The 144,179-nt window shown below is 43.3% G+C and overlaps 1 protein-coding gene across 1 annotated transcript; it reads right to left on the bottom strand.

The window, feature by feature from the left end:
• Positions 1-29,270: 29,270 nt before the first annotated feature.
• LOC147684521 (extracellular calcium-sensing receptor-like) lies at positions 29,271-138,636 on the bottom strand. Its single transcript, XM_086939682.1, has 9 exons — positions 138,565-138,636; positions 119,528-119,761; positions 80,544-80,554; positions 75,273-75,518; positions 73,474-73,768; positions 57,934-58,743; positions 46,713-46,940; positions 34,361-34,484; positions 29,271-30,199 (listed from the first exon to the last, which is right to left on the bottom strand). Exons 1-9 carry the CDS (start codon positions 138,634-138,636, stop codon positions 29,271-29,273), a joined length of 2,949 nt encoding a protein of 982 aa, XP_086795808.1.
• Between the last annotated feature and the right edge of the window lie 5,543 nt (positions 138,637-144,179).

Genomic DNA, 144,179 nt, shown 5'->3' with positions numbered 1-144,179 from the left:
TTGTTTCTGGACAAGGAGTTTCCTCAAGCACTGGAACACTTCTTAGCAAGTAGCATCTCTTCTAATCTTATTAATTTTATTTTACATAAAGGTACTGATATTGTTTTTGCATTTTTCAACTTTCAAAATGTGCATCTATATGTTCCATTTAAGAGAGAATATAAAAAATTGCTATTTAAAATCAGCAATAGAAATTTTGTTAACCAATAAAATGGCACTTACTATATCATTAAAGAAGGATACAGGCTTCAGCTGGCTGATCCCAAAGTCTACTTGGTGAACACTTTATATGAATTTCTTCACTGCACTGAAGGAAATGGCTACTCGTTAATCTTCAGCAATTATCCCTTTGTGGTCTGGTCCATGCCACTGGGACACCCTCCCTGTTAATAACTAGTTAGTGGCAGCAGAAAATTAAAAGTTGCCATTAATAGCTATCATCAGTGTTTATGACATACACATGCAATTTTCATATGACAAATGCGTAGTGATGAAAATCACATCCAGGCCTGGATGGTCAACACTATTTCTAAGCATGGGCGAATTTAGGGAATTCGCAATTCGTGAATTTGCGGATTTGCGAATTCGCAATCCGCAAAATTCGCGAATTTGTGGATTTTTCTTTTTTTCGCGTGTTCGCGGGGCGATTTGCGTGTTCGCGGGGCGCTTTGCGTGTTTGCGGGGCGCTTTGCGTGCTCGCGTTTTTTTTGCGAGACCGCTCGTTGTTGTGCCCTTCTGCCCTCTGCCCCACTCTTTTTTTGTGCCATTCTGCCCTCTGCCCCACTCGTTTTTGTGCCCTTCTGCCCTCTGCCACACTCGTCGTTGTGCCCTTCTGCCCTCTGCCCCTCTCCTGTTTTATTTTAGAATGGCGCCGGCAAGCTGCCAGCGCCATTCTAAAATAGTTACTAAGTTAGCTTCATCAGGAAGCACTAATAGATAAAATAAAGCAGGTGCTCGAATTCAGTTAAACCCGAGCACCTGCTTCAATTAGTGCTTCCTTTTGAAGCTAACTTAGTAACTATTTTAGAATGGCGCTGGCAGCTTGCCGGCGCCATTCTAAAATAGTTACAAGCTTGAAGCTTGAACTTTTGCCCCCCGGATCCGTTCCACTCATGGATTTTCGGCAAATTCGCGGGAGTTTGTGGATTGCGAATTTGCTGAAAATCCGCAAAATCCGCGAGCGGAACGGATTTTGCGCCCATGCTTAACTATTTCTACCACAAAAGCCTTGTTGGAGAAGGTGTTTTATCTAGGTTTACAAAATAACACCAACATTTTGAAGTTTGCAAAGTTTGTTAAAAATGTTAGAAAAATTCTCAAAGTAGGAATAGGCAACGTTTCACAACTTTGCCTGATCATTGTTGCATTATCATCAAATTGTCAAGTTTGAAATATGCCTGCTTTCATCCGCCCACTTTTAATACATCACTCTTCTTTCTGAGAAAGTTGAACACATTGACAACTGAACATTTCCTTTTCATACAGCATAAGAAAAAGGCAATACGTTCCCGGTGGAATACTATGGAATTCAGAATAAGAGTACTCAAGAGGTCAAAATTACAGTGAAAAGATCTCTCTTTTTTGTGAGCACCCCCATTTTCTGGTAACTGACACTGCTGTTTTTTGATCTCTGTACACTGGGTCACTGCTGTAGAGTCTCCATGGCATGTGTCCTAAAACAAAATTACATAATCCCCTATTGCCATATATTACTATCCATTAGTATATGGTACAGGAAAGTACATGGCATGGAAAGTTTAATTCACCTAAGGACGGAAGCCAACACTGTGCCATTCAAAAGACTGACAGGAAAATACCTGACTTCTAGCCTACATGTGAAGACTGACTGTTATTTTTTTTAAACTTTCAGGCAAGTCTGTCAAAAGGAATTTAAATATTGAGTCACCCTTATAAAAGCTTTGTTGCTCAAAATGCTTTGAGTCTAGTATTTGACAGTGGAACTTGTACAAATGTTAAGTTGGATTATTCCTGCTATTACAATCCAACAAAACGTATTTTCACTGTAAAGGACTGCAGTTCACCCTATGAGAAAAGTTAAAGTTCTGAAAAAATAAAAAGAATTCTTAACTTTGGTTTGGGATACTATACAGAAGTGATTCAACCAAGTCTTTAAAATATGTATAACATTTTGAAGTTTGATTTTTTAATACATATTCAGTAAAAGTAACATTTAAAAAGTTAGACTTTGCCAGCCTGAATCTCCAGTAGTCTGAGTAGCATTAGCCACCCTGTCAGCAGCTGCCTCTGTGAGTGCTTTCACCTTAATTAAATGTGGAAATGACTCCCATAGGAAGAACAATGACAGAGGCTTTTTTTTCAGAAAGACCAGGATATAAGGGATCCAACTCCTTTCAGCTCATGAAGGGCTGTGGGGAGGGCTTAGGAACTTCATTAACCCGAAAGGGGCCATGGAGAAGCCAGCCCATTTATAGGTAAGTGTAAATAAAGAGCTGAGAAAGAGCAGTCCTTTGGTCATTGGACCAACTGAACTGTAGCCAGCTTGGCACAAGGCCAGAGTGAATTGTAGTTGGTTCTGGTCCCAAAACCATTTATACTCCCATCCTACCTGACTGATAACCCTTTTTCTTACATTTACCATTATGAATATATTTGTGAGGAAGAATGAGAACCAGATGTCCACAACTGTGATCTGAGAAGTATCCCTTTTGAACATCGAAAATAGAGAAAACAGAGGATTATACAAGCCACCATGTATAAATATTAAACATTCAATTCAAGTGACTTCCCAGTGTTCATAGCTTCCGTGGATGAAGAACAAATCAATGATTTTGAGAAGGGGCATGCATCTAACCATGGAAGAGCCAGGGAGATGCAGGTAAACCAAGTAGCTTGATAGCAATTGACCCATTAATACCCAGTCAGCTATAAAATATAACGATAAGGTGGGCAGACATCAAAGTGCTAGTTAAACAGGTCAAACTAACAAATAACAAAGAGCATCAACACCTGACTTTAAACATATTGCCAATTATGTTTTGGACTGGAGTCACAATAGTAAACACAACTCCCCAAAATTAACACTTTCTCTAATAAGTGTGAGTCTTGAACATTAATAATAAATTGGCACTTCAACTTTAAACACTTTCCCAATTATACCTGTCTTGGAGATAGAATAGTAAATATGTCCCTCTAACATTATACACTTTCTCAAAATGTGTGAGGTTGAAGTTAGAATAGGAAATATGACCCCCAACGTTAAACACTTACCCAATTATGTTTGGGGTTGGAGTTAGTATAGTAAATATGAACTATTCCTCCTATATAAATATAATTGTATTTAGAATAGTAAATAAAACACACTCTCCTACCTAAGACCTTTTCTGCAAAATGTGTCTGTACATGTATATGTATGTTTGTGTGTTTGACAGCAAAGTGCTGCACATGCTCAAAGACAAGCATAAAGTCAACAGGAAATAGGAGATAAAGCTGGATTTTGGAAGGTTATTGCATTGTTATGTTATGTTATGTTATTTTTGCTTCTAAAGCGCAACATTCATCCAAGCAGGATATCACGGCGCTAAGATTGAGCAGCAAACTATGAGCAATTACCAGAGGCTAATATTTATTCTATTTTAGGGAATAGCGCAGTTTTTAATTTTTTCCTGAAAGTGGGGTAACAATCCATACATCGTAGATCTATAGGCAGATCATTCCAACAATTGGCGGCTAGGTGTGAAAAGGCGCGTCCACCCATCCTAGATCGTTTTACTCGTGTAGTGACTGCTTTAGCTGTGGCTTGTGAACGTAAGTTCCGAGCTGGTGCATAAAACTTGATTCTATTCCGCAGAATGTTAGGACCAGTATAATGCAAAGTTTTGTGAGCAATGCATAGCATTTTAAAAGATGCTCTTTGCCTCATGGGCAGCCAATGTAACGCTCTCAAGCAGTTTGTAGCAGAATCATACTTTTCCTTGTTGCAGACAGCTTTGGCTGCCGCGTTCTGGACAAGCTGTAGTTTTGAAAATAGATAGTCCACCATACCGACAAACAGCGAGTTGCCGTAGTCCAGCCTACTAATCAGTAATGACTGGACTAAAATCTGTCTGCATTCAATCGGAATCCAAGGAAAAACGCGTTTCAGCATTTTTAATATGGCAAATCCTTTGCCACATATTGTGGTGATATGGTGATTCATAGATAAAGTAGTGTCCATATAGATTCCCAGGTTTCTAGCGGTCAGGGTTGGGTTAGGTGGAGTGCCTAAAGTATTTGGCCACCAAGAATTGTCCCAGAGCTGTTTGGATCCGCCGAATAAGAGAATTTCAGACTTGTCGGCATTTAGTTTCAAGTAGTGACCATGCATCCAATTAGATAGCTCTGACAAACAATTATGCAGCCTATTTTTGGCGTCCTCTTCACCATTAAGGGTTACCATCAGTTGTGTATCGTCAGCGTATGAGCAAATATTGATACCCCATTTTTTGCCAATAGACGCCAGAGAGGATACATAAACATTAAACAATGTCGGGCTTAATGTTGCTCCCTGTGGCACCCCATATTTGATCTTCCGAGGAGTGGAGGTAAAATTTCCTAAACAGATAGACTGGGATCTATTCGATAGAAAAGATTCCAGCCAATTCAGGGCTTTGTCTTGTATTCCTTTAGCAGCCAGCATATTTATTAACAGATTATGGGATACCGTATCAAACGCCGCTGATAAGTCTAGTAATATCAGGGCAACCGTTTTTCCTTTATCAATCTGCATTCGAATATCGTCCATCACAGCAAGAAGCGTTGTCTCAGTACTGTTATTAGATCTGAAACCAGTCTGAGAAACGTCCAGCAAATTGTTAGTTTCCCAAAAATTTGACAACTGTTTAGTTACCAATCTTTCCAAAACCTTTGATAGATATGGTAGCTTTGAGATGGGGCGATAGTTATCCGGGTTGTTTATATCCGCACCGGCTTTTTTTAATAGTGGTATTACTGCTGCATTTTTCCAGACTTCTGGGAATTCAGCTTGATCTAGGGACAAATTAAGAGCTTTCGTTACTGCTGGACAAATTACGGGTGTAAGTTGAGAGAAAATATGGTGTGGACAAACATCCCATGGGGATCCTGATTTGATTTCTAACATAGCCTTGCTAACTTCTTCTTCAGAAAAAGGGCCGAAAGTAGAGCAGCTAGCATGCAGGGTGGTATCAACGTAATACTCTACATGATCCTGGCTATTGTTTACAAAGGAAGCATAGATTTTATCTTTTTTTTTCACTAAAAAAGTTACTAATTTTAGAGCAGTTCTCCTGTGAGGGAGTCAAATTTGAGGTGAGGCTAGGGGGGGTACAAAGTTCTTTTACTATTTTAAAAAGCTCCTTGGAGGAGTTTCTATTGTCTAGTATCTTTTGCGAAAAATAATCTTTCTTTGCTTTCCGTATAGCTGTATTGTATGCTTTCAGCTGGTGTTTATAAGTAGCTCTGTCTTCGGGCCTTTTACTGTGATCAATTTGTTCAAAAATTGAAGCAGCATTGGGGTGGTCTTGAAGGATGCCGCAATGTTGTTCCAGATCCTGATAATATAGACGGGAAAAAAGGCATGTATTTCTCAGAGAGAATCAAAGCTCTTTTAGAATTTAGTAAATTCGAACAAATAGGAGGCTATAAAATAAACCAAAATAAAACAGATTTTAATGCTTAACACAGATTGCAACTTTTTACCCACGATTTTAAGAACACAGGTGTTGAAAGAAGAGCCAATTAGATATCTGGGTATTTATATCTTGAGTCACATAGATCAATTATTTAACTTGAACTACCTAGCTGTGCAAAATAAAATTAAAACCCTATTGGACAAGTGATCCCTTCTACCATTGACCTTGATCGGTCGTGTAGCTCTTTTAAAAATGTCAATTCTTCCACTTTTAATAATGTACCCTTAAAAATCAATGCTAAATATTTCAAGGAAAGTGACTTTATGTTCAGGGAATTTGTTTGGAATAAAAAGGCGCCAAGGGTTAAACTGCCCCTATTACAACTAGTGATAAATCAAGGGGGTAAAGCTGTATCAAATACCTGTACCTACTATGAGGCAGCGTTACTAGATCTTACTGCATGTCTACTGGAACCTAACGACCAGATTGACACATATTGTTTTGAAAGAATGATTGATGAGTCTGGCACACAAATTCCAGTTTTTCTAAAAACATCTAAACTACCGAAAAAGTCCCGTTATAAGACTGTTCATGACTATTCCGATCGACTTCAGTCTTTTTTTAAACAAGCAAACTTGTCCGGGTTTGCTTTTTTAAAATTGGAGGAATGTAGGGGGTTTGGCCTGCAAATTTATTCCAGTCATCTTAGGAGATGGAAGTATATTGGCTTCGAGAATCTGGGCCATTTTTTCATTGTAAATTCAGTGATTCCTTGGGAAGGAGTACTAGGTAGAGCAGGGAACCAAATTAAGCCAGGGATCTTGGAATATATGCAGATCATAAACTTTATTAAAAAATATAATCTCCTGGCAAGTGGGGTTCCAATTGCCCTGGTTAATGCTCTATATAAACTAAAATTAAAGGGAGTAGGAAATTGGTATTGGCTTCATATATTTTTTACATGCCCGAAGCTCGAATTTTTTTTTAGCAATGAGCCAGTCTATTAAATAAAGATCATCCCAGAGACAGAAGTGGCTCTCTTCGGGCTCTCTAAAGTTAGGACAGATTTGACCAAAGCCGATGAGACGTACATCTCAATCTGCTGCACAGTAGCACGCTCATTAATTCTCTAAAATTGGAGGTCGGAAGAGCATCCATCTTATCCTAAATGGATGAATAAAATGCCAAGAATAAGGAGATTTGAAGAAGTATATGCTAAAAGGGTTGGCGCAACAAAAAAGTTTAGCACTTTAGAAAAATTAGCACTTTAACACGCTGCACTTTAAGCCCCTAACAGGGGAAAAAAATGTGTACTGTAATAATGCCAAGACTTTGCACATGAAAAAAGTTGTAGACAACCCGACTTTCTGTTTTGTTTTATTTGAGGATGTGCCCATCTCTGGTTTAAGGGTTCAGCTGTTAAATGTATACATTGTGTATTTGCGTCAAATTCGGATGTATGATGGTTGCTGTTTCTTTTTTTTGGTATTTCTCCTGATGACCTACGCTTTGCTATTTTTCTTTCTCTGCTCTGCTCAGCAAAAAAATAAATAAAAAAAATGAGAATCAAAGGGCATCCAAAATATGAAGCCCAACGCTGCTGTCGGTTACAATGCCGGATAGGACTTGTGCGTTAATATAGAGCTGATTGTTCCGAATATGAGGAGCACTGTGCGCCCTGGGGCTTCATATTTTGGATGCCCTTTGATTCTCTCTAAAAAATACATGCCGCTTTTCGCTGACAGTCGCCTGTTCCATATCGGAGTACTTCTGTGTGCCTTGGGGCCTTACACTGTGGAAGTTCTATTGATTTACCCCAGTTGCCTGTTCCATATCTGAGGACCTCTGTGTGCCTTGTGGACTCACACTGTGGACATTCTATTGATTTACCCTAAGATATTTTTGGACTGTCTGTACTGGAAGACCATTATAGGTGACGTCGCACACTAATGGACCTTGGAGCTATTTCGGTTATACCTGTTCTTTTGAATTTTGAGTAAGCCCTGACGAACTTCCCGTGGCACTAGGAAACGAAACACGTTGGCTGTGTACCGGTTTTAAAAACCAACTACGTTAATAAAAAGAAGATATTTCGGATAACGTATGTATCTTGACTGACTTCAATCAGAGTGCACCTTCCTTTCTTGTGAACTTTCTCTAATGACTGACATCCCCCAGCAGAGGATGCCGGGAGTAGGTGCACTTGTACAGGATATATGAAACTGGTGGAACTTAAGTGCTTGACCTTGGTCAGCTGCTGTGTGCTTTTTTGTCTTTTGTAACCTTTTCTCCTTTTGGACTGGTGGCTGCTATCTCCTCTGTCTCTGTGGGCATTTTGGGCTGGGTGCAATGCACATTGCCTGTACTTTTGAATGATTTCTTCTATATGATTAAACTTCATTAATTTCTTGGTAACACAATGAATATGATAAACAAATTGCATATTTATATGCCATGAATGGGCTTCCCACAATTTGGCTACTTCTTGCAGATGGAAAAGATTTTGTGTCGTTGTGGTGGATCATTTCATGAGCTAGGTTTATAGTGGCATTATGTTCCCATTTTTCCATGCACATATAGTATCATCTATATTCTAGTTCTCCTGTATGTTGTTTTCTTTACAATGCAGCCAACACTGTGTGCCAATGACTTGGTGCGACTAGAGAGAGGTTTGTATGTAGTGTAAGTTATTGAATCCTGATGGTTGTGTTTGTGGGTATGTAATTAAGTAATCTTTCGACCATTTGGCAAAGTTATTTTTCTATGGTCTCGCACACTGGTACTGACCAGTGCCCACTCAAACCTATTTTCTAAAATGCCGATGTGGCCTGAATGTCCATTTTTCCTACATACTCTTGATCCAATGGTCATGTAACATGTATAAGTGTCAGAGTGTTACAGAACATAGTTAAAATTTTATAATTGCTGTCAGAATAATGTTCTCAGACCTAGAATAGTTCTTACTCTTCCTAGTTTTAAGAAGATGATAAATACATTAGGCTTATTTAGATTTAGGGGGCATTGGGGATGGTGGGAAGCCTTGTTGTAAGAGTGTATTTGTAGTTGTGCAGTTTAAAGCTCATGTGTAAACAGTGAAGCTTGACTTGGTTAAGGTTTCATTTATTTTTATTTACCTAACAGGATGTTGTTGTTTTATTACAAAATGTATGCAAGCACACACTTTTATAACTATTGAATTGCTGCCTGAAAAGTCACATAGTGACATAATGATTCTGTGTTACCAATATATGGAGGAAAATACTTAGGAAATGTTTTACAGATATACATACTTGGATATTTTCCCCCATATGTGACATGTGATGGTTCACCTTATATGTTATAATGTTTTATTCATTTGTACATTTCTGGCAATTAGATATTGGTTTATCTATTACATTGCTATATCACAAACAGCTGCAATGCCATAGTTTTCAGTTGTAGTGGACCCATAATTGACATACTTTAAGAAGAATGGCTTAAACTATGGCAATAACATGGAAACATCAAAGAATGTTACTTTTTCATATCAGTAAATAAACAGACTATTTAAATATGTGGTATCTGAAAAATATGCATTTACAGAATGACAGAATTTAAAAGACAAACAATTCAAATAGAGTTTTGTAATAGGCAATTATGGATATGTCTGGTAAATGCCTGTTATGTCCAGGAATATCGTTTTAGGCAATCCTCTAGGAATCATGATTACAGTGATTTTTAACCTAGAGATGATGGGTGGTAAATAGCAATTACATATCATGGAAGCATTGTTTTACCTATTCTTCTTGCGATAATAGGCATAGCAATTTTCTACATGGAGGATAATGGGTGTTAAATGGCTGTAACATATATCTAACACTATAGTTTCATGATTCCTAAAATGAAATTGTAATAAGCTATTTTGCACATGGGAATTACTGGCTTTAAAGGGCTTTGAAATAAATGTGTTAATATATTCTAATGTTTTCTTTTGAGGAAACCGGATACCTAATGGCTGTTAATATCAGGGGCACAGTGCTATTCTGATTCTTCTTGTCATAATGGGCATTTATTTTTCTGACATAGGGTACAATGGGTGTTAAAAGGCTGTTACGTATACCTGGTGGTAAGAAAGTCATCTTTTCTGCCCTGTTCACCCCTATTTTTGACTGATATTGGTGGCTTCTGATTCAAAACGTCCCCTAGGCTCTGCTAACCAGGCCCAGTGCCAGTACTCTGTCCTTAAAAGGTATATGGTAATTGGTATAATTCTAATTGGCCAAGGCAGCCTACCTATAAGTCTCTGGTATATGGTTTGGTATGTAGGTTTAAAAACCACGGTGGACTTCATGCACTCAAGTGTGCACTGCTGTGGTGTCTGGTGTCATTTTAAAGCCAGGCTGCCTTAAAGGCTGGTTTTAAAATACACCTGTTTCCAAATTAAAAGTACTTCCTAAGTCCACAACAACCATTGCATTACATATAAGTCACTCCTAAGGTTTTCCCTGTGTGCCCCAAGGGTAAGGTGCCTTCTTATAAAAAGCAAAGATATTATAAAATATGTTTTATATGCCCTGGTGTGTGAAAACAGACAAAGTCATTTTTACTCATTGTAGTTCTGCTGGTCCCGATGGTAACATAGGAAGGTTTTATTAAACATTAATAAAGCCTAACTTTTGATGGGGGTTTGCTAGCAATATGATTAAACGTATAAAAATAATAGTTACATTAAATCCAACAACTTGCCAAGCTCGTATGTATTGCAGGAAAACAGTTTTAGAATTCACTATCTTGAAACTACCTAAAACAGCCCTGTAACAGCCTCTACTGATTGGCCAGCCTTTGACAGCCTGAGCTAAGCTGTTCCCTGAGTAATTGTGAAGAAGCCTTGGATGAAACAATACAGCCATTTGGTGGGAGGAGTGTTGCTTCCTGGAGAAGCCAGGGAGAGGAAGGGCGCTGGGGAGAAAAGCAGTAATTCAAAGCAAGGAGAACAGATGTCACAGGACACAGGCCAGTCCCCACTTTCTTGATCCCCAGCCAGATGGGAGCCCCCCTAATTGGATTAGGAGAGAGGCTGGAAGGGGAGTATAGTGAACTGTTAGCCACACCTGTGGGTAGGGTTAGCCAGACCTACACACCAAGGAGAGAATTTCGCCAATTTGAATTTTGGAGTACAGTGCATTATGGGTCACAAATATGCCATACTTTGCACAAAGTAGTCCTAACAGAGGGTGGCAATTTAAACCCTATTGGTCGGGGTGTCCCGCCTCTGGCCATCTCAGAATGGAAAATAAATATAAGAGATCTGCAGCAGCCCCTTAGATCCCTGCCAGAAACATCTGGAGTAGAAGGACTGACCTTCTGGAACCTTGGTCAGCACCACAGAAGCACTGCACCTGCTGTACTCTCAAGGCTCCATAAAAGGAGCGACTTTGCCTTATTAAAGGAAAAGGAGTGGAATCCCTCAGCAGCAATAGGTAGAAAGGTGCCGGAGGATGTCACGTGCAGCAGACCAAGAAAGGCAACTCCAGATGACCAACTACAACTGTATTTTCCTGGACTACCCAGGTGCATTGTGGGATATTGAGTCTCAGACCCCAAGAGGCAATTCAGATCTTCTAACCTTAACCTTTGACTGGTACTGCTGGATGCTTTTCAACACAGATGAAACTACTCAGAGGAAGTTCTCAAAGTCTGGAAACTTTTTGCTAAGTTTTTGGTAAAAAGCTCCAGAAGAAGACTGGCTCAACATTGAGAGTCAAGCTGCCATCGTCGACTTGAGGATTGGCCTGACCACGCTAGTTTTTCACACTCAAAGCTCTAGAGCTTCTCATCATCATCAAAGACATCGCTGGATCTAACCGGAACCAAAAGGCTTGTTGTCGAGTGAAAAAGCTCCAAAAAAGTGACAAAGTGTAAAGGTAAAATCCAGACCGAGACCTAGTGCTCAAGCTACCCAACCCATGCTCCATTGCAGTTGGTCCAAAACTTTGACTATGTCCCAGTCCAGCACGTCCCAATCGCTACAAGTTGGGCTTTAAGCTTTTTGGTGAAGGAATGCAATTTTTTTTTTACAGATTTTTATTTGTGCTGACAGCCACAAATCTCCTTGCAGAACGATTTCACACATATTCAAAGTAAGGAACATATGTATGGCAGTAGAAACAACATCAGTAAATATCAAAATCATTCAATAAAACAACAAAATGTGCCATGTCCCTGCTATACTCCACACCTTTCACCCTCTTGCGCCTCGATATCTTCAGCGCTATTAAATCTTACAGTGTTATACATGCTGGCATCACTATTGACCCTCATTTTCTACAACCCTTGTCTTCGGGGTCGGTGGCTCCATCTTTTTCTGATAGTTCGTCCTGTCCCGGTCTTTATCATGATGCGTGGACCCATTCACTATAAGACCTCTTCCTTCTCCAATTCCTCCTTCCACTCTGTTTCTATAATTACACCATCTGTTACCATACAAACTGTTACGGTGACTGATGTATGCTCTTCCATTACCTCCACTTCACGTTCTTCAACAGAGGCTTCATCTACCAATTTAGAAAGACAGTCAGCTGCACTGTTCTTATTTGTGGCAAATATTCTGCTTTAAATTTGAATTCTTGTACGGGGGCGTGGCCACGGCGGCGAACGAAATGGCCGCTCTGCCGTGAAGCTCCTCCGGGCGGTCTCCAAGCGACGGCGAAAAAGATGTGACCCGCGTCTGATTCCTCCACCAGCACCGCGGAGCCGTCCCCTGATGCCCTCCAGACCACCTGGGAGAGGTTTCTATGCTGCGGGAGCAACCAGACACTGAGCACACGGCGGAGGGAACTTGAGGCCTCCGGACCTCGGCGCCATCTTCCCTTCTGCGCTGGAGCGCCGGGTGAGTGCTGCTCGGCCTTGGCGGTTGTGCGTCCTTTTCCTGCTGTTTCCCCTGCTGGGCTCGCGTGGGCAGCACCCTTCCTGCGCGGCTCCTGTTTTCTGGGCTACTTGGTTCCCGGTGCGGGGCAGAGGCCTTTGGCCCGGGAAAAGCACCGGGACCGGGACCTAGATTTCGGGCCCGTGCGGGCTTGCGGGTGGTGGCTGTGGGGCCTGGCGGGTGGCGGTGGGGGTGGGGTGCGCGGCTGCTGGGGGGCCCGGCGGCGGTCTCCGGTGACGTACAGCGGCCCCGCCGTGCGATAGCCGACACGGAGTCTGTGCCTATCCGCTCTCATACAGCACTGACTCCATGAGAGGGTTGCTCCCTGGCCGATAACGACAGGAGTGGCGAGGGCCCATAAACGTGAAGGGCCCGCTTTGGGATCACTGTGCTGGCTGTGCCTGACCGCTATTTACCTGACATTGCTCATTAGGATTGGGTCCTGCTTACTGTGCTGGTTCCCCGCCAGGTCTGCACGTGCTCTGGTGGCTTCGGAGGTGGGTCTCACGTCTGGTTAATTGATTCCTGTCCCAAGCTATTGTCGCTGCTTCTGCGACTTCTTCACGCGACCTTGACGATGGGAAAAAGGGATCCTTCTCAGAGGAAGCTCAGCTTCGACAAAACATATCTCCTCACCACTGACCCCCCGCCTGGTGCGGCCTCTGGCGCTTCTGGGATACCGGAAGGTGGCGATGCAGCATCCATGATGGCCACCATGATGGGGGAAATGCGTGCTGGCTTCAAGGCGCTTGACACGCGCTTCGACAGCCTGGAGAAGAAGCTGTCTGACATTGGTTCCACGGTACAGGCCCACGACCGATGCCTCGACTTAGCTGAGTCCAGAATATCAGATGTGGAGGACGGGTCCTCTAAGGCGCTGAAGCGGCTGGAACGCGTCGAGAGAATTTGGCCATCAAGAATGAGGATTTGGAAGCGCGTAGCCGGAGAAAAAACATTTGTATTCTTGGTGTTGCATAGACAACTGCCACCGGCCGGTTTGACACTTTTGTAGAGCATCTCCTCATTGAACTGTTCGGAAAAGACACCTTCAAGGCCGGCTTTGTGGTGGAGAGGGCGCATAGATCACTGGGGCCTAAACCGCGCACGGGGCAACTGCCTCGGCCCATTATAGCCAGGATTATGAACTTTCGTGACCGTGACGCCGCACTCCGAGCTGCACGTGAGATGGGAGCGGTGCAGTGGCAAGGGATCAAATTGTCCTTCTTTCCGGACTATACTCTTATGGTGCAAGAGGCACGACGGAAATTCACTAGTGTCAAAGCGGCTCTTCGCAATCTTGGCTTGAAATACAGTATGGTCTACCCGGCGCGGCTGAAAGTAGACGTGGACGGCCGATTCCGCATCTTTGAATCTCCGGGCGAGGCCCATGACTTCTGTCATGCCTACAAAAAGGGTCCGGGCTCGGCTGCCGGCTCCAGGCCTAACTCTCCACCTCAATCTGACTCACAGGCTAGTGCTGACTTGTTCGCTGCAACTGGACTAGGCTGATCATCCGATGATGCTCGGGGCACGGCTCCTTATCTATGTTGGGTGACGGTCCGACTCTGCTGGACTACATTACATACCAACATCTCATATGTCGCGCCGCTGGGTTGCCCACCCGGGGGTAGCGTTGCTTCCCCCTATGGCGTATGCCTGTTTATTTCTTTCTTCTTGGGGTTTGTTATTTTTAAGTTTGCAGATATGTTCTATCATTATGTATAATCGGCTGTTCAGAGATTGTCTGGGTTCTGCCTCTCCTGGGGTGCTGGGAGGCTGGGTGGTGGGTGGGGGATGGGTTGTGCACATTTTTTGTGGCTCTTTTTCTTTTTTTTGTTTGATTGCAAGACTTATGGTATCGGCTTGTTGGAAGACCACTCATTGCTTACGTTCCTTGATCTGACATTATGGCCGGATTAGGTCTGCAGTCTGGGCCTTCCAGGCTAACATTGATGACATGGAATGTTCGTGGCTTGAACACCACTCGTAAGCGTAAACAGGTTTTGCAATATGCCGACCGGCATAAAGTAGATGTCCTCTTCCTACAGGAGACACACCTGGTGCAGGCTGACACGGCTTCCTTAGCGAAGGGTTGGGGTACCCATAGAGTGTTTGCAACCTACAGTAGGTACGCACGCGGGGAGTAAGGTGGATGTCGATGGCAGATATGCGATACTCTCTGGTGTGTTGTATGGTTACAAGATTGCCTTCTTGGGGGTCTATGGTCCTAATACTAACTCCCCGGCCTGTTTCCACGACCTGTACCTATCACTGCTCCACTCAAACATAGAGCTGCTGGCGTTGGGGGGCGATTTCAATCTATTGATGGACCCGTGCAGGGATAGCACGTCTCCCTCCCCAGATTGCAAATCACTCGCCCGTGCAGCTGTTGCGGCTATATGTTCACACTTTTCATTGCTTGACATAGAGGCTAGACGGCACGCTACTACCCCAGCTTTGACTCACCACTCCAGCTACCACAACACGAGCACCAGACTTGACTACTGGCTACTCATACCGGGCTTAGCGGGTTGGGTGACTGAACTTCGCACACTTCCGCGCACTCTTTCTGACCACTCCCCTGTGGTATTGACACTATCGATCCCTAGGCTGGGCAGCTATGAACGAAAATGGCGTTTCCCAGAGAGAGCCTTAGCAGACCCGGTCTTTACGGAGGAGGTCCGTACTGCAATTGAGGACTATTTTGACTTCAACACTGGCTCTGTGACCACTTGGGCCACGTTGTGGGAGGGGTTTAAGGCCACCATAAGGGGGGTTTGCATCACCAAACATGTTGGGGCACTGCGTGAGATCCGTGCTACTCTGAACCACCTTGAGGCCGAGCTATTAACAGCTGAAAGTGAGGTCCTCGCAGACCCTTCGCCGAGACGCGAGGCTCGACGTCTCGAGCTGCTACTGGAGTTCAGGGACACCGTGGACAAAGAGATGCGGTTTAAGGGCAAATACCACACAGCGCGCCGATAGGGTGAGGGAGATCGGCCAGGCAGACTACTGGTTCAACTGCTACGCCCGCCACGGCAAGCCACATACATCACTGACATTACTGACGCAAACGACAGGCATCATTTTTCCACCCCCAATATTTGCAATACTTTTTTAACCTACTACCGCCATCTTTACACATCTGCCCTTCCAGATGATTGCCGCGACCCGGGGTCGTATATTAACAAAATTGCCATGGTATACTTGGAGAAGTATATGCAAGAATTTCTGGCTCATCCCATCACACCGGAATTGATCGCTGAGGCCATTGACTCCTTGAGGGGTTCTGCGGCGCCAGATCTGGATGGCTTCACGGCCGACTTTTACCAGGAATACAAAGAGGAGCTCGTGCCCAGGCTTGTTGAAGTGTATGCGGAGGCTCTGGAGTCTAGTGTTCTTCCCCCCATGCTCCGGGAAGCGGTCATCGTTTTGCTGCCCAAGCCTGGATGCGACCCCACGGTCTGTAGCTCCTACCGTCCGCTGTCGCTCCTTAATCTCGATTACAAGATTTTGGCCAAAGTCCTGGCGATGCGGCTAGCACTGCTGGTGGATTCCATTGTTTCACCGGCACAGTCTGGCTTCATCCCTCAGAGATCAACCTCCCTGAATCTTCGTACACTTTTCTCGGTCCTACATAGGATCGAGCCCTCCACTCCGGCGGCAGCGTTTCTTTTAGATGCCGAAAAGGCATTCGACACTTTAGAGTGGCCTTTTTTCTTGGAGGTGATGCGGAGGATGGGCATGCCCGCAATGTTTGTTGCGACAGTGGAACTGCTGTATACTGCACCCACGGCTCGCATTCGCCTAAATGGCACCATCACTGATAGGTTCACCCTCTCCAGAGGCACCCGACAAGGATGCCCCTTATCCCCGCTCCTTTTCATCCTGGCGATGGACCCTCTGGTTTGGCACTTCCAGGAGAAACATCTCCACAGGGGGCTCCAATTCCGCATCGGCCCTCTATTGGTCTCGCTTTATGCGGACGATATGGTCCTATATGTCCGCACTCCGGAGGCCAACCTGCAGCCCTTATTGTCGGAGATTGCCCGATTTGGTGAATACTCGGGCCTCAAGGTTAATTGGAACAAATCACAGCTGTTTCCGCTCACCCCGCCACCACACGGTGGCCGTACTCCCTCCCATTGGAATGGTGCGAGGACTCTATCAAATACCTTGGGATCCAAGTACATCTCGACACTGTGTCCATCATTCGTCTGAACTATGGACAAGCCTGGATTTTTTGGAAGATAACACGGACAGATGGCTTCGACTCCCTCTGTCTATGGCTGGCCGGATCGCCATTGTTAAGATGGTAATTCTCCCTCGTTTTTTGTACCTTTTCAATAACATCCCAATCCCTCTAACCAAGGTTTTTTTCACACAACTACGCACTGCCCTGCTGTGATTGGTGTGGGGGGTAAACACCCCCGCGTAGCCTGGCGCACACTGACACTGCCATACGAAAGGGGTGGCTTTGGGGTCCCAGACTTTTATCTCTACTACTTGGTAGCCCAATGTTCGTACGCCCACGCTTGGTACCATCCAGATGCCAGAATTCCACATTTGAAACCAGAGGCTGATGCCGCGCTCCCGGTGTCACTTAATGCAGTCCTCCCCAAGGGTCTCCCTCGGGACCCACACGATATACACCCACTCACCACGACGGCCTGGGCTTGGGACAAGATCAGGCGCTTACTCCACATAGACACAATGTACTCCCCTGCCCTTCCTTTGCCCAACCCACACTGGCTCCCCATAACGGGCGAATCTGTGATCCGTCGCACGCTATCCAAATTCCAGCTCCTCACGATCGGTGACTTGTTTCCCAACGGTCATGCTTTCGCTATGACCGTGGACCCCCGTTTCACAGACCGAATATTTATGGATGCTTTCATTCTCACGAATCTGCATGCGATGTTACGGGCTGCATTTCCCACATTCACCCTTCCGCCTGATGACAATCCTGCGCTTACATTCATTATACAAAACAACTCAGGGGCTCACGTGGTGTCCAAACTCTACAAGTTGTGCTTGACCTCTCTTCCATCATCGGACGGGGTGGTGCGCGCTGCATGGGAACATGATCTGGGCATGCAGATTTCAGACCACCAGTGGCAGGCATGTTGTGCTATGACCAGGGAGGTCTCCATGAATAGTAGACACAAACTCATACACTTTAAATTCCTGCGAAGGATGTATCGCACACCGGCGCTCGCTCACAGAATAGATGCCAATAGGCCCCATGTCTGCCCCAAGTGTAATGCCCCACAGGCGGACTTCGCACACCTCTCCTGGACTTGCCCGAGACTCCACACTTACTGGGTAGAGGTGCAGAAGATTTTGGGTGACATATTGGGTTTGCCGTTAACTGTCACACCGGAAATCGCGCTGCTAGGCTTTGTGACAAATTTCCCCCGCAACTTCATAAATTGGCGTCCATTTGCTTCCTTCTGGCCAAGAGGGAGGTTGCACTGCTCTGGTGTTCACGACACGCCCCGACGATCACCTCTTGGCTTAGGAGTGTGGCATACTGCAATGTGAATAGTGTGGAATATTCGGAACAACTCCCAACCTCTTCCCGCCCAAGGGACATCTGGGGTCCATACCGCGAATACATTGCGAGAATGACCCAAGAAACACCATCTCAGTCACTTCATCCTAACACACCAACAGGGGTGGGCTAGTGCACTGGGGGATTCTTCGCTGTACCCTGGACACGTATAGATGCCAGTGCGGCTCCCATTTGCCCTCCGATACACAAGGCTAATTTCTGGTTGTCTGGTGACGTGTTGCCCTTCGTGGTCCCTGGGATGTCATGCCTGATATTCATGGAGACTGTATTGTGCTTGTTCGGTCCTCCGGCCCTAATTGTTACCCCCAGATATATGGGCTGCACTGTGCCGCCTGGGGCCGGATTGTGTGGTACTGGATGTGGGCTGCTGTATCTGGGCTGGGGATGCTGTCCGATGTGGTGGTTGACGCATCGCGAGCTGACTTGCTGTATTGGTCTTGCAATCTTGTAAATATGATTTTTGTTTTCTTTTATCTTGCTTTCCTTTGTTGCGATATCCATTATGTTCTTTGTAAATTTCTGTTGCCTTATTAGAAAATACACGCCTTGTATCATTATCTATGGTCAAACACGCAATCCTACTGAGTACACCAGTATTTTCCTTGCAATATTCTGTATGGTACCTGATGACATTTTATACTTGATATGTAATTGGTCTTTTCAAATGTGGATTGCCTCAGTTGCTTTAATAAAGTGTATTAAAAAAAATTGAATTCTTGTAAATGAATGACCCTCCTCCTGAACTAATATTCCTACTTTGGGGGTATCTCTCAAACTGTCTTTGATATCCTGGAACTTCTTCAAATGACATATACCTCACAAATACAGCATAAGTGATTTTAACTTGAAAGTTCTACTCGCTAGATTTTTGATACATTTACTATAAAATGCAATCACTCCAAAAAATGACCAGAATTCTTTATTTTCAGAGACAGCCAACTTCAAATTGGAATGAACAAGATCCTCCTTTGAGACCATACTCTCTCAATTCCTCTTGTGTTGATTTAACTCTTTCATCCTTCAATCCTATGCTGCCACACACCAATATGTCATCCTGATAGTAGATAGCACCAGGGAAAGAGCCCAACATAGAGGCCATGGTCCTTTGAAATACGGATTCCACCGACACCAACATAAAGGACATCCACTTGAACTTGTATGCTCTCATTGGTGTCAGTCAGTCATGAAATCTTTATTTGGCTGTATACCAGCCATAAAAGAGTGCATCATACAAAGAAAACACATTTCTACATAAAAACAAGATAAAAATCTAAAAAGTACAAACCTCAAATGGAAATTGCACAAATAGTGGAGCATCTATAAACATATTACATCCAACCATACTAAGAAATCTTGAGTCTTTTGCACCAATTAGAATATAATACATGGGAATCATTTTCCATCGATATTCCAATGCCGAACTGCAGAAGAGATATATTTGTAAACCATGAGGCAAATATATTGATCTTTTAAAAGCTGAAGATGGTACAAAGCAGCCTGACATTTTCTTATATTTAAGAATTGTAAAAGTGGTTTTGAAAAAGCAAAAGCACGTCTTTGGTTAATGTAAAGTTTACAAAAAAACATAAAATGCAGCGTACTCTGGAGCAATTCTGAATCACAGGGGCATAAATGCAGTTTAGCTTCAGTATATACATTTCGAGGATATGAAACCAGAAAATGGGAAATGCCAAACCTGAACCTGAGGAGATAATACAATTTAGCATGACTAAAACAAAAGGAAAGATAAAGCTCAATGCCAGGGGAACAAACTAAAAGTGAGTGCTCAACAACTCTTTTTTGTCCAATTTCCTGGTGTCTCTTGTCAGATAGGGGTAAGGTAAAATTTCTCTTTTCAGCTTTGCCCTTGATATTTTGGCTTTATTTCTGGGGTTGTCGAAACAATCAGACAATCCCAATTTCTCCAGGTGAGCTTTAACATAAGAGATCCAGGGGATTTTATTGGCCCACTGCCAGCACCATACAGAGTTGTAGCACATGTGCATGCTTTGTAGATTTCAATGATTGCTTTGATGGGACGGGAGCCTAGTTTTTAGTGAATCTAAAAATGGCCTCCAGACTTTGATTAAAAGCCCTGATCCTTGCCTCTACTAAATTAAGGCACGTTTTTTTTAATCAAAAAGAAGGATTCCAAAATAGGTAAAAGTGGGCACGCACAACAATTTCTCATTGTTTATAAAACTTGTCTCTATAATTTTTGGAGATTTACCCATCACCATAATATGGGCTTTCGCTACATTAGTCTTCAGACCAAGGTCATTGATAAAATTATTAAAACTAGATAACAGCCTTTGCAAACCCACCCCTGTTCAGGACATTAAAACACAATTGTCTGCATATAACAGCGCCAGTAACGGCCTACTACCTATTTGAGGGGCATCCACGTTCCCTTTTTTGATGTGATTTTTCAAATCATTGGTGTAATGAGGGTGGTGGGAATGCGCCAATCCAGGTGCAGTCATACATGGTAGTCTGCAGAAGTTAAGTCAAGGGTCGAGAAGAATTTGGCACAAGCAAGCGCTGTTCACATCTCTGAAATGGTAGGCAAGGGAAATCTGATTACAATCACTTTTTTGTTTAGAGCTCTCAGGTCGACATGCAATCATATTTTACTGTTTTACTGTCAGCTTTGCAGCTTTGCATGCCACACCAATGGGTACAAGCCATTCAGTGGCTTCAACCTGTTCTATGATGTCTAGACTACACAAATTTCGTATTCATCTCTTACCGCATCTAATATGTTTACTGGCAATTTCCAGGACTGCTCCATCCTTTATCTTTATCTTGTGTAGATATCTTTTATGGCACCCAAGTTTATCACAGAAAATGGCTGGGAACTCAACTAGCATTGTGTTAATTTAACTGTTGCTAATGCCACATATTTAAATAGTGTGTTTATTTTCTGATTCAAAAAAGTAACATTCCTTGCTAACTACTTGTGCCATAATTCAACTAATTATTGCAATTAACTGATTATAAGTACATTATGTGTCCACTACAACTGCCAACTATTGCATTGCAGCTGTCGGTGATCCAGCAAGTTCGTAGTTAAAACACCATATAATTGTCGTGAATGTTCAATGGAGCACATCATCATAGCAAATATGATAAAACATCACATTTCATATACAGGTTAACATAACCCTAAAAGGCACACTTTGTGTCTGTCTTTCAAAAAGGTAATGGTTAAAGAAAATTGTGTGGGCCATTGTGATATGTGAAGGAAACAGTATTTTCCTTCATATACTGGTAAAACAGACCCATTACTTACAACAGGGGAGGGAGCAACATGCTGCTCTTATCCCAGCACAGTTCTCCACACTGCATTCTGATAAATGCAGTACGCTTACTTCAAAGTTGCTGTAGTTTTTCACCAAAGTTGGTGCTAGCAATGCTGTTATCTCTAACCATGTGTTTCAGGATTTAGCCCTTCATCGGTAGAGAGCAGGAGTAGAAAAAGCATTTAAAAATCATCTGGGGTTGCTGAAATGCTGCCCAAGTCTTGTCAGGTCTCAGTACCACTCCACAGACACACAGGTGCATCCCAGGTGAGCTTGTCAGCTCGTTGCCTCAAGGGAGCCTTTTAAACACAAGTAGCGAGGTACCAAAAAGAACCAAATCACCCCAATGCTTAATTTTGGAATGAACAGAGCAGCACAATTAAGTAGAATGTCCAGGAATTCAGACATATTCTTACATTACTATTTGGCTCGGTGGATGTAGGAAAGTAGAATATCATGTGGTATGGATGGATAGCCTTACCAAGTAATGTTATCAGAGTATGCCAAAGATGGTTCTTGGGTTTACACTAATTAGTCCTTGGCTCAGTCCTGGTATAGTGGCAAAGCGTAGTCAGGAGAGGCGGAAGAACATGTGTTAAGCATTTCAGAGTACCAAAATGGATGATAGGTAATTGACACAACTCGAAAGGAATCAGACAACAATTCAACAAAATAGTGTGTATTTGTATCTTAATTTAGACACCAAAACAAATGGAATTGTATGCATATAACCAGAGTCATAGATTTCTGAAGCAATATTAAATCAGTGCAATAAAATACATGGAAAAGATGGCATTGCAGTCAGCGGCAAAAACCAATTGTAACAATCTGTCACTGGCAGGTCGAGTTGCATTGTACCATTGCAGAGTAAAGTTGATGCTGGTTCCAGTACCAAACCACAACAGTCAGTTCAATTTTAGCTGCCACGTGGAGCCTGGGTGGAGAGTTGTCCTGGTTATCTGTGGTGCTGAGCGGTACCTGTGATGAAGCTGCATTTTTAACTGCGACGGTGCAGCTAAAAAGAATATAAAAATGCACAAGAGCGGGGTCATTGCTGACTTCTGTCACAGGTGTTGTGGAATACCCTCTTAAAGCATCGTCAATTTAAGGGCTCGGTTCCTGGACTTGTGACCAACAAGCCTTAGTACTTGTAAAAGTAGAGAAATGTTACTTCAATGTATGGATCACTAGGGGAGTGTGGTAGCAGCTTAAAACTTTGAGAAATGCCAGACTACCCTTCCCACAATGCACTACACCATCTAGATTTGGGCGATCCCGCAGAAGGCCCTATGGCCAGCGATTCTTTGGTTCCTGGGTGTTATTTTGCTTGTTATTTGCAGGGGACTAGTCCTACTAGTCGAAGGGAGCCTGACGGTGCATCTGGCTTCTACAAGTTCCTTCTGTGAGGGTTTGTTTAATTAATTTAATTAGGGATGAGGATTACAGCTACAGTAACAGCAGCATAGTTACAAGTTCATTCCTGACTTGATACTGGCACATTATTATGTTGTTATGTTTGATATTATTCATAGCCTGAGGTTTTGTTTACACTTTTTTTATCATTTAAAAATGGCACGCATTTTTCTTCGGTTTTCTTATCGGACTCAGTTAGTCCTTCGACCAGGTTCATGACTCTAAATTTGAATATTTTAACTAGCAGCGGCAACGGCTGCACGTTAGGAGCTTGAAACTGACAGGAACGAAATTTGGTTCACCAGACCGGTAAGGGCGGTACTAATATTGACAATGTCAAGAGCGGCAGATTGAACTCGGCATATTACATCCCTATCAGAGTAAAACTTAGTGGCAGTATCGTTAACTCACAAGATATCGGAACGTGATAAGCGTAATTATTTTACGAGGCTGTATTATTTCTGGTGCGGGGATAGATTTATTGAATCTCAGTGACATTTGTGCTTTTTTTGAAAGATTATAAAGTTTCTCTACCCACGATTCTCATTTATAAAGAGGATACATTGTCTAAAGGTGAGCGCTCACTTTGTGGAGTGGTTTATATTGGCAGGACTATGTCTATAACACGCATTTTTAATCTTGCATTACAATTCTTATATTTCTTATGACAGGACTGAACATACGGCATATGGCCTCAACAGGAATTTTTACAGGTTCAATAAGCAAGCGTACAATGTGACATTATTGATGTATCACCTTGGGTGTATAAATAGGAAATTAACAACAAAAGAATGCACTCAGCATGGGTTGATTACGATAAAGTAAAACCATCACAACAGCATGTAACACCACCTTGATTGATATAAATATGTAGCAAGGATTAATACAGGATCCTACAGGTCCAGTATGACGTCAACATTGTAAAGGGGCACTTGGGTGATTGTGCTAACTTTCAGAGTATATTGTTAGATGGAGATTAAAACTGTTTATTTTCTTCTTTGAATTTTTAGATTTTTCCCTGAAGAAGGGACATTTATGTCCTGAAACGCATCAGGCACAGCATTGAATGTTTATCCAAAGAATGTATATGTTGTGCTCATTTATATGTTGAAGATTACATAGATGACTTGTTGTACTTTCATGAGAAGATATGAAATTGAATATAATAGTATACAATAATTGCAGCAAAATATTTGTTTGAATAAAAACAAATGTCTAATGCATAGGTTGACAAATTTTGAGGAAATATCAGTGTGAACAGTGTGCAGCGCACCCAAGTCAGTGGACTCATTAAATATTGACTATTTGCTAATACATGTGTAGACAGCACATGCAGCGTTGCACCACCACAGTAGAAAGAGTGTGAAGTAACTATAATAAATGATTAGTAGGAGAAATTAGGAGTGCACCCCCAACCAATTAACGTACTTATCAGTCTTCCCTTGACACCAAATTCATGTCAGGGGAGAGAAGACACTTTGTTTGATAATCTAACTAGATGGTATCATCATGGAAGTAGCAACCCGGGTCCATCCTGTTGGCCACCTATTTCTTACAGTGTACTTTAATGTTAAAGACACTATAGAGAATTTTAAACTTGCATTTACATGTCTAAACTCTCAATATACTGCACCCTGGGCGCAGGAGGCCTTCTTTAGGTGTGACTGACATATATCAAGAGTAGCGCATTTGAATGTGTCTCAAATGATGAGAGTGCAGTCGAGTTCGAGCAGTTTGCGCTGCTCCTGCAGTCCGCGATGGCAGGCCTGCTGTCAGTAGTTTGCTTGGGTCACCAACGGTGGCGCAAACCCATGCTGCTGCCTTGGCGACCCCTTTACCACCTTAGCCCTGGGTAGCCCTGGTACAATATGATACAAACTTATAAAGAGGTGAAGCCTCTGTCAAATTGAGTTGCCAATTCATACATAAAAGTTTAGGGGAAAGAGCACTGGCACTGGGGGCTGGGAAGCAGGCTCCAGAGCACTGTCAGAGTGAAAATCAGCATCTAATAGTTCAAATTGGGGCACAAACTGTGAGACAGCTGCAAAAAGACTTGTTTTCTTACAGTGGACCTTAAGGCAATCACCTCTGCGATCATTTTGGAGAATATACAAGAATCACTAAGTGAAAAGGATATGCCTATACTCACCTGAAACAATTGTCACATTTAACCTAAGAGTGTCCCATGAGAAGAGTGCCGTAGAGACTGCTGTGGCCATTGGGTAGGCACCTATAGATAAGAATTAATAATCCTCTTTCTCCGCCAAAAGCATTGGCAGAGGAGAATACTTTAGAGAGATTGTGTGCTACCATCAGCATCCTCTCAAAAGTATTTCCGGTTCTACACACTCAAACAAATCCCTCAAAGTGTCAGCTCTTATCGATCTTCCCATGGGTTCCTATCATGAAAATGTATATGGCATGATATTAGTTGACTTGTTGGTGGCCATTATAACATTTATAATGAGCTGAAGAAGATGAGACTGGCTAGTATTGTCTTTGTATAGCCTTCATTTTGACCAAGGGAAAGGGACCATCACCTTGTAGCCCAGAACATTGCTTTTAAAACAAACTCTAAATTGACCCTTGGCATTGGGTTAAGATAATAACCATGTCTTGTTGGAAGTGGATCCCAATCTTTCTATTTTTAATGCATTACATTAAGCAGGGACGGTGTTGCATGCTTTACTGTAGTATTATAGAAAATTACTCTTTATGTGGTTTCCAAAATATGTTCAGGCCTCGTTAAAGACTGATTATATTGTTACATTTTGGGTACTCTTTTTTTAAGTAGTTAATCACATCGCTTTCATTAGTTGTTAATTAAATCCAATTATTATGTTTTGCTTTCAAAGTCTACAAAGGTTCGTTCATTTCCTCGATTTCCACAGTACACGCTGGTGCTTTATTAAAAAAAATAATCTATTCTCCAAGGTGAGCATATTGTAGCTTGAATTGAACACTTAAGAAACAATTGATAGGATGGATGGTCCTTCTTTGCCCTTGGTCTTCCATTGTGGAGCTTACATTTAGGAAGAAAGACAGAACTTTTCTCCTGTAGGCTAAGTACTACAGATGGAACAAATTTCCAACTTCTTGGAATTCACAAAGAATTCCAGGGGTATTCCTAGGATGCAGTGAACTTATGAAATTCCCAGGAGTTCTTGCATGGCTCAGCAATGATTATTTAAATAATGTACCATGATTTGATTTCCTAAAGTGTAAAGACAATTAATAAATCAGTGCATTGCATTGAATACTTTAACCTTTTTTGTTTCTCCACAGAAATAATGTATTTCCAATTAAGTTTCCCCTCCCTCTAAATTCCAACCAACTTTTAGGGTACTGCCTTTCCTCATAACTATTTTCTTCTTCAATGTGAGGGAGCAATTTAGCAACTATCTATGATCTGAGCTTACATGAAAATGGATCATTTACAGGTGCAAATTCACATTTTGTTACTTGCTCCATAAATTTGCACATTTAAATTATGGTGCTTGCACACCTATCAGATAGATAAACAAATGCATTTGTGAATGTGAATGCTAGGTATTTTGATGAGACATTCGAATGTGTTTTCGTTCTCAATATTTGGGTTTAGGTATTTAAGCCATCTCCTGCAACTCTCAGTTCGTTTTGCTATTGCACCAAGTAGTCTTTGGGTATAAAAGCAGTATATGAAAACATCAGTGACACACACTCACATATGTACATACATAATAACATTCCTATATACATACTGTTTAAAGATAATATTAATAGTGCTCTGTGCAGAACATCATGACCCAGATTAGTTTGAAATGTATTAAGCCAAAGAAGATCGTAAATATAAAATCAAAACAGTGTTAATGCTAATGTTGAATGCCAAAAATATCTTAAGAAGGTCAGAAGCTCAGTCAAATAGAAAATACCACTTTGAGCAAGAATTGATTTTGGTAAGAAAACAACATTACTAGACATACTCAGAAGATTGCTTATCAGATTGTTTTGGGACAGAATTCACCCCACATATTTACCCTTCCATAGGTGGCATTAATTGTTACAAAGATATACAAGAAATGTGTTACAAATTTGACTCGATTTTAAAAAGGGACAGAGTCTGCCCAGTATTGTAGAAGGAGAGTAAGAAACAAACAGGTGGAGAAAATACAGATTGAGTGGCCTCTTGATCTTATTGCCCCCTATTTTAAAATAAACCCAAAGCAATCTGTCAGGTCTTGACTCTTCTTCATGTACGATTCAGAAAAGGGGGTGGTGATGAACAGAGTGTCTGAATTAAGCAGACCACTCTTACCCAGTCCAAAGATCAGGGCTTGATCCATCACCGTTATTTAGCTCACTGCACCATCCCAGCTCAGAACCTGGCTATATGCAAATTAGTCTGTCCCTGGCCCAGTGCATCATGGGAACAGGGCAGACCAAACTACCAAGCCAATTCTTCACCAGAAAGGAGACAAGCTACCGGGGACCGGTTTCTGGCATTTCAGCCGTCGTCGGCCCGGCTTGCTTGAATCCTGATGGTGCAGCGAGCAAGGGACTCATGTCTGAGTATACCCTGCCACACCTATAGTGGCCAAAAACGATTCAGAAAAGGGGGTGGTGATGAACAGAGTGTCTGAATTAAGCAGACCACTCTTACCCAGTCCAAAGATCAGGGCTTGATCCATCACCGGTATTTAGCTCACTGCACCATCCCAGCTCAGAACCTGGCTATATGCAAATTAGTCTGTCCCTGGCCCAGTGCATCATGGGAACAGGGCAGACCAAACTACCAAGCCAATTCTTCACCAGAAAGGAGACAAGCTACCGGGGACCGGTTTCTGGCATTTCAGCCGTCGTTTCCTTCCCAGTGTAAGAATTGGCTTGGTAGTTTGGTTTGCCCTGTTCCCATCATGCACTGGGACAGGAACAGATTAATTTGCATATAGCCAGGTTCTGAGTTGGGATGGTGCAGTGAGCTAAAAAACAGTGGTGGATCTAGCCCTGATCTCTTGACTGGGTGAGAGTATTCTGCTTAATTCAGAGACTCTGTCCATCACCACCCCTTGTTGTTAAATATTTTGTCCACCCTAAGCGTGGAAGGGTATACTCAGATGTGAGTCCCTTGCTCATTGCACCATCAGGATTCAAGCAAGCCGGGCCAACGACGGCTGAAATGCCAGAAACCGGTCCCCGGAAGCTTTTTTCCTTCCCAGTGTAAGAATTGGCTTGGTAGTTTGGTTTGCCCTGTTCCCATCATGCACTGGGACAGGAACAGACTAATTTGCATATAGCCAGGTTCTGAGCTGGGACGGTGCAGTGAGCTAAAAAACGGTGGTGGATCTAGCCCTGATCTCTTGACTGGGTGAGAGTATTCTGCTTAATTCAGAGACTCTGTCCATCACCACCCCTTGTTGTTAAGTATTTTGTCCACCCTAAGCGTGGAAGGGTATACTCAGATGTGAGTCCCTTGCTCATTGCACCATCAGGATTCAAGCAAGCCGGGCCGATGACGGCTGAAATGCCAGAAACCGGTCCCCGGAAGCTTGTTTCCTTCCCAGTGTAAGAATTGGCTTGGTAGTTTGGTTTGCCCTGTTCCCATCATGCACTGGGACAGGAACAGACTAATTTGCATATAGCCAGGTTCTGAGCTGGGATGGTGCAGTGAGCTAAAAAAACGGTGGTGGCTCTAGCCCTGATCTCTTGACTGGGTGAGAGTATTCTGCTTAATTCAGATACTCTGTCCATCACCACCCCTTGTTGTTAAATATTTTGTCCACCCTAAGCGTGGAAGGGTATACTCAGATGTGAGTCCCTTGCTCATTGCACCATCAGGATTCAAGCAAGCCGGGCCGACGACGGCTGAAATGCCAGAAACCGGTCCCCGGAAGCTTGTTTCCTTCCCAGTGTAAGAATTGGCTTGGTAGTTTGGTTTGCCCTGTTCCCATCATGCACTGGGACAGGAACAGACTAATTTGCATATAGCCAGGTTCTGAGCTGGGATGGTGCAGTGAGCTAAAAAAACGGTGGTGGATCTAGCCCTGATCTCTTGACTGGGTGAGAGTATTCTGCTTAATTCAGATACTCTGTCCATCACCACCCCTTGTTGTTAAATATTTTGTCCACCCTAAGCGTGGAAGGGTATACTCAGATGTGAGTCCCTTGCTCATTGCACCATCAGGATTCAAGCAAGCCGGGCCGACGACGGCTGAAATGCCAGAAACCGGTCCCCGGAAGCTTGTTTCCTTCCCAGTGTAAGAATTGGCTTGGTAGTTTGGTTTGCCCTGTTCCCATCATGCACTGGGACAGTAACAGACTAATTTGCATATAGCCAGGTTCTGAGCTGGGATGGTGCAGTGAGCTAAAAAACGGTGGTGGATCTAGCCCTGATCTCTTGACTGTGTGAGAGTATTCTGCTTAATTCAGAGACTCTGTCCATCACCACCTCTTGTTGTTAAATATCTTCTTCATGTAAGCAAGATTGTTCTGGTCATCATTGTTGATTTTCGAGCTAAAAATTCTCTTGTGTTCATCTCTGGTCTCAGGAATATGATGTACACCTTGGGGGCAAAGATACAATAGAGCAGGCCAGCTCCAGAAGACAAAATTGCAAAAATCTCTACCGCTACCATGTATTTTCCTTTTGTGCTGAGATAGGCTGGGATGAAAGAGAGCCAGACACTGACAAATACAATCATGCTGAAGGTGATGAACTTGGCTTCATTGAAGCTGTCTGGCAAATTTCGAGACATAAAAGCAACCCCAAAACTTATGCATGCTAAGCAGGCCAAGTAGGCCAACATGCAATAGAACATGAAGATGGAACCCTCATTGCATTCAGCTCCAATCTTCCAGTAGGTGACATTGTTATTTAAGTCTGGGAATGGAGGTGAAGTAAGCAGCCAGATCATGCCAATTGCCAATTCTGTACATGAGCACGTCAGCACAATGGAGTAGGATGTCTTGGAGCCAATCCATCTTCTTAAGTTGCTGTGTGGCTGGGTGGCCCTAAAGGCAATCACCACTGTGATTGTTTTGGCCAATACACAAGAAACCGCAAGTGAGAAGGATATGCCGAATAACACCTGCCGAAACATGCAGCTTGCTCTCCTTGGTTGGCCAATGAAAACTAAAGCGCAGAGAAAGCACAACATGAGGGCAACAAGAAGAATGTAACTGAGCTGGAGGTTGTTGGCCCGCACCACTGGGGTGCGCCGATATCTAATGAAAATACAAAAGATAGCAGTGGCATTAAAGAAGAGAAATAAGGAGAGCAAAGAAAAGATGAATCCTAATGGTTCTCCATACGACAGGAATTCGATTTCCTTTGGTATGCAACTGTCTTTTTCCTTATTTGACCAGTGGTCATCCGGACATTTCACACAGTTAATGGAATCTGGGGAAAAAGAACAGTTGATCTGAATCAGGAAAACTGGAACACATTTCCAAAAGTAGTGTAGATAACAGCAAAGATTTGAAAATATTCTCTGTAGCACACATTCCTAAAGGTAATATACCTACCTAGTGGTTTTTAAACACCTTTCAAATACATCCTGTTCAAGGTGCTGTGTATGATGAATTAATCAAGATAAGAAGATGTGCAGGTTACAACAGTAAATGTATACTTCCATAGATCTATACATGCCATGGCATTATGTTCTTATTGTAAATACCACAATAAAGAAACACAATATTATGAAATACATTTATTGTAAACCTTACACATGAATATAGCATGTTTCAACGCGTGTTTTTTTACAACGTGGTACTTTACAATGCGGTCATTACAACAACTGCGTTGTTACCACACGTGTCATTACAAAGCAAGTTGTTTCAACGACTTGCTTAAGGGGCCTGCTCGCCTTAGGAATTATTATTATTATTATTATTATTATTATTATTATTACTTTAAGGTTTTATAGAGCGCGAACCAGACCCGTGAGGGTATCAGAGAGCTTTACATGATTGAGGGGGTGGTATACAAAGGGCATAGGATGGGAGCATATCAAAGGGAAACAAGGGGTATGTACTAATACTACTCCAGTTTGCGCAACAGAAGGGAAGGTGTTGGATTTAAAATCCAACATATTTCCTGGTGTTGAACGCCCCCTAGTGTAAGTCTTTGAAACGACTTGCATTTTAATGACACACTTGGTAAAATATTGCGTTGTAAATGTTGCGTAGTAAAAGTTGTTTCCCCTTACACATTTTCCAGTTCTAAAATACTTTAATAATTCTTCTTTATGGCAGCCACTGCTTTAGGAGTTTGGTTGACATTTCAAACTCTAGCATTAAACCTTACAAAGAGTACAGCTGCCATGTCTCTATACATTGTTGTTCCTTCCTACCCCATAGATTGATATATTAAAAGACCATAATGTATCACATAAAATCAATTTCACTGTTTATATACCCCATGCTCCATGTTACTCAGACACCACTACTGCCACCACTACTACAACCAAAGCTTACAGTGCAACTTTTAGTTGCATCACTAATATTTGCCTGTGTGAATTCAACCAGGATATTATATCAAGAATTACCAAAGCCTCATATGTAGTGAATGCTTTGAGTAGGCAACATTTTGAGAACCATTGTCAAGAATATCCAGAAGTTACTTTTCCATCCTAATTTGTCATGGAGATGGGCTTTGCCTTTACCCTGTGTTAAGTTAGCATCAGCTTATTAGAAGTTTAAACGCCATTTTTCCTTTCTGCTGCTTTTGCACACGGCACATAATATTATAAATGTTTAGAGTCTAGCAGAATATTTTGCTTCACACGAGAATATGTTTTTCTATTGTGTCAGCTTTGCTTGGTAAGCTATGTCTGAACAGTGAGTGCAGAGGCCCTCAAGGTTATTTCAACACAGTGGCTGTTGTTTGGTCTGATCAGCGCACGTCCTAGACATAACACATATGCAGCTGTGGCCACCTCTGATTTTGGTGCGTTTAATAATGCACCGCGCAAAGCATGCACACACAGTTGGAGAACATTCGCATGCAGAGAGCTGGTGTAGAACATGATGTGATACCTTTCTACTAGGACCAGAGGTATGGAGCCGTCATTGTAAACCCAGAGAGACCTTCTGTAGATAGAATATAATATGCTAGCAAGGGAGGGTAAGATTGAGGTGTAATTTTGCCTTCTTCCCTTTAGCATCTTCAACATGCTTTCTCCCTTTGTATTTTATGGAAAAGTAACTATGCTGATAACCTTGATGCTTATAATATGTTTGCTTGTATTAGCTAAGATACTGCGCTTGAGAACACGGCACTAGAAATAAATATTTCCAACTTGCACGTGTCTTCATTTACTTCTCGTTTTGGACTGGTATGATAGTATAACGAAAGAGTGTTTGTGTGTTCCACGTTACCTGAGGTATTCTAAGTTCATGTTCTGGGTTATCTAATCATTGGGGGTATGGAAGAACCAATGAGACACTGATTGCTAGTCTGGTAGAGGATTTTGGATACTAAGGTGAGTTTTGGTACACCCTAATTCTGTCTTAAGTCTGTCTTAAGTTTGTCCTAAGACAAACTTAAGACAAAATCCTAACTTCTGGGAATACCAAAAGTAGTAAGTTTAGGATTTTGTCTTAAGTTAGTTCTGTGAATCGGCCCCTAAGATTTGTAAATAAACAATTGGGAGTTAAAGATTCAAAAGAGCTATCTAAGTGAAATGTTATACTGAAACATTTGGAATCACAATGATTTTTGCCTTCCAATAGTAAACTTTTCCTTTTGAATAAAATAATGGATTATGGTGAAGAGAAGGTAAATATATTGTGATGAGAGGAATGACTACCTTTCAGCTTATCTTGGACAAAGAGAAAGCATAAACCTGTGGGCAAGACTGAAATATATGAGGCCTCATGTTCTAGCAATTTTTAAATGATGTTAGGATTAGGATTGACTGCCTGAGATGCAAGGCAGCTGGTGACACACAGCTTGGATAAAATAAGAAGTAGTTATGAAAAATGGAAACGTTAAAAAGCAGGTTTAATGAGATGTCCTCATTTAATGGACAGAAATTGTTCTACTGATTTCCAGGAGGAAGAGTGGCTTCTTTCGACGAAGGAGAAAGAATGTTATATTATGTTAATGTATGTTATGTTTTTATTATGTTATGTGGACTTGCAAAGCATGGATAATAACCCGACAGGGTATCAAGGAACTAAGTAGTAAAGAATGACCTGTTAGTATCCAGTAAGACAAATGAGTTACTTTGAACCGAGAAAGAAAGGTAAGTCTGGTCTTCGGGTAAATGGTTTTCCAAGCTTGTCAGAGGTTGTGTAAGTAAGACTTAATGCTAAAACACTTTGCACATGGGTTTTGTTTTAGAGCTGAAAGAGTAAAAGGAGTAAATGACTGTTTGATAACATGCTATTTAAAAATGTGGACATTCTCTAGCTGTATTTCTATGCTATGCATAGGGTCCATGGCAATCAGGCAGAACCTTGCATGCTGAAGAGGAAACGAGCCTGTAAATTCACAGGAGCCTTTATAGCAGGTGCAGGCCTATTGGTGCAGAAATTAATGTAACAGTTGTCTTTGAGGGTCAAAGCAGAGAGATGGCTTCAGCTAAGGGCAATTTCAGAAGAAAACATTTGGGGACGTATTACGGACACGGACACTTTTCTTGTTTTCACCGAATATAAACAAGGAAAGTGAGACATATTAGAATGAATGTGCTGCCTGGGGGCAGCTGCGAAGTCGCGCTGCACATTCTAGTGAAATATGAAGCAGAGCTTGAAGCTGCTCCGTGTTTCACTGTGCTGGTGGCAGCCTGCCGCACTTTTAAGAGGGATTAGAGATCACCTTGCAGGTGGGTGCAGTCAGTAACTGCACCCGCCTGCAGGGGGATGTCTGAAGGGTCCATGGGACTCAGTTTCCTCCCCGCCTACAAAGGGGGTTGCCTTTAGGAGGAGCACTGAAAATGCATCACCTTTTTGAGCTGCACTTTCAGTTGACCCCTTAAAGTCATATTTCCTGCTGCGTCCATGTCGGTGATATAACAAAGTGATTCTCTCATTTGCTTGGAGCCGCACTCCCATACAAATGAGGGAACAACCTCTCATGATTGCACTCGTGCAACATGTGCACCAGCACTCTCTATATTACAGATGGGGATGCACAGGTGTCTTTGGCCCCTTTGTGATACCGTTATGCCCTGGTGCCGCTCAAAGCGGGCACACGCGCCCCTAGAGCCCACAGGGCACAATGTATAATACGGGCCCAGAACACTTCTCTATACCACGCTATTGTATGAATCCCCTACATTTATGAGGATTAGAGATCAGAGGTGACCTCACTGAAAAATAAAATTCAACTGCGAGACACAGGGATTGCCCAAAGAGGGGTGTTGGCTAACGCCTGCTGATTTATAAAGACTGCTCTACAATTATGTACCTCCTTTGGCTACTCTGAAAATCCTAGCCTATTCCATTATAGATCCCGGGGGATTCTGTTGTTGAGCACCCTAGTTTGTGTACGAATGGCTCTCATATGCCACTCCAATTCTTTATTATCTTAATGTGGAAAAGTAGCTGATCCCACCTGTTTGGTTGGTGATGCTTCCATCAGGACAGGGCACACAGGAGAAACAGCAATGAGGACGTCCTTCTATCGATGATTTTCTGTATCCTGGAGCACAGCTTTTACTACAGACTGATAAAGGGACCTGGAAAACAGATGAGGAAAGAAGTATTGAGGCTTTGCATTGGTATCATAATTTGTGAAAAAATATGGCACAACAAGCACTACATGATTCAGTGTAACTGCCAGGAATTAATTTAATTGTGTTTACAAAATCCTCCATACCATCTGCTTTCTGGTAGAAACCCCCACTGACAATATAGAAACCAGTATTGGCAAAGCAAATGGGTCTCAGCTATAAACCTGTCTATTGGATGTTCCTATGCTTTTTGCCAATCAAATGTGGAATCAGGCATCAAGATGAATATACACCCAGTCAGCAATCTTGCTATGAGTTTTCTATGAAAGTAAACCAATTCTAAGATGGCTTCTGAGCTGCATATGTGCCTCATAACGCATGTGCGCATGCGTTGTCAGGCATGGCATATATCATTAATGTACCATTCTAGCATGGAAGACAGCCATATTCACACAGTAGATTAATATATACCAACAGTAAAAAACTAGTGTACACAACACTAAAAAAAGGAAATAAAATGTTTAAAATTTACTCAGGGTGGGAACAGGACGGAGGCATCAGTGGGGGGTGAAAAGAACGGAAGGAGGAAGAGGAAATAGGGGTGGGCGAGTAAGCACTCCAGGAAGTACTACAAGTAAAATTAAAAAGACTCTACTCAAGTTTGTAGTGTAGGGGTACAACTCATCCATTCAGACCACCATGAGACCGAAGTGCCCCTGAGGAAGGCAAATACTAGAATAGGAAGGAAAGCCATTGGCTCAATTGCAGACAACTGAGATAGACAAAAAAAACTATCCAATCACTAGCAGGGAGCAGTCCCAATCCTTCTCTATATATTTTGCATTGGAACAATTTGTAACAAGTCTGCATGCAGACAGCTAATACTGTCTGTAGCAGACACTCAAAATGTAAAGAAGGAAAGAGTCATATATGTATCTGGAATTTAGTTTCATGCAGGCTAGCAAGTAGGATGGGTGAAATGTTCAATGGAGAGTAAATTATATCCTGAATGGCAAACCAGTGAATGCTAGCAGGGCTGAGCCAGCCTTTCATCTTTCATCGGACAACCAGAAGAGTACTCATGCTAGAGGTAGGTATTTGAAGCATGTTGTATGTGTAAGTCACAGCTGTAAACACAAGCCAACCTTGAGCTGCACATAGTGTCAAGCTGCATGCAATGTTCTCTTACATTCCGGTCCTGGATTTGGAATACTCAGATGGAGGTGTAGCATTTTGTCCTGTTTGGTACTGTGGCTTTCTCGTGCAGGGTTTAATTGGAATACGAATCAGTGTCAGATGCAAATCCGGTTACAAGCTCATAGCCAGTGCTATAGAATGTCAGAGGAGCAGACTTCCAAGAAGGAGGAGGGCATATTTACAAGGGCATTGTGCTATCGGACTGTCACTTTTTACAATGCCATATTTACAAGGCAGCTCTAAGTCACTTGTACATATTGTACCCTTTGACGCAGTTTTCAGCATTAAAGGATCGTGCAATGGGGGTTCCTGCGACCCTACCCACACAACACCCATTGCTTTTTGAAACTGCCCCAGATTTACAAGGAATAGTTAGTGTCTTACTCTTTGTGTTTTTCATCATTCTATTCTCTTGCTTTCCCTTTTTGTGTTTTTTAATTTCTTGGTCTGGATCAAAGTGTGATGAGCAAAAATTAGTGCCAGTTCCGAAGAATGAGTGCCAGTAGCCACACCTGCAACCACTGAAACCACCAGCTCAAATTAAGTGCTGGTCCTGTTTGCAAATGTGTATAGCTTCATGCCTGGTTGTTGTGTTCTAGGTGTTAGACTTTTTCTGGGTACTGAGTGAATTCAGCCTCAATGAGTTTGTCTTGATGCTTGTCCGTGTGGCTGATTACAAAGTTCATTTGTATATATTCTTGCATTATAGCCATATCAATAATAATAATTCAAAAAGTTTGTGTCATCTTGCCTCCCTGCAATTCCAAATGAGTTTCGTAGAGCCGGACTGCCACAAAAAGTGGCAGAGGTTCCACCCACCAGATTTAAAGTGCTATTGACTCCAATGCTCTCTTAATGGGGTGGATGAAACTTCTACCAATATTTTGCAGATGTCCAGCTACCAAAAAACTCTAAATAACCTCCACAGTATTTTTTGTTACTCCAGTCATCACATGGAGTTCTGATCCTTTGACATGTTTCACAGATTTGTGTATTTCAAGATTTTGCAAAAGTTCAAAACCCTCTCCACTCAGCCAAGAATCATCCTGCCCTTTTAAGTCTCAATATTGCTACGTTGGTTTTGATACTCCATGGTGCCAAAAAGCCAAACATGCAAGCGCTCTACAAAATAAACTTAAAGTAAAATACTGATAGATGTTTGGCCTGTTTTTTGCTGTTCCAGGTTTTTCCTTTCATGACATTTTTGCACAAGGTTGTCTTGTGTATCAATCAATCAATTAATCATGATTTTTGTAAAGCGCACTACATACCCATGAGGGTCTCAATGCGCTGTGAGGGAGGGTGCTACTAGTGATCGAAGAGCCAGGACTTGAGGAATCTCCTAAAGGCCGGTAGGTCTTGGGTCTGGCGTAGGTTGGTGGGGAGGGTGTTCCAGGTCTGGGCGGCGAGGTGGGTGAAGGATCTGACGCCGGTGGTCGTTCTTCGGATGCGGGGGACAGTGGCGAGGGCGAGGCTGGAAGAGCGGAGATGGCGGGTGGGGAGTTGAAGTTGAGTCGTCTGTTGAGGTATGCTAGACCTGTCTTGTGGAGAGCTTTGTGTGCGTGGATGAGGAGTTTGAAGGTCATCCTCTTGTTGATGGGGAGCCAGTGCAGGTCTCTCAGGTGGAGTGAGATGTGGCTGCAGCAGGGGATGTCGAGGATCAGACATGCCGAGGTGTTCTGGATGCGTTGCAATCGTTCAGGTGCTTGGCCGACGTTCCTGCGTAGAGGGCGTTTCCGTAGTCCAGCCTGCTGGTGACGAGGGCCTGGGTTACTGTTCTTCTATACTCAGTGGGAATCCACTTGAAGATCCTGGGGAGCATGCGGAGGGTGTTGAATCAGGATGAGGAGACGGCGTTGACCTGCTTAGTCATGGAGAGAGTGGAGTCATGGATGACCCCCAGGTTGCCTGCGTGGTCGGTGGGTGTCGGGGCTGTTCCTAGGGTTGTCGGCCACCAGGAGTCATCCCCGGCTGAAGGGGTGGAGCCGAGGATGAGGACCTCTGTCTTGTCCGAGTTCAGCTTCAGCCAGCTGTTCCTCATTCATTCGGCGACGGCCTTCATTCCTTCGTGGAGGTTGGTTTTGGCGGTGTAAAGGTCTTTGTTGAGGGAGATGGTCAGCTGGGTGTCGTCAGCATAGGAGATGATGTTGAGGTCGTGCTGTCGGGTGACGTGGGCGAGGGGTGTCATGTGGATGTTGAACAGCGTCGGGCTCAGGGATGATCCTTGGGGTATACCGCAGATGTACTATGCCTGGGTGGAACTCGCAAAGCTGCATGGAATTCCACGAATGAGCAGAAATGGGGACTTCGGTCGGCTCGCGTTGTGACTCAGCACCGGGAGCTCGTTCTGCACTGAAAAATTAGCACAAATGTCAGCACACAGTGCACCAGTGGGCGCAGCTTCTGAAGTTGATTTTGCTGCCGCTCTGGTGGATTTTCTACTTGAGTGCAGCTTTCTGACCACGAATGGTGGTGAACTGCTGCGACCCCCCACATTGAAAAGATCTCACCGGGTGCTCTCCTAGTGACTGAAATTTCGCAAGAGGATGCCAAATCTTGCTCGTACTCTCCAACTTACTGTTGGTGAATCTCACACAATAAAAGAAATTGCCATGATGCGGTTGGCTGTATTTGGCCAAAACTCTGCCTACTCTGCAAGCGAAGTGGAATTTATTGCCAAACCTTAATAAATACATGTCTTATTACAGGAAAGCAACAGTGATTCATCAGTCACACATCCCTATCCTTAGAGCAGTAAACGATAAACCTACAGCATTGCTCTAAACACTACATCACACCTTGTTGCCACAATATCTATAGCTGGACCAGAGAAACAAAATTCCCAGCCCAGGCACGAACAAACAAAAAAAATAGAAGAGCACTCCTATCGTATGTAAGACATTGATGTACCTGTGTATACACCCTAATGTATAAATCATTTATTTGTTGTACAATATAGTCAAAAACCTATGAAGTAATTCAGAATTCCAAATGTTCAGGTGGATGGCATTTTTTACTTAATCTTGGTATCACAAAAAAGCAATCAATATCTTAATTACAATCACAATTGTTGGACAGTAACTACAGATATGTTGGTGTTGATGCATAAAAGATGGCTTTAGCCTGTGCTTCGTCCCTACTCAAGACTTTTTCAAGGGTGTTCAACCGATACATAGAAAAAGGAAAACATGAATTTAAAAAGATGTTTCAATTAATTATTAGTAGGTGAAAACTAGTTTACAACCAATTAGCAGACGTGATTTTTGCATCATATTTGTCACCACGTGACCTCCTAAACAACCAGTGAACATTAAAATAAATAATAATAATAAATTAAACCTAATGTACAGGTGGAAGCAATGTGCAATACACCACCAAAAAAGGATTTTCAATTGTGATATAAATAAAATGTGGCCAAAAAGATCGAAAGATCTAAAAATCTTCCTATATGTTGATAGAAACACCTACTTTTAATTAATTGAAAAAAAGAATTGATTTTATTAATGTTTTCCTTTGTCTATGTATCATTTGATCGGCTTTTAAGAACTCCCAAGTAAGGACGAAACACGTGTCAGCTGAAATCATCTATGAAGCACCAACATCAACATATCTGTAGTTTCTGTCAAACAATTGTGATTGTAATTAAGATAATGTTTGCTAAAAAATACCATCCACCTCAACATTTCGTGTTCTGATGACTACTTGGGTTTTTAACTATATCGCCCAATGAACACATGCCCTGTATTTTAGGATGTACAAACAAGTACATCAATGGACTCAGATCAACATAGCTCTGCTATTTCATTTGCTTATTAAATATATAAACTGCCAAGGTGGTACTAATGTTCAACAACATGCAATTTAACACCGAATATCACAGCCTTTCAATGATTTTTGTTTGCTCTGTTTCTTTTCTTGGTGACCAGTGCAGTTTTGTGGCAGCAAAGATGAATGTTTGTGTTTGTTCTATAATGACAAGTTAAAAAATACATTTTTACTGTCACAAAACAACACTGAACGTAATCTCCTTGATCTCTCATTCCTGCTGTCACATCATCTCCACCAAGTCCTGTGGAAAAGAATGTTGCCAGTTTTTGCTCCCCTTCTTTTAATTTATTCTCTAAAAAGCACATCCCCTGAAAGGTTTTGAAATAAAACGTGTTACCATTACTTTATCTACAATTACTTAATGCTATTGTGGGTACTGTACTGAAATTAAAAGCAATTTTCTATCTTGACTTATGCACTCTGTCTCTTAAAGACACAGGTGGTTCCTTTCTTGTAATTTTCTTTCTGATATAGTACTGTGCTACAACAATGGTGCCATCACTCTTGGTACATCTAAGATAAGAAGGGGGCCTCATTTTACAGTGAGATGAGGGGCAGAGCCATTCAGCCCTCCTTAATTGCCGATTTTTTATAGTGGTCAAAAGGGAGCAACTTGTGGTAATGTACGTATGTGTTTAAAGTGAACAGACATTTCTGACAGTGCTCATTGCTCACCCTCAGTCCACCCCTCCAACCTTACCGTGTGATGGGGCACAGTTTTGGCATTGGAATGAAAACTGATAAAAGATGAGCTGGCCCTTTAAGACGGGCTATCCCGAGAGAAGGCCCTGGGGAGTGGGGTAAACATGCAAGGCTCCTGAGGAAGAGGAGCACAGTTTGTTTCTCCAAACACCCATTATTTTGTGAGAAGTGTTCTTCAATGTCCTGGGGCTGGATCCCAAAATATTCTTGACTGGGCCGATTTGGTGGTAAGTTAAATGATGCTTGATGCAAACACCTTTCATCGCTGTATTTTGGAAACAGGATTCTGAGGGAAGTAATGTGTGACAAGAACATATGAGCATATTTAATGTGTGTTTTTATTGTGTGCTTGATGCATTCTGTCGTTTTTGATGCTTCTGCGTTTTAGTGCTGCATTATTGTGCTCAGTTTTATTTCTAGGTGGCCTGTTATGCTTTAAATGCGTTCTTATGTTGCTTTTTGTTTGCTATTGTCAGATGTTCTGTTGTTTACTTTAAATATGTGCAGCACACATGGAAAGAGGAGAAATAAATGTATTGTCCTTATTATGCCACACCTTAGGAGGCTTACGGATTTTGATGCTTCCTAAGATTTACGTCACTTTGTAAATCTAGGTCAGCATCAAATTCCATGAGTGTTGCATGGAAAACCCACTGCAACACCTATAGAACGCTTCCGAGGCGCAGATTAAAATGATGCCGCGATTTGCGCAGCATCGCCTTACACATGATTTATGAGGCCACTCAAAGACACGTAGGCTGGCTTTGCAGGCTTCTTAACCCCTTCACTGCGGCGGCTATTCCGCCGCAGTGCTAAGGGGGCGGGGCGGAAGAGCGGCGGGCGCATGCTGGTGACGGAACCGCTCCGTCACCAGCGTCGGTTGCGCTGTGCTTATGACAGAGGGGTTCCATCATGGCCCCGCCCGCTCAATAGAACGCCCAGCGCAGGCGCGGAATTCGCTCCGAGCAGGCGCATCGGGCGGGCTATGACGAAACCGCTCCGTCATCAGCACAGCGCCACCGCGGCTGATGACGGAGCGGTTCCGTCATCAGCAGGGGAGGGGTCAAATCTACATCATGAATGTACCACTTTACATGGTGCAAAAATGACACAGGGCTCTCATAAACAAGCCCCTTTGTGCTTGCAGCACTTGATTAATGTGATACCTCCTTCTAAGTCAATATATTTGACAACAATCATTGGAGTACAGTGTCTTGTCTAAGTCTGAAGTGAGCAGCATGCATGGAGATGAGAGTTCAGGGCCTGGAAATAAGACATCCCTGAGAAGCCCAGAAGGCTGAGCATCTTCTTTCTGGAAAAGGCAAAATGTTACCATAATATCGTCCAAAAATCAGGAAGCAGTGCCCATTCCTGTATTTGAGCGACCTTTTGAGTGTTTTCGGTGGCCGCGACCATTAAGAGGGATTTGACAAACGTCCTCAGCATGCAACAGAATTGCTGCTGTCCTGTAGATACCGGGCCAACCACAAAGAAAATACTTCTAAGAACACTTTAATTCAATATTTAGATTTTTGTACAGCCCAGACTTAATCCAAGATGTTGTTGAAGTGCTTTATGTAGAGTATATGAAACACTTTACATTCCTGGGCGTACAATACAAAAATGAGCAAGAAAAAATTAAATGTGTAAGGATATGGCCTTTTGGAATGATGTAAGCAGGCTTGGGAATGAGTACACAGCAGCGGTCGATGGGGGAGTACCTGCCGGGGCGGTGACGTGGGGAGGGGGAGGGACAGGGTGAGGGGTAGTAATCTATGGATAATGGAGGTTTACAGGTAAGTAAACATTTAAATAAATCAAACAAATTTCGTTATGCGCACTGCATTGCATTTGGGAATGCCGTGCACACAGCGAAATTCGTTTTATTTATTTAAATGTTTACTTACCTGCAAACCTCCATTATCCATAGATTACTACCCCCCACCCTGCCCCTCCCCTTCCCCACATCACCGCCCCAGCAGGTACTCCCCTACCGACCGCGTCTGTGCGTACAAAGTAGGGGCAAGTGCTGGTTAAGCAGACACAGTGCTTAATTTGAGCCTGTGGTTTCCCGTGCTCAACACCAGCACTTAATCATCAACACTGGCGCTTTTTATGAGCACCAGTTGAGGACGCATTAATTTAAGGGAGGCACAGGATATTAGGAGATTTGGCCAGAATCACAGGATGTTGAGCCCGTGCTGAGACTCAAACCTGGATCCCTAATGCTGAAGTCGGCAGTTCTAGCCAGTAGGCCACATCCTCTCCCCACCTTTATGTTTAGTAGTTGGTTCTGTTTTAGGCGGCGCTAATAGGAGAAATGGGCTGGTGAAAGCTACCTCCTGAAGGGAGCCCGGCACCTATTTTGTGTACAATTTCACCACTGAATGGATGGGGGAGTTTGCAAGCAGCCAATGGATGGGTTTAGAGATTTCATGCTTGCTGTAAGTAAAGGAGGGTAGCAGAGCCTCATGGTGAGAGAGCTTGAAGAGCCTGTCAGGAGGCAGCTAGCAGTTTCAACAGGTAATGCATTAAGGAAGGCACAGGACAATGAAATACCTTGTGTGTAGTCCCCCTGTATTGGCCTGTGCAGTTATATGATAGAGAGACTGATGAAATAAGCAGTGAATAGGGAAGGTGTCAAGGAAGTATAAAACTCCAGAAATGTTGGATTAGCATTGAAGTGTTAATCCCTTTGCTGCGGCGGCTATTTCCCCCGCAGCGCTAAGGGGGCGGGGGCCGTGCGGCGTGCCCATGCTGCTGTTGGAACCGCTCCGTCACCAGCCCCGGGTGAGCTGTGCTCATGACGGGGCGGTTCCGTCATGGCCCCGCCTGCTCAATAAAATGCGCCGCGCAGACGCGTCGAGCGGCCCACGATGAAACCGCTCCATCACTAGCACAGCGCTACCGTGGCTGATGAGGGAGCGGTTCCGTCATCAGCGCGAGTTAATCAGGTGGCACATGAAGCTGTCTAAGAGCAGCCTTCTTCCATACCGATGAAGAGTAAATTGCCCTTAGGCATTATGATGAACATCTCTCATCCGTCTATAAATCTTCATCTCTTTTACTCACTTAAGCAGCAAGGTCCAGTTCTGTCCATCCCCTTCTTGTAGAAGCGTTATTTAATTTATTGGATATTTTGTTTCTTTCCTGTCCCTGCTTTTGTCTTATTTCTTCGGCTTCTAATCTGGGCTATTCACTCCTGTCATTCAACAATGCAACACTATGTTGACTTCTCTTTTCCATGTACATCCAACCCCTGAGGCCCCCAATATCACTTATTTTACCCTCTCTTGTCACGTTTACATCAAGAACTCACAAATCTTTGTCTATTTTCGTATTCGTCATACATTTTGTTTGTTTGCTTGGTATATTGCTGGAGAGTATACTATATTCATAAATAGCCAATCACATGCTTGAAAGAAAAAAATAATAATGCATACCCCAATAAAATATTACGGGCAAACACTTGACAATGGGGTTAAAACTAAGGTCCTATTTACAGGAATCTCACGCAGTGCAACACAGCTCAGCAAGTCGTCTCACTCCGCTGCACAACGTGACAGGGAAAGGGCAAGAATGTGCCATATTTAAGGCTGTATGGCACATACCTGCCTTTTTCTCCGTGCTGGCACGCTTTTGGCAGCCTAGCACCAATGCAGGCACCATTGCACCATGGATTCAGAATGCAGCACTTATAGAAAGAGGCAGCAACGGTGAGAAATAAAGGTATTTCTTCTTGTTATGCCTCACCTGAGAAGGTATATATTTCTGGCACATTCCCAGGTCAACCAGTTCTGCTAAATTCGGGAATCCATCAAAAACCATGGGAGTTGCGTGGAAACACCCATCCAACACCTAAGGAATGCCTTCCAAGGGAAGAGTATTAATTGTATCTATATAGAGTGCTTTATATAGCGCAAAATGACCCAAGATGGCATCAGGGCGCTTTGCAAATAATCAGGAACAAATGGGAGGGAAACAAGTAGGGCATAACAACAACATGATCATGAGAGATACAGGAATTCACAACTCCGAAACATAGCGACAGCATTCCAGGAGCACTCTGCGAACTTTGCAACCGTTGTAGTTTCCTAAAAATAGCAAGTTGTGTTTTCCTCCTAACTGAATACATTTTTGCACATATAAATGTAATAGGTGAACATTTACGTATGCTAATGACTTTAATACGTTTGAAATAATTTTTTCATCACAGCGAAAATATTCCTCATGAAGAAAAGCCAAAAAAGCGGAGATAAACCCCCTTATTAATATGCCCCGTAATCCTCTAATAGTCCACCAAATTTGTAATTTGTTCCTGATCCATTGTTATCATTAAACAGATCTATTTCTGCCACTTGACAGGAGCAAATATATGACAAGATATGTGTGGCATTGTGCTTTACAATTGTTTGTATTGAACATGTGTGTACATTGACCTGCTTTGCAAGGCATCTTGGTTCTGAAAAACCTTTACTAGGACACCTTGAACAGATCTGTGCACACGTAATACTGAACCACAATGACAGTGATAATAAGTGTTTAAATCACGTGGTGAGTGTAAATTCATGCTTTCGTAATGCAAAATTGAAATATACACTCTGAAACAAGCTATTTGATCACATAACTCCAGATTTGGTGCACAAATAGGGGAATATTTCCAGGGAAAGTGGCGAAGCGTGTCGTTAAGGCCAGAAGGCTAACTACACGCTCCGTCACTTTAGAAAAACAGGGCTGCACCATATTTATAAGAATATGTTGCAGCCCTGCGTTTCCCACCGTGCTGGTGCTAAGTTTAGCTGCCTATAGCCAGCGCAGGCCCCTTGCACCATAGCGCAACGGTGCCTGCGTTGAGTAGAGTGATTGTTTGTGTGCAGGCAGGTGTCCCTTCCTGCTCATAAACAATCATTAAATGGTGTTTTGTAACTTCTATGAGTGCACATAGAAGCACATAACTTCTATGCAGCACACATAGAAGTTGCAAAACAATTTTTTTTAAATGATTGTTTATGTGGAGGAATGGACTCCTACCTGCACATAAACAATCATTGGCGTTTTGCTGTTTCCATGTGTGCTGCACAATGCAGCACACATAAAAAAACAACAAAAAGGAGGCGAAAGTAAACATTTCTCCTCAGTATGCCAGGTTTTCCCTGGTCTTAATTTTGGCTCTACCCCATATTTACGCCACCGTTGTAAATAGGGGGCAGCATCAAAATCAATGGGTTTTAGGGCAGATCGCCCACAGCAACACCCATTGTCCTCCCCATTCACGTTAAGTATAAAGTGAAAGGGGGCCTTATTTACAAGGCAGTATTAGGCCACCTTAAGTGGCTTCACACTGCCTTGTAAATAAGGTGAAGCCCATATCGCCACAGGAAAGTCACTAAAAGTGATGTTGCTGTGGTGAAAGGGCTTGTAAATATGGCCCATAGCTCTTTAAATTGGTCCGATACGTTACTTATTCTCAACAATACGATCAGCAAAGCTTTATAACATAATGGCATGCGCCATTTTAAGGTTCATGTAAAGTGTGCATGATCTGTAGAACCCTAGCTGTAGGCATTAAGGGCCACATGCATCAAGCAAAATACTGGTCGCAAATGGTATTTTGCCATTTGAGATGCATCAAGCCCAAATAAAATTGCGAAATAGGAAGTTGCAATTTTTGCGAATACTTATTTTGCAAATGCATTTCAGAAATCGCAATTTGCAATTTTCTAACTGCAATGCAAGAAGCATGAAAAAATTGCGCCACATGTGCAAAATTACCTGTTTTTGAGGTGCATCAGGGTGGCCTTTTGCCTCCTCTCACCCTTTCAATCGCATTTGCAATTTGTAAATACCTATTTGGTACTCGCAAATTGCAAATGCCTTCCATTCATTCCTATAGGAATGAAAGGGAAGGCATTCTTTAATAGTGAATCGCAATTTGCGATTCCCTCTTAAGGAATATGTAGGAATTGCAATTTTGTTTTGTGAAACCTACATGCCTAGATAATTGCGACTCCCTAATAGTGATTCCTTAATATTCACTATTTAGGATTCGCAATTACTTACTTTGATGCATGTGGCCCTAAATGCAGAATTTGAACATTGCATGATCTCTTCTTTTTCGACTTGTCCATGTAAATGTGTAACAGACCTTCCTTATACTACTTTACTGATTCATCTATAAACAGTGTGAAACCTACTCATCTAATATGGTCATCATTCTGTGTAATATTTTCACTGGGGAAAATATTTTCGTTTTCTGGCAACTCTGTGAAGTTACTGAACGTTTTACACTTGCTTCAAAACTCCTCAAGTGAAGTTTTCTGTACTGAAAACAAAGTACAGATAAATAACTAAATAAATATAAAAATAGAGAAATAAACGTCATAAACGTTTTGACTTGCTCTGTTCATCTTTTTATTGAAGGCATTTTAAAAGCAATTCAAGTGACATTAACATAAATTCACAACTTTAAATTTGATTGTATTACTGGTGGTAGCTTCTAAGTCTCACCTGAGTGTATTTTGCTCCCCAGTAGATGGCACTGTCATTGATGGCAAGTTTATAGCCAGGTGGGTGATTGGCATTGTAGGTGCCCACTTTCACAAACTGGCTGGTGTCATTGGAAGTCATGTGCCAGTAGAGCAGATCATGCAATGGTGGTGAGTCTCCATTGGCATCGAAGAAGACCTTCTCTCCAGCAGAGTTTATTATGCTGCTGTTCTTCACATAATGTAACATCTGAAATGAGCGATATAAACTGAAAATGTATCAGCCAACAAGAACTCTTCATTCTGCTAATAAACATCTATTAACAATCCCGTAGGTTTGTACAGTCAAGTACGGCAGTAGATCATTTTCTAAACTAGCTCCCACTCTCTGGAACTCCCTGCCACCTTACCCTCGTACTGAGATTGACCACAAGAAGTTCCATAGGTCCTTCAGGACTTGGCTATTTTAAATCTATTTTCTCTTTCCAGTCATCTTTCTTGTCTGTTCCTGAGGCTCGGCAAAACACTATGAGACCCTAGGGTGATGTATGTGCTCAACAAGAACCAGTACATAGACATAGACACATGAAAATGAAAGAGAATCTCCTGGGTTGTATGAGCCTGGTTATGTCAAGGATGAGTTGCCTGCCACTTATACATAGAATCAGCAAGATTGCTTTGCATCTGTAGCATTTGTAGCATCTATAGTGGGAGTGGAGATTCTAACCCCTTCCAAGTGAATGGTGGACAGTTATGAGGGAGATGTGTGAGGCTCAAATAAGGAAGAGGTGTAGTAATTTCCTGAGAACATCAGATTGTCAGCCCTTTCATTTACATGCTGAAAACAAGCATTAGATTTTGAATGCAAAAAACTACTGATTCACAGGAAAACTGGCAAATGTTTTCTTTTGTAGGGCTTAACGTTGTTAAAGAAATTAGGTAATGACACAAAAACTGTTATTCTCTTACAAATGACTGTTACAATTTTCTTCTGTTAGTTGACTAATGAGGAATGAGTGAACTTGTGTTAAAGTCAATAGGAAAGCTAATGAAACACCAAAATCCTATATCTTACATACCTTTGCTTATTTTCAATTTACTCCATGATTTACTGTTCTAGCGTGTTGGGGGAATCCTTCCCCAGCCAGGTGTAACAGAAATCTTCCACAATAAACCAAAATTCTTTACAACATAGTTTGTTTTACAAAATGTTCTCCCCAGGATCATATTTACAGCCATATTGATCATAATCAAATAAGATTTTTTGATGTAAAAATTGAGATAAAAGGTGGGAGAACGCGAACCACATTTATAGGTGGCGTACTGATTTTCATAAAACAGTTTAAAACATAATTTACCAATTAGAAAACTCATCAGAGTCAAAAGAAGAATGAGCAGTCATGATGATTGCAAGCATCAAATGGATATGATGAATGACAGGTCCAGTCAGTTGGGGCTAGCATAGGTCTAGACTGGGTCATGCAAACTCCAAGGTACCAGCTATGTCTGAATACGAGTTGCTGAAAACTATCTTTAAAAAATCCAGAAAGGATAGTGTATCTATCCAAGATCTCCACTGAAAGCAATCAGACTGGAAGAATAATCTTGTAATTTCTCCTTTATTGTAGACTGAAAAAGATTTCGACTGTTCACATGTTTGAAAAGGAAATCCAAAATACATTGTGTGTAGATAGATCTGTGTGTGCTTTTATGTAGCTATTATTATGTTTAGTTTTGCAATTAGCAGGATTTTTTTTGCATGAGTATGATTTATTGTTTAAGGCAAATGATCTAGACACATTTGTCAAGCAACCAATTTACTCACATAGGTTGTATCAAGCATAGTTTAGAATGGCTCACTTATCAGCCATCCTTTTAATCAAATTGATTAGCATTCTAGTCATTCCCTCTGTAAGACGTGTTTGACCCGACAGCCTTAGTGTGGTCTTGCCCCAAACCATTTGCCTTCACTCCTGCCAGTTTTGCTGATCTCATTTTGTTGGTCTTTGTGCCTTTTACCACTGGTAATCAGTGCTGAAGTGATTGTGCTCTCCGTCATAAATATGGTAGAATAGGCCTGTACCTAATTGGCACATTTAATTTAGTAGAAAGTCCCTGGTAAAGTGGTACCCCATGTACTTAGGGCCTGTAAACTAAATGCTACTAGTAGGCCTGCAGCACTGATTGTGTCACCCACTTATATCAATATCTTAAGAATCCCTGTAAAACATGGCCCAGGCATGCCATTGCTGTCTGTTTGTGCAATTCTATCTACCATATAGACCTTTTACCTTGCCCAAAACCTCACTTTTTAAAACATTTTAAAAAAGGCACAGTACGCTGCATTTAAAAAGCTAGACATGTACTTTTAGGCTGTAAGTTGTACATATCCTGGTAGTGAAAAATAAATTTAAGAGCGTCTCACTACTGCAAGGCCAACTTCTTCCTTAGGAGAGTAATTGGGTTTCCTTATTCTTTTAATAAATGATCATTTTCAGGAAGGAGCATATAGACAGGTTGACAGGGGAAACAACCATTACAACGCAACTTTTACAACGCACTACCATTACAACAAAACTTTTACAATGCAACATCCATTACATCGCATGCCATTACAACGCAACCATTACAACGCATGACACTACAACGCATACCACTACAACGCATGTCATTACAACGCAGTCATTACAACGCATACCATTGCAACACATACCATCACAACGCATAGTACCCTTACACTATCCAACACTTACCCTACTGTTGCACCCCCTGGAGTTAGAATAGTAATTTTTACCCCTACACTATTTAACACTTACCCTACTTTTGCACCCCCTTGGAGTTAGAATAGTAATTTTTACCCCTACACTATTTAACACTTACCCTACTGTTGCACCCCCTTGGAGTTAGAATGTAAATTTTTACCCCTACACTATCCAATACTTACCAAAGACGCAATGTAATGGTATGCGTTGTACTGGTATGCGTTGTAAAGGTAGTATGCGTTGTAATGGAATGCATTGTAAAGGTATTTTAAAAAAATGTGTTGTACTGGCATGCGTTATAATGGAATGCGTTGTAATGGATGTTGCGTTGTAAAAAATGCATTGTAAAGGTATGCCTTGTAAAAGTATGCGTTGTAACGTCATACATCCGGTTGACAGGTCATCTTTGGTGTCTAAAGAATTGTCATTAAAAGACTTCTCCAATGGTGAAGTCATTTTTAGGTCACTTTTAGAAAGTTGGCATTTTCTTGTCCTAACTATTTGATGCATGCAGCCTGTCCCGGGGTCCCATGACTAAGTCGGCCCTTGTGTATTGCACAGTGAGACAAAAGGAAGATATGTTTTGGCAGGATTGGTCACTCTGACTTAACAAAGGGGAGGAGCAGGCACCTACCACACTTGCACATCACAAAGGCCCTGACTGAACACACTCAGAAAGGTTTGTGTACTAGTCTTTCATGCCCCCAAACATGTTGGGGCCAGGGCAGGGAGGATGGGGATGCCTGACACTTCAAGGGGTGGAAACCTCCAGAACCTTTACTTCAAAATGAGCACTAGGTATAAATAATGGACCCTCAGACCAAACCCTTCACTACACATCTGGACCTGTGGAAGACTTAGAAAAAAGACAGCTGTGCTGCTTTGCTGCAAGAAGGGCTGCCACTCTTCTGCACTGATGTGCTGCCCTGTTGCTCTGCTGCCTTCCTGCCTGATGAAAAGGAATGGACCTGCATTTTGAACCCAGGATCACCAGATTGACTCCCAGGGTTAGTTAGAGGACCTCCTGATCATAGCCTCAGGGACAGAACAGACTCCAACAACCATGAACTCAGGATCTAGACTCTTCCAGCTGGGAGTCCTGCTGTCCCAAATGGGACCACCCAAGTCCTGAACCCCTGGAAGTGGGACTGAATGTGCTCTGCCAGTCCACCTTTGATCCCAGCAGAACCGACGCAGAACAATGCAACAAAGTGCATCGCCCTCCAAATCTCCATATGTGTGCACCAGAGTGGTGCATCCCCAACTCAGGACAGTGCATCACAGCCCCCAGGCTTGTCAGAACCGCCTCTGCATGACACTGCCGTGACGTAGGCCTTCGCATTGCAAGCCCTTGTCGAAGGTATGTTCAATGATGATGCAGTACTCTGCATCTCAACCCATGCATGTTCTTCAGAACCATTCACAGTGTGACACGTATTCGAGGCAGGACTTTAAATCGCAAGCAGCGCACCAATGGCATCCTTGATGATGGTGCAGGACCTCGGATTGTAGCCACGCTACTCCTCGGAGCCGTCGCTGTGTGACTCATCCTTGACTCGGGGCTCAGCGTAGCTCCACAACCAGGTTTTAAGGTTTTATATTCAGTAGGTCTAACTGGGTCCCTATAGCCTGCCCATGCTTCATTGCAGTTAGCCTGCACTTGTGACTTTGTCCCGGTCTGGTGCAACCTGATAACCACAGTTGGCACTGTGTGATTTTTAGCGCTATTATCAATTAAATCTTTAAAATATCATATCTTCTGTTCTACTGATTGTATTTCTGTTGTTGTGGTCTTAAAATATTTAATATATGTTGGACTTGGCCCTTTCTGCAGTATGTTGGTGTGGGATTTTTCGTGTGTTACTGTTTGATGTAAAGCATAAATACTTCACACATTGCCTCTAAATTATGTCCAACTGCTTGTGCCAAGCTATCATAGGCTTCAGCACGGGGTGAATTGGGGTTCCTTGTGCCTTCATCCTAACAGAGAATTGTGGTTGTTGCTTAAGTAGGATTTCACACCCTCAACCAGTAACCTATTTCTTGCAGGTGGTAAATACATATTAACCGGAACACATGCAACAGACACTAGTGTGACTAAGAGCAAAACTGTGATTTATGAAAAAATTCTAATCTGGACATTTATTTTATAAGATTAATTAGGCGTATTAATGTCTGTTCAATACTTGAAATTGGTGACGCAATGTCACAAATTTGGGTTTGGATTTAATGATTTACTAATGTATATGAAGCATATTCATGTAGTACATATATTCATATATAATATATATGTATATATATTTCAGCTGATCATTTCACATTAACAGTTAACCAAGCTAACCATGCTCCTAGACAAATGTGTGCATTGAGACCTTTGCAATCACTTTGAGCAATTCCAACTCCCCGACCAATGCCTATCTCATTTTAGGCCAGGTCACAGTACCGAAGCTGCCCTGGTCCATATTATCAACGATGCCCTGAGATTACTCAACCAGAATGAATCCTGCTTATCAATCCTGCTTGATGTATCAGCTGGATTCAATATAGTCAAAGATGAGAGCCGAATAAACCTCCTAGAATGCAGGAGGGGTCACTCCGGTATCATGTTAAAGTGGTTCTCATCATTCCTACACAAGAGATATCAAAGAGTCTTGATCAGCCACGCTCTTTCCTACCAGACGTTAGCCACAATTGGTATTTCCCGATGCTCTACATTCTCCCCCACTCTGCTTAACCTGTTCATGGAAGCCCTGAGCAAAATCCTAAAAATCTCAAACATATAATACCATATGTATGCTGATGATACTCAAATTTGCTTTAGAAAAGCCTCTACCGAAGACATCAACATCGTCAACAACAAAAACTCAACAGTAGCCGACTCATAACCACCTTTAAACTGAATGCACTCAAAACTGAATTCCTATTAATATCTCTACCGAATCACACATCAACGAATGGCTCTCACAGCCAACTAACTTTGGTGTAAGTTTACTTCTTTTTGATATTCACAAAGGTAAACATAGGCCAAAAGTCTAATTTTAGTACTTTTCTGTATTCACAAAGATAAACTTGGACCAAAAGTCTAACTTTACTACATTTCGGTATTCACAAAGGTAACCTTATAGCAAAGATATGTCTTTCTAGTAGTAAATTACCTTTTGAGTACCAAAAAGCAGTAAAGTTAGACTTTTGGTCTTAGTTTACCTTCGTGGATACCAAAAAGTAGTAAACTTACACAAAAGTGTAAGTTTACCTTTGTGAATCGGGCCCTTGAATTGTACCCCATACATCATTGATTCATCAAAATCCCCAGGAATATTCTTGGATGATAGCCTGTCTATTCAGGATTACATAGGCACCTATACAAACTGCACACACTAAGTAAATGAATGCCTTTCCTTCCCACTGTAGATCTCAAGACAGTGGTTCAAGCACTTATGATTTCCAAACTAGAATATGGTAGTGCTAAGCTTGTGGGTCTCTCAAAAGCAAAATTGGTGCTTCTAAACGCAAGCTTGCACGTGGCTGTTTGCCTCGTCACAGGCTCAAAACTAAGTAACCACATCACCCCAGACCTCAACTCTCTGAACAGGCTACCCTGTGATGCAAGAATCCAGCTAAAAATGGCTTGCATGTCTCATAAAGTTCTTCATCACAACGTTCCAACCTCCCTGGCCTAGAAACTCATTCTATCTGAAGTGTATAGCAGTATATCACTCCACAAAGCCCAAGCTCCCTTCTAATGAAACCGTACAAATTCAATAATAGAAAACCTTCAAGTGTGCCTTCTGCGGAATTGCCCCAAAATTGTGGAACTCTTTTCTACCCGAGACTAGGTCCAAACCATCAACAGCCCTCTTAAAAAAATAAATACAGCCTCTATTAATGAACAGATTCCTCCCTCAATGATGATGTAATTTCCTACTCTTTACCCTCCATTGCATGCCCTTCCATAGAGACTATTTGCTCCTGTTACATACCCATCATTCTTTCTATCCTATTTTTCTCATTTTTTCCTGTCCTGACTGGAACCTTCATTTGGCTTTATTTAGATTGTGTATTTGCTTATACCTTCTGTCTATGAATTCATTGACCCTGCCCACAGCTTTAGCTTAGCACTATGGATTTTTCCTTCAGGGGAACAGACTTTGAATAGGAAATCTTGAAATATCCAACCTTGCATTTGTTTTTTGACTTGCTTGAATTACATCCACATATGCTCTATTTCAGGTGATTGTTGATTTATGACCAATCTGAGTTCATTTGTAACTGTAACTTTACTAATGTGTTAATAAATGTTCATGGTTTGCAAATGTACTCCTCTCTAACATTACTGTGTTGCAATTTACTTCACTTGAAGTTATATTTTGTTATATGAGATGTTTCAAACCTCCATTCAAGATAAAGACCCCTCTAATTAGGTATAGCAAAGTTTAAAAGTTGCACTATATTTGCACGGTACACACGCCATGCTGTCATCCCGCTCTCAAAATACATGAGAAATAACCAAATAATTGCAGCCCCAACCTCATGCTAAAATGGCAACCCTCCTTTTACCAGATAAAATGTTGATTTCTGTCACTTGGGTAAGGCAGCAGCAGAGTATGGATATGTGGGAATTGGATTGACTCATGGAGCATATACATGCTCTTTAAACAGTCATGTGCAGATAATAGGTTCTATGAACCATTAGAAAGAGAGAGATATAATTTAGCATCTTTGTATTTTTCCAGATATTTTGTTGCATTTTTTCAGATTAACATGGCGACCTTCCTTTCACCAGATAAAACATGACTGTTTTCACTAAGGTGAGAACGGAATAGGGTTACAAGCGAAATTGACAAACACTGCGCTTACAACACTGTACACCAAGGGAATTAGACTGAGTCATGAAGATTATGTATTACTTTATGAGGAAATGCCCTTTTTGCAGGCTCCCCGCCCCCCCCCCCCCCCCCCCCCCCCAATTTTTGATCTCACTTTTTGCAAGATTTTGTGCTGGTTTATAGACTCTGAACACTAGGGCAGTGACATTCAGCACCCAATGAATATGCTCTGACCCCTGAACTATGTGTGCGATTGGCTAATCCCCGATTGTCATATGTAATTTACCTGTACATCTCAAGTATTTGGTACCCCATTTACCCAGGGCTTGTAAGTTAAATGTCACTAGTGGACTACAGCACACATTGTGCCACCATTAAAGTGAGCATGTAAATTCGATATGGCAAATTAAACCTTTTGCCAAGCCTAAACCTGCCATTTTAATACTTATAAATCACTCCTAAGGAAGGCCCTATATGCCCATAGATCATGGTGCATAGCGAATGGTTTTTAAAAAGTAGGGCATGTATATTTATTTTTTACAGGTTTTGACAGTGGAAATACCTCAAAGTATTTTTTTTTCACAGTGGCAAGGATGGCACTCCCATGCAAAAGCACTGGGTTACATTATTACCGTTAATAATCTATAACTTCAGTTTGTGTATATCTAAAACCATGGTTCAAGGACTCTAAAAAGTAATTTAAAATCCAAACTGATGGCAAATTCGGATTTGAAAAAGTTTCTTTTTTAAATTTGACACATGTTTTCCTAAAGCTTCTAGTATCACTTTCAGAGATAATCCCCAGCTGTTGACAGGCAGGCTGCTGGAAGATGTGAATTGCTCTCAGAAAACAGAGTGCCTTGGCTGGGAGTAGGTGTGACCTGCTCCTGACAGATGGCCGGTGGGATATGGCCATCAACTCTAGAAGCTTCAAAGGGGCCGGCCCTATCACAGGCAGATATACCTCACAAGTAGGCCTGCCCTTGCCATTGTCTAAGTAGCCAGAGTGGTAATATAACCATTGACTGGAAAACACTACCCCAGAAGTGAAGTTGGGCAGGGAGAACCACTGTGCGATTGTTTAGTGCGAAACCCCCAGGCAGTGATATAAGAGTGGGTGGGGATGCCACTGGGAATTTTACTTATACTAGTCAGGGAGTCTTCCCCACCCACAAGCTAGTTTCAGGCATAAATGTGGCACCCCTGGCTACCTTCCACAGACAACTGCTGGCCCTGTGAAAAACAGATGAACGACTGCCCTTGCTGAACCAAAAAACCCGAGGAACTCAGCAGGCTTCTGTTTTACCTGGGGAGAGAACCCCCAAGGGCTGGTCCTGCTCCCACTTGTACCCAGGGCAGAAGAGTGGACTTCAAGGGCTAGTTGAAGAGCTTCCTGTTAAGATATATATACACAAAAGCTAAAGGAAACCTTCAACAAAAAACAGCCCAGCTGACAAGTTCCAAATGATTTTACCCTGGACCCTGCTAGTGGCTTCTGGGACACTGAGTCACAACTCACCAAGTGGCGCCCAAAAGGTACTGGACTCTTGGATTTTGTTAGTGTGTACTCACTCCCCCCTCACAATTGCAAATGCAGACACTAAGAAATGTTTCCATACTTTTTCAAAAAAGTACCAGACGGTACCACAGGACCACTGCAGAACTTGCAACACCGTTGTTGCTTTCAACTTGCTGGTTTACCATGCTGAAAGCAGCTCCACTCCCAGAAACGTTTCTAAGTCCCATTGTAAAGGATTTCACCAAAACCCTGAATGAGCAGCACCTCACCGTGGTCGAGCCCTCCATCAGATTTAGCCAGTAGTCAGCTCCATCAACAAGAAATCCCCACCAGAGAAAAGACTAAATCAGAAGCTAAACTTTTCACCATGAGGAACCTGAAGCCTGTTGCTGACCCACAGTCTATTGTGGTTGGCCTTAGGTTTTGACCTTGACCCAGTCTAGGATGACCATATGCCTGTGGTTGGAACTTTGCGCTTTTTGGTATTAGTAAAGCTCTGGAACTCCCAAAAATCCTATTTCTGGTTCCCTGGTCTGATTTCTGCTGTTTTGGTGTCTATTTATATGCCAATATACTACTTTTAGAAATCAAGGTGGAATTTGTATTATGTTTGGAATTTGACTTATTAACTGCTTTGATACTTTATTAATGCTTTAAACTTGTTTTCTTTTAATCACACCTGACTGCTCTTTGCCTAAACTACCCAGGACTGAGCTAAGGTTTACGGTTTAAATTGAAGTAACCTAACTGGACCTGATGCATAATAATGACATAGTTAATTGTTGAGGTCACACAAGAACATCAAATAATATTCCACATTCTAGCAAACCTTTAAAGGCGTATGTACAGATAATACAGTATGACTGCCATCTAAGGAGATTATATGATCCATTACTAATTTAATAGTAAAAGGGAGCTGATGTATTTAGCATTTTAATATTTTTTTTGAACCACTACATTCTTTTTATTTAAAAATGAGGTTGTAATAGAAAGTCAATGTCTGCAAAATGAGTGATGATGAAACTGTTACAAATATAATGCAATTGCATGAGATATTTATTTTGAAAACAACTGATTGCAATTGCAGCTTAGGTAGTATTATTGTATAGTTAATCCCCATAATAATATTATGTAAATAATGAAATACACATGAAGTAATTACATTTACTTTGATCATGATGTACATCACAAAATGTTTATTTTGATTATCATATTGGTCCTAGAGTTATGTCATTGTCTTGTTTGTGTAACAGCATATTTTGCACAGCTCCTTGAAGATGGGCAACCACGAAATGCAGTGGGGTATCAAACATTTGCACTGCTTGCACAGATATTGATTAATAACAACTTGGAGCCAATACATTAATTGCAATAAAAATAAAGAAGACATATTGATTAAATCTGCTTCTGGCATACTTGTACAAACCATCCGATGAAATAAGTGTTTGATATGGGTTAGGAGCTATTCAGTGGAAATAATCCAAACAAATCGAAGTTTGGTTCATTATTAGGCATTACCGTCAATGGGGTCAATGTGTGAAAATGTCTGTGTCTTCACCATGTAACAAGGATCATTGTATTGAATTGTAAAAGGCCAGTGACTAGAATATGAGCCATCCTGGGCACCAGTGTGTGCGCACAGTGATGGAAGAAGTTAGCGAGAACCTAAACGAGGAATAAATCAGCCTTCATATCAATGTTTGGGGACAATGATTCATCGATAAGATTTCATTTGTAGAGGATTAGTTAACAAGGATACGAGAACCAAATTATTGTGAAAAAGATGTTATAACTGGTGTGAGAACATACATAACTTCATTTGAAATCTATGTCATCTGTTATGTATGAATGAAAAAGGATGTCTTACAAAATATGGACTTTTTGGGATATGGGATGGAGATTGCCTTAGTAGTTAAGACATCAGTTCTGTAAGACTGCGTAACATGTTATTGAAATGTGGAGACTGTGGTATCAGAATTTGTCAATTGTATGAATCAGGATTTTGAGATAAATGAGTGATACTTTATTGACATGTAAGACTCCACTGATTTTCAACTTGGAAGATGTACTACAAACAAGCCAGACATGGGAGATACACATACAAAAATCATCTGGGACATATTTCAATGCACTTACCTGCCACGGTTGAAAATTCTGAGGATCTGCACATGAATTGTTAGCGAAAGGCCCTTCCTGCGGTTTGCAGGAAATCAGATCATGCAGTGCTTGGGCTAGCAGATAAATGGCATTATACGCGTAATATGGATGCCTAAAGGACTTCACCTCATATATTGAAGAATCAAGAAGCTCCAAATGTTCTTTTCCAGTGCACATGCCTTTGCCAGCAGTCACATTCAAACCATCCAGAAGTGTGCAGCTGAAGGCATACTCCCAGAAACTCTTTATGTAAATATCACCAGTTCTCTTTGATGGGTGGATATTGTAGAGAAACTCTTTGAGCCCTGGGATTTGCCCACTATATCCTGATAAGCCTAGGGTTCCATTCATTGTTTCCCACAGCTCTCTCTTAGACATTACAGTAGTGGAAAACCAACTTCCAATGCCAAGCCACACTTTGTCCAAAATCCCCTGTGCTGTCACCTCCCTCAGGATGGGGATGATGTGAACTGCAAAGGTGTAACATACTATGACCTTTGCTGATGATCTTCGAATGACAGTAATGATGTGGTCGATGGACGACTGCGTTGGCAAAGTCTCTAAAAATTCAATGCAAATGTCCTTCTGTTCTGCCTCCTTCTTCAGCTTCTGAATGCCTTGAAGGCCAAATTCATTGTTGGAGGCCAGAACTCCCACCCAAGTCCAGCCAAAGTGAAGGAGCACCTCCACTAGAGCACTGGGCTGGAAGGAAACACTAGGCAAAGTCCGAAGAAAAGAGGGGAACTGAATTTTGTCACTCAGGGTAGCAAGTGAAGCTGCAAAGCTGATCTGTTGAAGTGAAAAATGTAACTTAGCATTTTTATGGATGTTCAGACATGAAGCATTTATCAGAATTTTTTGCTTTTAACTATAGATACTCCAGTATTTATGATTCCACAGAACGATATACCATATATCAAAACTGAATATGATAAAAGGAATGTGTAAGACGTGAGGAACAGAAGGACGACAATAACTAAACAATAGAGAAAAGGAATGGATTGGTGGAGTAAGCATAAAGATAATGCAATGGTTAATGCTCAGCAACTACTGTTTCATTACTTCCAGTTTAACTAAAGAACACCGATTTGGAGGTGTCAAGAAGATAATTGTATTTAATGATGACGCATCAACAATGTAAGGTGAAGCTCAACTTTAGATAACTAGTATAGGAAAGGTGGGTAAGGACAAATGTGTGAACTAGAAGCAAGATGGACTAGGAAGTGAGGATCCGCACTAAGAATTATCTTTAGAGCATAAATGGAGGAAATAGAAAGGTCTATAAAGAACAAAATGTACTCTCTCTATCTAATATTGTGTATCATGGTTTGCAATCATGGCTTCTATTTCTCAGATGTTTTAAAGAGAGCACTAAGGGCCATATGTATCATCAAACTATTTTGCATTTCCTAAATAGCGAATTTTAAGGAATCACTATTTAGGAAATGCAAAATGGTATGTATGAACAAAATAGCATTTATTTTGCGATTCCTTAAGCTTCCTTAATTGCAAATTCGCATTTTGCGAATTCGCAATTAAGGAATATTTTCCAATGCATTCCTATGGGCCAGGAGGCCCATAGGAATGATTTCCAAATAATTCTCAAATTGCGAATTCGCAAATTGCTAATCGCAATTTGAGATTTTTTGCAAGGGTGCAGGGGTGTCTCAAGGACACCCTGCTGCACCCCTGTAAATTACATGTGTGTGTGCATATGGCGCACATACATGCCCAATGGGCATGTATATGCGTCATATGCTACCCTCACAAATGCACAATTGTGCATATTTACAAGAAATCGCAAATTACCACCAACTACAAGTTGGTGGTAATTTGCGATTCCTTAACCAAAATTCGCTAGCCAAAAATGCTACATACATAGAATTTAAGGAATCGCAAAATTGCGATTCCCTAAAGCTATGGCAAAATAAGGAATCGCACAAGTTTGCAATTCCTTATTTTGGGAATGTTTCATACATCCCAAAACATGCAAAAAGGCCGTTTGCGATTCGCAAAGGCCGAAATTCTGCGAATTTCGGCCTTTGCGAATCACAAAAGGCTTCACACATATGGCCCTAAATGGTTTAAATAATCATGTTTGTGTAGACTGTTTAACCCAATTTGTAATTTTCTGACACTATCCTTTCATGATGAATATCATTTCATGTCTGGCACAATTAACAGAACAGGTGTTTGAAAATATGGGACATTCAGTGAATTGCAAGAGAATCTAGGAGCTAGCTTTCACCAGTTCTCAGAGAATAAAAATATAAGATATTATCAGCCTGATTCATCAAGCCGAAATCGGCTTGCAAAGGGCCAGATTCTGAGAATCTGGCCCTTTGCGAGCTCTATTTTTGCATTTGGGATTCATCATCCCAAATGCAAAAATCGGTAATAGCGATGTCGCAATTTTGCGAAGAATTACATTTAAGGAATCTCTATTTGAGATTCCTTCAATGTAATTCATCATCCATTAAAAAATTGTTAAATCGCAATTTTGGCCCGCTATTTACCGCGAGGTCAAACCTCGTGGTAAATAGCGAAAACTTAGAAAAATGCTTTTAAAAGCATTTTTCTAAGTTGCATGTTGCACACACACATGTCCTTTGGACATGTGTGTGCGCAACACCTGTTTCAATTTTCATTTAAGGGGTGCTACAGGGTGTCCTTTGGACACCCCTGGCACCCTTTAAATCGCTATCTTATTTGCGATTAGCTAATTGAATGGGGAGTTATTCCTTATTTGCGATTAGCAATTTGCTAATCGCAAATAAGGATTGTGTAGGAATCGCAAATCTTTTTGCGAATCCTACATGAATTCCGTTTTGCGAGTCTGTAATAGCGATTCCTTATGAATCGCTATTATAGACTCACAAAACGGGTCTATGATGAATCAGGCTGTTGGTCCTGAAAAAAAGATCTAGATGCTCGCACCTATTTCTAAATGAGTTTTTTATTGTTAGAAATTGGATTACTAAGTTGGGAATGGAGGTGGGTTGTATTCTTACCAACTTAGTTAGCACTACCTGGCTGAATCACAAAAAAAGTCTCAAATTAAGCTCTGCTTAACTACTACTAACTCTGATCCAAGCAGTAGGTAGTACACCAAAAATGTTTGTGGTACGTTTTAATTGTATCATGCAACAGTGAAGTTAAGAACATAACACAATAACACTCCCCAACAAGTTTATCCAACTCAAGACAAATGTAATAGGCAAAAATCTAGAAAATAATCCAAATCAGATGAGAGAAACAGGATATGTGCATAGTTACACTTCTGTGTCAAGAACTCCAAGAACTGGCCAAGCACCAGTCAGAGTTAATGTTCACCTGGATGCAAATTTCTGTGTCAAAAACTCCAAGAACTGGCCAAGCACCAGTTAGAGTTGATGTTCACCTTAATGCAATTTCATGGTGACCTCTGAGAAGTAGGGGTTTTACCTTGGGGCTTTATTACTTTTCTGTTTCTCATAATGTTTCAAGAAAGGCTATACAGGATGCTCAAACTAGCGCTAGCCCCTCAAAGTTGCCTTGGTCATTATTGAGTTCCCACTTACACCTTCAGTTTTGATCCCAAAAGCTTTTAGCAGGGCAAAGTAGGATTTTGCAGCCACTGAGTTTGCATCTCTATAGAATTAGAATTAGGGCAAGGTTTAAAGTTTGTCAGATGGTGTTTATTCCATTGGGATGGCGACGGTCAATACCTCCATCAATCCAATGACCCTCTTCCCATCAAATGTAGAGCCCTAAGTACAACTTTCTACATTGTCAGATGGTGTGGTCAGCCATCAGCAGAAATGGAGTTTGTTTTTGAAAAACAAAAATAATAACTTACACATCTTGGGAGTTTTCTCCAGAGTGTGCAATTCATGATTGTCTTTGTCCTGCCTCTTACCACCAGGTTTTTCCAGGTGGTAACGAATAGAAGAAAAAAGTCTTTGCACCATACACCCTAAATAGGGTTGGAAGTATAAAGGTATAGAGCCATTCCTCTGACCGCACCTACTCCAGCGAAGATGGCCAAGTAAGTATTTCATTAATGTTGCCAATCAGGGCTCATGTGACAGAATAAATGTGGTCTAAATGAGGCAAGCTGATTGAGGGTTTGAGGGCAGCGTATGCCTTTGCATTTGTGATGGAGTAACCTGCTAGCCAAACTCTAAATCAGACCTATAGTCACTTTGTTTGCTATTGTAGTTCTCCAGCCGGGCAATAGTGAACTCTCCAACTGGACAGTGCTCTAGGCGGCCATGTGCCTTAGCCACAATGGCTTGTTTAAGTCTTTTACTTTGCATCCAAACGTTTGAAGTGGGGTGAACCTGGAAACCCTTTGTGCCAATTGTGCACCCTCCTTCATGTAACCTCAGCACCTTGCCCCTGACCTCCAGAGGTTCAAATATATATATTTTTTTTTAATCCTCATTTGTGTGCATAGCTCCAATCTATCAAAACCAAGAGGAGAACCACCACAGAGCAATGAGCCGACTGGTCGTGTACTGTGCTAACTCAGCTTATAGCTGGTAGGGGAATTTATATGAGGAGAAGAGAGGCCAGTTCCCATCAGCACCATATACACTGACCAATCTTAAACCTGCTTTAGGCGGTACCTTAGTTGATAGTGCCCGAATTTTCGAGACCCCTATTAGTACCAAGACTGTTAGTCTTGTTAGCCAGGATAGGCAATGCGCACATTAATCATAGGACCTGGGGAAAAAAAAAAAAACCCAGGCGTAGTCACGACTATCCAAGCATGGCCCAGAACGCTCTGCTATTCGGATTTCCTACCCTGGCTAGATCGAGTTTGGAAATTTGAAGGAGTGATGTTCGCCATTCATGTACTGTAGGTGGTTGAACATCTTTCCAATGTCTACATATCTCCCTACGTGCCGCTAGAATGGAATAAAATATCAATTTGGTTGCTGCGTTGCAGGTTTTACTTTTCAGACCAAAGATAACAAGAGCGAGGTCTATAGAGACATGTTCACCCAAAGATTGTGATAGCTTATTCCTAATAGCTTCCCAATATTCCGATAGTTTTGGACATTCTAAAAACATATGTGTATCCGAGGCTGCAATTAACCCGCATCTAGGACATAGAACTGGACCTGTTAATGAGAACTTAGTTAACCTATGGGGAGAATAATATGCCCTATGTATGGTAAAAAGGTGGTTCCTACGAAGCCACGAAGGTTTAACTAAATCCCAAAGCAATGAACAAGAAGCAGTCCAAAGCTCTTCCACATCTAAGCCTGGCATTAGTTCTGCCCACAGTGTTGTCGGTAACTGAAAGTTGACATCTATTTCATATATTATTTTATTGTACCAACGCGAAATTTCTTTCTTTGCCACTGGGCTGTCTAATAGACAAGTTACCAAGTCGCTAAAACCGCCTATAGGCTGCTTGTTACTTCGCGTTGGCTGCTCTTTATATGACTGTGCCCAGCTGGAGATCTGGATATATTTAAATCTCGACAGACTTGGGCCTACTTTATTAATAAGATAGTCCCATGGGAGTAAAGACCCATCCATAAACAGGTCATCCCAACTATTGATACCAGCTTCTATTAGTGGATTATTAAGGGCATCTATTGTCCATAAGGGAGGAGCGGGTAGGTTCCATATCGGAGCCTTCGCTGAATAATAGCTAATCTTTATCGCTTGCCTAACTTTGTACCAAGTAGATACAATCCCTTTTAGTACTTTCAATTTTATCTTCTTAAAGAATTTGGGGTCACCAAACTTAAACAAAAAAACAACTTGATTAACTCCTTCGCATTCCAATAATATGGAAAAAAGAGGGCCCATCCCTGTAGATATAGGGGTTTTAAGCAACATACGCATGTGCGATAGCTGGAACGCCCATGCGTATATTTGAAGGTCTGGGCCAGCCAGCCCACCCTTCTCCCTACGACGCCTAATTTTTTTCCACGAAATTCTGGGACTTTTACTATTCCAAATAAAGCTGGTGATCGCGCTCTGTAGTTTGGAGATTAGTTTAGGATCAAAATAAAGTGGAATTGAATTAAACAGAAAAGAAACTTTCGGTAAGATACTCATCTTCACCAAATTAACCTTACCCAAAACAGAGAGCGGAAGATGAGACCAATCTCTCATAAGTTTCCGACACTCTGCAGCTACTTTGTTAAAGTTAAGAGAAACAATCGCGTTGATATCCTTAACTATGTTCACCCCCAGATAGCGAATTTGGTTTTTGGATGTACCATTGTTATCAGTTATGTTACTATTCCAGGACATTGACTCTGTCTTGAGGGCATTGATTTCATATCCTGACACTTTCCCAAATGTAAGGGCCTGTTCAATTATCTCTGGGTATGCTTCTTCATAACTTGTAGAAAAAATCATAATATCATCTGCATAAAGTGCCACCTTCTTATTCCAGCCACCATAAATAAAAGGTTTAATGAGTATATTGTCTCTGAGAGTCTGAGCAAATGGTTCTATATATACATCAAAGAGAAGGGGAGACAAGGGACAACCCTGTCTGGTTCCTCTCATGACCTTGAAGGGCTCTGTCAAGCCTCCATTAATCAACAGTGAAGCAGATGGACTACGATATAGAAGATTTATCGTCCTCCGAAATCTATCCCCCACGTTGAACCTCCTCAAGGCCTCCGACAGGTACAACCAATTCACCCTGTCGAAGGCCTTGGTGGCATCCAAAGTGAGGACAACCAGAGGAATTTCCTCCTCTATAGCAATATCCATTGAACCAATCAATTCATACGTAAGCTCACAAAGCTGTCTCCCTTTTATAAACCCCTTTTGGTTCGGAGCTATGATATCAGGAGCTACCCGACCCAACCGATTAGCTAATATAGATGTAAAAATGTTATAATCGGCGTTTAGTATAGAAATGGGCCTGTATGAACCACAGTCTGAGGCGGGTTTACCAGGCTTAAGGATGAGGGTTATAGAGGTATTATTCCATGACTCCGGTGGTAACTCGCCATCTCTAAGAATTTGGTTAAACAGAGTGACCAGGACTGGTGATACCTCTGAGATAAGTTTTTTGTAAATTTCACAAGGCATACCATCAGTGCCTACAGCCTTTCCACTCTTTGCTTTCTTTATGGCCTCCTCTACCTCCGTTATGGTTATTTCCCCGTCCAAAGAACAGGACTGTTCTGTTGTTAACGACGAAAGAGATATACCCTCGAGCCAATTCATTATGTCATTCTGATTAGGCTTAAGGTCATCCTGATATATAGATTGAAAAAAATTTCTGAAAGCTGCTCTGATTTCCTCATCCCTGGAAACAGTGCCCCCCGCAGATGTGACTGAAGATATGTTGTTACGGACCCGATCAGATTTTGTTTTCCAGGCAAGTAATTTCCCTGCCCCCTCCCCATATTGGAAATGCGAGAGTTTACTTGCCTCCCATCTCTGTATGACCCGTTTCTCCAGAACTGCTGACAATGAAAGTTTCAGCCTATCCAATTCTGCGTGCTTGCGGCAAGGATGTGATTATCTATAGGAGCAGTGTTGTCTATATCGTTCTGTACTGTCAAAATGTTACTTTCAATGGAGGTAATTTCGTCTGTATACTGTCTACTACGATAGGCTACTTTATTTTTAATGAGACCTCTTAATGTACACTTAAACGCGTCCCAAATTATTCCTATTGAGGCTGTATCTTTATTAGTACTAAAGAAGTATCTTGTTTCTGATTGTAAAAATTCAATATCCTCTATTGAAGAGAGTAGAAATCTGTCAAAGGACCATATTTTAGTAAGAGGTATCGTAGCCAGTTTTAGTTCTAACTCAACTGCAGAATGATCAGAGAGATGCATTGGAGTGTATTGTATTGAAGTAATGTCTTCAGCTAGAGCTCTACTAGTGAGAATGAAGTCAATTCTGGATCTATGTCTGTATTTCCAGTTCCTAAATGAGAATTCTTGCCTTTGACCCTCTCTGAAGCGCCAGATGTCAATATAGTCGTATTGGTTCATTAAACCTAGCAGACAATTTCTGGATTTAGAAATGATTTTCTGCCTACTATTAGGGGATTTATCCAAAAGTGGATTCAAAGTTATGTTGAAATCCCCCGCTATAATCACCGGGTCTGGGAAACTAAGCAAATGGCTAAAAAGGGTTTCCAATATTGAGGGGTCGTCGATATTTGGGTAATAATATCCCACAAGTGTTAACTTGGTGTCTCCTAGTTCTATTGCTGCGATAGCCCATCTCCCTCCAGTGTCTACTTTCTGCTGTTTTATCTTAAATGCGACGGATTTTTTGAAAAAAATCGAGACCCCCCATGTATTAGAACCTTGTGTTGTTGAAATCGATGATTCTATCCATCTATTCCTTCGAACCAACTCGAGTATCTCACTTTCAATTAAGTGAGTCTCCTGGAGGATAATGATTCCCGCATCGATATCTCAAAGATATTGCATGATTTTGTTAGCACGAGGTTTGGTGCGGAGACCATTAACATTCCAGGATAATATTTTGAGTTTACTCATTAAGTTGTGAATCAAAGTTATTCATTAGAACTGACAGTAAGAAGAAGAGATTGGACAATTCAAGCAGATTATTACTATTTGGCTTAAGATGAAAAGAAAACATAGCATTCAAAAACTTATTTACACAAAAAGATTGGAGCTCATTTTTAGAAGTGTGGTTGTGCCCCCTACCCCCCCATACCCTCCCCTCCTCCCTACCCCACCCTGGGAAAACCCCGTACTCACCAACCGGAAAATTTCCGGAAGTAAGTGCCCCTAGCTCTTCCCCATCTCGCCACCACGTGCCTTTAATATATATAGTGTGACTCGCCGTTACATTTTATGTTTATCTTAAATGCGAGTATAGTAGTGTATTTTTTTTTCCACTCCCTAATTTTACCCCTTTTATTCCCTGTTTTTTTTTTGTATTTTTTTTTTTTTTTACTTTACTCTTTGTGATCTTCTTTTATTACCCTTTCCCTCTTCCACAAGACTTCGCTTCATAGATTCATATCTACATTTACTCATGGTAAGGTGGGGTTTGTCATCATTTTCCTAATCAATGTATTTTAGCCTTATAGGCATTAGGTATTTGGGTTTTCAGGCGTGTGGGGGTTCTGAGATTTAAGAGTTATTAACGTTCTTTTAGTTCGTTTGACTGTTTCAACACATCTTAGTATCACTCCCTTTGTTTCCTACTGCCAAAGGATAATAAAAGATCATCTGCAGCCTGCACTGATCTAATGTTATGCATTTTGTTATCTAGCATAATTTTAAGGGATGCAGGGAAACCCATCTGTACTGTAGCGCCTAATTTACGAAAAGCATCCATCCTCTGGCCCAGCTCCCATTGTTTGTCCAAGGTGAAGCGGGACAAATCTGAGCGAATCTGAAAGTTATAGCCTTTATATGTTTGCGACTTAAGCTTAAGTGCCTGGTTCAAAATATGTTCCTTCAATGAGTAGGTGTGAAAGTTTACGAGGATTTTCCTAGGCTTTGTCCGCTGGCGGTTACGTCTGAAGGGATCCCGATGTATGCGTTGAATGTCCGCTGCTAGCTCCTCAATGGATTGAGAAAGATTTAAAGTTTCTTTTAGTAGAATGATTATGTAACTCTTAATATCCGAACCTTCGCTCCCCTCAGGAACATTCAGGATGCGTATGTTACTACGCCTCGCGTTGTTTTCTAAAAATCTCCATTCTTTCTGAGAGGGCTTGATCTTCTTTCCTTAATTTTGCGATATCTTCCGTGGTGCCCTCGGCTCTCATCGATATTTGGCCCACTGTCTCCTCCAAAGCTTGAGTTCTCAACGTCAGATTGCCTAATCTCTCATCAAGAGACTCGCAAAAGCTCCTTATATCTCTCTGATTAGAGGCTGACTCAGCAAAGCCTTGTTTAATCTCTGCTGATAGTGCCGCAAACATTGTTTGTACTGAGGCTACGGATATAGTTTCTACAGATGATCCGACTGCATCACTTAATTCTTGAGGTGTTTTCAAAGGAGTATCAGAGAATATCCCAGCCTCAAAATTATCTTCAATATTAATAATGTTAATAATAGGGATCGTTACTGCCATCTGCTGGAGGAATGGGTAATAGCGTTTCATCCACTGCCTTTAACATTTCAGAGTTTATTGTAGCTTGGTCCGCTGTATTTTTAAGTACTGAACTCTCTACCTCAACCTCATTAAGTGGACACTCCTCTAATTGTAATGTATGAGACAAGTCAATAGTAGCAGTTTGATTATCTACTAGGTTGGCTAAGGTCTCGGAGGGCAAAACTTGCCCTTTGGTTTCCATGGTCTCTGAACCGAATTTGGAAATATTGCTGCTAGATTGGGATTGATCTTTTCCAAGGTTCAAGATTTGAGGGACCACCTTAAAATATGAGCGCAGAGATGGGGTAATTCTGGAAATGGGAGCAGTAGGGGGTTTCGCTTTGGAGCGTTTCCTTCCCCTTTTTGCTTTAACCTCAGTCGAAAGATAAGAGGATGTTTCCTGATCTGAGTGTGATTTTGCGCCGGATTGTGGGCTTTCTCCTAACTCAGAAACCTTCCTATCAGCCTCTTCTTCAATATCTTGCAACGCGCTTTTTACTTTCTTTTTACGGGATACGCTGGCCCCCACTAAACCCTTTACTACGCTCTTACCTCTTAACTTCCTAGCAGACTCTGCAGCACTCATGTGTGCCAAAGTTAAGCTTGGGGACGTGCAATAAGTTCTACTGTTTATCACCTCATTAACGCTGTTTTCACTTACTATAGAGATTGCAGAAAATTCGGTGGACCCGCCCTTTGGTGTAGCACTTGTGTACGAGAAGACAAAACCGCCGTCTGATTCAGTGCCCGGTGAAACGCTAACTCCAAATGTCAGCTTACTGATGTGAGAAGCTCCGTTAGCTCAGTTTGCGCTGGCAGCCCCGAGAAGACATTGAATCCGTCTCACTCTGCGGAGCTCCAGGGCGGCTTGTTTCCACCGTTGCAGCGCAGGTGAGAACTCAGCACACGAAGGGCGTTCACTTCCTCGTTTGCCTCGTTCGTCTCCGCCGCCGCAGCTGATTGAACTGCAGAGTCTGCTGCGTCCTCCCTCCTGAGCGCTGCTCCTTACGCTCGGAACCCGGCACATCGAGGTAGGAGGTAGGAGCGAGATTATTTTTTTTTTTTCCCGAAGTTGAAGAATTAAGTCAGCAAAAAGGTGCTCAATAGTCTCATATTACTTAACAATGTAAGCGAGTCGAGTTTGCACAGCTACCGGCCAGGCATCTATGGGGCGAGACGGAGCGGAGCACTGCTGCAGTCAGCCGACTGCCGCCATGTTTTCCCCAGAGGTTCAAATATTTACTAGGACTGAAAAAGGTCCTTATGATGTTCCTCTCCTCTCCTGATGCCCTAGGGTCTGTAGGATATGCCTCTAGGTATCAGGGGGCATATTTACAAGCCCCTGTCACCACCACAACGTCACTTTTCAAGACGTTGTGGTGGCTATAGGGTCTTCGCCTTATTTACAAGGCAGGGTACGCCACTTAACATGGCTTAATGCTGCTTTGTAAATAAGGCACCCTTTTCCGTTATACTTAGCGTGAAAGTAAAGGGCAATGGGTGTTGTGGGGGGTGTAAATATGGAGTGGCGCCACAATTAGGACCAGGGAAAACCTGGTCTTACCCTGGTGCAATGAGGAGAACTGCTTTATTATTTGTGCTGTTTTCATCTGTGCTGCGTTGTGGAAACAGCAAAGCGCCATTGGTTAATTATGTGCAGGAAGGTGTTCCTTCCTGCACATAAACAATCATTGAAAAAATTATGTTTTGGGACACCTTCCTTCACATAAACAATCTTTCCCAGCAACACAGACACCCTTGCACTATGGTGCAAGTGTGCCTGCATTGGCACCAGGCAGCTAAAGTTAGCGCCAGTGCAGGGGGAAATGCGGGGCTGCGCAATATTGTTGTAAATATGGTGCAGCCCTGTATTTCAAAGGTGGGGGAGCAGGACGTTAAGCCAAGGAGGCCAAAGCAGTGCTCCGACACTTCTATTTTAAAAATGCCCCTATATCAATCTCTCTCGATTGGGAGCTCTTGACAAGTACACTCACATTGGTCAGGGCCATGCTGCAAAACTGTCCTCCAGCAACAAAAAGGTCCCCACACGGGTCCAAAACCAGCCCCTACCCTGTCGGCCCACTGGGGGAAATGCCTGGTGCCCACTGCAGCCAGTCTGGCCCTAAAATTGGTCACCTAGATCTTCTTCAGGGCAATTAGCGCTTATTCCTTTTGTGTCCCTTCAACAGCAACTGGGGGCACTCATTAGATGCCCCTTAGTGAGAAGTTCATTTTAGTCCTTGAGTGCCAGCAGTAGTAATAAACCCTTCAGATGTGTTTATCTAGCACTCACAAGACTCATCTTCATCTGTGATATGTTCTTCAAAGTTCAGGAAAGTTCTGTGGAGATGATGGTGAGGTTTAATTATCATCTTGTGCACTAGGAAGTGACTGGAGAATTCCATGCACCCAATCCTGTTGACTTTCTTCCAAATCCAACTAATTCTATGCAGCACTTTCGCAGCCCACTAAGACTTTTATTCGAGATGGCCATGATCTTCTTCATCTTACAGCAACCATTTTATCTTTGAGGCTCATGCCAATTGCAGTAATCTACCCTCTCTTTGTGCGGAAACAAATTCTCCTTCCTGCTATGGGCACAGATGTATGTGCCATATGGCTCTGGGAATTAATGCGTTCAGTTAACTAGATCTTCCATTTGAGAATCACACTAAAAAGGATGGGGTTTTGTGCCAGTCTTTTCTGATGTCATCTGTTCCTTAACCCTCCCAATTGACTTGTCCATGCTCATTGGTACATAATTTCATGACTTCAGCCTTCCTGCTCCCATAGGCACCTAGATTGCCCCCCAGGAATGCAGTCATTCATCTATAATCTCAGATTCTAATTAATGTCACTAGAAAGTGGCAGCTAGCCAAACTGGCCAGTTTGCTCTCATAATGCACTCAGTATACTTTTTGAAAGTTAATTTTCTAAAACACTCCAGATATTTTTAATACAAAGTGAAAAAGAGCATTACATTACTTATCTGCAGTTCTCCTAAAATGAGTTATGAGAATTTATCTTATTCGCAATCAGAGCTGTTCATGAGAAAGGGTAATATAGCCTACACAGTGACAATGTTTTGGCAACATTTCACCGTGGGAATATACTTCCCTTTGATATATTTATCATGTCTGACTTTCATAAACAAAGCAATCATCAAAGTGAGCATAAAGGATGATGCTAGGATGTCAAATGTACAAAAAAAGGGTTTTTGCATGACAACGCCATGTGCTGCTAAAGTGGTTTAATATTGCAGCCCAGCCAGAACATGATGGCGTTTTCTGGAGCTATACATTTTAGAAATATGTGAGTAGTGTCTATAAGAGTGCAGCCCACTCAAGTAATTAATATCCACACCACATATTCTTTTTTTGTGAACTGAACATAGTATTGCTGGAAAATTAAATACGCCAGATGTGACCAGTTCAATACATGCTTAAGGACAGAGCCGAGGCACTATCGTATCGAATGGCTGTCACAATGTGTGAGAGTAAAAATGAACAGTAATAAAGTCCATGGCAAAAATTGAGGAGACCTTGGAGAAAAGGATGAATTGCTACACTAACGTAAAATGTATTCAGAATTTAAATTAGTTTCTGCGTAGGTTGTTATCTGGCCTTTGAAATCTGTTATATATTATAGTAAGGCAATCAGCTGTGACATAATTGAAAAAGAATGTAAATGTTAAAGCTTTGTTGCATTCACTAACGACCACATCCATCATTGTTGCCGTTTGCGATTTCTTAATTGCGAAAATTAAGGAATCGCAATGAAGAAATCGCAAAAGGCTATGCATCAAGAAATAGCAATTGTTTTGCGATTTCTAAAAATTCCTTAATTGCGATTCACAATTAGCGAATCGCAATTAAGGAATCCCTTCCCATTAATTCCTATGGGCCAAGAGGCCCATAGGAATCAATGGGAAGTAATTCTCAATTTGCGATTCGCAATTTGCGAATCGCAAATTGAGAATGCAATTTCAAGGGTGCAGGGGGGGGTCAAAAGGACCCCCCCTGCACCCCTGAAATATAACTTTAATGCATTTTTCACACAAACATGTCCCAAGGGCATGTGTGTGTGTAAAATGAAACTTTCAAAAATGCACTTTAGTGCATTTTTGAAACTTTTCGCAAATTACCATGAAGGTCAACTTCATGGTAATTTACCTCTCCCTATTTGCGAATTCACAAATTTAAAATGTTCATGCATTGCATTTAAGAAATCTTAAATTGCGATTTCTTAAATGCAATCGCAATTTTAGAAATCGCAACATGATTGCGATTTCTAAAATTGCGAAAAACATGATGCATCTCAATTTTGTCAATTGCATTCGCAAACGGCCGAAAATTGCGATTCGCACCGTTTGCGAATGCAATTGACAATGATGCATGTGCCCGCTATATTTTCTTTATGTGTACTGCCGTTGCTATAACTTCAGGGAGGAAATAAATAAAAAATCAGCTGAAAATAAGTTGATTCATGACTGTATTGTGTGTTTGAGTCATTATTATATGTTCCTCCTCTCATATGTGCAGGTGTCCTTAATTCTCCCATGCTTTCCAAATGCTGGTCTATTTCTAAATGCTGCTCTTTACCACTCCTCTCCACAGCTTCAAGATATGGGCTTCCTGCTCATTTAGAAGCCTCATCCACAGTCCTTATTTTTCTCAGGGGCATTTACTAACGCACGTTATCCCTTCACTTATCTCTGGTATCTCTTCATAGTCTTTAACCCACTTTTCACAGCAGATGTCCTTTCTTCCAGATAGCTGATTACACTATCTTCTATGTTCTTTCTTTCTAAGCTCAAAACATTTGGGAAGTCATTACTGGTGGTCCATAATTGCTGGCGTGGCTGTTAATGAGTGTTACTGTTTTGGAGGGAATTCCAAGATCGGCAAGAAAAATCTGATTGACTATAAAGTTGAGTTAGATAGATAGACCTAACTACTGGATGCTACAAGGTGTTCCTGCAGCTATTGCTACAGAATAACAGCTATATATCTTCTACGAGTGTTTTCTGTAACTTTTCAGAATTTCCTTTCTAGCTGCACACACTCAAATTTTTAACGAAACCCAAGATGGTTTTTTTAGGATTTTTCTTTTTTTTATTCTCTGTTAATGTTCTTTTATTTTATGTTAAAAGCTCCGAATAACACTCAGTACATGATAAGAAACACGATTTATATCATATTCACCTTTTAAGAATAATTGTGTAACACAGAAAGACAAATGGAAAGATTAGCCATGTAGATGGCCTGTCATTTCAATAAATACTTTTCACAATCAGGATTATACATGAGAATCTGTACAAAACTTGCATATTTTGTTCTTTTCATTTGACTAAATCAGTGCAAGCCATGTAAGAAAAGATGCTTCATAGTTAACCCACGTGTGAGGGTTGATACTATACTAGGGATTTACAAATGGCACAGCCTGTGTTTTACCTGGGGGAACCTGCTGACCCCAAGGATTCTGGCCATGACCAGAGCTCCCGCTGAGACTGTGTCCCCAATGAAGGCTGCTGGATTGTGCCGCGACGCTTGACAACTGTAGTTGGGCACAGTTTTATTCTTGCCTGTCTGCATCCAAAGGGTGCCTTTAAGAGCTCTTGCATCCGAGAAACAGGAATCATACACCTGGAACCCTAGAGTGGTGTTGGGTAAGATTTCAGAGTTGTGGTTGATTTCTTCAGTGGCGAAGACCATGGCCAAAACGCTGGCATAGAACTCAGTCGAGAATCTGGAAATACAAGAGAAACACACCCAGTGACATTAGGTGGGTGAAACTGATGCTGCTGCCTTTAGAACATTAAGTGCCACCTACATTTGTACACAAGTTGATAAGCCATGGTTGGCTTTTAGAATCATGATACTATACAGCAGCCATTAAACCCCAATGAGTTGATACCAAACTTCCACGATCTGCGAAAGCTTGACTTTACATGCTTAGGACAAGCTTAGAAATGCCTTGAACCAGCAATGATAGTCTTTAGAAGCCTACAGAACTTTCCAATCAGCCCTCTTCATCCATTAGTTTACTGTAGAGCCATTTACATTTTGCTCCCACCCATCACAGCGTACAGCTAACCCTGGGCGTAGTGGGCATTGCGGGGCTACGCGGAGGTCCACGGAGTTGTGAACAAACTCTGTGGAACTCCGCTCCGCTCCATTACACCACAAGCCTCCACCCCCCTATATTAACAAGTAATTCTACATTACTTAAAAGTAAATCAAAACCTCTTACCTGTACTGCAGCATCCCCGGACTGCCCTCCTCCTCTTCCTCCCAGTCTGGGTAATCCTTGAGCAAACTGCGCATGGGCGCACGCCTGCGCAGTTTTCTCAAGGAATACTCAGATGGCAAGGAAGAGGAGGAGGGCAGCCCGGGGACGCCGCAGTACAGGTAAGTTGTTTTAATTTACTTTTAAGTAATGTAGAATTACTTGTTAATATAGGGGGGAGTGGAGGCGGGGGCTGGCCAACTCTGCTCCGCTGTGGAGTGTGCAGAGATTTACCTTTCCATGTTCTCCGCTGAAAGCGGAGGAAACAAATCTCCGCGGGCAGAGCTGAGGTCTCCGCCCGATATACCTGCAGCATGGATAATGGGTCAGCTTACGTCAGCAACCAGTTCTCTTTCTGTGTTATTGATGCCGTTATGATGAACCACGATGCCATCATTGGCACTTTAAATAGTGCACTTTAAAGACAGGGTTCCTGGGACAATTTTGTTTTCATATCTTTGTCATAACAATTTTTTTTTTAATTTGCAATGGCGTGGTGGCTTCCTACACACTTCCAGGTCACCGGATTATTTTGACATCCGTGCATCGAATGCATACTTCATTGCATAATGTTGCCCAAAACTATTGCAACCCACCGCACATGTCCGTGATCTGAATCTACAGTGGGGGCAATTCTCTGGCAACAGGACCCAAGAACTGAAGAATTACATTCAGTGGCCTTTCACTCATGCAGAATGACCCCATGCCAGAGGAAGGACATGACTGCTGACAGGACATTATTGGCGTTCACCACCTGAGACGTTACCTGCAGGGAACACGCCAAGAAACTATGGTTTATGCTCATCAAGGTAATTTGCAGTTCTTAAAGTCTGGTAACATAAAATAAGTATTCAAAAAATGAAAACTTTACAAGCAGTATTTAAATTTGGCAACTTCTAAAGTTTGCCCTGGTGCAATATTAGACCCAGACTAAAACACATGACATCAAAGGTGGTCCCCTTACTTTGTGCACTGCAGGGGCCCTGGCGGCTCAGTGAAGAGCAAAGCATTGGCGGGAAACACGGTCTCCACGTTAACGGAAACGAGTCCTCCAAAGACCACGTCTGCCTCCCTGGAGAAGGTCTCAATGCTGGTAGATGTCAGGTCACATGTCCTGGTGGGGGCTGATCCTGCCTGAACAGCAGAGGAGTCCACAAAGATGTGCATCAGCAGAAGCACTTGCTTGAAGGACATCTTCAGCTTCAAACTTCTTCAAATAAATAAGGAACAAGGCAGAGTTTCATTACAGAGAACATACATGATGGGAACTAGATCTCTCCTTAGGGTTTGCATACAGAAAAGTATTTTGGACTGTGGAACATAACAATATGCCCAACTAGCATGAAAATCTAAAAAAAATGTGTGATGAAAAGGAGAAAAAGACTGAGAGAAAATAGAGAGAAGAGAAGCAGAGGGAGGGAGAGAGAGAGAGAGAGAGAAAGAAATGTATGAGGGAGAACAAAAGGGGCTAATGTAAAAGAGAGATAGGGAAACAGAGAGGCAGGTAAAACAAATAGGGCCATATGAATCAAGCCTTTTTCCTGTTTGCAAACGGGCAGATTCTCAGAATCAGCCTGTTTGCGAATTGGAAAATGTATCATCCCAAAAGGCCATAGCAAAATAGAGAATTGCAAAATTTGCGATTCTCTATTTTGCGAATGCAATTAAGGAATTGCAAATTGCGGCTCCTTAAATGCAATTCTGGAAGCACCAGAAATTTGCCAGTTTGCATTAAGGAATTGCAAATTACCACCAACTTCAAGTTGGTGGTAATTTGATATTTTCTTTAAAAAAGTCATTTTTGAATTTTTTTAAAGTGCCATATGTTGCACATACATGTCCTCAGGACATGTATCTGCACAAAATGTGCACACATACATATTTCAGGGGTGCAACTGGGTGTCCTTTAGGCACCCTTGCAAACCCTGAGATTGCATTCTCAATTTCCGATTCTCTAAATGGAAATCGCATTTTGAGAATTGCAAATTCTTTTTTGATACATATGGCCCATAGAGCGATAGAGCAAGAGAAAAAAGGGATCCTCGGCAAATGCAGGCTGGGAGTCAGCTACAAAAAAGAGTGTGTGTCACCTCATGCGAGAGTCAGAGCCTAAAATACAAGACTCCAAAGAAGGACTATATTGGACACCTGTGAAGGAATCCATGGTATGTGATGTTCCACCAGTTCTTTGCTATGGAAAGCGAGGGCCTGATTTTAAGTTCTATTGGAACGAGCAAGCTTGCAGGCACGGCCCGTGCCGGGCGTTATACTGGGGCGGTGACGTCAGGGAGGGGAGGGTCAGGGTGGCGGGTTGTAAAATGCGGGATATGGACCATTAGAGGTAAGTACCGAAAAAAAAAAATTGGCGATGCAGCGTGGCCAACAAAATTCGTTTTATTTATTTTTTGGGGTATTTACCTCTAATGGTCCATATCCCGCATTTTACAACCCCCCACCCTGACCCTCCCCTGCCTGACGTCACCGCCCCAGTATAACGCCCGGCACGGACCGTGCCTGCAAGCTTGTCTTGAACAGGAAAATGGGTAAAACCACTTTTCCCTTTTTAAGGAAAGTGAGTATTCCTGGGCTGCTATAACATGTACATTTTGCAATGTCACAAGCCTAGAGCTGTATGTACATTAGAAAAGTCCTCTCTGACTCCTCCCCATGGGTTGATGTATTTTAACACCCAACATTGGTGAAACATGAACACCCCAAGGAGATCCGAGCATTCACCCATTGGTGGAAGTGTAGGCAGAAGGATTTCTCCATGGTAAAAAAAAAAATTACAAACAAAAGAAAAAATACGATAGATATATCAGTGCATTTCCTTTTGATTAGCAGATTTTCCATTCTCAGACATAGAAATCTGTGTCTAATTTGCAGACTATTTCAGGAATTTGCCTGCAAACTCGAGACTCAATTCTGTCCTTGACGTGAGACTGGATACCTGCAAATTTAGACTTTATTTAAGATTCAGACCCCGAGTATTTTAATATCTTAAATTAATGAAGTCTGCTACCATGCACCGGCTTAGGCAGTCTGCTCTAGAAAGAAAATCATGTTTGCTCTACAGCTGCCATAGCTAACATTTCCTGAAATGTATGCAAATGTGCAAAGGTTTTACAGCTCACTAGCTGTAAAAGCTTTGCACATTTTGGTAAACTTCAGTAATGGAATGCAAGAGACAAGCAGCTGTTTACTCTACTTGTACCTAAACAAATGTGCTTAGGAATAATGTTTTTTCTAGAAGGTTGCGAGGCTTGCTTTAAAAAGTGTAAAACTGATAAGGAATATGTTTGCGAACATACTACAAAGTTCACATTTTTTTCTTATTAGTAATCTCACGAGAAAATGTATTAAATTATTAGATCTAGTCTATGTATACTATTCTTATATGCCTTAAATGGCCAGCCTGAATCAGAGCTATGGCATTTATCAGGAAGTCCTCCCCATTTCTGGCTGGTTTACCTTAGCCTTTCACAGTTAATCTCCATGGTCTCAGAGCAAAGCTGCTGGGCTTCAAAGCAAAACAATCGATGGACTCAGGAAAAGGGAGGGAAGTCTTGACTGCAGCCTCTCTGACTCCTGCCCATCTAATAACACACACAACACCATGTTAGTTTGGGTAGGGGAGCCTTCAATGCTACATTTGCTTTCATCCTTGTGGGGGTAATGGACCAGCCCTGAAAGCTGTTTAGGTAAGTAGGGAGGTCAGCAGAAGGAAAGAAGGAAAACACTTTCATAGAAAGCATATGCTTGAACAGGGAGTCAGTGATTTTGCAAAAAAAAGGAAGTTATAATAAAAAATGCAGGAGTGGGTAGCCTAATAGAGGAGGTTACGAAATTCTGGGCTACCCTAATTGTATCTGAAGATTTCAGAATGAAAGCTCTCATGTTAATTTGAGAACTGTGAAAGTCCCTCCTGTCTGGAGCAGACTTTACATGTTCTCAATGTACTTGATTATGCAACATGGACAAATGCAAATGGAACTACAACGCGAGGTGTATATTTGCAAGTTGGAAAGTTATCTAGTATTGAGTCTGTTTTTGAGGACATTTGAACATGCAGTGACTTCAGGGTTATTGCAAGACTCATAATCACCTGTGTGATCCTCCTCACAGCACTTGTGATGTCAAGATTCGCCCTTTCACTGACAATGACAATGAACAATATCAAGGGGTTCAGATAAAACAAATCTTGTAAATTGGTGAGGAATCCCTAAAATTAGAAAAGGACAAGTAAACTCATATTGAACAAAGCAGTACCAAAGCTGCCAAGAACACTATTTTTACGTTTCGGTGACTTTTTGTTGTGCATTATATTTGTAGGAAGGCGGGTATTCACTAAAAGTGAGAACCCTTGTGGTTCCTCAGGGACATGTTTCCTGGCTTGATGCCAATCACAACAGGTCAATATGGCAAATGCAATAATATACTGAAAAATGACAAATGCTTCCCATGAATGCTGCTTTACATGAAACTGGAATATTAGAAGCAGTTCAGTTGTAAAAGAGAAGTTGTTGAAACTGTTGTTGACTATTTTTAAAATAGAATTCACGAGCAATATATATATATATATATATATAATATATATATATATATATATATATATATATATAATATATATATATATATATATATATATATATATATATATATATATATATATATATATATATATATATATATATATATATATATATATATATATATATATTGTGTCTGATTACTGGAAAGGTTCAGGACAAAAAGCCTCAGAGTCTGCCATTTTCCAGACCAAAGAGAATTTTGCTTCAGGGACATTTATTACAAAAATATTGCATCAATGGTATTCTTCAAAACCATTAGTAGATATTACACTCATATAAAATTAACTGGGGTCACGTGGAAATTGTATTGTTTCAGTGAATCCAAAAACGTTATGTAATGATTTTATTCCAGGATTGATTATTTTTATTATGAAGGGATACAAAAAGTAAAAAAACTCAGACATTTATTAGACTGTTTTTCAACTTTACACTAAGGTTGATAGAATAATTGATAGTTCTCTGTAGGTTACACTGGATTAGGTATGGATAGGTAAAGGAGAATTGTCTGAGAGAGAATGAGGGATGTAACGTCAATCTATAAGTGGTTTAGCATGGGTGACAAGATTGGACACATGGCCCCATTTTTGTGTCATATGTACATAGTACAGAAGGTGTCATTTAAATCTAACCACCCAAATCTGTCAATGACCCAATTGCGAACTTTCTACATGGACCCCTTTTGGCTTCGATAGCCCAGATGACAAGAGGGTTTCAAAAGCATTCACAAAAAACTATTAAAAATACATGCTAAAAAACGTGATCAACATTGGTAGGACTTACCTACTTCTATTGCCAAATTGGAGGAGTGACAAAGGAAGAAACCATGGAAGATATACATGAACATATGCACATATGTAAAGTAGACATTTATGTGGGAACTCTGTCAGCTAGAAAGAAGGAATTTCTCCTAAATTGATTGCTGAGAAGCCCTCTATGTGCACCTAGAAGCACACCAAGGCCTGCAATGATTATGGAAGCAAGAACAAAATGTCTTATAGCAAAATTGACACACTTCAGTGCACATTTATAAAAATGTACCTATACAGTTGAGATTATTTGGAATATAAACATCTCCATGAAAATACAGAATTAGACTAAAAGAACAACCAATTGGATAGAACTGTCAAATCACTTGACTCGTCAATGGTGCATTTGGGTGAATCCCAATAGAAAAGGGACATGTTATTTAAGCCCTGCCGGGCCAGGATCATGGAACTGACACTTAATTGTCTCTATTTGTGAGAAAGAAAAACACAATTGTGTGTGTATGTAATGGGTGCGGTAGAGGACTGGTGCACATATTATGTGGATTTAGTGATAAGAATTAAAGCCACTGTAGATGAAAGCATAAACAGGGTAATTATTCTGTAGAAAATTGCATAAATGCTACGCTTTTAATGATTTCACCCACAAAAGAAAATATTGAATGCATTTATAATAAATTATGATGAAACCTCATCAAATCTTAATTCACTGTTTTTTTATATACTATGAATGTTAATACCCATGAAATATGACTTTCTATGTAGGCGAAATTCCAAATAATACTCTTTGCTGTTGTGATTGCAAATACAGGTCCAATTTATCAGCTTAAGCACATCAAGTTACAGTCAAAAATAAAATCAAAACCAGCATTAGCTTACCTGGTATTCATCTGAAAATGGACAGAAATGAAAAATTTGAGACGCTTTGACCCGTCACTAGCGCAATGGCGATTAAAGATATTCTTAGCATTTGCTGGTGTTTTACTTTTCCATTACTTGAATTCCCAGTCACTATTAATGTTTTTAAGATAATCCAAGTGGACAATTATAGGTAAGGTACTTAAGTGTCTGGTTTATCCTATGGCAGTTTTTACTCTACCTTTTAGGGTAGTGGATGACATTATGTCCCCCACACTGATAGACAAAAAAACATGTTATATTTAGAGAACACCCCTTGCCCAGCAGTAATCTCTGTATCTTCAGAGAAGCAGCAATCATGTTGAATCCACTGAAGGCATCAACCGTCTTGCTGACCGCTGGCATCGGTTTTTGAAGGCCGTCCACCAAATGTTATTTGAAAGCAAATATCCAAAGCGGGGGCTGTTTTTTTAAACAAATAATTAATGACCCCCACATCCAAAAAATATCTATTATTAGCTTTTTATCAATGGAGCTATTGAGGGCACTGCCCAGGGAAGGCTAGCGGTCTGCCTGACTTTAATGAGGGCGGGGGCAGATTGAGAGTGCCACATACAGGGTACTGGATCTCATTCGTGATCGAGTATCATGACAAGCTAACGCGGATTTTGGTTACCGGTTGAGCAACGTGGATGGACCATGGAGTGAAGTTAGCCTCCCGTTTTGGAGCGAGTTTCCCAGCCTCAACCCCTGTGTTGGATACGTGTGCATAGATTTGTTCACGCCCCGGACGTACAAGTGGGCACGGCGGCTTGGCCCGTTAAGTGTTCGGGTGCTGTGGCCCAGTGGAGTACTCCCCCCTGGGTGACCATTAGATTGACCTGCGCTAGTTTTCCTCCCCAGTACCCTTGTCCTGATGAAGCCATAAAGATTCAACTGGCGGAAACGCGACTGCGACTGCGTCAACATCATTGTGATTAGGAGTCCCCGTACAGTTTATTTGTGTTTGTTTAAATTCAGGCGCCTTATACAAAAGAGTGTTGTGAGAGAATTTGCATCTCAGGCGCAGTGAGGATCTCCCTTGTAGATATAAAACACTCGAAATTAGGAGTGTATATTTTGTGATAGGTCTTTTTTTTAGATCTGTCTGTGGGTACACCTTGTATATGTATTGTATATATTGTATTTGTGATTTGTGTATATTTCATTGTATTGTGTATAGTTGACTTTGCTCTCTATATATATTTGCTGTGCGCCATTTCTTCCTGTACATGTTTATATGTCCTCAGAAATTTGCGATTCATTCTTTACACATTAAGTTGTATAGAACAAGATAATTAATGTTTTCATGTTCTTAATTAAATGTCGAATTAATCCCTCAATGCTACTTTTTTCTACTTTTTCATCTTCTTGATGCTCCTTGTCTAGGTATGGGAGGGTAATATGGGCAGAACCCCTGTTATTTTTTCAGTAAAGCTAATTTCTAAAGCAGGCTCGAGTTTTAAGGGCCAGAATGATCAAATAGTTGCGTCGCCCTTCACCACGGAATAGGGCACAGGGGCGTCGCAACTACTATGTTAGATTTATCAAGCCCTGCGCGGCTCGATAAATCTAGAGCAACGCAGCGCAAATCACTGCATGGAGTAACTCGGCCCCACGCATCCACCCATGGATTTTGGTGCATTCCCAGTTTTACCAATAATGATAAAACCGTGAATGTGTTATAATGCAATCACTCCTCAGGTGTGGTGTAACGAAGAGAAATATCTTAATTCTCCCCATTTTGTCCTCTTTCTAAGAGTGCTTCAGAAGACGAAAATGCCTCAGGGGTTTGTTTTTGTGCAGAAAGCTGTCCCTTCGTGCTCACGAACAACAACCCTGCGTACAACTAAGGCACCCATGCACCAGGATGCAAGGTCCCTGTGTTGGCGGGAGGCATTGCATTGTGCACCAGTGCAAGGAAAAGCCAGGAATATGCTGTATAATGTTAAGTACGGCGCCTTCCTGCCCCCTCCCTATCTGTCAGTGTGGCAAGATGGCTTGCCGCGCTGCGGGATTTGTTGATAAATGTGCCCCTTAATACGTAAAGTATGACGCGGGATGAAACATTGCTGACTTCCCTCACTGAAGAATTGCATAGAAACGCACAAATGAGTTGTCATTTACTAGAACATTTACATGCATGGATTTTTCACATGTGCCTTGAAAGGCTTCGCAAAAGTGCATTTGGAAAAGCGAACTTATTTTTCCTGAAAGAGAATTGATTTTTCCCCCTTAGATAAACCTCTTCCACTGCATCACTCCTTTCTCAGTTCCTCAGTCCCTCCTTGGATGCAAATGCCCTCCATCCTCGCGAGGAATACCCTATCATATCGGTGGGAAAGAGCCTGGGAATGGTTTCTGCAGACTCACCTGCTTACAGGACTGTGAGTGTTCACCTATTTTGCAAACAATAACCAGCTGAGCCCGTCCACTTCCCATCCGGACACAGATTTGCTCCTGTGTAATATTACACTAATTTTGTGAACTGCAAACACACATTTGTTTTTGTAAATTCTGTCACGTGGGCACCTAAGTTGAACAGAGGTGTTCAAATGGCTTTGTATATCGGTTCCACCACATTTCAAAATGCATAGGGAGGCAGCGAATACCATTTCCTCTTACACGCATATACACAAATACATAAAAAAATATTCAATAACAAAACACAGCATGACGTACCATGATGCAAAATGACATAAAGTAACATAATAAATATAAACACAGTCACATACATTATGCAGCGCGAGCAAATGGCTGAAAGGAGATTTTCAAATAACTGGACTAATAAATAATGCGTTTGCGTATTCAGGAAGGCCAAATATTTAGGCCTTGTTATGCACGTAAAAAGATCGAATTCATCATATAAAATTACATTTGGAGAGATGTAAAAAAAATATACTGCTACACTCAAGATAAGTATATGAAAGAAACCTTTTTTGTTCATTTTCAGTTCACATTCTCCGATTGAATGTACTTTTTTAGAATATTGAAAGCGTACACTTCAAAACTCGTACCCAAAAACATTTTGGCAACGAAGAAAATATTAACTTAGTTGACTGATTAAAGAAAGTCTGGTCCAAAATATTGAATATTTGTATTTTTTCAAGTACAGTTTTAAATTTTTAGGATTTAAGATTTTAAATAAATGTTTAAATGTTTAATATTTCATGTTTAAGTTCAACATTTTTAGCAAACAAATACGGTCACATGTTTGCCTCCTGCTTCATAGCAGATTCCTTTTAATGGAAGCTGTTTTTAACATTTCTATCTACCAGAGACCTCGTTGGCTTTTGTTTTCAGAAAATAAATGCCAATGTAACAACATTTCAAAATGTTCTCCTTTTTTCTCCAAGTACACAAACTGAAAGATTTCTAAAAGTCTTGGGCGGAAGAACCCATCAATTCGAGACACAGGAATTTGGATGGTTTTAACTTACCCAATGTCACTCCTCTCAACTCTCTGTTCTTTAATGATTTAATTTTAATGGGATGGATCTCTGGTACAAAATACAATGCTGTTTACTGAAGATGCATGGAAGATTACTTGTGATGCCTTCACAAGACAGAGTCTGCTGACACTAGAGCTCTGCCAATGACATGCAGGGTCCTTTGTACCCTGCAATGGTCAGACTTTAGGGAGATGATGGAATAAAACATCTGATGCTGGTCTCTGAAGGTTTAATTTTTCCTCCCCTTGACTCTTCTGGGGGGATTGAAGTAATGACTGGGTACTGCCTACAGCAAATTGATGGGTTGAAGGTGGCAATCAAAGCCAATGTCTATTCCTGGCAGCTGCAATTTAGATGGCCAGCCTTGCCCTGACTTGCCCTGACATTTCCTTTCTGGATGGTCTCTGGAGGAGTAAGAGGGTAATAGATGGATCTTCATCACTACGCTACCGATCGTTACGTCACAGGCGGATTTTGTTGTTTCCAGTTAATATTTGGGGTGTTTCCCTGCAGCTTGTTTGTCTTTGAAGTCAATATTATGAAAAACATAAAATGATGCAAGGTGATTTTCAAAAACTTTTTAATACTTTTTACGTATTTAAATTCTTCTTATACCTCATTGCAGATTGATGGGCCTAGTATAAAATGTGGGTTATAAATACGGGAGCTCAGCTAAATATTAAGGGGGTGACTTACTAACAACTTGCACTGGGTTTCCAACATAAAAGTGACGCAAACCAGCACAAAATGTTTTTTTTTAATTATTTATTTTTCAGCACACAATGGTGGCTGGTGTGAGGGCAGAGTGGCGGGGCAGCAGGTAAGGGGCAACCTAGTAATGCAAGGTAGCTTAAATCACTACCTTTCACTAATTAGCATCAGGCAGGGGTTACATGGGTGTTCCCATGCAATCACTCACTCTTTTTGATTCTAAACCCTATCTACCAAAAAGGTAAGACAGGGATTTGCATTAAAAATACAATTTGTTTTAAACCAGACATTAAAAATATTTCATTTCTCTTTTCTGACTTAGCATGTGTGCAGCACTACATAGCACACGTACAGCATAGGAAAAGTTTTAGTTGTCCAGGCATAATACTTCACACTGGAAGGGAACACTCTTTGTACAAAACCTATGCAAGACTCTCACACACACCCTTGCACTATGGCACAAATGTGTGTGTGTGGCATCCAGCAGAGAGGGAGGAGAGTGCCACATCTATATAGGTATAGTGCTCTCCTGTTCTCTCCGTCGCACAACCTAGCACAGCATTTTTGGATGTTGCCCTGCATTGGGTGACAGTTTAGTAAACCTACCACAATTAATTTTAGAGGGAGTACTTGGTGTTCAAAATGCTTGCTGGCAAACTGGCTTTTCAGAGGACCAACCTCTTCTACTCAGTTCCACGCGATGACAGTGTTCAGTCAGGTCTCATACAGCAGAGCACAGATGCCATAATTTAAACATTGTGGCAAATAAAAGTGCCATTGGGTTGTTCACGTTATATATATTGATATCATTCTCCTGACCGTTGATTAAGTGGCATAGGCTAACCTCCTGCCCTAAGATTTTCAGGGAATTTTGAATCTCGCTGCTGAGTTTGGTATGTCCCTCTGCTAAGTGAAGAGAACAATTTATGACCTAAGCAGAGTTTCCAAATCTTTCATCGATATTCAGGCTCAATTGGAAAAACAATAAAAGCCAATGCATTTTACTGAACCTTCTACAATGACTCAAGAAACCCAAGGCGGACCCCAAGGACCTCAAGAATTTCCGGCCCATCTCCCTGCTCCCGTTCCCGGCGAAGGTCATTGAGAAAATCATCAACACGCAACTGACCTGCTACCTCGAGGATAAGTACATCCTAGACCCGTCCCAGTCCGGATTCCGAAGGAACCACAGCACTGAGACAGCCCTCATCTCCACCACAGACGACATCAGGCTCCAACTTGACAACGGCGAAACATCAGCCATCATCCTCCTGGATCTGTCAACCGCCTTCGACGCGGTCTGCCACCGCACACTAAAGTCTCGCCTTCAAGAAGCCGGAATCCAAGAGAAGGCCCTGGACTGGACCTCATCCTTTCTCTCCGGCAGAACCCAGAGTGTCCGCCTCCCACCCTTCCACTCCGAAAACAACAACATCATCTCTGGCGTACCCCAGGGCTCATACCTCAACCCGATGCTGTTCAAAGTCTACGTGGCCCCCCTCGCACAAGTCGCCCGCCAGCACAACCTCAACATCATCTCCTATGCCGACGAGACCCGGCTCATCCTCTCCCTCACCAAGGACCCGCACACTGCCAAAACCAACCTCCACCAGGGAATGAAGGCCGTCGCCGAATGGATGAGGAGCAGCCGACTGAAGCTAACTCGGACAAGACGAAGGTCCTCATCCTCAGTCGCACCCCCTCAGCCTGGGACAACTCCTGGTGGCCAACCACGCTGGGTACAGCACCAACACCCACCGACCACGCACGCAACCTAGGAATCATCCTCCACTCCTCCCTCTCCATGTCGAAACAGGTCAGCGCCGTCTCCTCCTCCTGCTACAACACCCTCCGCATGCTCCGCATGATCTACAAGTGGATACCTACCGACACAAGAAGAACGATGACACAGGCCCTCGTCAGCAGCAGGCTGGACTATGGCAACGCACTCTATGCAGGAATCATGGCCAAACACCTGCGACGACTGCAACGCATCCAAAACGCCTCTGCTTGACTGATCCTCAACGTCCCTCGCCCCAGCCACATCACCTCCTACCTGAGAGATCTACACTGGCTCCCCGTCGACAAGAGGATCACCTTCAAGCTACTCACCCATGCACACAATGCACTCCACAACACAGGACCAGCCTACCTCAACAGCAGACTCAGCTTCTACACTCCCACCCGCCAGCTCCGCTCCGCCAGCCCCGCCCTCGCCACTGTCCCCCGCATCCAACGAATGTCCTCCGGCAGCAGATCCTTCTCCTTCCTCGCCGCTAAAACCTTGAACACCCTCCCTACCCACCTACGGCAGACCCAAGACCTGCTCATCTTCAGAAAACTCCTCAGGACCTGGCTCTTCGTTCAGTAGCGGCACCCCCCACCCCTCCCCCCCCCCTCCCCCCCCCCTCAGCGCCTTGAGACCCTCACGGGTAAGTAGTGCGCTTTATAAGTAACTTGATTGAGGTAATCATGACAATTTGCATTTCAAAGACAGTGTTGAATCTCATAAAAAAGAATCCTCATCAATGGAGAATTGAGAACTGTGAGAAAATGGGTTGTTGTTTGAGGAGGGTGTGAGCCCTTCTCAAGCAACAACTACCATCTTTGTCAGGGTGAACCACAAAAGTCACTAAATTATCCTGTGCTTCGCACACATGCAGGCAGGCTTGAATAGAGGCAATGTGTAAAGTATGTATGCATTACTCAATCAGCAATAAAGTGAAACATTATTTGACACACAAATGACCAAAATCCAATCATTAGAACCCGATATATTCATTTTCAAAGGTTTAAGCTAAGTATAGCGCCTCAAAGCAGACAAAACATATCATGGTTATCTGGTTGTGAGAGACTGGGTGAAAGTCACAAGTTCAGGCCAGCCACTATGGAGCGTGGGCTGGATACAGGCAAAAGGTTAGTCCTGCTGAAAAAGTTACCTTCTCAAAATCCCAGAGTCCAGTTTGCAGTGCAGGAAGCCGCAAGGAGCAGGCAGAGCACAGTGGCTGGGCGTTGCTGCAGTGGGAAGAGCATGTCAGTCATCCTGGGCAGTCATTGCTGTAACATGAAGATCCTATTGGCCGTGCAGACAGTCGTTGCTGGAGCTACGTGTTGGCGGTCACCGCACGCTGTCGATGCTGTAGAGCACAGTGCAGATCTTGCGTTGTCAGTGACCGCAGGCTGGCGCTTTAGCACAAGGAGTCAGTTCACTAGGGCTTTGCGTTGAGGGTCGATGCAGGCGGCAAGATCTTGGAGCGAATGGGCCCGTTCATGGTAGCGAAGAACGCAAATACTTCAAAATACTTCAAGAATTCTCCTTTTCTTCAAGGAGGAGCTCAACTGATGCCACACTAAGGGTGCAGGCCCTGGGAAGCACCTCTTGGGAATCAAAAACTCAATCCAGTAACGGCCAGCAGGGCTTGAGCAGGTCCTGTTTCAGGTCCAGGCAGGTCCAATGCAGCAGGTCAGCTGGACAATTGCAGAGAGACCCCTGGAGCTTGTCAGGTCTCTATAGCTCACAACAGAAGGCTAGCTAACTAGTCCTTGGATTCACTCAGGTAGCCTGGGATGAAGGGTTGAGGTCCAGTCCTCCTTTTCGAACAGCAGGGCAGGCCACAGGCAACAGAGCAGTCCTTTTTCTATATATAATCCACAAGTCCAGCTGAAAACTGAACAGTGTGTCCTACAGCCTCATTTTAATACCTGTGGGCATCTATGAAGTGGAAGAAGTTTGCCGCGTTTCCTCCCCGCCCTGACCCCCAACAAAATATCTAGATTTAATTTTTCTGTCCCCCCTGTCCTGGTCTCAATCGGTCTGCAGTCACTACAGGCTAGTGTGAAGTTCTTTGTGGTGTGCTGAGGTGGTGTCTTTGAAGCGCAAGTAGAGGTGTGCACAGCTCCACCCCCATCCTGCCTTGTATGGCCCATCCTACCAACACCCAGTCCCTCTATTGAGTGGCTGTCTGGAGAAATACACAAAGGCCAACTGTCAAATATACCTAGTCATGTGACTCAGGAAACAGGCAGCAGGCACCAAATGGATAGGACAAGAAAATACCAACTTTCAAAAAGCGTTCTTTTCAGAATAGTGACTTAAAGTCCAACTTTACCATTAACGTCCCCATGAATCCTGAGGATCCCTGGGGGCCAACTAGCCCACCAGGTACCTCCAGTATGCGCCAGGGAGCTGCGTTGCAGAGAGGTGTTCAGAGCCCCTTTTTACACATCTCTGCAATGCAGCTCTTTGGCGCTTACTGGAGGTAACATTGGGCTAGTGGGCCCCCAGGGACCCTCAGGATTGAAGGGGACATAATCCCCCCATTTACAATGTGGCAGAGGGTGCATTTGCACATTTGTTATGTCAGGCCCCGCCCTCTACCTGCACCACTGTACAAACGCGCCCACTGGCGCTTTGTAAATTGGGGGATTAATTCCCCTTGAGACCTGAGGGTCCCTGGGGGCCAACTAGCCCACCAGGGACCTCTAGTAAGCGCCACAGAGCTTCATTGCAGAGAGGTGTAAAAAGTGGCATGGCCTCTGAACACCTCTCTGCAACGCAGCTCCCTGGTGCATACAGGAGGTATCTGGTGGGCTAGTTGGCCCCCAGGGAACCTCAGTATTCAAGCGAAATTAATTTCCCCACTTACAACCTGCCAGGGGCGGATTTGCTGAGTGCTGCAGTTAGGGGGCGGGGACTCCGCCGCAATGCCAGTTTTTTTATTTTATTTTACAATCGGGGGGCTGTATAGCCCCCTCCTTTTACATTAATTGGGGCCCTGGGGGGGCATCCCCCGGGTCCTGCTTTAAAAAAATAATAATAATAACAGGAAGGATCTCCCTCTCGAGGCCAATTTCGGCCCCGGGGACCTTATCCCCTGGGGCTTGTCCACGTTTGTTTTTTTGTACCATTTTTAAAGGAGGGGGGCTGCGTGGCCCCCCTCCTTAGGCCTCAAGTGCCCCGGGGACCCCATCCCCTGGGGCTGTGCCTCATTAAAAAAAAAACAATTGATATTGACGGAGGGGGCCGCGTGGCCCCCGATCTGGGCCACTTCTGGACCCATGGACCCAATCCTCTGGGGCCGGCCCTTTCCGTTGGGGAACGTGGGGGGAGCCCCAGTGCCCCCATGGTCCCGCCGGCTCCCCGCCTCCTGCAGGAGCCGGAATTGCTTTTCACAAGGCGAGCTGCTAACATGCAGCTCCCCATGTGGAAAAGCAATCTGGTTTGGATTTTGTAAGCGAGAGCAGGAAACCTCCTCTCGCTTACAAAATCCAAACCAGTGTTTGCTATGACAGGGCGGGAGCCGCACAGCTCCCACCCTGCCATAGCAAACAGCAGTGTCAGGAGCTGCCCATGGGGGGGTGGTGATCCTGGAGCCATCGAGGGCTCCAGGAGGGGGGGCCGCATGGCCCCCTTCAACCTAGTGCACATTCCCGGGGAAGTGGTGGCCCCCAGGCATGTGGGGGGCCATTTGCCCCCCACAAATAATTAATAAAATCCCCGATGGTGGCGGTCCCCGGAGCTTTGGGGGTCTAGGAGGCCACCCACACATTAAAAAAGAAGCCCCGGGGGAAGGCGGTCCCATAATGTTAATCAAGCCCCAGGGGGTGGCGGTCCCCGGGGCTCTGGGGCTGTGGGGACCCCCACGGGCCCCCACATCTATTTGCTGCAAATGCCCCCGGGGCCTGGCCCACCCGGGGGCCTCAATTAAATGAAGCGCAAGAATCCGCGCTTCTTTTTTTCCAGCTGGATTTGCGGCCCCAGCGCAAATGTTGCCGTTTTTTTTTAAATGCTTTTTTTGCCCTGGGGTCCTTCTGGGAACTTCTGAACAGGCCTAGGGGGTCAGGGTGTTTCGACACTGCCAACTTTTCTTTTTTTTCACCTTTGTTTTTCTCTTTTCTTGTGGCTCGGTACTACCGAGTCACAAGATGGCTGCCAACACTTCCTGGTTTGGAGTGTTGACAGCCAATAAAAATCAAGCTTGCGCTCAGGAGGGTTAGCAAATCCACCTCTGCCCTAGATATCGAAACTTTTATTTTTTTACTTTCTCAGCAACTACTGAACGGATTTACACCATTTAAAAAAAAAAGGTCGCTTTCTGAACCAAGCTCTAACTTTTTGCCAAATTTGGGGTAATTCCTTTCAGCAGTTTGGGCTGTAGCCTGTCTCAAAATTTCCTATGGAAATGAACATGGGGAAAACGCGTTTTGGGACCCCCTTTTTTTCTCAGCCCCCGCTTGACGTATCACCCCCAAAGTTTCAGAATAGGAGCAGACCTGGATAGACTTTTTTCGAGAATTTCGCAAAGATTTGTTAAACAAAGCCAAAGTTATCAGCAAACTAAAAAATGCTTTTCCTATGGATACTAGGTTCTCATTATAACTACCTACTGGCGCCTGCCAGTAGGTAATATATATATATAGAGTTCATTTTAAACTAAAATAACCACTGACGCAGTATTAACGTTTTACTATAACATTACACTAAATACATTCTCCTGTCCCCATTGGTGTACAGGGAGAGTAGCACTCAAATGCACAACAAGTTATTTGTCATTGTGAAGGCAAATTAATCGACATAGGTTGATGAGTGGTGAATTCCAGATTAACATGCAACAGGAAGTTTCAAATTAACTGTGGCAACTATGCATATGATCAACAAATATTTAATAGCATGGAATGTACTTTGCCAGCTTTTGCTTGTCAATGCCATCATTTAGTCCAATAACATGAGTGTGTAACCAGTAAATCCGTTGTTTTTGTTGTTGTTGTTTATGGAGAGGAATATATTACTAGGCACCCCCATTATCCATAGCCATATGCAGTTTCTCATTACCTGTCCAATGGAGGGTTTATGCATCATGCCCCTGTTTAGCGATATGAGTATCCATGGTGGCTGTTGACTAAGCACATCTAATGGTAGTTTTGTGTTCCAAAGCCTCAATTTTAAGCATGGGCGAATTTTGCGAATCTCGCGTTCACGAATTTTGCGGATTTGCGAACTCGCAATCCGCAAAATCCGCGAATTCTAGCGAATTTGCGGATTTTTTTTTTGTGTTCGCAAGGATTTCTGCCAGTTCGCGAGGCTTTCGTACCAGTTCGCAATTGCGAACTTACATTTCGGCACGCAACGGTCGCGATTATGTTGTTTCTACGTCTGGTTCATCATCACAGGTTCCCAGCACCCTCTGTTTCACCACTGCAACCCTCTGTTACATCAATGCCACCCTCTGGTTCATCATCACTGTATATTATGGGGGGGGAAAGCAAGCACACCAGCCCTGCTTCAACTGACATGAATTAATTTGGGGTTAGTTTATTAATGTGTTACTGTTTTAAAATTCCAGTCTGGCACCTGCTTCCTTATCTGTAATTTTGCTTTCTGTTGCAGTGCATTTTTTTTCCCCAGGACCTTTGTGGCCTACTTGTAGCTATTCTATGAGCCTGCTGTGAGGGTCAGAGCAGGGTCATACAATTGTTGCAACTAGCAACTGAATTCTGGAGGGGCCCCAGTCAGGAAGCACTACAGGGAATTGTTACTAATGATGAGTTTGAACTCTTGCCCCTGCCGAGTGCTTTCAGTTTTGAAAAACTCGTTTTTCTGCAATTTCGCGGGATTCGCGGGGCGCGAACACGCGCGAGAATGGATTCGGAAGCCGCAAATTCGTGCGAATATGCAATTTGTTTTTTTGCGGCGTGTTAGTTGGCAAGGTTTTGTGCATTTTTGCGAGCCGCTCGTAGCGCAAGGCGCGAAGTTACCCTCGCGGTCGTTCAAGGGCGCGGCCATCTTGTTTGCCTGACGTATTTCCGTTTCCGGGCGCGAAGTGTAATCTCGCAAAGTCTGCGGCTTGCCAGTACAGTTTCACGCGTGTTCGCAAGGAAAATCTCGTGCGAACTTACCCGCGCGGTCGTGAACGGGCGCGGCCATCTTGTTTCTCATTCATTGCTATGGTTCTGGGCATGGTCTTTGTATCCTCTCTAAATCTCTGCCATCCTTTGCTTGTTTGTAGTTTTTTTTTATCTATTTTACTTATTATCTATCCCTCTATTTTTCTAGCCCTATATTTTTGTGTTTACTGCTACTTTTGGTTAATTTTAAACTACTTTTTTAAACTCTTTTCTTTTCTTCTCTTCCCTATTCTATTTTCTTTATTCCTTTCCGCCCAGACCATGGTGAAGGGAGCCGGGAAGCATCCCGAGAAGGGGAAGGGTCCCGCACCCCGTGTCCGGCTCCCGTGCGGGCGTTTGAGGGGGGAGGAGGTCGTACCCAGGGAGATCTTTACCCCGGAGGAGGTGGGCCAACTCATTTTTTATGTTCAGCGCCGCCTCCCCAGGACCATCATGGGAGGCGGCAAGATCAGTGCCGGGTACGGGGTCCGGGAGCGCCGGAAGCGGTGGGAGAAGGTGTGCCAGGTCATTTACCACCACTCTCGGGTCTGGCGCACCTACAACCAGGCCACCCACTGCTGGACGGATGTCCTGACCCGTGAGCGAGATCTGCTCGACCTCCTTGGCCTTGAGATCCCCGGGCTTGGTGAGTAGTAGTAGCTATATCTTTACTACTATGTTTTCTCCTGCGGTGTTATTATATTGCAAATTTTTGTTTTTTACCAAGAGCAATAATGCTGCTCATTACATTGTAGGTAAATTATATTTCAAAATCTTCTGTGCATTTCAGGTACACTGCTCTCCTTCTTCTCAGTAGTGTTGCTACTATGCTTATTTGTTTTCGATTTTGTGTTCATTTTATTGGCCTGTGAAATTATGTATGAGTGTAGTTTAAAGAACTGCGTAATGCTACACACTAAGGTTCAGATTTGTAATTACCGGCGCATCCCTGCAAAGTAGCAGGGATGCGCCAGTAATTGTGCGTCACGCCACCATCACCCATGGTGCGCCGTATTTACTCCGTGTCAGTGTTGCCGCCTGTAACGCCGGATTGATTCCTCCCGTCAGAGTCAGCGCAAATTAATTACCCTTTGCTGGCGTGGATCAGACGAGAAAATATATTTTTGTCGACTGGGATTTCAGTTCCCACCCATAGACGCTGCAACATGTGAGCCCTCCTCTAACACCGGCCGTGCACCGCCTCGCGGGCACTACAACTCCAGCCCAACTGCTGGTTGAAGTACAGAAATCCTGCCCGGTCGAGTGTAACCGATACCACGGCTATTCTTACGCCATTGTGCAGAACCACTATCCCCAGTCCCTGTCCTGAAGAGAACCTGTAATAACGCCGGTTCGAAACGCGTCGACATCTCCACCCTGTGGTAAACCCCTAAGAGTGCCACTAGGACATAATTAAACCGATTCCTTTGGACCCTAGTTGTGCAACCCGCTTCTAACAACTAACCACAGGCCTGGTTGACAGGCAGGCATTTCATTCCACCTCCCCGCCTGTCCCATGGTTTCACAGTCTGAAGGACTGGTTATACTTTTGCTTTATATGTGAAAGTTTTTGCACTGTATATAACTACAATCAATATTGTTCACTGAATTTTGTATTGTCTTTGGTGTGTCTTTCTCACTAATGTGGCTTCATTCACCTTTGTATGTATTGTATATTTGTAAATTCTGTATATTTGTAGATATTGCCATCATGAATCCACTGTCATAACAGTTGTTTTGTTTGTGTTCGTGTTCTAGAATCCTTAATAATTTGAGTCTAAAAAGAAAATAAATTTGCTTTGGGATTCTCTCCCGGCGGTCGCGTGGTATATTTTGACTACGTGGCTGTAAGTTGTTGTTAGTAATTGTCCTGTCCAGCCACCCTGTTCTGTTTCCCTTGTTGTTGAGATCCGGGCTGGGCAGACGTTGGATCCAAAACCTTCACTGTTCTACAGTATTTACAATGCGGCGCACCATGGGCCCAAAACGTCACAAAAGCGTTACGCATCTGTGCCGTAAAGGCGGCGCATTGCTGGAGTTGCGTCGCAACGATGGTGCAGCTCCATCAATGCTCTGGGGTGCCCTATCTCCCCAATGCTGCGTCAAGCCGTACGTCTGCTTCAAGCAGGCGCAGGGTTTGAGTCACGCATCATTGTCCTCAAAGTGACTGATTGAAATCTTGTAGATTTCCCTCAGCCACTTTTAGGATGCGTTCCTGCGCAGGAACGCCCTCCCTTGCGCCGGAACGCCCCCTATTGGCACAGGGCTTTACAACGTGATGCATCTCCCATATGCGTCACGTTGTTAATATACGCCGCACCATTGCGCCTCTTTTGTGCTGTCGCTGCGTCACAAAAGTCACGCAACAATGGAGCAAAAGAGCCGCAAGGGGCTTCTAAATCAGCCCCTACAGACTCAAGTCCAGTCCTTCCTTTGTACACATGGCGATAAGAAGAAATAGTGGTGGTGGATTAATAGTTTGAGTATTTTAATGACTGGTTAATGTAGTAGGAAACTTTAGTGTTGTCGCTGATCTTCAATCACGATGGACTTTGGCTGTCACTTCGCGTGCTGCGGACTGCTGCCTGCCAATCCTAGGCAAACCTTTTTAGTACTTTGTTTAGTGAGTTACATAAGGTAATTTCCAATTCGACGGTCCGCAAATCAAGCAATACTAAAGTAATAACGTAGTCGACCACATGAGATTGGTCAATAATATATCCCGTGGAGTAGTTGTCTATTTGCTATTTCGCAAAAATATTTTGTTAGTTCTTTTGAAATGTTTGATTTGGTTGACAAATATCATCCATGTTTTCTGTTTTTCTTTCTTTCATGTTGTACATCAGCTTCCCCCAGGGGCAAGAGGAGGACACAGGAGGAGGAGGAGGGTGCTGTTGACGATGCAGGCCAGGACCGGGCAGGCGAGGGCTCCTTTGCTGGCCCCAGTAAGTTTTAATTTTAATATAGAGTACTTATTTTTTCCTAGCGTTCCTCATTCGATTTTTTCTAAATCGTCTTTGATCTTCTTGTAGACAGGATCTAAATTCTTATCCTGCCTCGACTATGACTCCGTGTAGTATTACTAGATTATTCTTATTAGTCTGTCTGTGTAGCTAACTAAGATTGCACATTTGGCATTTCCATTGGACTCCCATTCTAGTCAGCAATAGCTCTATGCACTGAGTGCAGTCCTCTGGGATTGTCCATAATGTCTTTTCAAGTATTCTAAATGTTTATGCTTTGACAATTACCAACAATAAAAAGGTGAATGACCACCAAGAAAGAATAAGATACTACTTTACTTTTAGTTTGGATAGGAGGACAATCCATTCTACTACTGTTGCCTGGACAAATCTGCACAAACAAAACTATGGACACTAAAAAATGCATTGCTTAGCTTATCAATTATAATAGGTGCTGTTAGACTTTCCACATACCTCAGTGATAACAGACTTTGTAGTTGAACCCCCAATCTCCTTACTGACTAGATAGTGTGGCAGAGTCATTTAGCTCCCAAAGTCACCGATGGCAGAGGCACGGACTCATGCTTGCAAAACTTCCAAAACCTTTAGCTCATCCACTCTAGTCTGGAGGACCAAAAACCACAGAGTCTATTTGAGTTTAAAAGCTTTATTAAAAGTAAACACATTTATTGAAATCAAGTTTGTCATAAAAGTAAACGTTTAACTGGAAATGGAAAAGTGCTTAGTGCTGACGATTAATTGGACACATTTCTTGTGGTCGAGCCGAGCTCTCACCTGGTTTGACCTTGATCCTGCTTGTGTTCTTAGAAGTCAAGCTTCTGTCTGTTAGGAGAAAAAGTGGTGCGTGTTAAAAATAAAAAGCAAGCATTCATCAGTTGTGCCAAAAAGTGCAGCAAGACAACAGCCTTCCATGGAAAAAGGGACATTTTTACTTTACAGTAGACAGTCACAAATTAATAAATTGTATACAGTTTTTTTCACATTTCTTTCTTCCTCCTAGACCACATATTATATAGTAGTGAGTGGTGTATTCTAACATTATTAAATGTACTTTGTAGGTGGAACATCTGGAGGCGGGGCCAGCGTCGAGGTGGTGGTGGCATTGGACGAGGAGGACAACTCTGGGGAGGAGGCGGTGCAAGTGCCGGACAAATCTGTGGGGGATGACACGGTGGTGGCGGGCAGAGGTAAGCTATACATTCCTTACTCATTTGAGATTGAAGACTGCAGAGTGTGCTTTCTGCACGGGTGTATTATATAAATAAACCAGGTAGTAGGCTCCTCTAAATGTACTTCGACTTAGCTGTGAAGTTTTTGGCGAGAAGAATCCCAATCAGATCTGAGGTGAACTTGATGGAAGGGCTGAACGAAAAGCGAAAGAAGGGTGTAAGTAAGTGTGGAAGGACGAGAAATGTAATGATGACTGGCAAAGAAGAATGATATGTGTTTGCTTGGTCCCCGAGGTGGCTGGGAAGGAAAGAATATGGTATGGTGCATGGCTGGGTGAATGATGAAGCAAGGATGGGTGTAAGGAGAACAGCCTGGGTGGGTGAAACAGAAACTGTATGTGTGCATATACTTTGAATGGATGGATGCCTGGATCATTCATGGTACTATCTGACTCTTAGATAGCATATGTGTATCTAGAGAGAGTAGACGGTCACTGGATGAACTAAGTGTTACTTTGAAGAGCATGTAACACCGCACCCGCACGTCCGTTCCAGTGTAGGAAAGGCAAGGAAAAGAAGTTGTAATTTTGTCCAAATACTACCATGAATAGTAGCAGTAGTTTGTATTGCAACTGCAAGCACAGCATATATCCGGTTATTACGGTGGACACTCCCTACCTCTCTTAATAACTTTAGTTTAGTAGTAGTACGTCATTCATGTGTGGGGGTATCACTGTTCACTCCATAATAAGCAAAGCACCTAAAGTCATCCCATATGTCATCAAATACATCCCATGTGAAGTGATAGATAATCAGATTATTTAGCTTCTTTATTTTCCTTTTCTAATACTCATTTGCACTGTAGGGTGAAAGCTAAATTAATTAAGCAGTAGCCCTTTTAACAGAGTATTCTCAGTGCCACCCGTAATAGAAAAGTAAGAGCTTCACCACCTGCATGTACTGGACCGGTACAGTAACGCAAGTCTGTCTCACTCACCATGGTGTGCGTCTGTTTTTCTCGGGTGCAAGTTCACTGCGCTGGCATTATGCCGGCTTGCATAAGATAACGTACCAATTTTCCTAAACAAGAGAGAAGAAGAGGAATAAGACTGGTGTACTGTCATAGTCGACTGTAATGGAAGTCCATAGTGCTTGTAGAATTTGTCCCTTAAACTCCCACTAATGTTAGAGCAAGGATGAAGAAGTCGGAGGTTACATAGAGACTGTCCTCAATAGTTATGTACTGTGCTTTTAATTTGCTACTTGTACTGTGACAACTTTCTGCTCAATCATTTTGTGTTAATCTTAAGGAGCATTGGTTACAGACTATGTCTTTCTTTCTTCATGTAGTTGCTCCTTCCAAATCCAAGACACCATTAAGGAGGAAGGAGCTGGCTCGAATGGCCCGGCAACGGAGGCTGGATGCCACTGTCGCTGAATATCGGCGGCTGGTGGCCCTGGAGGAGGAGGAGACGCAGTCTGGTACAACAACAACGTCCACGGGGACAGCTGCATCCTCCTACGTGCGGGCTGCCAGGCAGCGCAGTGCTCCAGCGGTACGGAGCCGGGCTACCAAAGCCCAACGCCAACGCCGAGCAGCAAAGACAGCAGCTGCCCCCCACAGTATTTGCAAGGCACACCGGCGCCGCTTATCCCTCAGACTGTCCTACCTGGAGCAGGAGGTCCTGAACTATAAGAACTTGGTGGAGGGCCTCCGCTTCGAACTTGCCACCCTCCGCAAGGAGCATGATGCCCTGGCTGCTAAAGGCAATAGCACCCTGCCATAGTGTCCCTTGCCCCTTTTTTAGAGACTTTTGGGGGGTGGGAATTGGGAGTTGGGTTTTTTGGGGACTTTTGAAGGACAATCGTTGGGGTTAGGGAGGGTCTTGCGGGAGATTATTTTGTTAGGGCTATAAAAATATAATTTTTTTAACTTTATCTGACCATACCTGTTTTTTACAGCTTTTGAGTCTGGTGGGCGGGGGTTTAACAGTAAGTTTGTTTTCCTGAATAGTCCTGTGACTTTAGTAGTACTACCGTCAATCTCTCGTCTCTCCTAATACTCCATTATACTACCTCCAACCAAACGCCTATCTTACCTGTAATTTCTGTTTGCAAGTAGGGCTAGGCCCAGGGCTGGCTCTACGGGAAACAGCGAATAAGGTTGGCAATCCTGGGCGGATAAAATTTCCTCATAGCGGTGGTACTATTGGTGTGACACAGTGGCAGTTGCATGCCTATGAAAAAAAAGAAAATGAAATCTGGTTTGTCCTCCTGAGCAATACAACGGTACAATAGAGAATATAGCAGGTGACAGTACACTAGAACAGTGCCACATTGTAGCCTAACAAATGGTAAAGTATAACTACTAATTCGGTTGAAGTTCTTTGACATTAGCCATGGGTCTTTGTCAAGCAGAGTAAGAATATATCCTCGGATTTCTTCACCAGCCTGTTGGTATCACCTTATCCTCCCCAGCAAGTGTGTGGATTTATTGCTGTAATTTAGTCACACATCAATCAAAACCACACAGCCCGGGGGAAGAGGGTTAGGGTTTGAAAAATGGATGGGTACGGGGGTTTTTGGGAAAGGTTTTGTGAGACAAGAAAAAAAAGCACAGCATGGACAAACAATTGTGAACATAAACAAATCTTTTTTTACAAACCTATCCATCAATCTTTGAAAGTGCATGCACTCCTGCATGCATGTCAGTGAAAAGTCAGTAGTACTTTCGACAACTGTGGAAGAAAGAATGCGACAGTACAGGGCGTGTGTGGAAATATTGATAACTATATTCAACATAAGGTCTCTGTTGCCAGATACCTGAGAGCCTTGCTGGTCACTATAAATCCATTCACAACACTCAATGGGGTTGTTCTGGAAGGTGTAGTAGATAGAAAAGGAGAAATTGCTCTTTTTCTAGGTGTCCCCTCACTCACCAGGGTTGCCCCTTGGTGACATGCTTCATCATTGGGGCCATCCCAGTCCTCTACGGGCTGGGGCGTGCTGCGACTTGCGAATTACGTAGGAGCACTTACAAATGACTATGTGTGGTGCAGATGTGATAGTGGAGTGGACTAATTGATGTGTTAAAGGATCAATTTAGAAGCAGAGAGAGATCCAAGAAATGCAGTCACAGTCCTAGAAAAACACAATGGATACTGTATCTGTATGTTGTTGTAGTTGTCCTGTTGAATTTGGTAAGTAAGTTGCATGCAGAAAAAAAATCCTCTTATTAGCGGCACTCCTCCATTGCAGCTGACGCTTCGTCCATCGATGTTGGTCACCACCAGAAGACACCCTGTAAAAAAAGCACAGCATGGACAAACAATTGAACATAAACAAATCTTTGGGTACAAACCTATCCATCAATCTTTGAAAGTGCATGCACTACTGCATGCATGTCAGTGAAAAGTCAGTAGTACTTTCGACAACTGTGGAAGAAAGAATGCGACAGTACAGGGCGTGTGTGGAATTATTGATAACTATATTCAACATAAGGTCTCTGTTGCCAGATACCTGAGAGCCTTGCTGGTCACTATAAATCCATTCATAACACTCAATGGGGTTGTTCTGGAAGGTGTAGTAGATAGAAAAGGAGAAATTGCTCTTTTTCTAGGTGTCCCCTCACTCACCAGGGTTGCCCCTTGGTGACATGCTTCATCATTGGGGCCATCCCAGTCCTCTACGGGCTGGGGCGTGCTGCGACTTGCGAATTACGTAGGAGCACTTACAAATGACTATGTGTGGTGCAGATGTGATAGTGGAGTGGACTAAGTGATGTGTTAAGGGATCAATTTAGAAGCAGAGAGAGATCCAGGAAATGCAGTAACAGTCATAGAAAAACACAATGGATACTGTATCTGTATGTTGTTGTAGTTGTCCTGTTGAATTTGGTAAGTAAGTTGCATGCAGAAAAAAAATCCTCTTATTAGCGGCACTCCTCCATTCCATCTCACGCTTCGTCCATCAATGTTGTTGACCAGAAGACGCCCTGTCCACTGCCTGCCTGGCGGATGCTGAATTGCGGCTCGCTAATGTGAAGCCTGACTCCATCCTTTTTTCCCCATTGCACAGACTGAAACCCGGCCTGTAATTATTCAACGAAAAACAGGAAGTGATATAATATTACAACACCACTGATAAATAAATATAAGGTATGTAGGCTGTGGAGTGCAAAAAGTCACACTTTGCTTTTCCTAGTAGACAGTACAATATTTTTGACAGTGCGTACTCTGTCTGAGTCACCTTTTGAAGGATAAATAAGTATGGGCAAATTAATGTAGCGGATCTTTCCCCTCAAGCTAGGTGTACTGTAAACTGTGTTTTAGAACAAAATTAGATCTTCCCAGCAGTGCTCCCACCAAGACCCTTACTAAAGCCAGTCGCAAAAATGTAGAAGACCCCCAATCAAATCGGAAAAAACGAGGCCTAGCAGAAAACTGGTGACAAAACGTACTTTGAAAGTAAAAGTAGGCCCAAATACCCCCTTACCCACCGTGGATTGCATTCAAACCACTTGCAAGCAACCAAGTAAAAGTATCCATAGCCAGCATCGCTCCAAGACTCGAAAACCCCCCCACCCAAACACATGCAATAGAAATACTGCTAACCCTAACGAACCCTAAGTTAAGAGTAGTGGCAAAGGCTTTCTTTAACTATGCCAAATCCCCCCTTTCCCACCCAGGATTTTCTTCAAATGACTTGCAACCAAAATTACACATTCTCACAAGTGCTCTAAGACCCCAGAACTCAGTTGCAAAAATGTACAACACCCCGAAACACATGCAATCCTGCTGCTAGGGCTAACGAACCCTAAGTTACAAAAAGTGCCAAAAGGCTTTTCGGCGTGGATTTTGTCCCAACCACTTCCACCCGGTATTAGACCTTCCCAGGAATGGCCCAAGACCCGCCAACCCACCCGCCAAAAAGCATAACACCCCCAAACAGGCCAAAGCAACATCTCCTACTTACAATATTTCTCGGCCTTCGGTCCAAACGCGCTGCGTAGCTAGGCCATAAGTCGGGGTTGCCACCACGGATTTCCTGAAAAGCAAATGCAATCAAGATTAGAGTGTCCCAGCAGTGCTGACAGACCCCGAAACTCACCCACAAACAGACGGAACCCCCCTAAGAGCACCTCAAAGGCAAGCAAGTCAGCAAAAACACTAAAAAAATTGCGCCTCGGATTTGGTCCAAACCACTTTTATCCGGTATTACAGCTTCCCATCAATGGCCCCAGAGCCGTCAACCCAAGAGAAAACGAGTAGAAGACCCCCAAACAGCCAAAGAGCAAAAGTACAAAAATGGGGACTTAGTAATTTTTTCCCAAATTTCCCAAATCACTCCGCGCGCGCTCTGCAGCTAGGCCCTAACTCCCCTCTGCCACCATGGATTTGCTTCAAACCTCTTGCAATGTAAAGTATCCATAGCCAGCAGTGCTCCCAGACCCCGAAACCCACCCACAAACACCAGGAAGCCCCCCAAACCGGCCCCCGAAAACGCTACATTGAGCAAAATGTCAGAAATAGCAACAAAAAAAAATCGGCCTGGATTTTGACCCAACCACTTCCACCCGGTATTAGACCTTCCCAGGAATGGCCCAAGACCCGCCAACCCACCCGCCAAAAAGCATAACACCCCCAAACAGGCCAAAAGCAACATCTCCTACTTACAATATTTCTCGGCCTTCGGTCCAAACGCGCTGCGTAGCTAGGCCATAAGTCGGGGTTGCCACCACGGATTTCCTGAAAAGCAAATGCAATCAAGATTAGAGTGTCCCAGCAGTGCTGACAGACCCCGAAACTCACCCAAAAACAGACGGAATCCCCCTAAGAGCACCTCAAAGGCAAGCAAGTCAGCAAAAACACTAAAAAATTTGCGCCTCGGATTTGGTCCAAACCACTTTTATCCGGTATTAGAGCTTCCCAACAATGGCCCCAGAGCCGTCAACCCAAGAGAACACGAGTAGAAGACCCCCAAACAGCCAAAGAGCAAAAGTACAAAAATGGGGACTTAGTCATTTTTCCCAAATTTCCCAAATCACTCCGCGCGCGCTCTTCAGCTAGGCCCTAACTCCCCTCTGCCACCATGGATTTGCTTCAAACCTCTTGCAATGTAAAGTATCCATAGCCAGCAGTGCTCCCAGACCCCGAAACCCACCCACAAACACCGGGAAGCCCCCCAAACCGGCCCCCGAAAACGCTACATTGAGCAAAATGTCAGAAATAGCAAAAAAAAATCGGCCTGGATTTTGACCCAACCACTTCCACCCGGTATTAGACCTTCCCAGGAATGGCCCAAGACCCGCCAACCCACCCGCCAAAAAGCATAACACCCCCAAACAGGCCAAAAGCAACATCTCCTACTTACAATATTTCTCGGCCTTCGGTCCAAACGCGCTGCGTAGCTAGGCCATAAGTCGGGGTTGCCACCACGGATTTCCTGAAAAGCAAATGCAATCATGATTAGAGTGTCCCAGCAGTGCTGACAGACCCCGAAACTCACCCACAAACAGACGGAACCCCCCCTAAGAGCACCTCAAAGGCAAGCAAGTCAGCAAAAACACTAAAAAATTTGCGCCTCGGATTTGGTCCAAACCACTTTTAGAGCTTCCCAGCAATGGCCCCAGAGCCGTCAACTCACCTGCAAAGAGGTAGAACAACACCCCCACAAGTGCTGAGTCTTTCTTCATTGGGCGTAAACCAGCCCTCTGCTTTGATGGAAATAGGAGTCTGGAGGAGGAGGATAGAGGAGCATGTTCTTCTGAAAATGTGAACCTGAGGAATGCAGACTGCGGCACCTTCAAATCAATTAGCAAATAAGTGAAGACAGTTCTGCTGATGGGCTTGTTTTTGTGATTATCTGATTAAAGTTTGAATTATATTAACTGTGCACAACAAAGAAAGACAGACACACAGGAATAAAAGTGAATAAGGACGAAAAAGAAAGTTATTGATTCGTTGTCTCATTTTCAGGGCTCGGTATCACGGTCCAGGAATGAGAATAAGGCTTCGTCATCATACTCTGCGAATTCAGGCAGGGTGAGCTCAGTGTCACCTGACAGAGTAGAAATTCCCTCATCTATGTTGCTGGCCACCTCGTCTTCATCCGGTGCGCTTTCTCGTACTCTGAAATCTGGTGGTATGAGGTGCTGATTCATCTTGATCATTGTTAACCTCTCCACATTTTTGGGCGAGAGGCGGCTCCGTTTGGAAGTTACAATGCCACCAGCAGCACTGAAAACACGTTCAGAAGACACGCTTGCGAGTGGGCAAGACAAGTAGTTTAAAGCCAGGTTGGTGAGCTGTGGCCACAATTCTTTTTTCCCATGCCAATACGCCAATGGGTCAGCATTAACATAGACCTCTGTTGAGTCATTCAGATAGTCCTTCACCATCGACTCAAGGTCCTCATCCAAGGTTCCTCCACTTTGCTTAGCTGTTGCTGTGCCTGTGACCTTTTGAGAACCAAACCCAAGCCGAGCTAGCCAATCCTCTTCAGCCTCCAATGTTTCTCTTGTGTCTGGTGCAGATGATCCGGTTGCCGGTGTCTTTAACGGCTGAGAGGTCACTTGTGCCACAGCCACAGGTGCAGAAGTGGATTGTTTTGACTGGGGATGGCCTGCTGATGCTGATGTACTGCCTTTTCCTTCAATTTTCTGCCGTTCTCTTTCAAACCTCTTGGCTGACAAGGCTAGCCAACGTTTGTACTTTGGAACATGTTCATCATCAAAAGGAAAGAATGCTTGGCCTGCCAGCGCCTTTTTGTAGCGTGGATCCAGAATAGTAGCACAAATGTAATGCTGTTCTGAGTGGATCATTTGAAGACGTTTATCACCTTGTAGGAGCTCTAATAATTTCTCAGCCAGAACAAAAGAGTCTTGGTTTTTTACATCTTTTTCAAACACAGAACACACCTCCTTCAGTTGGTGCTCCAGCATGTACAACAATGGGATAGCTTTTCCCAAATTACAGTCCTCCTTGCTGACTGCACGCGTGAAGAACTCAAAAGGACGAAGCATGCGTGTCAGGCTTTTAACTATGTTCCATTGCGCCGCACCCATCCTCAGGTCCTCCTTCTGAGCTGTACCCTCTGTTAAGAAATAGTGATCGAGTAACGTATACTGCTCATACAGACGCTCAAGCATGTAGAAGGTTGAGTTCCAACGTGTTACCACCTCCTGGATGAGTGCTTTCACTGGCATTTGACGTTGATATAGCAGGCTCCTCAGCTGCTTCCGGGCCTTAAAAGAATGGCTGAAATGGTTGCACATTTTTTGGCAGGTGTCCAATACACTGTACGCTGCACTGTCTTTATTACCCAAGAATTTTTGGACAACCAGGTTTATACAGTGCGCCAAACACGGCACTCTGAAATACTCACCCAGCCTCATGGCCTTAAATATATTGGCGCCATTGTCCGTGGAAACATAACCAACCTGGCGTTTTTTTGGGGACAGCCAGTTAAGGACCTTTGTGTTAAAGACATCCAAAATGTTTTCTGCTGTGTGACGTTTCTCCAAACCAAACATGGCTAGTGTTGCATGTTTCCGAGCAGCTTTAAAAACAATGTCCGGGTCAACACCTGTGTTTAGCTTTGCTTTAGCCCCTGAAAAAGAGACCCAGTGTGCAGTGATGCACATGTAATCAGCGCCTGCGCCACTGGTCCACATGTCTGTTGTCAGATGTATAGTGTGAACAGCACTCTTCTGCAAAGCTGCCCCAATCACCTCCAGAACATCTTCATGTAGTGCTGGAACCGCAACTCGGGCAAAATAGAACCGGCTGGGAACCTTCCATTTAGGGCAGAGCGTTGCCACTAATTCTAGAAAACCAACCCCTTCTACAAAAGAAAAAGGGAGAAGGTCCAGAGCTAGCATTTTAGCCAGCTTAGTGTTATACAGACGCGTCAGTGGGTGGTTGCGTTCATATTGCGCTTCTGTAAACAACATCTTTTTAATGTTGCCCTGGACCAAGGATTTACGGGATGATGATGATGATATCTTCGACCCAGTTACGCTCGCTGATGAACTTTTTCGCATTGGTGTCTCACTCTCTCCCACACTCTTAGTGTGGCTCACATGTGGTGTGCTGCTGACAGGGGTACTGGGTGTAAGTGAAGTGTTTGACACGTCTTCTTCCTCCTTGTCATCATCAGATGAAACATCAACGTTTTCATTTCGTGCAATTCGGGCTTCCTTGATCACCTGTAGGTGCGCAAACCATTGGACAGCGTGCTGTCTCTCAAGATGACCTCTCTGGCCTCCGGTACCATAGTTGGTACCAAACTTACCACGACTAACTCGAAGCTTACAAATGCTACAAATGGCGAAGTTTTCCTTTTTTGGGCAAACACTAAAGAAGTCCCAAACTGCAGACTTGAAATGTCTTTGGGGGCATGAGGAGGCGGCGATACTGGTGGTGGTGGTCCTGCTGCTAATGCCAGATGAAGTGGAGGATGTGGATTGCCGAACTTCAGTACGTTTTGCACTTTCACCACCACTAATTGAGGTCGAGGTGGATGGAGGTCCCTTCTTGCGAGGAAGAAATATGGAAGCGGTAGGTGTTGGTGTACTAGTTAACTCCGAATCCAATGATTGTTGTGTTTCCATTGACTCCTCGTCGACATCATCATCACGCTCAGCAGCTTCTCGGGATAGGGTCAAAATGTCTCTTTGCTGCATGCCCGCTGGGGCTGCAGTGACCATTATGATGACTGGATCGTCGTCGTGAAGGGCTTCATCAGCAGCAGTATGCGTCACTTCTTGTTGGGCCTCATCACACTCCATAGCTATGAGTTTTTCGACGACCTTCCTTTTACGCTTAGGTACCTTTGTCAGATCATGATGTGCCTCACTCTCAGACTGCCGTGATGATGGTTCCCAATCTTCATCCAGAATGGGATCATCAGAAGGAGGTGGGCTTGAAGAAGATGTAGTCATCAACCTTGATCTTTTCCTTGCTAGGGATGTGGAAGACAATGAATGATCATCAGGAGGAGTGGCTTCCAATGATACCTCGGCTTGATTGTCGATTTCCTGATGTGCCCCTACTTCGGGAGGAACAACTATTGTGGGCACTTGTGACCCTCCATGCACCTCTGCTTGCGCATCTCCTTGCGCTGCCTCTCCTTCCACATGTACTTGGGCTTGTACTTGCACATGGTGTTGTTGTTGCGGCTGTGGTTGTTCAACACTTGTCAGATGAGTTACAACAACCTGTGTTGATTCAGGGACATTGCTGCTACTTTCTTGCGATGAGCCAACATCACTGGTCGATGGTGATTGGAGAAGTACACTGACTGCCTCTGAAGCACTCAAGGGCTTTGACTTAAGTTGGCGTGGTGGTGGAGGCACTGAACCCAATGGAGCGGGGGTGCTGCTCCTAGCTTGGTCCCCAGCACATCCTGCTGCTGCTGCAGGCGTACTTTTTTTTTTGCTCCCAAAAAACGCGGCGGGCGGCACACCAGCCTCCTTGGTACCTTGCTTCTTCTGCTCCTTACTAGCAACTTTCTTGCTAGAGGAGCTACGGAGATCTTTTTTTGGGGCCATCTTCTTCAGAGCAGGTCAGACAGCAGGCCGCAGTTGCACGAATTGTAGAGTTGTCTGAGGCCAGACGTGACGTCGCGTGACGTTATGCTGCACACACACACCGCTGCAGGACTTCTTCCTGGCACTGGTGGTTCTCTTGAGTCTTGTGCACCTAAAAGCAATGGAAGACCGAGGAACATCAGTTCAGTTATACACCCCAAAAAAATCGAAAAAAACCCAGAAAAATCAGCACAATCCCATTCCATCCATGCCCTCCATGATGTTTAAGTTCAAGACACCCCACAGAAAGACTAGGCCCATGCAAGACTCAATACCCCTGGTGAAAAGGCCACAAGTACAGCCCCCAAAAACGAAAATGACTGAAAAATCAGCACAATCCCATTCCATCCATGCCCTCCATGATGTTTAAGTTCAAGACACCCCACAGAAAGACTAGGCCCATGCAAGGCTCACTACCCCTGGGCATAAAGGTTGAAAAGTAGGCAAAATGGTTGCAGGCCTAACAACAATGCCTGCATTCAAAATGGCCACTTGCCTCCCAGCACATGGCCAGGGCCTGTAGCAGCACTCAGAATGGCCCCCAGCCACATGGCCTGTCCCTCCCCATGAACACCCCCAAAAATCGAAAAACACTGAAAAATCAGCACAATCCCATTCCATCCATGCCCTCCATGATGTTTAAGTTCAAGACACCCCACAGAAAGACTAGGCCCATGCTAGACTCAATACCCCTGGTGAAAAGGCCACAAGTACAGCCCCAAAAAACGAAAATGACTGAAAAATCAGCACAATCCCATTCCATCCATGCCCTCCATGATGTTTAAATTCAAGACACCCCACAGAAAGACTAGGCCCATGCAAGACTCACTACCCCTGGGCATAAAGGTTGAAAAGTAGGCAAAATGGTTGCAGGCCTAACAACAATGCCTGCATTCAAAATGGCCACTTGCCTCCCAGCACATGGCCAGGGCCTGTAGCAGCACTCAAAATGGCCCCCAGCCACATGGCCTGTCCCTCCCCATGAACACCCCTGAAAAATCGAAAAACACTGAAAAATCAGCACAATCCCATTCCATCCATGCCCTCCATGATGTTTAAGTTCAAGACACCCCACAGAAAGACTAGGCCCATGCTAGACTCAATACCCCTGGTGAAAAGGCCACAAGTACAGCCCCAAAAAACGAAAATCACTGAAAAATCAGCACAAAACCATTCCATCCATGCCCTCCATGGTGTTTAAATTCAAGACACCCCACAGAAAGACTAGGCCCATGCAAGACTCACTACCCCTGGGCATAAAGGTTGAAAAGTAGGCAAAATGGTTGCAGGCCTAACAACAATGCCTGCATTCAAAATGGCCACTTGCCTCCCAGCACATGGCCAGGGCCTGTAGCAGCACTCAAAATGGCCCCCAGCCACATGGCCTGTCCCTCCCCATGAACACCCCCAAAAATCGAAAAACACTGAAAAATCAGCACAATCCCATTCCATCCATGACCTCCATGATGTTTAAGTTCAAGACACCCCACAGAAAGACTAGGCCCATGCTAGACTCAATACCCTGGTGAAAAGGCCACAAGTACAGCCCCAAAAAACGAAAATCACTGAAAAATCAGCACAATCCCATTCCATCCATGCCCTCCATGATGTTTAAGTTCAAGACACCCCACAGAAAGACAAGGCCCATGCTAGACTCAATACCCCTGGTGAAAAGGCCACAAGTACAGACCCAAAAAACGAAAATCACTGAAAAATCAGCACAATCCCATTCCATCCATGCCCTCCATGATGTTTAAATTCAAGACACCCCACAGAAAGACTAGGCCCATGCAAGACTCACTACCCCTGGGCATACAGGTTGAAAAGTAGGCAAAATGGTTGCAGGCCTAACAACAATGCCTGCATTCAAAATGGCCACTTGCCTCCCAGCACATGGCCAGGGCCTGTAGCAGCACTCAAAATGGCCCCCAGCCACATGGCCTGTCCCTCCCCATGAACACCCCCAAAAATCGAAAAACACTGAAAAATCAGCACAATCCCATTCCATCCATGACCTCCATGATGTTTAAGTTCAAGACACCCCACAGAAAGACTAGGCCCATGCTAGACTCAATACCCCTGGTGAAAAGGCCACAAGTACAGCCCCAAAACACGAAAATCACTGAAAAATCAGCACAATCCCATTCCATCCATGCCCTCCATGATGTTTAAGTTCAAGACACCCCACAGAAAGACTAGGCCCATGCTAGACTCAATACCCCTGGTGAAAAGGCCACAAGTACAGCCCCAAAAAAACGAAAATCACTGAAAAATCAGCACAATCCCATTCCATCCATGCCCTCCATGATGTTTAAATTCAAGACACCTCACAGAAAGACTAGGCCCATGCAAGACTCACTACCCCTAGGCATAAAGGTTGAAAAGTAGGCAAAATGGTTGCAGGCCTAACAACAATGCCTGCATTCAAAATGGCCACTTGCCTCCCAGCACATGGCCAGGGCCTGTAGCAGCACTCAAAATGGCCCCCAGCCACATGGCCTGTCCCTCCCAATGAACACCCCCAAAAATCGAAAAACACTGAAAAATCAGCACAATCCCATTCCATCCATGACCTCCATGATGTTTAAGTTCAAGACACCCCACAGAAAGACTAGGCCCATGCTAGACTCAATACCCCTGGTGAAAAGGCCACAAGTACAGCCCCCAAAAACGAAAATGACTGAAAAATCAGCACAATCCCATTCCATCCATGCCCTCCATGATGTTTAAGTTCAAGACACCCCACAGAAAGACTAGGCCCATGCAAGGCTCACTACCCCTGGGCATAAAGGTTGAAAAGTAGGCAAAATGGTTGCAGGCCTAACAACAATGCCTGCATTCAAAATGGCCACTTGCCTCCCAGCACATGGCCAGGGCCTGTAGCAGCACTCAAAATGGCCCCCAGCCACATGGCCTGTCCCTCCCCATGAACACCCCTGAAAAATCGAAAAACACTGAAAAATCAGCACAATCCCATTCCATCCATGCCCTCCATGATGTTTAAGTTCAAGACACCCCACAGAAAGACTAGGCCCATGCTAGACTCAATACCCCTGGTGAAAAGGCCACAAGTACAGCCCCAAAAAACGAAAATCACTGAAAAATCAGCACAAAACCATTCCATCCATGCCCTCCATGGTGTTTAAATTCAAGACACCCCACAGAAAGACTAGGCCCATGCAAGACTCACTACCCCTGGGCATAAAGGTTGAAAAGTAGGCAAAATGGTTGCAGGCCTAACAACAATGCCTGCATTCAAAATGGCCACTTGCCTCCCAGCACATGGCCAGGGCCTGTAGCAGCACTCAAAATGGCCCCCAGCCACATGGCCTGTCCCTCCCCATGAACACCCCCAAAAATCGAAAAACACTGAAAAATCAGCACAATCCCATTCCATCCATGACCTCCATGATGTTTAAGTTCAAGACACCCCACAGAAAGACTAGGCCCATGCTAGACTCAATACCCTGGTGAAAAGACCACAAGTACAGCCCCAAAAAACGAAAATCACTGAAAAATCAGCACAATCCCATTCCATCCATGCCCTCCATGATGTTTAAGTTCAAGACACCCCACAGAAAGACAAGGCCCATGCTAGACTCAATACCCCTGGTGAAAAGGCCACAAGTACAGCCCCAAAAAACGAAAATCACTGAAAAATCAGCACAATCCCATTCCATCCATGCCCTCCATGATGTTTAAATTCAAGACACCCCACAGAAAGACTAGGCCCATGCAAGACTCACTACCCCTGGGCATACAGGTTGAAAAGTAGGCAAAATGGTTGCAGGCCTAACAACAATGCCTGCATTCAAAATGGCCACTTGCCTCCCAGCACATGGCCAGGGCCTGTAGCAGCACTCAAAATGGCCCCCAGCCACATGGCCTGTCCCTCCCCATGAACACCCCCAAAAATCGAAAAACACTGAAAAATCAGCACAATCCCATTCCATCCATGACGTTTAAGTTCAAGACACCCCACAGAAAGACTAGGCCCATGCTAGACTCAATACCCCTGGTGAAAAGGCCACAAGTACAGCCCCAAAACACGAAAATCACTGAAAAATCAGCACAATCCCATTCCATCCATGCCCTCCATGATGTTTAAGTTCAAGACACCCCACAGAAAGACTAGGCCCATGCTAGACTCAATACCCCTGGTGAAAAGGCCACAAGTACAGCCCCAAAAAAACGAAAATCACTGAAAAATCAGCACAATCCCATTCCATCCATGCCCTCCATGATGTTTAAATTCAAGACACCTCACAGAAAGACTAGGCCCATGCAAGACTCACTACCCCTGGGCATAAAGGTTGAAAAGTAGGCAAAATGGTTGCAGGCCTAACAACAATGCCTGCATTCAAAATGGCCACTTGCCTCCCAGCACATGGCCAGGGCCTGTAGCAGCACTCAAAATGGCCCCCAGCCACATGGCCTGTCCCTCCCAATGAACACCCCCAAAAATCGAAAAACAATGAAAAATCAGCACAATCCCATTCCATCCATGCCCTCCATGATGTTTAAGTTCAAGACACCCCACAGAAAGACTAGGCCCATGCAAGACTCAATACCCCTGGTGAAAAGGCCACAAGTACAGCCCCAAAAAACGAAAATCACTGAAAAATCAGCACAATCCCATTCCATCCATGCCCTCCATGATGTTTAAATTCAAGACACCCCACAGAAAGACTAGGCCCATGCTAGACTCAATACCCCTGGTGAAAAGGCCACAAGTACAGCCCCAAAAAACGAAAATGACTGAATAATCAGCACAATCCCATTCCATCCATGCCCTCCATGATGTTTAAATTCAAAACACCCCACAGAAAGACTAGGCCCATGCAAGACTCACTACCCCTGGGCATAAAGGTTGAAAAGTAGGCAAAATGGTTGCAGGCCTAACAACAATGCCTGCATTCAAAATGGCCACTTGCCTCCCAGCACATGGCCAGGGCCTGTAGCAGCACTCAAAATGGCCCCCAGCCACATGGCCTGTCCCTCCCAATGAACACCCCCATAAATCGAAAAACACTGAAAAATCAGCACAATCCCATTCCATCCATGCCCTCCATGATGTTTAAGTTCAAGACACCCCACAGAAAGACTAGGCCCATGCAAGACTCAATACCCCTGGTGAAAAGGCCACAAGTACAGCCCCAAAAAACGAAAATCACTGAAAAATCAGCACAATCCCATTCCATCCATGCCCTCCATGATGTTTAAATTCAAGACACCCCACAGAAAGACTCAGTCCACCCACCACTGAGTACCCCTGGGCAAAAGGCCCCAAAACAGCCCAAAAATCGAAAATTCCAAAATTGTAGTTGCAGCAACTGTAATGCCCCAAACAAACTTACTTGTGAAATTTCTAATCCAAAAGTGATCCAAAGAAAGTCAAAAAGGCCTCAAATCCAAATATCCAGCAGCATCCACAAAAAGTAATCCTTCCAGCTCCAGATCCAAATGAAAAGTGACCAGGAGATGGACAAAGCACTGGGAGGAGCCTGCTGGACAGGAACAGGAAGTTAAAGACTGTGGGGCACTTCCTTCCTCCCACCCCCCCCCTCCCCAAAATGGACTCCTCGCCAAAAAAGTACAGGCAAATGTCAACCTGAGGAGTTATTCAGATAAAAATCATCATTTCCAGAAGGTTTATGCTGCTTGCTGGTGGATTTCTTGTGCAGAATTGCAAATTGTATATTTTCGCGAATGCGAGATTGTTGCTGCTCGCCGCATCTCCAAGCTCGCAATTGCGAAGTCCCGCGATACGTGATCACGGCGTACTCGCGTTGACAAACTCTCGCTGTGCAAGTTGGCAAACCGCGATTACGTAATCGCGCTCGCCAAATTCTCGCGGGATCCCGCAGCAAGATCCAAAATGGCGCAGCACTCGCAAAATATCGAGAAAAACAACTCGGCAAACGCCGATGAACGCCGCGCGCCGCAAAAATTGTATCACCCAGAAAAAAAATCCGCTGCGTGCGAATTTAGCGGATTTTGCGGGAAATCCGCGAATCTCGCGGATTGCGAATTTCCCGAAAATCCGCAAAATCCGCGAGCGGAGCGGATTTTACGCCCATACTTACTCAATTTGCCCATGTATGCAGTAATGACAATATAACATTTCTCCTAGTGATCAATAAATAGAAATCTCTTTCTTATATTTGCTAAGACTTCTTTTTTTTTTCCAAGAGATTGTAAGTTCCAGCTAGATAGGGTGGTATTTTTTGTGGCCTACAAAGGGCATGTGAATAGAGTTCATTTACAGTCTGGAGGCCCCACAAAGCTTCCTTGCTGCCTATTGGCATGCGAAAAAGGGCCTGTGAACATTTAAAGAGCCAAAAGGAAACTATGGGTCAGTGAAGCTATTTATGATTTTTAAAACCCATTAGATAATTGCTTGCAGAAGTTTGATAAATTTGAATAAAGAGTATCTTGACTTCAAGCTCTTGAATTTTGATATTCGTTTCTGAAATAAGAGTTTTAGGAATATTTGTACTCATTTTTTCTTTCATATCAGGACAGAAATTCTGCAGTCTAGCATTTGCAGGTTGAGAGATAAGGTCTGCTTGTTTGTGTGCATAGGCGCCTGTAAGGTACATGTGAATCAGCGGTGTTTTTGACTGTGTGTATGCCACTTCTCCTTGTGTGCATCAGTGTACGTGCACTGTATAAAAGCCAAACTTTCCGCTTTGTCAGTAGTGTTGCTACATAAATATAATGTTACCATTGTTTGAATTAATGAATGAATAAGTGATTAGAAAAACAAAGTGCAACTACACTAACTAAAGTGCATATATGTTAACTATTGCAATTGCGCACAATCTCAACCCTGTTTGCAACTTTTCTTTTACCTTAGTAGATCTAGATGACAGATTCAGGACTGGGAATTTCAAAAAGAAATCCCACAAGTCATTGTTACCCTTACAGTCAGCATCTAGCCAGCGAGATTCCTCTGTGTTTAATAAATTAAGCCAAAGAGAAGGCTGGTGAACACCAATTCTGCAGGGATAGAACTCCATTTCTAGATCCCAGGGGAGGATTTCCTTATGAGTCAAAAAGGTATAAAAGCTCCAGATGAAGACTGTAATTGGCCATGATCCTACAGGCAAATTAGGCCGAAACTTAATCGAATGCACGAAGGAAGAACCCACCAGAGTCCGGATCATACAACGCGCACTTGGTTAGTCTTATTTTACCAAATGGATAATCACAGTTTTAGTACAAGAACAATCACGTAAATGCTTCTGCCACTGAGATCTTAGCACTTCCAGCGATATTATTGGTTGTGCCATGAAGTGATGTAGGGTCACTGAAGGTGCATGTGACATACGTGCATCAATTCAGCCCATGCATAATTTACTTTTAAAATTCGTTATAGGTATTTTTTAATTGTCTTTTGTTGTTTTGCAAAATGTTGCGTTTGTTTGACTGTTTCGTATTTTTGATGACTACTATTTTCTTTTCCCAAGTTATTTTTTAACTTGTGTTTTGCTATTTTGGCGTTCATTTACGGTTGTTCTACTCGTTCCATTAGTGTACAATTTTCGACATTAATGGTTAAACTTCTCTAGTAGTACACACGTCCCCAACCTGGGTTGTGATGGACTAAAAGCTATTAGGCAAGTATACAACATCTGCACTTACGCCACTCCTTAAATGTGCTTCTTTATTCTGCAAAAAAATCACATAACAATGTTGTGTGGTAATTTGTATTTTTTAGCCGAACTTTCCGTATCACGCAAGCAACATTTTCTGGCGATATATGAATTTGTTTATTGCTAAAAAGCAATAGTTGAAGTTTTCTGCAATAAATGAGACACCGATGTCTGCACCATACTGTACCACATCTCAAGTGAATGCCAAGAATATCCTTTTCTTGTGCGTTCTTTTGCTGACATTTGCAGCCGCGTTGTAGATATTGTTAAAATGGAAGTTTTTATAATCATCAAGTGTATCCTGAAGCTTTCACATTTAATGCTTTTTAGTTCCCTATACTTTGTCGAGGTTTTTCCAACAAGAAAGTAGGACTTTACAATGGAATAAAACAGAGTATGCATAAAAAGAGCTACTCTGGAATATTTTAGAATAATACACCACACATTCAGGATGCAACTCATGCATCACTCAGCAAAAGGATCAAGACAAAAAATTATAAAAGAGGAATAGCAACAAAAAAATAAAAAGTGTTTTCACGTGTTATACTGTCACGAAAAAGTGTCCAAATTGGTGGATCATGTTCTGAAGGTTCGAAGCCGCTACCTAGTGCATTGGAGTAACTTGCAAGCGGTGGGAGTGGGAGCCTCATGGTTCATGTACAGAGTGAATGGCCAATCAAGAGTCATCCTGTGGATGATGGATAGAAGATCCAGTGTGAGCACACATGACTGAGGCCAGATTGAGAGCGAGCGATGGGAGGCTCAGTAGATGGCCTATTGATACTGATATGTAAAGCTGAGTTGTTGGTGATAGTCATTTAGGAAGAAGATTCACGATGTGTGATGGTATTGCATACCCCAGAATGTCATGCAATAATGTATGGTTTTTGTACCATCGCACACATCATAGAGTCAGACCTCGAGGGCCAATAGTTGCTTAGAAGTTCTTTTTGTTAATGCCACTCGAACTCAGAAGCTCAGTTTCAGGATATACTTTGCTATCACTTCAACCAGAAAATTTCAAGTTTGACCAAAGGGTCGAAAGAAACTGACAGTGGCCTTTTCCTAACTGGGAACAGTAAGGGGTAGATTTTTTAAAAAGTCACGCAGTGCAGCCCCCCCCCGTAAATCTGCACTGCGTTGTGCGACAGCGAGGGACAGGAAAGCGCCGTATCTTCTGAGATATGGCTCTCTCCTCCTCTTTTCCTTGCACTGGTGCTGATTTCAGCTGCTGTGCGCCACGCACACACCTTAGTGCCGTAGCGATAGGGTGTGTGCATGAGTGTAGCATCAGCTTTGTACAGGAAGGGTACCCGATACTATGCCAGGCACGATGCAAAGCTTTAACCTCTTTGAATACGTGCTGCACAGAGCAGCACGATGCAAAGTCCGAAAAGCACAGACAAATGAAAGCATTTCTCCTGTTAGAGCCTCCTTTGAAGTGGTGTTAACTTTTAGAGCAAAATCATGTTTACAAATCTTTGTAAATATGATTTTGTGTCAAAAGGCATGGGTGGTTGCATTGGAATGCCCATGTATCACCCATGTAACCCCCCCTCGGTGCAAAGTATTGCAAAGCAGTGCTTTACGCTACTTAGAGGGTGCTTTTCACCGCAAAACAGGTTTTGCGCTTGAACGAAAATAGCACCTAAAAAAAGTTTCGCAGGTTAGCGTCTATTTTGTGACGCTAAACCAGTGCAAATGGTTTGAAAATCTCCCCAAAGAGACCAAATCATTCCAGTTCTGAACTTTGGGACCAACTTTGAAAGAATTATGTTTCCTCAGGATCTGATGCCCAAACATTGAGACTGATATTTGTGAGACCTCGTATCAACTATATAATTTTCCAAGTACGTATATAGCATAGCAAATCCTGAAATTTAGTGAGGCGGCTCAATAAATGTGGGATTAAATGTTGAAGGTTCCAAAACGTGAGTAGCATGTCAACCCCTACCAAAGATAGATAACCCCACAACTGCGCAGCAGATTGTCAATGAAGAGATACACAGGCGTAAATTTGCCCAAAGTAAAATCAAATTCACAAAGTTTTCTAGGAGTATGTCAGGAAACTAAACAATATTGCAGGTTTTTGGGTTGAATTGTGGAAACATCTGTGACTTCCTAAAAGTTGTAAATCTTCTGCCTTGTGATGTCAAAGAGCTGTTCATGCAGATTTACAACCTTCTGAAAGAGTTCAGAACCTCAACAACAGAGCTTCAAAATGTCCCTCTGGCAGTGGATTGTGAGAGGGAGGAACAGATCTCTAGTGTACCCAGCTATTGCAGCTATAAGAAGGCCATGAGCAATGCTGTGCACAATGCTACTCTGAGACATAACTAGATATTAGTAACGAAAATATTGTGGCACAAATCCACACCTTGAGTGACCTGCTGCAGGACTTGTGTCTGTTTTTTGTGTAACCGACCCTGAGGGTACATTGTACTCAAACATCGCATCACGCTGAGGCCCTGAGTGCTGCCAAGTGTGAGAATAGCGTGCAAATTCATGAGATCCAAGGTGGAAACCCCCCATTCCAAGGGCAGGCAGAGCAAATCATGGGGCTCGGCATGAGATAGTGGGGGTCACTCAAGGCTCAGAAACAGAAGAAATGCTGAAGCATAGTCCTATGAGAACTGACCATCGATTAAGTGTCTGCACCAGGGAGGAATTATTTTCTATGTAGCTTAAAATGTGGATCAATGCCTAGGAATGCGCGGGATCTGTCTTTTTGAAGCTTTAGCTTTGCACAACTAAATAGGTGTATTTATAAAATATCTCTGAAAACTGCAATCTGCTCTAATCTCAGAAGCCCAGGCCGGCCCCGTTGCACAGAGGCTGGGGATCTTGCATCCTGAAAACTAAAGTTAGACATGTGCCCGGATTTACTAAGGGGTTGTACAGACGTGACTTAAAGCAGCGCGGTGCGGCAGTGGTTTACTTTCCAGCATAACATATGTTTTGCAATGTAAAGTAGCTCCTTTCAGGGTGCCACATCCGGGCGCACCATTTTGTCTCAAAGGGGCACCTGTAAGTTTGCATGCAAAGCTCTATGAACTAAGATAGCCTGACCTGCCTTTGTGTAAAAACGAACGCCAACTGGAAGCGGGTAGAAACTAGAAAAAATGTGCTGGTTTCCCTAGAAATTGACATTTTGGATGTGTCAGACTCTTCTGTGGTTTTCTATGTATAGACATTTGTACTGTAAGTGTGTGCTTCCTGTTAAAACCTGATGCAAGACAGGGAACACTCACATCTGTGCCATTGTGGGAGGCTGTGCGTTGTGCAAAGCAGACTGTTTGTGCAGCAGCTCGTGGGGTGACAGCTGGGCACCCCACTCTTTATAGCTGTGGCCCTGCACACTGCTGTCTGCTTTGCGCGTCACGCACGCGGAGCTGCTCTGAGTCAAATCTCTGATCATCCGTCAATGTTCTTTCATTGTTGACCGTGCAGGAAAGTGGAAAACCAAGGTTTGTCCACAAATTTACAAACGCCTGGGGTCCTTGGATCTCCAGAAGCAATGGGCTTTGACAGAAATTTCGTGCCTGGGTCGGAGCTGATTCTGCATAAAAATGCTGCACAGAGTTAAAGACAGAATATGTGATCTCATTGCAGAGAATAAGGCTGGAAAGCGAAAAACAAACTACTAAAAACAAACAACATCCATTTTTTGTATGAACATTAACGAGAACGACAGCACATTAACATCTGGAGCAGTGCTTGAAATGAAAAAATAGAAGTGTAGGTACTCTGGACCAGAGTACCTGCCTGTTTCTGAGAAGTGCCGGTACTCTGGACCAGAGTACCTGCCTGTTTCTAAGAAGTGCCGGTACTCTTCCATGAAAAGTATTACATCACTCTTGAGAAGTGCCGGTACTCTCCCTCTCAAAATAAAAAAGTGCCGGTACTCCACACCAGGCAGTACCGGCCCATTTAAAGCACTGATCTGGAGTGAGGTAGCTGTAAGTTCTGTACAGATGTAAGCTGATGGGTAACCGCTACACATCCTTTCCTTCACTTCCCATGTATTCTATAATATCATTTCTTAAATTGACAGGCTCATTCGAAGTTGAGAGGTGAGATAGCTTAAAAAAGCACACCTGGTAATACTTTCACTGCTATGAAAACCTAATTCAAAAGATGTGATTGCATGGAAGCATTGTGCCTCAGTAGACATAGCTGGGCATGCGAGATATCTGTGTGGTGGTGTCAGGTGTGATTTTATAGCAGCCATTATGCTGGGTGCCGTTCTATAAAGTGGTAAATTTGCACAGGATTAGCGCATGCACCAATACCGTGGATCTGCAATGAAAACCGCCATTTTACAACACTTTCAGCCTGGAAATGTGTGCAGCAGCACTCGCGAATGAACGTGAGCCCAGAAAAGCAACAGGGACACATCCGGACAGACCTGGTCTGCTGGTACCTTCCAGCGTAGAGGCACAGTCAAACAAATGACCATTTTGAGAGCACAGCCCAAAACAAGCACAATACACCATTCATTGCTTTTCTCTATCTACAGACACCCTGCCAGCACCTGAAACCTCTTCCCGAATGTCACCACCTCCCATGGCATTCACATCCATGCTGCAAGCAGAAGAGGAGGCGGAGTCGATGCCCTTTGAGCGCCTCAAGCCCAAGAAGTATCCCAAGGTGATGTCCAGGCTGAGCCACTTCATCGTGGACACCATCAATTGAATACTGCGTCCATCTACTTCCTTGGAAGTGGACAATATTAAGAAAGGCAGAAAGACCTGAAGAGATGAAGGTAGGAGATTGCAGAGAAACAAAGCTAACTGTCTGCCTTTAGGTCAGGGCCAGCATCAGGGCGGGAGACCAGTGCCACAGCACTGGGCGCCGAGCTGGAGAGAGGGGGGGGGGGGGGGGGGGTGCTGTCTTTTATAGGATTAAAAGCATTTGCTGCAAAGTTCATTGTGCGCCCAGCTATTCCCAGGCAACAATAAAAACGTCAAGATTACTCTTCATGTACCTGTTGGAGAGAAATGGAGTTGTGTCTACTCATGGTTCTGACTCGCCATAAAGTAGCACAGAGGGATAATGTGCTTGATTTAAAACATGTATACCATGCAGATCAAAGAATTGTATTTTATGTAGATAACTCAGCGAGTTACTGCTTTTGTGAGAGACCCATTTGTTACTTGTAGTTCCTCAGGTACAATGCAAATATAGCACAGTGAGCTATAAACTGGCATCAATGCGCTGCATGCAAACGGCACAGCATAGGTTTGGAACCTCATCTTTTCTTTCCCAATCTTTTCTTATCCCAAGATTGCTAAAACGGATTAGTTTGGGTAGAAATTATTTCTTATCAGTAAAGTTAACCTCAACCTTTGCTTTATGTTTTAAATTCTGAGTTTGTGCTTCTCCAGACCAAGCGCTCTTAAAATATACTGCCTACCAGTATGGATGACATGGCACCTTGTAGTCCTTGTTGTGTTATGTTACATATCCTATACATTGATTTACACACGCTTGAGCCATTGCCTACGTATAATATGTGTGTGATGTAAAGTGCTCTGACACCCTACATTAGTATAATTAGCACTATAAAGAAATTAAATACTTGTGACAGAAGGGGTATGGAAAGCTGAGGGGCACCGGTGGCGGGTGGTAGTGAGGGAATCTTTAGAAAAGGAGGTCACTAGGGGGCACCGGCCAAGATTGACTGATTGTCGCACCCGCAGCCCTAAAGCCGGCTCTGCTATGGGTGGCGGCTCATCACACCAAATTAGAAATGACCCTCTGATCATGGCAGAAGAGTAAGATGTAATTCTTTAAGCTTCCAGGAATGGTTGGAGAAACCGGAAGGGTTAAGAGTGTAACCAATTTCCAAAAATGGCAAGGTAAGTGCATTTTCCTTATTGACAGCTGGCTGACTATATAGATGTCACATCATAACGGGGAAAGATGGTGTTGAAATTTTGGAGCTATTTCAGGACCTTTTTCAGATGTCAAGACAAGAGAAAATTGCACCCACATCACAGCTTATTTTCCACACTTATACCTCCATGTAATACTTGTAGAAAGATCTGTAGTGGAACAAGATGAAAAGTGAGACACTGTGCTGTATATCCATCTAGTGAGACCTTAAGCACACAGTATCCCCAAATAAGATGGAGAAACATGGGGGCAGATTTACAAGCCCCTTGCGCCACTTTTGCGTCACTTTCAACATGGGAAAAGTGACACAAAAGTGGCGCAAGGGGCTTGTAAATCTGCCCCATGGATTCTAGCAGTAACCCTACTAGTGTTAAGATCATGACCTTGTAATGGTGGTATTTCCTGAGGTCTTTTAAATGGTCGTTATCCAGTGGGACTCAGGGCAAGGGGAATGTGTGCATGCAAACCACGTACCAACTGGCACATGCCTTTGTAGGTGCTTCTTCCATACTAATTCAGAGAGCATGGAAGGGATGATCATTGCAGTAGACTAGTATCTGCACATACTGGGAGAGTCTGAAATGGCTCAAGCCCTGCTATCAACACTGCTACTAGCACCAACAAGCAAATCACGACCTGTACCACCACCACCACCCCCAGCACTGCAGGGTGGAGATTATGCTATCATTTAATAGGAGCCAGGTGATGTTCTCCACATCTTCCCCATGTCGTATACAGGGATTGACATTATAGGTCCATCAGCATCACATTTACTGCACTTGACAATATGGTTATGCCAATGCCAGGGCCCAACTTCCCCAGAGAATGGCCAGACAGAGGCATGTGATGAGTCAACGGGGCAAACTCACGTGAGCATGGCAGCGCCCTGTGTTTGTGCACAGACTGCGTCTTCTGTCTCATCCTCATTGGACACTAGCCCATGGTGTCTAGCTCTGAAAGTGTGCAGCATGCAGCACACCTTTTCCGGCATGTGCATCACAGTTCCAATAGTGCAGTGCAAGCATCTCATGTGAGATATCTCCTAATCCCCAATATATGCTCAATCAATCAGGGCATTTATAGAGTGCGCTACTCACCCGCAAGGGTCTCAAGGCGCCGGGGGGGGGGGGGCTGCTACTGCTACTGCTCGAAAAGCCAGATCTTGAGTTGCTTCCTGAAGGAGAGGTGGTCTTGGGTCAGTCGTAGGTGGGTGGGGAGGGAGTTCCACGTCTTGGCAGCCAGTTAGGAGAAGGATCTTCCTCCGGTGGTGCTCTAACATGTTCTTGGTTTCCTTTGTATACTTGAATATTAGCAGCAGAGGATGTCGTAAATCATTTACAGGGGATGCACAGATACATTTGCTTACATAGGTAAATGTACTATGGATCATATCTAGTAGACAGTAACTGAATACATAAGGCATTGGCCATGTCTCTTAAGTAATAATAGACTGGGAGACTTCAACCACAAATTGAATCCTAAATCAATGGATTCTTGGTTGAAGGACTTGTTGGATGCATATAAAATAGAGCAGGCACAATTCCCCAGCTGTGAAACCTCAAGTAAAGATGATAAGCTCGGGCAACTGTTGGGGGTTATGGGATTTGTATGCACCAACGGTAGAAAGGAAGCAGACAGGCCTGCGAAGCGTACCTTTAAGGTAGGGCAACAAATGTGCCCCATAGACTATGTATTCATACAGGCCTGGCATTTCCACCTTATCAAGCAGTTCGAAATTTTGGGGGTGGAGGGTAGTGATCACTATCCACTGCAGGTTGAACTTCAGGTAAATAGCCACCCGCAAAGACAAAAAGTGTTATCAGTAGAGGTAGAATACCCCAAGCGGTTAACAACACGAATCACCGAGGAATATATACAGAAACTAAGTGCATATCAGCTAACTGTGAATTTGGGTAACCTTGTACCAGAAGGAAGTATAGCCTGGTACGAGGGCATAATAAGGCAATTGGTGGAATGCCTCCGGATTAAGTTAAAATGCAATAACCAAAAACCAGTAAATAATGCGACATTATACCCTAATAATAACAAACACTGGTTTGATGCCGAATGCCGGAAATTAAAGGCCGGTATTAGGAAACAAGAAAGACGACTCAGAGGTAACTATAGTGAGGAAGTGGTATCAGATCTCAAAAAAATGAAGCTAAAATATAAGTCAGTTATCAGAGATAAAAAAAGGTGTTTTAAGGACAAATGTTGGGATAATTTACTCGTGACAATTGAAGACAAAAATGTGAAAGGCTTTTGGAGGCTAATACAGGACTGTATGGGGAAAGCACAAGGGACCATGCAGTGCGCAGTACCAGAGGACAAGTGGCTGGCCTATCTAGAGGAAATTTACGGGAAATGGCCAATGAGGGAGGGAATAATGGTAAATACCTGGCCAGGAATAAGTGAAGAATTAAAAACCCATTTTTCCCAGATCAAATTAGAACCATAATATCTAGACTAAACCTAACACGGGCAGCCGGCCCTGACAACCTGCCAGCTGTTATAATAAAAACAAATATAGAATGGTGGGCAGAGTTCCTTTCAAATATGTTTTTATGGATCCTAAATTCAGGTGAATTCCCTGCAAATTGGAAAGGGGCTATTGTTAGGCCAATCCATAAAAAAGGTGATGTAAACACCCCTAAAAATTACCGCTTAATAAACCTCTTGGATATAGGCGAAAAGGTTTTTTCTAAGGTAATCCTAGGGATTCTAAAGGAGTGGGTGGAAGACAAACAGATAATACCCCCAGAGCAGGGGGGGTTCAAAGAAGGCCACTCAACGATTGACCATTGTTTTGCTCTGTGGTCCATCGCACGGAAGTCAATTGATCAGAGGAGTAATCTATTCTGCTGTTTCGTTGACTTCCGTGCAGCCTTTGATCTTGTGGACAGGGATCAGCTGTGGTCAACACTAACAGGGTATGAACTACAGGATGACCTGCTGGCCCTTGTTCAAGCATTACATACAGAAAATTGGGCACAGATAATATTGGACACGGATGGAGGACTGACCAGGAGAATCCCTATTGGAAACGGCTTAAGACAGGGGTGCATTCTAGCCCCCCTGCTGTTCGCCCTGTTTTTAGCTGACCTACCTCAAGTATTAAGAGATGTCAGAGGGGCAAACCCGAAGTTGGGAGGAAGGCACATATTGTGCCTCCTTTATGCCGATGACCTAGTAATAATGGATCAAACGGAGATAGGCCTCCAGAGAAAACTCAATAGGTTTAAAGATTACTGTACGAGTAAAAAACTAGTGGTAAATATGGATAAAACCAAAATAGTATGTTTTGGGAGAAGGAAAGTGAAGTTCTCGTGGTATCTTGGCACAACCTTGCTTGAGAGGGTGACCAACTATAGATATTTGGGAATGTGGTTCTCAGGTAACCTGAAATGGCATACACACCTGCAAGCATTAAAAATAAGGGCACTGGCATCAGTCAAAGGCCTAAAAAGCTTTAATAATACCTATGGTGAAAGGTCAGATAGACCGGTCTTAAAAGCTTATCAAGCAATGGTCCCCCCACAATTTCTGTATGGAGCCGAGGTTATTTATCTCAGTGGCAAGACCTCCTGGGATAGTGAAGAGGGAAATATATTAAAAAGCTTATTCGCTCTGCCAAAATCCTCTATGGTGCAGGCAGCACGACTGGAGCTGGGAATAACCTCCTGGGCTATTACAGTTTGTATGAGCCTTGTACGCTTCTGGCAGCGGTTGGGAGTAGGGGAAATTGCTAAAATCTCCCAATGGGCTAAGGAGGAAATTATCAATAGTGAGCTCCCCTGGGCAAAAGAGGTAAGAGCCTCAATAAGCAAGGCTTATGGGGTGCTAGATCTGAAGGTATGTTTGCCGCAAGACCCCATAATATTTGGGAAAAAAGAATTAAAGACTCAGGGGGTCAATATGTCCCGTAGTTATGACCGGGAATACCTTGCTCAAAAGACCTCGGTAGCACACATGAAAGTGGCTTGGGAGAGTAGTCAACACTTCCCTTACGTGGACCGGTTACCCAGCCATAGTCTGAGGCGAGAAGTCCTGAAAATGCGAATTGGCATAAACCCATGCTATGCAAATAACGGGGTTCGAAATTTAATGATAGGAAGTAATGGGAAATGCACTTGCACTTTAGGAACCACCTGCGATATGTCACATATTTTATTAGATTGTACGAGATTTTTAGACTTTCGAAAGGAGTTTTTATGTCCGATTTTTAAAAAATATAAGATTACGCACAGAATGCAAGCTGCCACTCTTTTGGTGGAAATGGAGACTTTAGATATAGCCTGCGCGTTGGGGAAATATATGAATAAAGTTAGGTGGTTCCTCAAATGCGCAGAAGAGCATGTATAGTGTAGCCCTTATCCCTGAATAAAGGTAGAGATACTAAGGGACAATAGTAGTAAAAACTGCATTCTGAAGAAGGTATATATAGGAAATTTTAGCGATTTTAACAAATAAATGTTATAATACTCCGTTTTAAAAGGAACAAGAGAAGTTAATTTCAAGTCTCTGAGGTGTAATTGTGGTTTTAATATTATCTTGTTATGCTGCTGCTCTTTTTCTTGTTGAATATTACCATGTTTTGCTGTTGTCCTTTCTCTTATCACGGAATGTGGAATGTACTTTTAAGGTTTTAACAAATCAAATAAAGTTTTGTTTGACTGACTGACTGACTGAATACGTTCTGCATCGAATTTGAAAATTAAACAAATGCACTTGCTTATATTTTTCATGACATTACATTCAGCGATTGCATTGTCTCTCCATGATGTATGTAATACAGCTGTGTGTAGGCATCAAGCAACTCTGTAAAGCAGAGGCAGGATCACAAGACAATCTGGACATTGATAGGATGTTGCTTTTTAAAGTACATGTAAAGCTTGTCTCTGTTCATTTAATAAATATAATATAATAATTTCATATATGCAAACAACCTTTGACCCCTAACACATCTGGTAAACCTACTATGGTATAAAATTTAATTTACATTCACTGTCTGACCGTGAGTACGCATGGGCATCAAATGTTAAATGACAGTTATGTCCAGGAGGGCATTCATGACCTATAGTAGTTTTACTTTTAAGGACCCATGCACAAGGACCACTGTATGCTGGTATGAGCATGTTGCTGAAATGCAGGTCTGGCAGTAATTTAGGGGCAGATGTATCAACAACCACATTTGCGAATCTCAAATAGCGATTTTTTAGAAATAGCTATTTGAGATTTGCAAATTGGTATGTAAGTAGAAATTTGATTTTTTTTTTGCGATTTCTTTAAATTCCTTAATTGCGATTAGCAATCGCAATTAAGGAATAATTTCCCATTCATTTCTATGGGCCAGGAGGCCCATAGGAATGAATGTGAATTTATTCTCAATTTGCGATTCGCATTTTGCAAATCGCAAATTGAGAATAATTTCAAGGGTGCAACCCCTGAAACCCCTGAAATGCACCCCTGAAATGTACATTTGTGTGCATATGGCGCACATACATGCCCGAGCGCCACATGGCACCTTTACAAATGCCAAAAAGTGCATTTGTAAAAGAAATCGCAAATTACCACCAACTACAAGTTGGTGGTAATTTGCGATTTCTTAGTGTGAATTCGCAAAACTTGATTGCTTCTTACATAGCATTTAAGGAATCACAATTTGCGATTCCTTAAATGCTTACGCAATATTAAGGAATCGCAAAATTTGCGGTTCCTTAATATTGCATTGTGTTTTAAATGATACATAGCATTTTCCTATTTTTTTGTCGCAAACGCTGCTTTTTAGCAAATCACAGCGTTTGCGACAAAAAAATCGTTTGATACATCTGCCCCCAGATGAGAGGTTGTATATCCTGTCTGTACACCAGATGACTCTTCGCTTGCAAGCATTGAGAGCCGTAAGGTCTTTGTCACAAAAAGAGGCCGTGTGAGGACCTGGAAATCCGATTTGTTGAATGGGGTCAGTTTTGCTTTGGCTCACTGGTTCCTTTCATGTGTGTGTAGGGATGGGCATTGTCCTTTGGAGATGTGCAGCCTGCAAACTGTGGCTCTATGAAACATGGCATGATATCTGATCATTTTTTTCTTGCCTTGTGGGAGAATATAAGCGTTTCTGGGTATTGTTGTGGACTGCATTTATAGTCCCAGGTCCTTGTACTTTCTCACCTGTGTGTGAGCTGTTTCCACTTATAGTTTGAATTTTTCATTGTGGGCACTGTAGCACTCTTACCTGCTGTTTTTGCAAAAACACTTTTCAATTCAACAATTGTTGGTTATGTTCCATTTAGTTCTTTTGTCATTTGTATAAGATGGGGTTGTTTTGTGCGTTTTGAATAAACAACCTGCTTTTAAATGGAAGAGGCTTTAAGGGTATTTTGACCTTTGCAGCTGAAGGCATTGCATTTTGCTGTAACTCAGGGGCCGATCTATATCTGGGCAGTATAGCTACTCCAACGACATTGCAAGAGTGCCTATACCTCCAAGATTATTGTCCACCCACTAAATTTCAGGGGCGGTTTCTTCATGAGGGTGCAGGAGTGTCACCCCTCTGCCCGCAGCGAGCCGCGCTGAGCGTGAAAAGTAAAATGGCAATGAAATGATTTCTTTTCCTTTTTATTTTTCACTGAGGAGAGCTGCAGCCCCCAGCCTGCTCCTGGTCCAGGAGAAATGGTGGTGTGTACTCTGTTGCCGCCGTGGCGTGACGGGATGCTCCAAAGTGCGCATGTCACTATGGCTGGCTGTCTTGCACAAGCCAAAGTGACATGCACACTTTCTTAGACAGGTAGGAGGAGAGCAAGCACAGGCCTCTTTGGCTTGAAGGAGCGTTCAGCCAACCCGCTCCCTCCAATCCTGGCCCTTCTGTCATGTTGGTAGCAGCATGAGAGCAGCGTGTGGATTGGTTAGGGGATCATCCTTTGTGCATAAGTCTGCAGAGGAACACCGAGAAGGATGCGGAGCCCATAGATAAGTACCATTTTATTTTTTAGAAATGTGTAAGGGATTTAAGTGTAGTGAATAAGTTAGTGGTTATGAATTATTTAGGGGTTTTGGGTGGAGGGGCTATTTTATTTTGGGCTTTTGGAGGGTGGGGTTGGTTTGTTTTTGGCTTTTGGAGGGAGTGGTTGTTTAATTTTGGTATTTGGAAAGCTGTGGGGCTCTTCCCTTGCCCAACCACTTTCTGAGGCTACCAGCCGCCCCTGCTAAATTTAGATGTGGATGGACCTTAGGTTTAATCACAGTGTAGACTACTCCGTCTTTTCTTGTGATTAAACCTCTTCAATGGCCCTACAGAGTAAGGGCTGTCAGAGGCACATAGATGGGCGGAATTAGAGGTCAGTTTTTAGTGTCGGCCAACGCCAGAAAAATCGAGGCGGTAAGGAACAGTGAAAACTACCAAATGTTCCCTTACATGGAAGGGAGCATTTTCTTTTTAATTTTCAAAAATAATATCCTGCTTCGGGATTTCCTTTTCAAAAATACAAAAATAAAACAGCTTGGTGCAAGGCTCTATCATGTTGACGGAACCCTTCACCAAACTCTAAACAGCAATGACAGGGACCGCAGTGCTGGCGGTTCCTGCCAATACTTCCCAAATGACAGTCGACTTGGTGGTCATTCCTAAATCTGGTTGGCAGAGTAGTCTTGGCCTGGCAGATGGTAAGTTCTTCGCCAATCCAACAGAGATTACTCCTTCCACTAAATTATAAATTGGGTCCTTAGTCTGAGCAAGTGCAATTAAATTGCATTGATTTTTACCTCATTCAAATTAACCGCATGTGATTTAACTCCTATAGGTAAAATTACATATGGTAAAACCACATGAACCAAAAGCATGGTTGACAGTGGCGTGTGCAAAGTGACAGCCCCCTCCTCCTGCAGAATGTGGTGAGGGACCCCTTCCACTCCTATTTCTCACAATATATCATGTAGTATATATTCTAGTACTACAAGCAGTAGTCCAAAATGAAAAACCAAAATAATTTGCAGTCTCAAGCCTCTGTCTGTCCCATATGTATATGTGTGCAGGTCATGTAGGAAACAGCAGAGTGTGGCAACATGTAACTAAACATTGAAGTACACTTTGGGTGAGAGGCACACATAACTCAGGGGACAAAAGCCAGCCTACGGAGGAGCTATTAGCCATTATTCAATCAATTAATCAGGGAATCGCGAAACACGCTACTCACCTGTGAGGGTCTCAAGGTGCTGGAGTTGGAGCAGCTCAGAGTCAGCCAAAGAGAAAGGTCTTTAGGCCCTTCCTGAAGGCGTGCAGAGTAGGGGAGCATCTGATGTTGACCGGGAGCTCATTCCAGGCCTTTGCTGCGATGTAGGAGAAGGCTCTTCCACCTGTTCTGGTTCTGCGAATGCGCAGGGTTTCTGCTAAGGCGAGGACGGCGGAGCAGAGGTTTCTTTTGGGTACGTGGAAGGAGACTCTTTTGTTGAGATATTTGGATCCGGTGTTGTGGAGGGATCTGTAGGCCTAGGTGAGTAGCTTGAAAGTTACTCTCTTCTTGACAGGGAGCCAGTGGAGGTCTCGCAGGTGTTGGGTGATGTGATCATGCAGAGGACGAGTCTGGCCTGGCTGTTCTGGATGGTCCGATGTTTGCCTAGCAGAGATTCGTTGATTCCAGCATAGAGGGTGTTTCCGTAGTCCAATCTGCTTGATATGAGTGCATGGGTAACAGACTTTCTGGCTTCCAGGGATACATTTGAAGGTCTTGCGAAAGATATGGAGGGTGTTGAAGCAGGTGGAGGCGACGGTGTTGATCTGGTGGCGCATGGTGAGGAAGGAGTCGAGTATGATGCTGAGGTTTCTGGTTTGGTCCGTGGGGGTGGGGGGGTGCAGAGGGCAGTGGGCCACCAGGTGTTATCCCAAGCTGAGGGGGTGGGTCCAAGGACGAGGACTTCAGTCTTCTCCGAATTGAGCTTCAGACAGCTGCTGCTCATCCAGGATGCAACGCCTTTCATTCCTTCCTGGAAGCTGAGTCTGGTGGCTTCAGGTTCCTTCGTGAGGGAGAGGATGAGCTGGGTGTCATTGGTGTAGCATACTATGCTGAGTCCATGCTATCTGGCGGTGAGGGAGGCCATGTAGATGTTGAAGAGTGTGGGACTGAGTGATGATCCTTGGGGTACTCCGCATTTGATCTCTGTGGTTTCGGAGAGGAAGGGCGGGAGTCTAATCCTTTGGGTTCTGCCAGTGAGGAAGGAGGGGAGCCAGTCAAGGGCAGTGCCCTATATGCCGGTGTTGTGGAGCCTAGCTGTGAGAGTGCGGTGGGAGACGGTGTTAAAGGCTGCGGAGAGGTCTAGTAGGATGAGGGCCAAGGTGTGGCCTTGGTCGAGGAGCGTGTGGATGTCTTCTGTGGTGGCGAGGAGGGCGGTCTCGGTGCTGTTGATGCTTCGGATTCTTTTTATTGGGAAGGGTCGAGGATGACATTCTCTTTGAAGAAGTATGTTGGCTGGACATTGATCATCTTGGTGACTTTAGCTTCGAAGGGAAGGAGAGAGATCGGTCGGTAGTTATTCAGGTCCGTCGGGTCTGCAGAGGGTTTCTTGAAGAGAGGTTTTACTTCTGCACATTTCCAGTCATCGGGGAACATGCAGGCTTCAAAGGTGGCGTGGATGGTGCATAGTAGCTTGGGTGCTATGGCGGTTGTGGATCTGTGGAAGATGTGTAGCGGGCAGGGGTCCATGGGGGCTCCTGAGTGAGTGCTCTTCATGGTCGTGGTGGTATCTTCTTCTTTGGTGACCGGGGTCCAGACAGTGATGGTGGGCTGGCGGATGTCGCTGGAGGAAGGGGTGGTTTCTGGAGTCTGTTCGCCGAAGTTGTTGAAGAGGGCCTTGATTTTCAAATGGAAGTAGGAGCTGAGCTTGTTGCAGAGGTCCTGGGAGGGTGTGACATCCGTGGCTTCGTTGGGGGGTTTGGTGAAGTGCTGGATGATGCTGAATAGTCCCTTCGAGTTGCTGGAGTTGGCGAGGATTTTATTTCAGATGTAGGTTCTTTTGGTTGATCTGATGAGTTGGTGGTATTCAGTCATGCTGTTCTTGTAGGTGGTCTAGTCTTCAGTGGTGTTGCTGTTCTTCCATCAATTCTTTAGATGTCTGCAGGTGCGTCTGGATTCGTGGAGGTTGGTGGTGAACCAGGTGGCCTTTATGAGGTGTTGTTTGTCGGGGTTGCGGAGGGGGCAAGCTTGTCTGTGCAGTTGGTAATCCACCAGAGTAGTTCCTTGGGTGCAGAGTTGGCTTCGTTTGAGGCGGGGGGGATCGTGGATGCGGGTGGAGTTGAGGTGCTCCTCTGTGACCTTGCCTCCAGTTCCTTCACGGTGGGCGTGGAGTGGGTTTGCTGAAAGAGAAGTGTACGCAGTGGTGGTCCATCCAGAGGTCTGCGTGGTGTGGCTGCAGTGGATGTTGTTCCCTCCTGCGAAGATGGGGTCAAAGGTGTGTCCTACCTTGTGGGTAGGGGTGGTGATGAGCTGTTTCAGTCTGATGTTGGTGTGGTTGTCCAGGAGGGCGGTGAATTTAGGGTCGCTGATGTTGTCAAGGTGGAATTTCAGCTCTCTGATGAGTATGTAGTCCATGGAGGCGAAAGCTTGGGGCGCAATGAGGTCGGTAATGGTAGTGGTGAAACAAGTTCGAGGTCCGGGGGTCTGTAGGTGAGGGTGTCGTATAGCATCATTCTGGGGCTGGTCTGGATCTGGAAGTGGAGGTGTTCGGTGGTGTAAGTGTAGTTGCTCGCGCTGGAGGTGGAGAGTCAGAGGAAGCTCTTGTGTGTGATGGTGAGTCCTCTTCCTGGGTGGTTGGGGCAGTCCTTCCTCTGGATCTTGTATCCGTCAGGGATGGCGGTGGTGATGTCTGGGGCGAAGGAGGCGTTAGTCCAGGTTTCCTTGAAGGAGGTGACATCAGGCGAGAGGGTGTCAAGGACGTCCCAGAACTCTACAGCATGTCTGTGTAGTGAGCGCAAATTGAGGAGGATGCACCTCAGGGCTTCTGTGGTGCTGGCGTCTGGTGTGGGTGCAGCGGTCATGGGGGTGCAGAGGATGGTGCAGGATTGTCAGCAGTGTTGGCAGGAGAACTGGCTGTGGGTGGTGTTCGGCGTAGCCAGCTGGCAGTTATTGTTCCTTCCGGGGTTGAGAGCAAGGAGGGCAGCTGCGTCACAGTGGTGGGTGGTCAGAGAGCCAGGGTGCCTGCCGCTAGTCACGGTTGGGTCGTGGATGGGCGAAGGTGCACACAACGCCACTATTAAATAGGGACGGTGGAGGGAAGTACAGCTGGGAGGCAGGAGCAGGAACCAGCATGGGGAAAGGACACGGGGGCAGCAGCGGCGGGAAATGGCAGCGAAAAGGCACGGAGGACAAAAACAACAATCAAGGAATTACAGGTACAATCAAAAGTAATTAAAACAGGCCAAACAAAAACAGAAATACAGAACAATTACGGGGCACAATAAGAGAAAAAGGCAGTCAAAAGACATAAAACGGGTACAAACACAGAGACAGACAACATCGGACCAGCAGAAGAGCAAGGCTCTCCCACTGGACCACCGCGGATGAGGCGCAGGCAGGAGCCTGCATGTGGAGGAGGGACTCAAACACCTACCTGCACAAGGACAGCGGCACAACAGTGGAGCTGCTGGGGGTGAGAGCAGGTCTCTGACCAGGAGGTCGAAGGTCTTGCCTCTGAGGGCCATTGAGGGGTTAATGAGACACCCACCCCCAAAACAGTCTTGAAATATTAATTACAATATTTTCCAGCAATATAATAATATAATAATATTATTCTGCAAGTGTCAACAATAAAATGCTATTCAGTTTTGTAGCTTCATTGAAACATTCAGTATTGAGATTAAAATAACTTATCTGTCCTGTATTTTCTGCCACAATCTGTTCAAATGTGAATGGTAGTCACAAATAAAAACCTCAACTCAAAGCTCACATTTCCAACAGTGTATCAAACACTTAACACACCTGTGAATGTGTTTACCATCCCCCACCCATCTCCACCATATTTTCCATACCCCAAACAACCAATTACCGTCAGGTTGAATTGATAAAAAAGACAGCAACCAGAAACAAACCCTTTCAGACTTTTCAACATGTTACTGAATGTGTTTGTGGGTTTGCCCCTGATCATGAGTAAGAATGATCTAAGGAGAAGGGTGAGGAGACGAGCTAAGAGGATTTTCAGGCAAAGACTCAACATCTTTGGGATGTCCAGCCCAGATGTGCTTTCCAGATCCCACTTACCACCTGATGTCATCTTGGACATGGTTTCTGAGTGGATGGAGGATCTTGATTCTACTACATGCGGCTCCCAGGCTACCCCAGCCTATGTGAAGCTCTTAGCAGCTTTAAATTTCCTTGCCACTGGATCCTTTCGGAGCGTGTCCAGTGACATTGTTGCCCTTTCACAGTCAAGCCAATCCCGATGCTTGCAGAAGGCCCTGACATACATATTTAGTAGTGTGCATCTCCACATAGCCATGCCACATACACTGGCCAGAAGGCAAAGAGGTGCTAGGGATTTGTATCTCATTCCAACAATGTGCAAGCTACGTGTGATGCCAGTGGCTGCTTCGGCGATGTGTATGGTATGTTCCCAGGAAGTACACACAACAGCTTCATTTTCCACAGATAGCCTATTACACGCTGCTTGTTAGTGGGTGAATTTGGGCATATGTGGCTAATAGGCATGTACTCACTCACCATACAGCTACAATATGCATAAATGTTGTTAAGAATCAGCAACCATGTCAAATGACCCATCCTCATACCACATACATGACTCGACCTGAGACTGCATGTAGTTTGCTATAATTAATGTACGAGACAGACGAGACAGGGCTATGACAATTTTTCATTACATCCCCTTCAGGAGATGCACCATATGCACTTTGTCTTCATCTCCTCAAACAATACAGACCTGTGACCACTGTATCTCAGTTGATATATGTTAGAAATGGGGTCTCTAGTTGGCAATGGTTTGCACCTTTCTCCAAATAGGGACCCTTGCTTCTAGTCAGAGAAAGGGGGATACACTCACAAAATAACCCCTGCCCCTCCCTTTGGTAGCTTGGCACGAGCAGACATGCTTATCTCAAAGGCAGTGTGTAAAGAATTTGTGAACACATAGAGTAACACAGTGAAAACACTACATATGAACACCCCAAAAGTTTAGAAAAATAAGTAATCTTTATCTAAACAAGACCAGACGACAAAACCCACAATACAGTATCAAATATAGGCTCCTCAATGGTAGAAATAGTTTAGTTCAATGCAAGTTGTAAATGCGAACCTTTTCCGACAAAGTACCTTAGATGCGTCACGCAAAACAAACAAAAGGGATGCAGGGAAGGCTATGCATCAGTTCCTTCCTTTGGGGGAGGTGGTGCACCTGTTCCTTACTGCAGCGCAGGGGAGGCGATTAATCTGTTCCTTACCGGAGAGGAGGTGATGCGTCTGTCTCATACTGTGTTGCGGTTACAATGTGACAAGATGGTGCCTCGATGCGTGGTGACAATCCAGTGCGATGAGACAAAATGGTGGCTTGATGCGGTGCGACGATCCAGTCGATGGATGAACATTTGCAGCTGCAAGGCAGGTGCTGTGACGGTTTTCTCGGTGATGCGTTGGGACCCCAGTGGGGATGCAGCGAGCTGCTTCTCTGGGGCTCTGCGATGCGTCAGAACCTGGTACGGATGCGGCACGCATCTTCTATGTGACTTGGCGGTGCATCGGGAAACAGTTGCGTGTGCAACACACTTCTTCCTCGTTGCATCGATCATCCAGCTCCCAACAAAAGACAGTCTCTAGAGGTCTTAACCAGCAGCAGGCCCCTCTTTGCATGTTGGAATTCCCATAAAAGAAATTCAGAGGAGCTGGTAGTGAAGTCTTTGTGTCCCTGAGACTTCAGACAGGAGGCAAGCTCAGTTTCAAGCCCTTGGAGATCTTTTCTTCAAACAGGTGACCAAGCAAACAGCAAAGTCCTTTTTCTCCTTTCCTTGGCAGTAAGCAACCACTGCAAGCCAACCCCAAACAGCACAGGGGCAGTAATACTCCTTCAGCTTCTCCGGTTCTTCTCCTTGGCAAAGGTTCCCCTTGATTTCCCAGAAGTGATCTAAAGTTCTGGGGTCTGGGTCCCCCTTTTTATACACACAAATCCTTTGTCTCTGAAGGCAGAGAGTGTCTGTACCCAGCCAAAACCAGTTCTGTCCTCATTGGTACAGCTTCCTGGCAGGAGGTGGAGACAGCATTGTTGAAAGCAGAACTGGCCCCGGCAGGTGAAAGGAAATCTCCTCCCCCTACTCTAAATTCAACCCAGGTCCCATTCAGCCCAGCCCTGACTCATCAGACTGCTGGAGCCGCAGCCCTCTCGCAGCTCCTGTCACTCTCAAGTCAGACATGTAATACACAAACCTAGCAGAGACACACTGAATGGTTAATGAAGAAAATACCTACTTTCTAAAAGTGGTATTTTCAAACACAGAAGGTTAAAATCACCCACACTAAAAGATGCACTTTAACATTCTGAGTTCAGGCATACTAAACTTTATTATCCCATCTTGCTCCCTGGGTCAGTTATGTTTATAAGATGTTATAATCAAACTGCCCATTCTGGACAATAATGCATTCCTATGAGCGAACCCACTAGTTCTTCAACCTTTATAAAGTTGTTGATCCGTCAAGTCTAAAATACAAACCAAAAGCTACCACATTCCTGTATGTTGTTAAAGCAACCTGTTGACTTTGTCAATGTTTTAACATTTTTACCATAATACACTAGACATATAGTTGACATTAGCTGACATTAAGCATCTTATCTATACCAAAACATATTCTAGTGGGTTCGCTCATAGGAATGCATTATTGTTAGGTAAACTCCTTTGAAAAGTGAGAAAAAATACTAATACATGGATAGAATATATGATATATAACGATAAAAAATATATGTGTAGTCGCAGTATATAGGTACATAGAGGCATATGTTTGTTTTAACAGTATTCTCTGTTTATGACATTAGCAATTTGTCTATAAATATGAGTTGAAGATGTGTCAGCTAATATAAATATTTTATATTCACTAGGTGAAACATTACAAACTGGAGAAATTTTAATAAAACATTGTCCTGAAGAAGGAGACCATAATCACCATAAGTCTCCGAAACGCGTCGACGCTAACAAAAACGTTTAAATTTGGAGTTGTCAACAAACAGTTGGGTATAAGAAATGTATATCTTCCCATTGTTGCCAACAAAGTGTCCGAATTAACAAACACTAAGACAAAGTTTACTGTCTCGGTTCATATTTCTCCTTCACCACATTAGGTGGCTTTTTTATTATGTATGTAATTGTTTTAAATGAAATTGTTGATTAATTTATATGTCTCTAGAATATTAATAAATGTGTATACTGTGTATAATTGTTTTTGTTTTCATTATAGCGCCTTTCCCAAATGTGTTGACCATATAAAATCGAATGTGAGTAAGTGACTGCATGTAGTGAGTGCTTCAGCTGGCAATTATTCCTAACCCCCAAAAGGAATACTTTGTTTTACTTAACAGTTATTTGGAACTCCATTTCCTTTTGGGTTACACGGAGTCCCTCTCTTTGGTTTGAGACTATTGAGTACAGCCACTCAGCTGGAGAGTCTTTTTCTCTCTTTTTCTGATCACTGTTTAGTGACTTTAACAAATCTTTGATATGGATCCATTTAAAACATTCGGATTCACAGAGGACCAATTTAATAAAATCATTGGTTCCTCAGCAAATAGCACCAATAAAATCATGCTCTTAATTAAGCCAATGGTTTTAAAGTCAGGTGCCAGGGGATTTTATTCCTGCGGAGGGTCATGACTAGTAGGTGGGCTTATAATAACTTGCTCTGGGGTATGCACAAGGGAACATATTTCTCTATTCCCTTTAGTCACTATTCCCTTTTTTTTGTCTCGAGCGGAACTATCGAATCCCTAAAAAAAAAATGTCTGCACTTTTTTCTTTGTGAGTCTTCGTTTGCCCCTTTTCTTTCTCTTTTTGGCCACTACTTTCATTCAGGTAGGAGAGTTCTTCATTGAAGTTGACTTTTGCTCTAACTCCTCGTTTGGCTTTATCTCTATTGATGGATCCGTTATACTTAGTTCCAGATGAGTTGGCTTCTTTTTTAAATTAAAGATCGGGTAATTAGGGAGGGTTTTTCCTCCAAAGTCTTTTGATGATGTTGTTGGTTGTTCTTGATTTACTATTACCTCTTTAAATAATTTCCGTAGGGAGTACAATATCTCTTTTCCTTTTTCTTTTCATTCTTTTTGTTTCCCAACTTTCCAGTTGGCTTATCTACTTTAAGGTCAATATTTCTTGTTTTTTCATTTAGGGTTCTATTTACTTGGTGCCTTAAGTTATTTTTTTGTATCTCTGGCTCTTCCCTTGGCCTTGTTGTAGATTCTGATCTTCGACCAAGGAGGCTAGTTTGATGGTCCGCTAGATATTGCAACACCGTCGATTGCATTTCCAGTACATTGTCTATATTTATTGTAGATTTCTCTAACAATAGCAGATTTGATTCAAGTATCTTTTGAACGGTGAAAAAGGCATCCAATAGGATTTCTTGTTTGCAGTAGGAATCAATATAGACGGGGGACAGAAATGGAAAACTGGAGAGTCTGATAGATTATCTTCTATCTTTGTTGGATTACTTACTCTTTGGGACACTTAACCTCACTTTTATGTGAGTTTTGATTCATCCTTATATCGGGGAGTGTAAAGTCATTGATATAATTTCCGTTTCCAGGATCCAATTGGGGTTGTCCAGTTGGGTCTTTCGGAGTTGATATGGCTAGTTGGTTGTTTTCTTTATTTGATTCCATCTGGGCCTTCTGTTGTTTTTCCTCGTTTTCTCTTCATCCCTCCGCGCCATTTTGTTTCCTTTTTCTTTTACTTCTATTCCGATTGGCTTGGAGCCTTGCGGTAATGAAGGAGGAAAAGCATCTGTAATTGTATGAGATCTTGATAGAACTCCAAAATGTGCTGATCTCATTTTGATTTTCCTCAGCGATCACTCTGTTCCTAATCTTTTCATAAATATTGTTTGGATCCTTAAGTTTTTTAAATGCCATCCTTTGGGTTTTTGTGACACTCTATTTCTTTCCCTTGTGACACCAGTGACACTGGCCTCTGGGGTCAAGAGCATCTCAATATTTATTTACCTGCTCACTGCTTCGTGATTGGGTGACTTTCCCCATAGGCTTATAGGTAGGATTTGCAATGTTTTTGTCGTAGCTTTACTTCATTGTTCCAGAGATTCACGTTTGCAATTTTCAGGCAACCAAGTCTCTGGACCTCTGATGACATACCTAGATTGCCCACTTTATATTTAACGAGGCTTAGGATTGGAGGAAAGGGGAAAGACTATTTTACTCGTCAGCTACACCTACTTCTGTGGGGGCTGTATGAAATGTATGAGCATTCACCGCCCTCCACCTGTACCGCTTATGGAGGATCCCTGTGTCCTTCTACAAGCCACCCCCAACCTCACGGGTGTCAGAAAAGCAGGCGCTGGGGTTAGCAGGCAATACTCCACTGAAAGGTAAAGTCAATAAATACAGGTTCAGGCAAATTGAACCATAAATAGCAGGATCACAGAAGCCCATATGCTGGTCAAAAGATTACCTCCAGCAATTGTCCACCAGGATTTCCCCCGCCAAAATGCATGTGGTCATTTTCGTAGTCTCCGTAGGGCATGATTCACATAGGTTAAATAAAACTTTAGTGTATGGTGCGTTTTTTTGACTATTCCAAATATGGGAGCTCATGGTAAGTTTATGACTGTGGGAACTGAGCAGTCAGGGCAGAGAAATCTGTGATTCTAGTGCTGTTAGATTTATCCGCTGCTTTCGACACGGTATCACATGAACTTCTCCTCGAAAGACTGAGTGATGTGGGAGTAGGAGGAACGGCTCTCTCATGGCTGCAAAGCTTTCTCTCTGGCCGCACCCAAGGGGTCAGACTGGGTTCTCACTCCTCTCCATCAAGAGTGCTAACTAAGGTTGTGCCACAGGGCTCATGCCTTAGCCCTACGCTTTTTAATATTTATGTGGCCCCCTTAGCAAATATGATAAGATCCTTCGGATTCTCTCCGGTGTCATACGCTGACGACACCCAACTTCTGTTTCCCTTTCAAACTCTCACGCCTGCAATTCTATCATCATTTGCTAATGGGATGAGAACGGTAGCACACTGGATGGCAAAAAATTTTCTTCAATGCAACGTGACCAAAACCGAGGTCATGTTGTTTGGAGGGGCGACTCTTCTTTGGTCCCCAGAATGGTTGCCTCTGGAGCTAGGCCCTGTCCCTAACCCTAAACCTACAGCAAAAAACCTTGGCGTCAAGCTAGACCAGGCGCTCCTGCTCAAAGAGCACACCACACAAGTGGCAGGTGCCTGCCTCCATGTGGTGGGGCTTTTAAGACGTGTCTTTCCATTTCTGCCAGACAACCACAGAAAGACCCTTATCCAAACTCTAATAATAGGCAGAATGGACTACTGCAATGGACTATACCTATCGGCGAATGAAGAACAACTAGATAAACTTCAGGTTGTCCAAAATACAGCAGCTAGACTGGCCCTCAATGCCCCCCCCCCAGAACGCCATCCCGCCCTTTACTTCGCCAACTTCACTGGCTTCCTGTAAAGCAGCACATCAAATTTAAAATCTGTAACATTATACACAGATGCTTGTATGGTACCAGCCCCAAATATCTAAGAGAAAAATTTGTACCATACATCCCTAGACGCGCACTTCGCTCTAGTAACCATCTGCTGCTACAGGTCCCAAAGATAAGAAGAGCTAGACAGGGAGGCCGAGCCCTGTCTTACAAAGGACCCATACTCTGGAACTCCCTACCCACTGAACTGAAACAGATCAGGAATTTAGTATTATTTAGGAAAAAATTGAAAACTTACCTCTTCACCAGGCCATAGTTTTTCATCCTCCCTCTTCAGCTTCAACTCACAAAGTAATCTGCCCTACATTGCAAGCAACAGCGCAGAGGTATCCCTTCGGGAATTGACTCAGGCGCTCTACAAGCAAATAAATAAATAAATAAATAAACTCCACACATAAATTGATAGACCTGAATACACATTTAGGTGGTGAGATCTCCACCCTGACTGTGTGGTCTCTGCACTTGTTATTTTACTATTGAATAGTCGTGTGGGAATAATGATGAAAAACACAACTTACAATAAAATGGAAATTTACCTTTCTTTATACTGAAGACAATACTGACCATATTCATCACATTCTGCAATATGGGAATAATGTATTCATATAAAAGCAAAATAACATATAATATTGGTAAAACAATCACATAATATTGATTACTTAGGTCAAGGTACAACAATGTCACCATTTGCTTTATTTCATTCTTAAATTTGACCCTTAAAAGTGTTCAGCAACTACATAGTTGTTGATTTGCATTTTTCAATGGACCAGACTGGCCAAGGGACATCATGACCGGACCAGGAGCATCCCTGTGCATCCTCAGCTCATAGTGGGACACTTCCTGTCAACACCATCAGCGAGGAGGAGGGAGAGCAATCAACCAGCAGCGGTAGTATGCATACTGATGTATGCATACTACTGATTCTGACAAGACTATCACAAAAAAGAATCCAGGGGGAAGATGAGAAAGATGAAGGAGTGATTGAAAGGGACACCACCAGCAAAGGGGAGGAAGAAGTTGTTTCTCCTCCTGGCCCACAAGCTGAAACATCTTCAATGATGTCCCCAGAACAGGCCCTAACAACATCTGGTCCCATCAAAAACCCCTCCCTAACTCCTGAGGCCCCCAGCAGCAACCCCGGCCACTACTACCCTCTCCAGGTGTCCGCCAAGGAAAGCAAGAGTCGATAGAGACATCCGTGCTCAACACCCCACACCCCTCATGTGAGACACCTTCCTCTCTATGTGTTTCTGTGGCTGCACTCTAAGGGGTGATTGGGACTATTGAGGATGTTAAGACAGTGTTCTCTATGGGCTTCCAGGACATTAGGGATGAGCTACGGATGCTCAGAGAGACACATTCTAGGCAGCTTGATTCAAATAAGGCCTCCATCATCAATTTGAGTGCAGCTATATTGTCTTCATTGGCTTTAAGACCCACCCAACCTACTGTTGTTGTGTCTCCTAGGTCTTTAACCCTCTCTGTTTCCCTTGACACTGCTCATGTTGTCTCTTCCCATGAGGTTTCTGGTCTTGCACCAGCCAGTCAAGGAGCGCCCACATGTGAGGGCAAGTTTCAGATAATTGTGAAAGACGAGAGTAAGGATGGCCTGTGACTGTATAACCTTGACCCTGGATCCTACTGGTGAATTAACATGTGGCTTGGTGGTGAGACATTATCCTTTAAAATGACTCTGGACTCTTGTGTTTGGACAAAGTTTTGACTTGAATATATTTTGTGACACCTTTTATATGCACTGACTCCCCTGATGCCTTCTGACAATTTTTTGTTATGTTTCCAAACCACATCTTAATTCCTTTGCCAATTCTGCCTGAAGACTTCATTTGTGTTTCTGTCTCCCAATCAACCTGATAGGTTTTTTTGTAACTTCGGTTGATATTTCCTGTATCTTTTTTCCTTTTGCTAAACTTATAGAAATGCTATTTTCACAAAACCACTCTGTCATTGAATTTCCAATTTGTGTGTTGGATAAGATGTTGTTAGTTGTACATTTGTAGGCGTTTAGCATATGCTTTTAACATGACGCCTTGTGACAGATGGTCCTACAGGTCGACATGCAGTGCTCACTAACAATGATATAGAAACTTATGTCCTCGAACCACAGTAATCTTTTTAAAACAACTTCTGAGTCAACTCAGGGTAGAAGTTGTGATTGGTGCACATATTTTTATTTATATACATATGTTAAGTGACAACACATAATTACAATAGTCACTGCGATAACTCCTGCGAATTCGGAATTGTGGGGTGAGGATCTTTGTGAGTGAGTCTGCGTTCTGGGTGGTTGCTGATATATGTGAGCAAGTGTCGAAGCTGCCTGTGCAGGAGAATCAGTTGGCACTGCTGTAAGCCAGGGTAAAAAATCTACACGTAGTTCCACAAGTGGTGGAGTGTGTTAAGGTCAAGCTGTTCGCTGTGATTTTGAGCACCGTGTGTTTGTCCCGCTCTGTAAAATCATTACAAATGGCACCATGTGCAGCTCAAGGGGGTGCACCTTCCTTTCTACTGCTCGAGTAGATTTTCTACTTGAGCGGCAGCTTTCATAACACCAACGGAAGGTTTCTCAACGTGAATGGTCACGACCTGCCGCAACCACTTGTATTGAAAAATCGACCGCTCGCATTAAGAAATCTTGCCAGGAAGTTGGTTTTCCTAAATCGCGCTTGCCAACTAGACCTTGGCGAGCACGAGCGAGGAAATATCTCTCCGGGATGTGGATTTGCTCCACATAGCAGAGTTTTTGGGAACTCGCGTGCTCCACGAAGCGCAGAGTGCGGAAAACTCCACAAACTCGGCTAATGGAGTGGCGCTCACCATACGATGGTAACCAACTAGCAAATATACATGCCTTCACATAATAATTAACAAAACTATGAAAATTGCTGGCACCGGTTTGGTGTGCATCCATGAAAGGGCTGACCCCTTGTAAGCCGTCCACACGGCGTATGCCAGAACCAGCCCAAGGGTTAGGCAGTATGCAGGTAGTTCTATCCAAGGATCGCAACCACAGGAAAGAGTGGATTTCCCAGTCAAACAGTTGTAGTGCCTTGATCTAGGGTGGAGTGAAGCAGCCAGTTAATCTGCAGCAAACGTTTTGTCTGTGTGTGAGCCAACTTATGCGTTACTGTTCCATTGCCAGAGCATTCCAGAGCTAAGAACTGAGCAAAAGATTATGTATTATGTATTTTCACACACCATATCAACCAACTCTTTATCATAGTTTGCATTAGTTAGGATATTTCAAATAATGTATTCAAAATAAATTACTTAGAAAGATATGGTCATAAACAGCAGTATAAAGGCATTAGATGTTTGTTGAGCTCAGTATCTCTCATGTACATTCCATGACTCAAATTACAAACTACAATGAAGGAAGAACAACTCCAATGAGAAGGAGTGATATTGTTTGGCTCACATGGGTATTGCCAACTGAAGGCTAATAACTATCTATCTGATATCAATGGTTCTTTAGAATGGTGGGCCTGATTCACAGAACTAACTTAAGACAAAATCCTAAACTTACTACTTTTGGTATTCACAGAAGTTAGGATTTTGCCCTAAGTTTGTTTTAAGACAAACTTAAGACAGACTTAAGACAGACTTGCCCTGGTGTCTCTATCCTGCTACCATGTAGCGCACAGCAGTAGATTGTTCACGGATTCACATACAGAAAGGTGCTCCTTTGGCCTACAGAAAACAAACATAAAAATATGACTTTACCACTGTACAGCTTTTTATTTGTGTATGAATAATTTTTTTAATAAAAAACTAAAAGCCGCCTTATTTCAATGTAAAGGCGTACCTTTTGCAGAATACAGTAAATATGCTGCTAGTGGCCAAATCAGAGCATCTACAGAGAAGTCCACTGTGCATAATAGGTAACGAAGCAAAAGCTATGTCTTACCATATTGAGAAAAAAATCAATTACGCATCGGATGTAATGGTGCTGATTAATAGGAAGTACAAACCCCCATAATGTGATATGTTAAGTGAATGACACAAATAAGTATACAGTATTATCTTCTTAATTGTGTATGTGGTGAAATGTAAAGATGAGGTGTAAATTCTTCCTAATTATCCTTTAAAATATTGTGAGGTCAAGTCTTCAACCTTAACATGAAATATTCAGACAGAGGACACATTTAAGAGTAATGTAGGGGCAGATTTATGATAACTGGCGCATCCCCAGGGATGCGCCAGTTATTTTGTGCCACTGCTCAGCCACCCATGGTGCGCCACATTTACAATGCGGCGCACCATGGGGCAAAAACGGCACAGATGCGTGACGCATCTGTGCTGTAAAGGTGACGCATTGCTGGAGTTGCGTCGCAAGCGTGACGCAGCTCCAGAAAGGCTCGGGGGTGCCCCATCTTTACAATGCTGCATCAAGACCTACGCCTGCTTCAAGCAGGTGCAGGGTTTTGATGCAGCATTGGCCTGAAAGTGACTGAGTGCAATCTTATAGATTTCACTCAGCCACTTTTGCGAGGCGTACCTGCCCCGGAACACCCACCCTGCTCCGGAACGCCCACAAGTGGC

The sequence above is a fragment of the Lissotriton vulgaris genome, chromosome 10, assembly GCF_964263255.1.
Source record: "Lissotriton vulgaris chromosome 10, aLisVul1.2, whole genome shotgun sequence".
Taxonomy (NCBI): domain Eukaryota; kingdom Metazoa; phylum Chordata; class Amphibia; order Caudata; family Salamandridae; genus Lissotriton; species Lissotriton vulgaris.
The sequence above is the reverse complement of the archived record's forward strand: the minus strand, read 5'-3'. Positions and strand labels throughout refer to the sequence as shown.

Bases quoted from the DNA above. Each gene is read 5' to 3' on its own strand.
- LOC147684521 (XM_086939682.1), bottom strand. From the start codon at position 138,636: ATGCCCTACGGAGACTACGAAAATGACCACATGCATTTTGGCGGGGGA. The intron at 58,744-73,473 runs GTAAAACACAGG...TCACTTCAACAG, and splicing joins GGGTCAGCAGGTTCCCCCAG to ATCAGCTTTGCAGCTTCACT. The intron at 30,200-34,360 runs GTGGGATCAGCT...CTTTTTCCCCAG, and splicing joins AAGCATCACCAACCAAACAG to ATTCCATTAACTGTGTGAAA.